Source organism: Rhinichthys klamathensis, unplaced genomic scaffold (assembly GCF_029890125.1).
Source record: "Rhinichthys klamathensis goyatoka isolate OS25496 unplaced genomic scaffold, OSU_Roscu_1.1 h1tg000571l_1, whole genome shotgun sequence".
Classification (NCBI taxonomy): domain Eukaryota; kingdom Metazoa; phylum Chordata; class Actinopteri; order Cypriniformes; family Leuciscidae; genus Rhinichthys; species Rhinichthys klamathensis.
In genome coordinates this window covers 2,401,814-2,510,392 of record NW_026607037.1, presented here as the reverse complement: position 1 = coordinate 2,510,392, position 108,579 = coordinate 2,401,814, and the positions used below count along the sequence as shown (strand labels likewise).

Below are 108,579 nucleotides of genomic sequence, written 5' to 3'. Positions count from 1 at the left end.
AGACGAGGAAGAAGAACATGAACACGATAGAGACATGTACAGGGAAGAGCAAGAAACCAGTTTAGCTGTGATAATGAATCATTATTTTCCAACACAATATCAAATCTGTTTTCTGTATCATATGTGACTGGATAGGATTCTCTGACACTCATTTGTGTGGCTTCAGCAGCTGTGAATGGATTAATATGATGTTAATGCATTTTTGAAGACACATTTTTATTTATCTTGAATCTTATTTGTCCTTATGCTACTTTATCAACTTTATGCTGTGTCCTCCAATAAAGTGTTGTTTAATAAAGTATCGTGAATATTGTGTATTTAAAGTGGTGTTTGGTACAGTAAATAGAATTTTATTTGAGAAATTTTAATTTCTTATTTCTTTAGTTTAGTTAATTATTTAAAAACAACTACATATCATTAATTACCTTGATTCTTTTACTTAGGACATACAAATTTAGATCTTGTTAATGATATTTGGGACAACAATGCAACAAAAGTTGCACATACTTGCATATATGCCAGTTTTCAGTAAAATAAAGGGAAGGTATGTGAATAACAAGAGGCTGCAGTGTGCTATTTTGCTATAAACACTTCAAGTATAATTGAAGATGATCCATATTGATCATTTTAGTACATGTACTACTGCATTTAAAATGAAAGCGTATACATTACTAATGTCAGGCATATAAGAAACAATCAGAGGGGGTGAAAAGGAAATGTTGGCACTGTTTTTTTTGTTGTTTTACTAAATGGTGCATTATCTTTGTGTAATAGTAATAGTGTGTGTAGATCTGTGTAGAATGTACTGCCCTTCCACCCCCAGGGGCCCAGCAATGGCCCCCAGAAGAGCAAAAGAATGCACATTTGAAATGGCTGTAACTCAAAGTCCGGCTCGTGTATCAAAGAGAAAATTGGCAGGATAACTGCTTATGCTATGTTTACTAAATAATGTTGGGCACAGTTTTCAGACATATATGTTAAGCTGGCATAAAGGTTATTTTTAAAGTGCTCACAGTAAAATATCAAATTGCAGCCTGTCCCTCATATATGTCATAAAGGTTTGCACAATGAACAAATTTAGATGTCCAGTTGTCCATTAAAGATATTATTTATTTAACATTTATTGTTTCATTATGAAACGTTTTAAACTACATTACCCACATTTCTCTGTCATTCTATCAATGGAACAGGAAACATGGTGCTGTAGTTCATTGAAATGTGCAGACATGCTTAGGGTTAGGGTTGTGATCTCGGTAAAGGAGTAATTTCTCACAAAATAGAGGCACTTTACAGTTAACTTAATGCATAACTAACGTAATAATAACACCAAAACATACTTTGTAACATGAAGCGCCGTTTTATATGGGTTAAACGATAGTCCAATCACAGCGAGTTCTGCGATAAAGTCACAGCCAATAACAACCCAGCTGAACAGATGCGTCACACTTACTTGGCCATTTATGGTAAATGATGACAGATCTCTTCCGGTTCCGGGATAGATAACTTAAATATTGAATATTTGGGCTTTTAAACATTTATTCCTTCTAATTAAATTATAAAACTAATATTTAAAAACAAAAGACTTCTTTGTATGGTTACCATCCAAAAACGATTCACATGATCAATGACACAAATTTGCTTATTTGATTAGACTAATGCATAAATACATTTGAAAGAGAAACTTTTTTCTAAGCAATGGCCTACAGCAGGGGTAGTTTCTCAGTGTTTTAATTAAAGATAATTACATGTAGGCTACTAAAGTGCTTATATGGTTTACAGTGTATGTATAGTATATCAAAGGTATATCAATTATATTCAAATAAATTTAACAAAAGTACAATGAATGCACACAATTTTGAAAGCATATTCCAATATTTAATGTCAAACTGTTTAAAGACAAATGTAACAAACTCACAGAATAATGTCCAGTAGTCAAGTGTGTAATTTCTGTAATACTCTTTCAGCACCAAAAATAATTCCAAAAATATTGATTGTTTTCAAAAGGTTTTCCTGAACACTCTCACTATCTTCAATTGTTCGGACAAACACCTGCTATACACTTGCAGAAATATACATTTGTCTATTGCATCATGTCACTGCATGACTAATGGATGGCAATGAATATATCCTTTAGCAAAACACCTGATGAGCACTGACACTTTTTTGATAAAGGCATTAGGCAGACATCAAGTACAATTTATGGAGCTGAAAAGAGAAAACAAAATGCTTTAACAATATGGAAAAAGATAAATCATTATTTTCAATATTGGTTCTGCATTTATCAGAGAGATCCTGGAGGAGTGGGACTTCACATGCAGACTTTCAGAAACTGTGAAAGAGCAAAGGGTGCACCTCGCTGGACGCATCCTACACATGCCCGAACAACACCACCCAAAGACAGTGATGAAGTGGACACCACCAGGAGGATGCAGGAGACAGATGTTTCACGAAGACCTGAAGAATGTCAGTGTCCCATGGGAAGATGTGGAGAACTCGGCCACGTATCGAATACGTTGGAGGACACTTGTTGCCCAATGTGGCCAGGACTTGATGATGATGTTGTGAGTTTATCCATAACTTTGGGATATTTTCTGTAAAGAGAGTTGCATAATTAAATGGTAAAAGCATTTTTTATGTAATAAATTCACTGATATGTGGGCATTCCTATGAATAAAAAAGTATGTCTTTAATAGCAAGCAATAATCATATGAACCCTTTTAAAAATAACATGATTTACATGCAAACGGGACAGTTATCAGCAGTGTAACTGATCTGATTATGACAAAATAATCGAATATATGATGTCATGTGACAAGTCAAATGAGCTTTTCCACTCTTGCAAACAGAGGAAGGTCATGAGGTGTGAAGAGAAATCATGTATCATTGGAACATGAACAGACAGGGACCAATTTGTAATAATTTTAATGAATACAATGCAATTAATATAAACTTTCTGACAGTGTGTGGGACATCCGACTAATTTTCCAGAAGGGGCGCAACTGAATTACAAATATCGCCATAAATGTACAGGAATAGGAAGTGGCCAATGACAGCACAAGAAGTAAAAGCTGCAGGTTTTTGTACGAGTATACTATACAAATATGTACGAGTATCGTACGAATTTGACAACTTGTTAAATCTTGTGAATTATTAAGACTTGTAAGAAAAGGTTTAAGAAACAACAAATGCTTTTATAAAATGTTTGATTTAGGGTTAAAACCAACACATACCATTGCGAATATTTGCCTTTGCAGCTGTCCATCTCCTCGGTTTACTTGTCCTCAAACAATAATGAGCTGACTGAGTCCGAAAGGCCCTTTTGGTCTTTTCAGCTGAAGAAAGAGAAAAGAAAATATCATTATTTATAATATATAGGATTATTTCAAGGAAAAAGTACTGATTTAACTTACAAATATAGGATGTTACATTATTAAGCATTAAAAGCATGGTAAGTGTTGTGGTTACTGTGCATTTACAATAAGTAGCCTACTGTATCACAGTAAAACTAATGTTACTATGGTAAAAGCATGGTAAGTGTTGTTTTTACTGTGCTTCTACTACAAATTATATCAAGTCAAGTATATTTATATTTATACAAATGATATGTACTATTATGTACTACTTTAAACCTGATATGATGATTAACTGATTGAAGTTCTAGGCCTATAACGTCACGTGACAGACAGTGTTTAATCACCCTGTTTTGAATTAGAAAGCAATGAAACGCAAAGCCTCCGTGGAGATGACAGATATAATGCAGTGACTGAACGTGATCTAATCTGATTAATATCGACAAACAGAAAATACATTAGCCTATATCAAACATTATTAGGACAGCGTATTTACGACTACTTACCAACATCCGGCACACGTGAACTAATCGGAACTAATGCCAAATATCGCGATGTGTTCGGAATGAGCCTGCTTCAGCGCGATTTCCTACTGATAAAATATAATTTTAAAAATATCAATAAACAGCAAAGCAATCCAGCTTCCCTGGCAATAAGATCGAAACAATAACATTAAAAGAAATACATAAACCATGATAAGATCTCGTGAATAAATGTTGATTAAACAGCATCTCTCCTGCAGCCTGACAGGCAGAAAGAATCGTGCTGTGATCACGAAAGATGTTTCCCATTGAAATACATTAGTTTAAAAAAACGTGCGGATGTCACGAAAATAACGAAATAAACGTGCCCGTGTCACGAATCAATAGATTAAATTACGTGACCATATCACGAATTGCCGTGAGACTGGGTTGGTGGGGACCAGCCAGCGGTCCCCATGAGGAAAACAGCGTATAAATCATACTAAGTAATGTTTTTTAAAATTGTAAAAATGCAGAAAGTTGTGTGTGATGGGTAGGTCTAGGGATGGGGCAGTGCAAGGGGACAGAATATACAGTTTGTACAGTATAAAAACCATTACGCCTAAAGAGTCCCCACAAAGATGTGTGCGCCTGTGTGTGTGTGGTGTTAGAAGTGTCTGACAGTTTCTCTAGATAGATAGATAGATAGATAGATAGATAGATAGATAGATAGATAGATAGATAGATAGATAGATAGATAGATAGATAGATAGATAGATAGATAGATAGATAGATAGATAGATAGATAGATAGATAGATAGATAGATAGATAGTTAGATAGATAGTAAACCTACTAAGGCTCTCGCTGTGATGTCAGCTTGGGTTGCAGTGGCTTGTCCTGATACTGTTTCATGTTGTGCATTGCTTGCTATGTTTGGAACTGATCTACAAGGACTGCTATTGATCTGCTATTGAACGAAGGGCTGAGAAGTTTACTGTAAACAACAAACGGTTCAAGTGAATTATCAAGTGAGTTATCAATGAAATGTAAAGAAACTACTTTAAGCCATGCTTTATACACTATACTGTTCAAAAGTTTGTGGTCGGTTAGATTTAAAAAAATAAATTTTTGAAAGAAGTATCTTGCTCACCAAGGCTTTGTTTTAGAAATACAGTAAAAACAAAGGGAATATTATATATTGTGTAGTAGTATTATTACAATTTAAAATAACGAATTATTTGAATATTATTGGAACATTATTTGATAATAACAAGAGTTTTGCAAACACACACAAAAAGGTTCTGACAAAAATGTATCTGACTGTGATTTAACCAGCCAATCAGGTTTAAAGGTGCTCTAAGCGATGTCATGTGTTTTTTAGGCCAAAACATTTTTTGTCACATACAGCAAACATCTCCTCACTATCCGCTGGCTGCCTGTCCCCTGAACACACTGTAAAGAAACGCGATCTCTGTAGACAGCCCATGCTTCACAAACAGCACCAAAAACAAACTGCAGCGACCCGCTCCCCAAAACATAACAAACTGTTCCAGCCAATGACCGACAAGAAGGGTTTGGGGGTGTGGTTTGGGGGGTTAGTGTGCGGATGAGGAGGAGGGAGGGTCTAGCTAGCCTCCGTTTTGTTTGACAATAGTTCGAACGTCAACAAGAAGTGACGTCACCCAGGATCGCTTAGAGAACCTTTAAGATTCTGATTCTCTAAGATCATATTATTTGCCTAATTAAGTCTAAGTACCATTTGTTTAGAGTATCTCCCTCTTAAATACTTCTGTACGTTTAATTGAATCTTTATAATTATTACTAATGTTTTTTTTTTAATCTTTTATCAGACGTTGGCTCAGAGTTTCTCAAGTTTGGCTTGGAGCATGTGTGATTAATGAGAAATAGTGTCATTGTTTACCCATCCTTGTGTCGTTCTTAACTCATAAAACTGTCTCTCTTCTGTGGAACACAAAAGTTAAATATTTAAGGAATATCCAGGCTGCTCTTTTTCAAAACAATGAAATGGAATGACGACTGAAGATATCACACTTAAAAATAGCATCATAAAAGTATTATGAAAATTGTTCAAACAACTTGTGCACTATAATATAAGTTATTCAAATTTACACAATACTTTTAAATGGCTGTCAAAGAAAGATAAAAATAAAACACTTTTTACATGCAGAATGGTGTAGTTAAAGCATCTAAGCTCTCATAAATAATGAATTATAAATGCTCATTTATTGCAGCACACCTAATTAGGACTACGGTAATTCAGCCATTACATAATTGCTCATTTATTCTGCACAAAGCTATGAAGACTTTTGTCATACCAGGGTGTCAAGTGTTTGTGTGCATGATGTATATATTGTAATATTTATTAGGAAATATGTCTGTGTGTTGGCCCTGAGGCAGAGGAACAGATGTCTGTTGTGGAAATTCAAGGGTCCATATGGACTAGAGTTAAATTATTACTGTAGAGTATTTTACGCACACACACACACTTAGACTCAATCATGTCATTGTGCCCTTTTTATCAATGAAGTAACAGTGTGAATGTTTTTTTTCCGCTGAAGACAATCTTGGCACTCTGCAGAAATTAAGGAAGTTTAACTTTTATATGCTGTCCTCCTTAAGCTCTGCATCCAAACACTGACAGATTATTAATCGAAGTGTGTGTGTGTGTGTGTGTGTGTGTGTGTGTGTGTGTGTGTGTGTGTGTGTGTGTGTGTGTGTGTGTGTGTGTGTGTGTGTGTGTGTGTGTGTGTGTGTGTGTGTGTGTGTGTGTGTGTGTGCGCGTGTCCCTTTTTCTAACTTCACGCCATATGGAGCATGAAAATAACATGAGTGGAAAATAGGCTGTTTGAAAGAGTAGAGCGATATGAGCAAAAGTGAGTGTAAAACTATACAAATGATATTGCACTAAGCCCTGGCTCTTTTATGTAAATCTAAATCTATGGAAGTTCTTTGTGTTTGTGAACACAATTTTAAAGGCATAGTTCATCCAAAAATGAAAAATTCTTTCATTAATTACCCTCATGTTGTTCCAAACCCAGTAAGACTTTCGTTCTTCTTCGAACCACAAATTAAGATCTTTTTTTATTAAATAGGAGAGATTTCTGTCCCTCCATTGACAGATATGCAACTTTGACGTTTCAAAAAGTTCATAAAGAGATCGTAACACTAATCCATATGAATTGAGCAGTTTAGTCCAAATGTTATGAAGAAACTCGATTGCTTTATATGATGAACAGATTGAATTTAGGCTTTTTTTTTCACATATAATCGTGCCCATCTCGGGACTTGGCTGTCTGGCCAGTGCTGTTGCAGTCTCATATGCATCAATCTGAGCAACATGACAGCAGCTGCAGACCATATGCCCCAGGAGCCTCTGAAATTGTTTCAGTGGAACCGCTGTCTTCCCCCTGAACATATTCAGGCAGTTCAGCACTGACTGTGTGCGCTCGGTCGTGAGACGTCTGTTGTGAACTATTTTCTTCTAAAGTGTAGAAAAGTCAGAAGCGCAGACCAGGAGACGTTGAGGTATCTTTCAAGCAGAAGTTCTTCATTGCGTCGCTGTAGCATCTCAATCTCGTCTGAGTAAGGGAACTTTTACATTGCAATTTATACATTTAGGGGGAGGGATTTACATAGAGGTGGAGCAAACTCGTATACAGGTTTAGGAAACCTGTATTGAAACTGAGAGTGATAACTTATTCAAACACTGAGACTCAAGAACAGGAATGCCAGGACTCTCTCTTGCTGAGACAAAAGCTCACGAGAGTCCCCAAGAGTTTCAGTAATCTGTTTCATTTAACTTACACTAGAGAGAAACAGGTCTGGCGGCTGTATAGAGAGAAACAGAACAGGACAGGAATCTCGTGCTCAACAGCTGAATGCTATATTCAATCTACAGAACTTTCTCAGTTTATATACTATTGTACTGGAACCTAAATTAAACATTTAAATAAATTTGTAATCCTACACTGCTGTAAAGGTGGACTTGTTAGGATTTGGAAAGTCTTGGCGGTGTTTCTCCACAACTTGCAATAGAAACTGCTTCTGTTCCTCTTGATTTGTAAGGACTCCATTGAATGCCTGAATCATGGCCACTCCTCACTCGGCTGCATCGTTGACAACTTTCAAGCTTCTCACTTTCAGCTTGTCACTGTCCCATGTATCTGGACTGTTGGTCAGGAAATGTTGTGGAATATTCAATGCTGTTGAACTCCTATTGTCACTAGCTATGTTTCCATCCACGTTTTTATCCGAATTAAGTGATATTGAATGAAAAATGCCTTATGGAAACAGTAAAATTCGATTGAATTTCATAAATATCGACTCAAATGAAATGCGTTCGGTCTCATCGGATTTTATCTTGATCGATATACGGCTTATGCGATAAACGCTGATGGAAACGTTATTTGCCGAATAAATGATGAATTGCTATTAAGTTTTAGGTCATTTTATGGTTGCAACACGCCACAAAACATAGAAGAAGAAGTTTTAGTTCATTTCCGCCCAGTATTTCCGCTCTGTTTGCGCACACATGGCAGGTGTCAACAAAGACAGATGTAAGTGGACAAAGCAAAAAAAATGCTTCAACCAAAGGGTTAACGTGAGGTGTCTCTGAACCTCGAATTGTTTGGAACTCACGAACTCTCCCAGAACTGTTTGGAGCGCTGTCGTTCCCACACCACAGGCCACCTCCGTTGTCGTTGGGAATTTACGTGCATCTGCATCATCATGTGTTGATAGCGTCGTTGTTTTCTTATTATAGCTTGTTATTACATGGCTTGGTTGAATTCTAATGTAGAATGCGGTCTGTTATTTCTTGATAACAGACCGCGGCGCTGCTAAGTATAACACACCGTTGCCAACTTGCCATGAAAAACAGAGCGTTGTGGACACAGTTCAGAGACGGAACAGACTAATTTCTTTAGCGGAAGCAATACAATCGTTTTTAAAATCAATAAACTCCTTTTTAAATTAATATGTTGTGTCAAATTATTGATTTATTTGGTAGGTAGCCATGTAATAAGCGGGGTAATGAATAGCGAGGCGGTTGTTATAGCGAATACAACCCCTTCAGGCTGACAACCGCCTCGCTATACATTATCCCTTACATGTCGCTATCAGCTGGCACATAAGCACTATTAAGCTACAACTTCTGCAATATTGATCATTTGTTGGTAGATGGCGCAATCCATTTTGTCTAGCAAAACTTTGTTCGCAAATGTTTGCTTTAGAGCTGCCAACTCTCACGCATTGGCCGTGAGACACGCATTTGATTGGTTTCACACGCTCATACGCCACACCCCCGATTTCTCACGCTGAAGTGTCAACCTGGTCGGTCAAATGCCTGGAAGATGAGTTTATCCAGAGCCATAGAGAGAAAGAGTTGCGACACTCTTTGATGTCGCCGCGACGGCTGTCACGTGGTTCATGTAAGCCCCAATAGTTCCAAAACGTACGCGGGCTGTCATGTTCTTCTATGGACAGAAAGCAGCGATTGCATTATTAAACGGTATATATAAAATAAAACACACACCCAAGTACTTTTTAAGCTGTTATTGCGTTTTGTTAATGTCAGTTTTGCATTTGGAGAGGCAGGGTGACAACTTAGATAAGTTTTAGGCTATATTTTTGGAGGGAAAAGCTTAGTGTTCATGTTCGCATGGGTAGTAATAGCACTGGCTTTAGGGGCTCTAACTTAACTTTTCCATGTCATTCATCTGATGATGGACGTCTCATGATATTTATTTTAGCACAACTGGCTGGGCTGTATTAGGCTATTGATTCCCGTGATCTTGCTTATAAATTCCGCTTCGTGATCACGCAAAGAGGTCTGCAGTCCGTTCAGAACTCCAACCAACATAAAATATAAATAATTACGCTGTGCATGTACAAATGAATGATTTAGGAGGGAAATAGACTGCTCCCATTACGTAGAAAGCAACGACTATATACAGCAATGTTCGGTAAATATTCAACCGAAAAATATTCTTCATAAAATTAAACCGGAGAGATAGTTAATGAGTGAATTAACTATGTTCCTAAATACATATAAGCACATGCATAGCCCTAACCCATTTAAATAAATGAATTGTGTGTGTGTATGTATACAATATAGGCTATATATATATATATATATATATATATATAAAATATTATTAAAAATATTATATATTATATACATCAGGTTACCAGTTAGCTAACGTTAGTGAAGTGTTGGTCACGTAAGCTATCGCTGCAATTAACCTATTATCTTCCAATAAACATTTACTAAAACTGGCTACATAAAATATAACTACAGACTAGATTCACGAGAGGTCGGCTAATGTGTGTAAAAGTAAAAAAATACAGTAATTTCATTAATTTACCAGCGAACGTACTTCTGAAGCACTGAAAATGAATGGGGTTCAATGGAGAAACTATCAGTGTTTGGAACTATTGGCCGCTCCACGACACGCGTTACTTCCGCATTCCAAAGTTCCTATGGCGGTCTCTGGGAGTGTCGCAACTCTTTCTCTCTATGGCTCTGAGTTTATCTATATATCTACCTGTTGAGCCACTCGTGATCGACTAGTTATACCGCAAATTAATTAAAATCTCCCGGAATCTAGAGCGAGCGCGCACGCGAGACAGAGATCCCCCCCCCCCCCAGGGAGAATGTCAGAGAATGAAACTTGGCACTGCTACTATGCATCATAAAAGGAACAGAATGAGGGGGTGAGACCTTTACATTAAAGTTCCTGTAAAGGCAATTCTAAAAAAAAATCTAAACACATTATAAATGTTAGAAATGTATTGCTAAAACATATTACAAAGACTGTGAACTGTGAAGTACTGACTTGTGGAGTTTTTCACCATTGCTATTTTCCGGATTTTTTGGGCAGGGCTAAAACGGGGGCTTGATGACGAACTGGAGCCCCTGAGCTTGTTGACACGCCCCTACTTGATGACGCACTGAGGCCAATGAGGCTGGCCCCTCCCCTAACAATAAAGCACATTCGCATCAGTTTGGCGCGCTATCGCGAGTTAAGTTACTGTCAGTACTATTAGTTACTACAGCCTACAGTTTGCTAGCTATGCCTTCGACACGGAAATGCGTAGGCTACTACCTGGATGCGATCATGTACAAAACAGATCGGTGTCTTTATTTAAATTTCCTAAAAACAATCACATCAAGAAGAGGTGGATTAATTTTGTGAAGAGCCAACCTTGATGTTAATTTTGTGAAGAGCCAACCTTGATGGAGAGCTGAGGATCACCGCCAACACCCGCCTCTGTAGTGATCACTGGATAGTTTTTTATAAACTTTCGTCGGAGACAACTGGGATTCACTGATAATCCGCTGTTACTGGTGAATGGGGCCGAACCGACTCCCGCCTCAGCCTTCATCTCCCCGTCCCGAAAGCAGTATCACCTAATATCACCGTCGGCAGCTTTCCCGCAAGTGGGCGTGGCTTCAGCGCAGCCAGCGGACACGCCCCCAGCATTTGAGAGCAGAGAATAATGCTAATATTTTCAAGATTTTGATAGCTTATTTTATGTACTTGCCGGCTTTTTTTATCATTCAAATTTGGCTGGGTGGCTAATAAAAAAAATTTCTGTGGTGACAATATCAGAACACATACTTAATTTTGACTTTATACAGGGACTTTAAATGGCACCCTAACAGGGACAGCCCAAAGGGAAGGACCTTTAAGAATGTGTTTCTGCGTCAGCTTCTTGAATGGGAGCTTGTGAAGGGCCCGATTCAAGATTCGCAGATCCAAGATCTGCCGTAAGCCTCCGCCTTTCTTGGGTACGATGAAGTAAAAGCTGTAAAACCCCTGACCTCATCTCAGCTTGAGGGACAGGCCCATTGCATCCTTCACCAGTAGGACCGCAATCTCTGCGTGCAGTACAGGGGCTTCTTTGCCTGCCACCGATGTAAAAAGGACTCAGCTGACCCTGGGGGGACGCCTGGCGAACTGAATCGCGTTGCCAGGTCTGATTTTCTGCAAGAGCCAGTGGGACGGGCTGGGAAGCGCTAGGCAGGCTCCGTACAAGTTGCACCAAGGGGACAACCGATGTACCCGCAGAGGGGCAGCGAGGAAGAGCGCTTGCTGGGGCCCAACCCGGGAAGCGTAGCATCCCGAAGTAGAGGCAGTGAGTGTAGTGTGACACTTACCTGGCTCCAAGGATCCCACAAAGGGGCTGGCCAGAGATTCGTGAGGAGTCAACGTGTCCTCGAAGCGCGACCTCGTGGCAAATGTGGAATGGGAATGAGGAAGAAAAGCATCGCTCACTGCCAGACTGTGCCATGTATGGCCCAGAGATTGAGGAAACTCCTCTCTTATTGAAAAAGTGGGTGCCACCATTGAGCCAGCAGTGGAACAGAAATAAACTCTGTTAAAGGAAACAAAGGATTCTCCACCTGGAGAGGAGCTAATCCCCTCCTGATGCAGAGCTGCTCCCCTCATCTCTGGGCCATATCAGGGCCGCTTTGATGGACGTTTGGAGGGTTTAGTGGCAGCCTGAGGGACGGCTGCGTCGCCTTTCTGTGGTGGTGGTATCTCGCTGGGGCAGGATGTGCTTAATGGCCACTGTCTGCTTCTGGACTTCAGAGAACTGTAGGGCGAAGTCCTGGACAGTGTCGCTGAAGAGGCCACCTTGCCAGATGGTGGTGTCGAGAAAGTGTACTTTGTCGACATTCCACATCTCAGCAAGGTTTAGAGAGAGATGGAGTTCCTGGGCCTCCAAGATGGACATCGTCTGGCCGAGACGTTCAAACCTATGTTTTAGTTCTGTGACTTTTGTCACTTGGATGGCAAGGTCAGTACCCGTGCAGTTCTTTTTAGTGCTTTGGCCTGGTGTTCTTGCAGGATGGCCATAACATGCAAGGCGGAGGTGGCTGCCGTCGTCTTACAGGCCTTGGACGGGATATGTGTATGGCACTTTGTGGGCACTGCAATTGCATGCTCCACCTAGGGAATCTCCACGTACCCCCAACGTCCCCACCATCAAGGGTAGTGAGAGTGGAGGAGGCTGCGAAGCTGCTTTAGTCAGTAAAAGGTACTTTCCATGACTTCTGAACCTCCTCATGCACTTCTGAGAAGAAAGGCACTGGGGCGGAAGGCACTGGGGCGGGACGCGGCTGTGCGCCGTGCGCCGCACCCAGGAACCAATCATCCAACCGTGAGCTAGTGATGTAGTACTCGATTTTCTGCTTTCTCGGACTCGTCTAGGACTTGTTCCTTCAAAGACTCGGTCTTGACTCGGTCTCGACCCTTCAAAGACTCGGTCTTGACTCGGTCTCGGACCACAGTGGGAGGAGAAGGACTCGTAATTTCAGACCGAGTCCTCGAGATTTTTTTTCCCAACGTATTTTTTTTATTGTTCATATAAAAAACACACAATGGGCGTCGGAAGCAAAAAAAATGTGTGTGGGTCATCCTCCAGATTTTTTTTTTTACTGGAGTAAATTAGGGGTGTTCCCGAAGCCAAAAACCTTATCTAAAATATGCAATAATGAGTGAAGTGAATGAGTGAGAGTAAAAATGAAACGAGCGCAAATCCGTCTATGGGTGCATCTCAGAAACCACAGCTTGGCAAGAGTAATATCAACTCAAATAGGATATTGTATATTATTGTATGTATATTTAAATGATTTAAGCTTTGTTCAATATACAGGCTACTCGAATGAATTGAATAAGCACAGCACGATCACAAATCAAGCAGCACGTTAATTGTCTCTGCGTCTCCGTCTCTGCGTCTCCGTCTCAGCAACCAGTTCTATAAATAGCCTATAATCAACTAAGATTCATATACATTAATTACTACATGATGTGTATGTCCCATAGGAACCTGAGACTCAAGCTTAGGATATGACAGTTCTCAGTTACGGACGTGACCGCTCTGGGAAAGCGGCATTAAAGACTGCTTTAAAACTTTCACAGAGACCTCAAACAGAAAGCACAAAGCCTTTGTTTAAAGTGAATTTCGTTTTGTATTAATTGTATCTTAATTTGAATCAATGTTTCATCAACCAATTGCCTGGATTTAATAAATAAGAAGTAAATAAAGCAGACAATAATCATGACACGAAGGCGCGGGCGCATGAACTGGAGCTCGTCTCATAAATGAACCGAAACTCAGCGTAGCCTATAAGTATAAGGTAGCCTACTTGGCTCACAGACCTGAAAAAAATTTTATATATAGAAAGCTTTTAAACAGAAGAATTCAAAACGAAAGAAAACAGACTGCTCTCTGCTTATGTAATGCATATGAAATGTGCATCTCTCTCTGGCGCGTTCACTACTGCAAAGATCACAGTCAGCATCGTCAACTTCATCTTTGCAGCCGACACACACAAAAACACTTGTTTATTAATAAACAATTAAAATGTCTCATTGCTATATTTGACATATTCATAATCAATACTTTTGCCGGTTCTTTGTGACAGCTTTTAGGTGCTTTATTGGCAGCGCCACCCTTACATGTTACATGAACGTGTCACACCGCGTCACCACACCCCCAAAAGAATCGAGGTTTGTATCGAATTGTGCGTCAAAAATCGTGATACGAACCGAATCGTGGGTATGGTGTATCGTTACACAGCCCTATCAAATATAGTAACGCATTTTTTGGCGGTAACAGCATTATTAAGATGGGAATAGTAATCAATTAGATCACTGCAAGTGACTGAAAAGTGAGACATATGCGCCGAATTAGAGACAGTAAAGGTGAGTGGGTTCAATATCATTGGTCTTAAAAAGTGGGTGGGTCTTGTCCCACCCATATACAATGGTTCCGACGCCCATAAAATGCAATGTTGACGGGCATTATTTGAAAATGACATCCCATGATGCAATGCAAAGGCCTAACAGTTGATTATTAACTGGGGTGATATTAAATCATGAATATCAAAACTGACATGTCGAGACAAAATCTCGACTCGGACTTGCTTCCTCAAAGACTCGGTCTTGACTCGGACTCGACTGTATTTGATAATCAATGGACTCGGTCTCGACTCGGACTCGGCCCTTCAAAGACTCCGTCTTGACTCGGACTCGGCATAGGCGGTCTCGTCCCCATCACTACCGTGAGCACTGAGTACAAGGTGGGGGGGTTCCACCCTAGTCCAATGCCCACAGTGGCCCAGACAAGCATGGTCGTCAACTCTGAATCCGACTCATGAATCCGGCATGACTGACCATGCCCGAAAGGGGAAGCTCAGCCTCATCTTCCTCTCCAGAGGACAATAGCCCACTCTCTGATGCAGCTATCGACATCTGATCCAGGCGTGCAGAATGACACGCTGGGTCCCCCATGAGAAGGATTCACACCATCCGGCAGCTCAACAGCACACGACACCACAGAGGAGCCAGTGGTCCATGGAGACTAGCCCAGTGGAAACGCTCCCACTGTAACCCTCAGGTCACCCAGAGTGTTAACTATACTCATTAACTATACTTTGTGCAGAGGCAGCAGGCTGGGTAAAATCAAACGGGACTCTAGCCTTCACGAGAAAGGCGTAGGTGCAGTGTCGACATGGTCATGTTCTTGCAGTGAACGCCACGAACACCACATGTGAAACGGCGATAGCAGCCGTCAGATGAAGACAGGAAACGACGGCATCCAGAAACACACTTTAAAAAGATGCTCGCCGTCCGTTTTGCTCTTTTAGGGAAATGCTCTTTTATACTGAAGCACCCAGGGGGGAATCGCTGCACTTACCCGCTGGTGAAACACCACTGAATGTGCCTTAGATCTTCCAGCTAAGAGAGATCCATTCTTCAACTCTTTTAGTAGGTGATTGGAAAGAGCGATTGCTGTGTGCAACCACTCAGCTCTGAAGCAAAAATCTGAATGAGTGGATGCCTGCTGCCATCTTATATACCTGTATGTACGGGGGAGTGGCTCAGCATGCAAATTCCACTCACCAATTCCATTAGCCATTTTTCTAAAACTCAGAGGTGATTGGGGCTTCCAAGTGAGACCACATTTGTCAGTCGACATAACGTTGTATTGACTGACAGATGGGGAAGGTTCTTTATTGTAGAAAAGGGTTCTTTAGGTTATTAAAGTTCTTCAAGAAAAAAATGGTTCTTTTAAGAACCAAAAATTGTTATTCTATGGCATCAATGCAAAAACAACGTTTTGGAAGCTTTCGTTTTTAAGAGTGACACAGACATGTTGGTTTTTCCATTTGATTCCCATGTGCATCAATACAAACTCACATAGGACAAAAAAAAAATCATGTTTTGTATTTAGGCCACAAACTCTCTTATGTGTTGCCACTTAGGCTAATTTTTGTTTGCTGTGTGTTTAATCACTGCAGCCCTGTTTGAAAAGTTCTCACACGTTTATTTTTAAAGATAAATCGTGTACAGTAGGCATGCATCACACAGGGGATGATACCAAATTTAAAGAGCACACAGGCCCATTTATACAATGTAAATTTGATAAATATCACACACACACACACATGCTCACACACACAGTGGCACACTGAGCATGATCTACTTAGAGTAGAGTGTGTGAGTGTGTGACCCCAAATGTGCTGTGCTGTTTCTCTTCTTATAAACTAGTTTCTCAGCTTGTTTGCCATTCATCTTTCTCTCCATCTTTCTGACAGACCTGCATTCATCCTGCTTAATCAGAAGTAAAATAATTCACCGGCAGGAATAACAACCAAAAATGTGCAGCATAAACGCAAAACACTAAGTGCAACAAAGTATCTAACTGTATTTGTTTCTGTCTCTTTTTCTCTACTGAAAGTGAAGGTCATTGTTTTAGTGCTACTGTTTTTAGTACATACACTGGTGTTCAAAAGTTTTGGGCTCACCAAGGCTACATTTATTTGATCAAAAATACAATAAAAACAGTATTATTGTGAAATATTATTGCGATGTTTAATAATTTTAATGTATTGTAAAATGTAATTTATTCCTGTAAAGCCAAAGCTGAATTTTCAGCATCATTACTCCAGTCTTCAGTGTCACATGATCCTTTAGAAATAATTCTAATATGTGAATTAATATGTATAGTAATAGCCTACATAGGCCTGTATAGTAATATTTGGTCATTTTTGCGCTAGTGACAAAGAAAATAACGCTAAAATATCCAAATACACAAAATAGCTTTATGTAACACCTCAGTTTCACAAAAGAATTTAATAACAAGCATTAATTGAGCCTCTTGTTGTGTTTCCATTATGTAAATGGGGTTGATGAGCTCTTCTGCTATTTTCTCCTCTCTCACTGCAGACAATCAAGAGTCTCATCAACTACATCACAAGGACCAACTGCTGATTAACAGGTGTGTGTGTGTCCAGTAATGGAGTAGAGTCAAGATACAACACAGACACAAGTAATCAATCATGATACAGCAGGTATAGTGAGAAGTATAACCTATATAATGTTATAAGGCTGTATCAACAACACAGACAGAAGCAACAGAAAATGAACATGCAGCTGTAATGGAACAGACATATTTGATACAGAAAAGAAGAGAGGGATTGTGCATGGGGGTGTCATTTATTTTCACCGCTGCCCAGGTGTGCTGATCAAAATGAGTAATGAGAGAGTTAGTGGAGCAGCACCTCAGAGAATACACTCACACACACACCATGCACATCCAAACACAAAATTCACAAAAAGAGAATTATGGAACAAAATACAAGCATTCTACTCAGAAGGAAAGAGCATTCAAGAGTACATGCAAGATAATGTGTATGTTTCATGGGAATTGAACCATGCTGTTGCAGCACCATGCTCTACAAGTTGATCTACAGTAACCCTTTTTGTCCGCTACAGTATTTCTACAGTGCAATACATTTCTTCTTTATGCCAGAGTATTTACACTTATGATACATGGTGTGTGCATTTGGCAGTGTCCTGTTTGTGACGTTTGGCATCAAGCCCTTGGAAAATGGATCTCTCACACCCAAGAGGTATTGAGGTCTCCTCGCTATTTCCTCAGATAGATTTTAGATGGTACACATAAGCCCTACAGCAAACAAACAGGGAAGCTCCCTTTCTTACACCCGTTCCAGTACCGCCCCGTTCCAGAACCTCTGCACGAACAAATCGGGATGGTGGAAAACATCATCTGTTATTTTACCCATGCCCTTAGAATGATTTATTTCATCTAGGGATCTATTTTTGATAACATGAGGGTTTACATGCAATCATGTACATATTGTACATATGTAAGTATTATATTGCATATATGATGTTATCACATAACAATAGCTTTATTAAAATACACTGTTGATGTGCAGTTGTTTTTAATACATTCTGAGAATAGCGATGACTAGTGTAAAAACACTTATGCCTATTTAACATGTAGTGTCGCATAACGTTGATGACTACACATGATTACAAGGTCTGTTAGATGCATTAGCCTACACATGTTGCTGATTCATAAAGACACTCATACAGAAGTAAGTTCAGTTAATTCCTTTCTTCTTCGTGCCTTTTTGTAAGTGATGCAACAATTTGGATGACATGATGTTCAGTTTGATCTCATAGAAAACAACAACATGGACAGTAAGATGCTTTATGCCTCACTGAGACGAGACCAACTGCTATCATTAGAAACACTTTGGGCCTCATTCATGAAACACGAGCAGAACTAATTTCTGTGTTGGCTCGTCTCTCTCTCTCTCTCTCTCTCTCACTCTCTCTCTCTCTCTCTCTCTCTCTCTCTCTCTCTCTCTCTCTCTCTCTCTCTCTCTCTCTCTCTCTCTCTCTCTCTCTCTCTCTCTCTCTCTCTCTCTCTCTCTCTCTCTCTCTCTCTCTCTCTCTCTCTCTCTCTCTCTCTCTCTCTCTCTGCTTCTTTCATCATTCACTGTAAAAGAAATCCTGTTAAATGTGTGATAAAACTGGCAGCTATGCCTGAAATTCACTGGGGTGCCATTTTTGTGCCTGTATATTTTACAGTACATAACTGTGTATTTAATTAACTTCTGTTAGGCTATGTTAATATTGATTACTGTAATTTCAACTACAAAAATCTGGTTTGTAAAATAAAATTTACTGATAACCACAATAATATTACAGGTGGTAAAGTTAAATAAAATTGGCCTTTTCGTAACAAACAAAGCAGCAAAGTGTAATATTAAACACTAATGTGCAAAAGTAACATTGAACATTGTCTAATCAAATTTGATGCATCACACAGGGAGTTTAATGGTTGGAACCATTTTAATAAGATTATAGAATATGTAGAATGTATACCGTTCAAAGTTTTGTGTAAGATTTTGTATCGTTTTTGAATAAAGTCTCTTATGCTCACCAAGGCTGCATTTATTTGATATACAAAATAAAATTATTACAATCTTAAACAACTTTTTTCAATTTTGATTTGTTTATATGTTAATGTCTTTTTCTCTGATTATCCTCCTATCATTCCTCTTCTTCTCCATTTTAATAATTAATTAAATTAAACTATTTATAAGTTCTTCTCAGCAATTGTTTGCTTCGCAGGATCTTGTTTGACTTCCCTTTTTGTTTTTCTTTCTCCCTCCATGTTCTCTTTGGCTTTTTCTCTTACACACATAAAAGATTACCTTAATTTTTCTTTCAAGGAAAGATTATCATGAGAGACTGTTGATATTATGATTGGACTGATAAATAAAATTCCCTTCTCCTCAAAGGGCTTTTGAGGCAACCATTCCAAAGTGCACAGGCAAGAATTGTGTGTATTATTTAAGCTGTAAGTAAGTGTGTGTGTGTGTGTGTGTGTGTGTGTGTGTGTGTGTGTGTGTGTGTGTGTGTGTGTGTGTGTGTGTGTGTGTGTGTGTGCGTGCGTGCGTGCGTGCGTGCGTGCGTGTGTGTGTGTGTGTGTGTGTGTGTGTGTGTGTGTGTGTGTGTGTGTGTGTGTGTGTGTGTGTGTGTGTGTGTGTGTGTGTGTGTGTGTGTGTACACAAACTGTACACTTCCTCATCGTCTTGTCACACCTTTGAATATAAAGTGTTAGCAGACCTCTGCAGTCCTGCCAAAGTTGAAGTGTCATTTGAGATCCCTGTATTAGTAAATAGAACCTGAGTCATAGCTACTTGACATCGTAAATGTGGGACTGAAAATATTAGAGACACCCAATGAGTGAAACCCATAAAAGTCCTAAGAAATTCTGTTCACAAATGCATACCAGTGATATGGTGCCATCTTCTGTCAGTAGGCCTACATTTTATTATTTGACCAGTGGATAGTCTTGAGGGGAAAGTGTCTTAATTGTGAAGATAATTATGAGGGGTGTTTGTTTGTTTGTATGTTTTTTTTTCTGTTGTTGTTTTTTAAAGACAAATATTTAGTTGTCTTTAGGCTACTGTTTTTAAAATAAAATAAAACGTCTCTAATACTATAACTTAAGTTGGGATTTGTAGGTACATTTGCAAATATGCAAACGAAATTTAATCAAAATTATTATGAAAATTAAATGAAATTTGTTAATCATATTCCTCAAGATAATATTTCGAAGTATAGTATTTTTGCATAACATTAAGGTGGGTATTGAACGCTGAATATTCTAATTAATTTCTGTATTTCAGCCCATGATTTCAACATGTAAAAAGAGTGAATGTGGTGATAAAATAAATGTTTCAGAATACTGACTTGTGCAACGTCTTTTTTGTTGACTTGTTTTTCAAACGGGCAACGTTTATGGCAACTGATGATGACGTCACCAACGTACGACGTACGTTGGACTGGGTGAGGACCTCGCGGTGCATGGTTTGGAAACAGTACGAGGATTTCTTTGAAACAACAATAAAATCACCACAGGCATAAAGACTCGTATACAGGTAAAACACTATTATACATTGTGCATTTACATGCGATAGACAGAAATGAATGAAATATTAAATGAGCAGTCCGCTCATTTGTTGTCTTAGTTTTTTTGTGCGTTCAATTGCGTTAACCGCTTCTTTTAAGGCTGTTCTCAACTTTATGATATATTGTGACTGTCAGTAAATTAGTAAATTGTTTTACTGTCTTACACATGCAAAAGGCATGTTTAATATACACTACTATGACCAGATTTATGTAATGGAAACCGGGGACATTTCCTAGTTCAGTGTTCAAAATCCCATTGAAATCTCACTTGTGATTATCTATGAATTTAACAACAGGGGCAATACATTTTTACTAATTATAATTTATTATTATACTATAATTCTAATGAATAATTATGATGCCTGTAATAAAAACCTAACTGGTTTTAATACAACTCACCAAAAAGCATCATTATACTAGAAAATAGTAAACACTAGTAACCATTTGAAATAACAAACAGACAAAAGCAGTATTGTATTATAGCAAACTTAAACGCATTATAAATATGAAACAAAATAAATGAATATGTATTTAACAAATATTTTTACAATTTTCTAATTGTATTTCATTATTTTCACAAACTGAATTACAAATGTTTAACTTTTCAAATGTTATTTTATGTTTGTGCCTTAGGAAATTGATCTTAACTATCCCTAATTATGCTTATTATTTTGAATTTTTTTTTTTTTCATTTTCAGCAGAAAGTATGTGAATACTGCAAATGTAATTGCTGCAAGTGTAATTGTTTAGTTGATTATTGTTTTATTATTCGTATCGGGTATACTTTCGCCCACGTGGTAATAGTTAAGGTGTGTGTGGGAATTACTGTGTTGTGATGACTGAACTTTAGGGAAAGTACTTTAATTTTACATGAATAAGTTAGCATTTGTCAGGCTTTTTTCAGTATTTGCATGCTGTTAAACGGGGACAATTCCAGGGACAGCTCTAGTCAAGGACAAGACACCAAAAATGGGGACAATTTTAAAGGAATAACAGTAACTGCAAGCCTATGAAACAACATAAATAGAATTATAGAAATGAAAGCAAAACAATTTAATATTTGGGCGTCTTGAAAGTAGCCACAGGTTTCCTAGATTACAGATCTGTATACATTTGTCATGAGCTGCATTGAATGAGTTCCCATGCATGCTGAATAGTTCTCTGCACAACTGTAGTACTGGTGGTAGGAAAATGCCATTCCAATCTGTTTTGTCCCATCAGCGCTCGTCAGCATGGAGACGGATCTTTATGATGAGTTTGGAAACTATATAGGACCGGAGCTAGACTCTGATGAAGATGAGGAACTAGATGCAGAGGACCGGGAGGCTGATGAGGTGTGTCTAAACTACATAAAATCCACAAAAATAACTGCCAAAAATGATGTTTTATGTGCTAGTTGCAAGATAGTGTATGGTGGGATATAAGAATTGTTTTTCTTAATACAGGCAGATGAGGAGGATGATGATGAAGATCAGGCTGAGGTTGATGAGGAGGGTGGTGGTATGGAGGTGGTTTTGCATGAGGATAAAAAGTATTATCCCACAGCTGAGGAAGTTTATGGTCCTGAGGTGGAGACCATCGTCCAAGAAGAAGATACACAACCATTGACAGGTAACAGACATGCTGATGGAGTTTATGCACTACATGTACACCCAGTGCAAAATCCAATTTCTCTGATTTGATTTTCTCTTCAGAGCCCATCATAAAACCCGTAAAGTTGAAGCAGTTTACTCTGATGGAGCAGGAGCTTCCAGCCACAGTCTATGACATGGAGTGAGTTCAGTATTGTGTTGATTCTCTCTGTCCCCATATGTTTGAATTGCATATTCTTACATGCATGTCTGTCTGCAGGTTCCTTGCTGATTTAATGGACAGCTCAGAACTGATCAGAAATGTCACTTTGTGTGGACACTTACACCATGGCAAGGTAAAAGACATTATCATGCTTATTAGATAAAAAGTGAAAAATCTAATATTCATTATGATGATTTCATTCATTTTTTTCAAAATGCATTTATTTCCCTATCCCAGACATGCTTTGTGGACTGCCTCATTGAACAGACTCATCCTGAAATCCGCAAGAGAGATGACTCTGATGTAAGTATATAGATAATAGGGATGCACGATATAGGATTTTGGCCGATATTCGATATGCCGATATTTTCAAACTAATTTTGCAAAAAAGTGCAAAAACAGCTTATTAAAGCTTCTATTAATATTCTCAGTCAAGAGCAGTGAGTGATTTCCTCTGTGTTTTGTTGTTTTATTAACATTAATGGGATAGTTCTCCCAAAAATTTAAATTGTCATCATTTACTCTCTCAAGTTTCTTTCTTCTGTTGAAATTATAAAAGTTATTTGGAAGAATGTGGCTAACCAAACAGTTGCTGTACTCCAGTGACTTCCATAGTATATTTAAGCACAAGAAAGAAATGAATCCAGGTTTGAAACAACATTAGATAGACAGAATTTTTATTTCTGGGTGCAGTATCTCTTTAAAGACAAGCGGCAGAATATTATTACTGTCTCTTTAAGAACTGCACGCGAGTAACGCGACGCGTCTAATATACACGCATTTGACAAGCAGATTTTCTCTGTTTGCTTTCACTTTAGACATAACCAACTTTGTTTATATAAACCTTGTGTGTATTTGACAGTATCAGCGCAATAAGACTCGAAAGATTAGTCCAGTATGCAGGCGCTGTGACAGGCTTTTAGTTCCTGTGAGCGTCGCGTGGAACGCGCTCAGAAAAGCGGATGTTAGAACAGCGCATCAGCCCGTGAATGACATGTTTACCTAGCAAGACTTTGACGCACATGCAAACAATGAACTTTTGTGAATTGCGGTGTCCCGTGAGTGTAACTCTACCTCTGCGTTTACATGTGATGTGATGTGAATGTACGTCGCGTTGTACAGTATGTTGAGATGAAGGCGCCAGAATTGAACTGATAGAATGCACGATACTATGATTTTTCTTCAAAAGCAGATCGTGGAGACATTTTAATCGTCCACGATCAAAAACCGTGAGACGCACGGCACACCCCTAGTTGGAAGTTTAAGTTGCTGGCGCTCATGCTTCGTTCACGGCCGTCACGTGCGCATAGGAAACACGCCACCCTATCGGCAAGACTCATCGGCAGAAATATTCATATCGGCAGGGCTCAACATAAAAAAAAATCCCCACTGGCCCCCAGGGCCAGTAGATCAGAGTTTTGCTGGCCCCTTCTATATTTTTACTGGCCCTGAAAGAAATAGAATCAAAAGCACTTTTCCATTAAACTGTATTTATTGTATACATTAGGATTCATTTTTCTTGTCCCCTCACAATGACAGTAAACTAATTATTACATTACATGAGTGATGAGTTACATAGGCTATATTTTCACTTCAAAATGGCGAAATTAGACAAAAGTATATTAGTTTGCCTGATTATTTTTGTCATACGTTTAACATTTAGGACCTAAAAAACTGTCAATGAAGAAAAAATGAAGAACGCGCTGAATCTGATTATAACAAGACTGAAGCGAACACAAATTTGTGTAGCTTACACTTAATCACACATTTTTAGGGGGGCTAGGCAGAAGTTTAGGGGGGAATTTGATTACACTATTTTTAGATAGCACTCGGCAGGCCGGTTATGCATTTTGCATTTTGGTCGGCTTTTGTTGGAAATTTCCGGCAAACGAAACAGTACATGCCCTCATCGCCTTTCTCCACCCAGGTGTACTGCGTTTTCCATGACACTAGGAATTAGGACTGGGCGATATGGCCAAAAAATCATATCTCGGTATTTTTTGGTTAAATGGCGATATACGATATATATCTCGGTACTTTCTACGTTTTTCTATTTGGATAAAGAAAATCTGTATTTATTTAAAAAAATATATATATTTCACATCCTGCTTAATGATATCCAAACCATGTTGATATTGAAGGATATGGAAACAAATATAGTGAATGTAATGTAGGCTATGCAATATATTACGTGCAAAAAGGTGGTTAAAATCACATTACATTCTAACATTACAATCTAAAAACAAAAATAATGCTTTTGTTTTTAAGATGACTAAGGCTAAACTAAAAATGAAAATAAAAACAAAAGCACAACTAATTATATTAGCCTGCATTTGATTACCCCGTTATAATGCTCACTTTCATAAAAACATAGGCCTACTTGTAGGTTTAAAATTCCACATATGGCACATTTATTGTCTCCAACAACAAATATTTTAGCAAGATGTATATTTTAGTCAGAATTATTGCGCTACTCTTCTATTGTGCCCGTCTGTTAGGCGCGCGTGCTCGCGGCAGCGCTCGTTCACGGAAGCTTTAATTTTAGCGGAGATTCACTTGCAGAAGCTCGTCCTCTCCTGACAGTGAAATGGACATATTTGTTTGACTTTCTAACATTTACAGATGGAGAATATACCTGTAAAATGTAAGTTAAGCACTGAGGAAAGCACCACGTCTCAAACGCATTAAACAGCGCAAGTATTTATCTGTCAGTCAGCAACAGTATCTGTCAGAGCATCTGACAGGGCAAGCTGCTTTAAACTTGTTAACTATATCTTACCAGTTATTTTGAAGTGCTTAATATAAGCTTGTGTCATGTTTAGGACAAATTGTACTATGTTTTTTCACTGCAGGAGCTCACACTGCGTACTCCGCTATTTTTCAGATGTGCTCGTATCAAACTACTGTATCGATATAAACAGTAGCCTATATTGCCTCATTCCATATCGTTTAAAAAAAATCGATATATTGTACAAACTCGATTTACCGCCCAGCCCTATAGGAATGCCCTCTTTCTCGTATCAGCCTCGTAGTTCTTTTGACATTTTAACACGTTATTATAACCTGAAGTAACATTGACACTCTTCGCGCCACTGTATATGACGTTTGCTGTTTGTTTTGCTGATGGCCATTCACTGGCCCGCGCGGGCCAGTGACTGGCCAATCAACTAGCCCGACATACTCTTTTACTGGCCCCGGGCCATCGGGCCATTGCTTATGTCGAGCCCTGATATCGGCCAATGCCGATGATTGTCATTTTAAGCTTTTATCGGCCGATACCGATGTTGTCCCGATATCATCGTGCATCCCTAATAATGAATATAAATGTTTCGGTAACACTTTACAATGTTCATTAGTTAATGTATTAACTAACATGAACTAACCATGAGCAATACATTTGTTACTGTAGTTGTTAATCTTTGTTAACGTTAGTTAATAAAAAATACAGCTGTTCATTGTTTGTTCATTGTTTGATCATGTTAGTTCACCGTGCATTAACTAATGCACTAACTAGTGCATTAACAAGATTTTAATAAAGTATTAGTAAATGTTGAAATTAACATTAACAAAGATTAATAAATTCTGTTAAGTGCAGTTCATTATTAGTTCATGCTAACTAATGTAGTCAACTAATGTTAACTAATGAACCTTATTGTAAAGTGTTACCAATGTTTCTTTGCACATGCAGACAGCGGCGTCCTGTTTTTAAGATGGCATGCCATATTTGTTCAGCACTACAGTCATGCAAAGGATATACTGACATATTGATCTTTTATTTTTTGCAGCTACGATACACAGATATCCTCTTCACAGAGCAAGAGGTAAGAAATGACTTGTAATAAGATTACAAGCAAGCATTTATCTTGTGTTCTCGTGGTATTCATAGTTTCATTCAATCATCTTTTTGTGTTTCCTCATAGAGGGGAGTAGGCATCAAGAGTGCTCCTGTAACCATGGTGCTACCTGACTCACGGGGCAAATCCTACCTCTTCAACATCATGGACACGCCAGGTACCTCCTGCCTTCTCTCCCTCTTCCCTGTGATGTAGCTAACATCCACAGGGGTGTAAAGAGTACCCGAAAACCATACTTAAGTAAAAGTAGAGATACCTCACAGCGAAAATGACTACATTACAAGCTACAAATCACCAATTCCAATACCAATTGTAAAAGTATTAGAGTATCTGATTTTACAATATTTAAGTATTCTACTTTTACTGAATGTAGGCTTAAAGATGCACTAGTCAACACCTAAGGCTGGGCATACACTGTGCGATTTTCGTCTGATTTTGAGCCGAATTTTGACTTGTGCAACTCTTTTTTTGAGTCTGGCCGGTTTTCATGCGTCGTTTGTCGTGCAGTGGGAAACGTTAGGCGATAAACCTCTCCTGACCAGCAATTGGATGGTCGGATTAATTTCTGGCATGCCAGAAATTTTGGTCGCCCCTCGTGAGGGTATCGCACAGTTGAAGCAGAGCTACGAACCGATTGCCCTAAACTCTTGTGTTTTTCCCTCACTGCGCCTGCGAAACAACAGAAAAGAGGGAGATCTTTAAGTTCTGCAGCTATCAAACTAGCTGCAATTTAGCAAACTGTTGCTTACCTTCAGTTCATGTTGCAAAATAGATAAACCATATTACCCACGTCTTCCAAGCCACCTGCGTGTACATATACACCGGCACCTCTTTTATTAATTTACATGATCATTAATAATGGGAAATCTGAACCGTTGTCCATCATTTGGTAATTGGTGATAAAAATTCACGTCGCAATGTAAATGTAGGCCTATACTCTAATAATTATAATATTTATAATTAAATAGGCCTACATAAATTGAAAATGCTATATCCTTTTGATATCGATAGCTAATGCTTTTGACTAGATCTCTGGATGCATATCTATACATATAGGGCTGGGTATCATAACAAAATTTTCGATACCGATACCTTGACTTCGATACCAGTTCCTGAACGATACTTTTTCCGATACCAATTTTATGAAATCCGTTTTAGCAATATTACATTTACCTAGAAAAAAATGTTTTTCAGTTTGTTGACTTTTTTACACTCATATTTTGAGTCTGTAAAAAAGCACCAATGCTAAAGTTTTCTATGTTTCCTAATCATTTAACAACATGTATTCTTTGAGCTCATTGTTTCTGCCTTAACTTAATGCATTGTTTAACAATGAAACTGAATGAAAATTAATTGAAATGCATTACACACAGTCACCTCTGATAACAGATCACTCTAAATTGTAATTTAGACACATGCATTTTCTGTAAAGCTGCTTTGAAACGATATGTTTTGTGAAAAATGCTATAAAATGTGAATTGAATTAAATATAAGCTACTGGGGTGGGGGATATATGCCTCACGCTCAGCACACATAAAGATTGCCGCAAAAGTAGCCTAATGATTATGTATGTGTCGGGGAAAAAATAGCAAGAAGACATTTTAATTCTTTATTAATAAAACAAGTTGTTCTGAGTGTTTTGGCTGCAAAGATGAATATGGCAATGCTGACTCATCATTCCTACAGTAGTGAACGCGCGTGCCTATATGGATTACATAATCAAACTTTATTTCTAATTGTTTTGTTTAAAAGTAGACATAATCTTGAGCTTTGGCTTTACATCCCATGCGATCTACTCGTACATTGTGAGTTGGTAACCTTGCTGAAATTGCACAGAAATCGCACAGTGTATTATGAACCTTAAGAGACATGCCATTGAAAAACAAGAAACAGCTGGACGTGCTGGTTTTAGCCTCATCACTGGCTACAGCCACGTCCTCATCTCTTATATGAAACGCCAGCGAATCACAACTACCTGCTAATGTGCTCACATTTGTGTAAAGTAACCTTGAAATGCACAAGATATCTTCATTAGGTACCTTCATTGCCCTGTAGATTGCGGTATCACTTTTTTGTAACAAAGTGCTGCAGAAAAAGTTAGGTGCCATGCAAAATGTAAAGAGTAGTTGCATTACTCATTACAAATGTATTGGAGTAAAGAGTAAAAGTTGTTAATGTACCGTAAAGTACAGTAACTAATTACATTATCTCTTTACACCACTGCTTATGTGTTTAAAATTCCACTTAGTACACTAAGTACACAGTATATTTGCACACTACTGTGCAAAAGCAAGTGACTTATATCGTATACGCCTCTTCAGGTCATGTGAATTTCTCTGATGAAGTGACATCTGCAGTCAGACTGTCCGACGGCATTGTGCTTTTTATCGATGCTGCCGAGGGGGTGAGTTCACATTCACATACACGCATACATGGCTTACTGCTGATGTCAAGATTTTTGCTTCAAGACTGTCATTAGTATATCTTAAGGGTGTCACAATCAAAATTAAGTCACAATCTCGAACTTCGAATTAAAAAATGGAATCGTCGATGCTCCCACGCCCCCATGTCACGGAAAAAAACACGCGTGTTGAAGTGCTGCGAGTCAACCTCCTCTAACTTGGCTACAGCCAGTCAAAAGATAGCATGGCAACTGCAGATGCAGGAGGCCCATCGACAGAACTTGAACCGTCTACTCTTTCATTGAAGTCACCGGTGTGGAAGTATTTTGGATTTCCAGTGAGTTATGTTGTCAACGTTCGCGTTCGTGTTCAACGTTCGAGCTTCAAAAAAGCCACAGTTTGCAAGCTCTGCTATGTGCGTGTACCATATTCTTCCACTGGCAGCACGACTAAAATGGCAGGGCATCTCCACAAAAACATAGATTTATCTGTTAAATCAACAACTGTTTGTTTGTTTTGTGAACTTGAATGTCGTCATCTGCCTGTTTGCGAGGCGGCTTTATGTATGTGTGCAAAGAAAACCATCTCTCAGAGAGTGCGCGAGTACTGAATAGTTTAAAATCGCTTGAATGTTCAAACTGGTAAGACTTAAAAAGATGTGCAAATGGTAAACTTTAGTTACTCACGATGCAATGCTGGCCCGATTATGCAAGTGACAATTCCGTCATGTCACGACTCCCGAAACGTGAGAGCAGCGTGCTTGACGATTGCCTTGTGCAACCCATTTTGAGAGACAGGGAGAGAAGACACGGCACCACTGAACGTTCACGCTGTTTGTGAAATTGCATTTCGCAGACAGTTTAAAATGGCTGATTTGATTTTATAATCTGCGTATGGCAAAATATGGCAGGTTATTTTGCTTAAGTTTTCAATTGACTAAAGATATAAGGTATTAAATTATTGTAAGCACTTTATGTTGTTATTAAATGTTTTAAATTTGACAATGTAGTGTGGTACATTGCGAACAAAGGTCAGATATTATATTGCATAAAAGTATATTCTAAAAATGGCATAGAAACCTGTGCTTTAAAAAAAAATAAACGTACAAATCGAGAAACGAATCGAACCGTGACCTTAGAATCGAAAATTCAACCGAATCGAAGATTTGGAGAATCGTGACACCCCTGGTATATCTTTGTTCATTCAAATTCAAGAAATAAATCATTGTTTAGGCTTAATATTATATTGTATTTTTCAAATGAAACTAGCTGTTATGAAAGTATAAACTTTTTAGTGTGTTTTAACAGTCTGTTTGCATGTGTTCAGGTGATGCTGAACACTGAGCGACTGATCAAGCACGCAGTGCAGGAGAGGTTGGCCATCACTATCTGTATTAATAAAGTAGATCGTCTGATCGTGGAGCTCAAGCTGCCCCCTACTGATGCCTACTACAAACTTCGCCACATTGTGGATGAGGTCAACGGCTTGCTGAGGTACCCTACAAACATGGCCGTAGCCATCTATGAGGTCACCGGACCTTGGTCATTTTTTTACATTCAAAAATAAAATGTCAAGCTCTCTGAATGATTAATTAGCCGTGTTTAAACCACCTCATATGAGTGTTTGCAAGTCATGTTGCTGCGAGAACAGCAGTTGTGAGTGATGGCGCGGGTGCAGCCTCCGTGTTGCCAGATCCACCTAATGGAAAGGTGGCAGTAGTCTTCTGTACCTGTTTTTCTGATTTAATGTGACACTTTAGGAAGTTATTAAAGTGGAAAGTTGCATGTTAGGGTTAGTGATATATTAATCTTATTTCCAAAACACAAGCTTTGAACTCATTCCGGATTATTATTATTTTGTTTTGCTTGTTTTTCGTAGCAATATCTGGCAACATTTAACTGTCGGCATTAATAATTAAAAAAAGCTTATTGACAAACTGTAATTGCATAAAGCTACCACATTCGGTAAGACAAACGCAATGATCATCGTGATTATCTGTAAGAAATGTATAACACTATCAAAAACAATAGCATAATACAGATCTGTATGTTACAGAATGAAATTAGCCAAATAACTTACTGGCCAGCTGGAAGACGGCCCATGCTGTTTAGTTAACCTTTCACAAAGTCATCATAAAAACATTAATTAAAGCAGTGTTTCTCAACTAGCAATCTATTCAGCCAGCATATTTGTGTTTGATCTGTGTGAATTACAGAAATATAAGACTTGCTAGACCTACTTTTTTCTATATTTCTTTGCACAAAACTCTGCAGAAAGTGCCATTTAATGGTTTATTTTTCAAAAAAATCAAATCCCAGGGGGGGCATACCCCCGGACCCCCTAGTGAGAGACTACCCCACACATAATTAAATCCAAATTTAACCCTTGTATATATATATGGCAAATTCCTTTTTTTAAAAAGGGTCGCAGCTTAATGTCCATGGGGTAATGTGGGTCCAATGGCCTAACCATTATTATAGCACAATTCTTTACACAACACCCCGGACCGCACTAATTTTCAAACCCTGGTTACGGCCTTGCCTACAATACTTAAAAGAAAACATTTTTGTAGATAAAACGTGCTGTTTGAGACCAATCCTAGAGCTAGAAGCCCAGAACTATTTGTATTTCACCTGCTCATATTTTAGCTTATAGTTGTTGAGCCTCATGAGTTTAATTTTTTAGCAGTTTTGTCTGAAATACTAGAGATTAAATCTCTCTGTTTCTCTCTCTGGCAGCACATACTCCACAGATGAGTCTGTGATTGTGTCTCCCCTGTTGGGAAACGTGTGTTTCGCTTCCTCGCAATACAGCATCTGCTTCACTCTTGGCTCCTTCGCCAAAATCTATTCAGACACCTACGGTGAGACATACACAAACCTATAGTGCAAATGCATACTTAATGCTTTTGTCTAAAAACAAATTTCCTTTTTTTTACTCTTGTTTTACAGGTGATATCAATTACATGGAGTTTTCTAAAAGACTGTGGGGAGACATTTACTTCAACCCTAAAACGTGAGACAAAAAAGAAATTGAGTAATGGCAGCATTTTTTTTTTTTTTTTTTTTTTTACTGGTTGTGTTCTGTGCCTATCAGGAGGAAGTTCACAAAGAAAGCCCCCAACAGCAACTCTCAGCGCAGCTTTGTTGAGTTTGTGCTGGAGCCGCTGTACAAGATTCTTTCTCAGGTAAGATGTACACTCAAATTTATTCATGCATCTTTAACTTGGGCAATATTTCTACACATTCAGACAGATGTAGGCAGTCAAACACACACACGTATCCAGGCTCTGCAACTGTGGTGTGTCTGTAGGTGGTGGGGGATGTGGATACGTCTCTCCCTCGTGTCTTGGATGAGCTCGGCATTCATCTGACCAAAGAGGAGTTAAAGCTCAACATCAGACCTCTGCTACGTCTCGTCTGTAACCGCTTCTTTGGAGAGTTTACAGGTGAGTGTCATTGTTTTTTTGTGCTGCTGTGCTATTGCGTTGAATTATAGTTCTTGACCATACGGGGTGTGTTCGGTCTAATAATGTGTGCAAATTCAACAGGCTTTGTGGACATGTGTGTGCAACACATACCTTCTCCTCAGGGGGGTGCCAGAGCCAAGATAGAGCACAGCTACACAGGGGGACTGGATTCAGACCTCGGAGAGACAATGTCTGAGTGTGACCCTGATGTAAGTGTGGGATCTACAGAGGTTGATATCAGTGTTTTTATGTTGAATTTGTAAGAGTTTCCATCCCTTGTGTTTAAGAGAACAAAATCATTACGTTATACACTACTGTTCTAAAGTTTGGGCTTGTAAGATTGTTGTAATGTTTTTTTTTTAAAAGCCTCTTATGCTCAACAAAGCTGCATTTATTTGATCAAACATACAGGAAGAAGAGTAATATTGCAAAATATTATTAAAACTTTGAAATGTTTTTTATTTTAATATATTTTAAAGTGTCGTTTTTTCCTGTAATGTCAAAGCTGAATTTTCAGCATCATTACTACAGTCTTCAGTGTCACATGACTTACTTAGACTTAATTCCTCCAGCGCCGGATGGTGCTCGATCCATTGCGGCGGTTTCACCCTCGTCCTATGAGAGACCGACAGCTTGCAGATCTTGAATGAATGTGCTGCGCCAGGTGATCTTTGGGCAGCCACGCTTCCGCTTTCCTTGCCTGGGCCTCCACATCATGGCTGTCCTTGTTAAACACGTTGTCAGTTTTCGTAGGATATGGCCCGCAAACTGGAACCATTCTGTAACTATGTCTGCGAGGGGCCGTGACGATGCTCTGCAGTAAACTTCCTCATTCGTTATGTGATCGTGGTATGATACCCGTAGGATGCAGCGAAGACCGCGTTGGTGAAAACGTTGAGTCGACGTTTAATACTTGCTGTCATTTTCCAAGTCTCGCATGCATATGTTGCAGTTGGGATGATGATGGCGTTGTAGATGCGAAGCTTAATCTTTAGGCTGATGGTATTGGTGCGCCAGACGGGGCGGAGCTGCTGATAAACTGCGAAAGCCTTTCCTATTCGAGAGACCACATCGCGCTCCGCATCACCATCGCTGGCCACGACACTTCCCAGATAGATGCTGTCGACTTCTTCAATTTGTAGTTGCCCAATACGGACTGGTATGTTTGAACATGCATACCCAATGCATATAATCTTGGTCTTCGAGGTGTTAATTCGTCCGGTCAAATCACTGAGGATCTTCTGGGTTCGGCCGATGAGAGCGATATCGGCGCGAAGTCGAGGTCTGCAAGGCAACGCATGTCCGTCCATGATAATCCTAAGTCCGCCTGTTCCACAGATCGCAGCATAATGAAATCGATCACAAGCAGAAACAGGAATGGAGATAGAATACATCCCTGTTCGGACTCCGGTTTCGATATTGAATGATTCTGTCACTCCATCATCTGTTCGGATGCAACAGCTGGAATTCTGATACAGGCTGCGGAAGAGCTTCACATAGTGGTCGGGAATGCCATACGAGCGGGCAATCCGCCAAAGGGTTTCACGGTGGACGCTATCAAAAGTCAATGAAATTGACAAAGACGTTGCTGGAATTCGAGGCTTTGTTCGATGATTTTTCGGAGAAAAAAGATTTGCTCCGTGCAAGATCGACCACTCCGGAAACCTGCTTGCTCTTCACTCAATTGCTCGTCCACTGCTTGCCTCAACCTTTGGAGCAGGATGGAGCAAAGGACCTTCCCAGGCACTGAGAGTAGAGTGATGCCACGCCAGTTGTTACAGTCGGACAAGTTGCCTTTCTTAGGCAGGCAGACAATCACCCCTTTCTGCCAGTCTTCAGGGACTTTTGCATCCACCCAACAGGTGTTGACCAGATCGGTAAGTGCTTGCATTAGCCCCCACCCTCCATTTTTAAGCATCTCGGCGGCGATCTCATCCATGCCTGCGGCCTTCCCATTTTTAAGTGTATGCACCGCATCCATGACTTCTGCTATTCCAATGCATCCGTTAGCGATGGGTAGATATTCTGTTTGCACTAATTCGTCCAGTTGGAGGGCCGGTTGATTAAGCTTCCCTTGAAAGTGTTAGACCCACCGTCTGTTTTGCGTTTCTTTGGTCAAGAGTGGCTTCCCTTGAGCGCCCCATGGCCTCCTTTTGACCCTGACAGATCACATACTATGCGGAATAGAGTCTTTGAACCATTCCTATCTGCAGCTTTCTGGGCTTCCTCACTCCGTGTGTTCAAACCAGGCCCGATTGTCTCGATGGCAGCTCCGTTTGACTTGTCGGTCCGAGTCGCTGTAAATTCTTTTGGCATGGGCGCGTTGATCTTCATTTGTTGCTTGATCCTGTCGCTGCTCATCAATCAACCCCCATGTCTCGTCCTGTATCCATCGCTCTTTGTAGGTCCCTCTTCGGCGACCAATCGCAACCTCTGCACTCTCCACCGCCGTCTCTCGGAAAAGCTTCCAACGGTCCTCCAGGTCGACGGACTCAGACTGTTCCAACGCCTGGAATCGATTCCGAAGTTCGATCTGGAATCGCTCATTTACGTTCCGATCATTTGAGATCACATCACATCGCTGCACGAAGCGCAAGCAACACTTGGCACGAAGGAGGTTGTGGTCAGAAGCCACATCTGCACCGTGCTGGACTCTGACATCGAGAACAGACGATCACCATCGCTTTGCGACACAGATGTTGTCGATCTCATTTAGTGTTCGGCCATCAGGGGATCGCCAAGTTTTCTTCGTTGAAGAATGTATTTCCGGCGCTCAGATCATCTGAAGCGCAGAAAGTGGACAATATGATGCCGTTATCATTTGTTATTGTTGGAGAACCAAAGGGCCCGATGTTTCGCTCAAAACCTTGTCGGTTTCCACTGGTCTGAGCGTTAAAGTCTCCCCTCAGCAGGAGAAGGTCGTAATGTGGGACGCTGCCAATTTCTTCCTGCAGTTGTTCTTAGGTGTCCTTGGTCGTATCATCTTCGTCTTCAATTGGTGCATATACCTGGACCACGGTGATCTTTACGTGTCGGGCTTGTAAACAAACCGTTGGCTTCCAAGTGACCAAGGCAGGTGCAGCTCGCTTCGACAGCACAATGCCAACGCCGTGCACATGGTCTGAATTGTGGCCGGAATAGATGATAGACTTATCGTCACTGATGATTTTACTGCTGCCCGTCCATCTAACTTCGCTAACGCCAAGCATGTCCATTTGGTATTTGTCAAATTCGTGGAAAAGTTGCACAAGCTTGCCGGTTTGCTACAAGGTACGCGTGTTCCATGTTCCAATTTTCGTGATATTTTTTGCGTCGAAGATCGAGCCTCTCATCTGGCATCAGATGCCGCCCCCCAAGGGGCTTTGCTCCTCTACTGTCATAGCAATTCGGTTGTCTCCTCCGCATTTAGATCCTTGAGTACGTTTAGATCATAGACTGTAAAAAAAATGGACAAAGCGTCTGTGACGTCACCAATAGACTTTCTGAAGAACGGTTTTGAGGCCTTTTATGGGGGGTATGGGCGGCGCCATCTTTTGAAAATCTTGGGAAATTCTAACCCTGCCCACCTTCTGGCCAATCCATATATGGGTAAAAGGGCGGGCTTTGTGTGAGACTGAGCCGGCCGGTGGATGCGCCTCTTCAGCCAAGCAGCCTCAGCTATCTGTAACGTTACAAGATCGACTGGCAGACTAGGCTACTTTTTACAGTCTATGGCTACTACATTCACTGCAAAGCTGCTGAAAAGTACAACCCATCAAAATATATTAACACTCCAATGTGGGACATATCAGTCTATTCTTATGTTACATTTATTCTTTTGGCAGACGCATTTACAGTGTTTCAAATGTCAGTTATAACCGGTTATATAACCATAGGTAAAGTACCTCGTACACTAACTTATCTGAGGCGATTTAATGCTAACTGTTGCAGTGCCACTGCCCACTAACATTGATGCTAAATACTAAATATATTTCAATACAAATGTTCAGAAAGGATACAGAGGTGGTATGATGTGTTGTCAGATCATGGCCGAGACGTCAAATTTCAGGAATTCCACTCGGCGCAGCCCGTTATCAGCTGTCAATCAAGCAGTTAACCACGCCCTTATTTGTCATACATTTTATATCTAAATACGATCTAAACTAACGAGTTAGAAAAAAATTCACCCCCCTCACAGTTGTCAGGCACTCGTAACCTATCGAAAAATACAATAAAAGTCCATGGGACCAACCTGTAAAAACATGAATTTATGCTGTGAAAACGGACATTTTAACATGGGGTCTATGGACATTTGCTCCCTTTTGGGACCTACCCCTAGCGGATTTTCAATGTATTGCAGTTTTTCGCACTTCCGGGTAGGCTTCATTTTTCAGATTAGAATGTTGCCGCTTGGTTTAGATTTACTAGTCGTTTCAGTGACGAGAGATTGTTTTATGGCGTGGGGTTGCCAACCCCACGCCAATCCTCCTCCTTTACCCGGGCTTGGGACCGGCTTTGGCGAACTAATTAACCAAAGGCTGAGTTTTAACCAGAGGCTGAGTTTCAGTGTCACATGATCCTTCAGAAATCATTCTAATATACCAGTTTGGTGCTCAAGAAGCATTTCTTAAAATGATCAATGTTGAGAACAATGGTGCTGGTTAACATTTTTTCCCCCCTTTTTTTCAGGATTATTTGAATAGAAAGTTAAAAAAACACAATTTATTTTGAAATAGAAATCTTTTGCAACTTTGTAAACTTCTTTAGTTTCATTTTTAACAATTGAATGCATCCTTGCTGAATAAAAGTACTCATTTCTTAAAAAAAAAAAAAAAAAATCAAACTGACCCCAAACTTTTGATTGGTAGTGTATGTGAATGTAAATTAGCACAAATTATAAATGGAAATGGATGTGATCTATTGGGGAAGCAACTATAGCTCTTCTATTAGATAAATAATAAATAACATGTGGTTTAGAGCACACAGACAAAACGCTGTGGCTGATGCTTTGTCTAGGAGCGACAGCATGTCAGACAGTTCTGGAGTAACCAATCATTTTGATGACAGGCTAAGGCTCCAATATTTCAGAATGACCAGTCCAAAATGTTGTATTTTCCTCTCTGAGTCAAGTATTAAGTCACATGACTTTTTTTGATGGCCGTTTCTTGAATTTACCCAGTAAATGTAGTTAACGCACATTACATCTTACTGAATAAAAAATAAAAATGTATCCACCTCAAGCAAGCCTACAAAAAAAATCAAGTCAAACTTGTTTTCCTTTCTAAGGGTCCACTGATGTGCCACACCACCAAGATGTTCAGCACAGATGACGGCGTTCAGTTCCACGCGTTTGGTCGAGTCCTGAGTGGAACCCTGCAGGCGGGCCAGCCGGTGAAGGTTCTGGGAGAAAACTACAGCCTGGAGGATGAGGAGGACTCACAGATCTGCACTATTGGACGCCTGTGGATTTCTGTCGCTAGGTGACTGTCACATTCTGATAATAAGCTCATTTTTTGCTTGCATCATTATACAGCAGTGATTCTCAGAGCCTTCAAATATTGTTGTGGACATGGAGTCAAAAAGCATTATGACATTTCCAGTTGTTAATTATTTAGTATTAAGGATAAGGATATTTAAAAATATTTGCGCTCAATTTCTACCCCTTAAATAATTTTAGAGCTTGGCATAACTAGAAAAATGTATATTCATTCTAAAAATGCCCTTGCAGTTTTATGATTTTATGAATTTACATGACATATCCAGGTCTAGACATCACACTTTAAATATTAGGCTTCCCCTTATATTCAGGTTTTTCAAGACAGGTTTTTTGTTGATAGAGGTGAATTAAATTAAGAAATATCTTGAATTTTAGTTTTGGCTTATTTTAAATATTTTAAGTCATCTTGAGACCCCCTTGGATGTTTGCTGAGCCCCCCTGGTTGAGAAACGCTGTTATATACACTGTAAAAAAAATATTTTTCAAAGTTCTGATTAAACTGTTTTACAAGAAAATACTATCAGTCTTTCACATTTAATTCATTGTGTTATCTGCCATTCCTTTGTGAATGTTGTTTCAAAGTTTGGGAATATTGTTGACTTGACTCAAAGTAAATCCTACACCAAAAGCAATGTTTGTAAATGTTATGTTTAATGTGATTATTCAAGGTACCAGATTGAAGTGAATCGTGTTCCTGCTGGTAACTGGGTGCTGATCGAGGGCTGCGACCAGCCTATCGTTAAAACGGCCACAATCACAGAGCCCCGTGGAAATGAAGAGGTGGGAAAGAGAGAGAGAGAGATATCTATTTGAAACTAAGCAGTGATCATTTATGAGGGATTGGATGTTGAATGTGCTTTGCATTGTGAGTAGGCTCAGATCTTCAGGCCATTGAAGTTTAACACTGCGTCAGTGATAAAAATAGCGGTGGAGCCAGTCAATCCCTCAGAACTGCCCAAGATGTTGGATGGACTCAGAAAAGTCAACAAGAGTTATCCTTCACTTACAACAAAGGTAACACTTTAGAACAACTCACGCTACCAATATTGTTTTGAAACCATGTTTCTTTCATGTATTAAACCTTGAGACCAAACTAGGTGCCGCATATACTTGAGTGGCAATGAGCAGGGTTACTTGATAACATTTCAGTTCTTTGTTTAGTGTACGGAGATGTATTGCAACCGTTTTACTGACTTGTTTCGTATTAATCTGTGCTGGTTTCTTTGTGTTCAGGTGGAGGAGTCAGGTGAACATGTGATTCTTGGCACAGGTGAGCTCTACCTGGACTGCGTAATGCACGACCTACGGAAGATGTACTCTGAGATTGATATCAAGGTGTTTTTTTTGCTCTCATACAATTTTCCTTTTACTCTCATCCCTTCTTGCCCTTTTAACTTAATTTAAATGTGATTTATCTTTGACTTCTCAATAGGTAGCTGACCCTGTGGTGACTTTCTGCGAGACTGTGGTGGAGACATCCTCTCTGAAGTGTTTTGCTGAAACACCCAATAAAAAGTGAGGAACAAACTTTCTGTATCTCAACACTAGTGCTGCACGATTAATCGTATCGCAATCGTAATCGCGATGTTAAACCTATGCGATTATATAATGCAAAATGCCGCGATTTTATATGAAATAAACAAATTAGGGCTATTAACACCGCATCTCTTCTTTTTTGTCATCCAGTGCTACATGCCTAAAAACCATTTTGCAGACAAGAAGTCAAAAGAGAGCGCGCTGCCTGTGAATGTCCTGAATGTAACTCACAGAATAACGCGCGCCAGTATAATGCGCATGCACAGACCGCGTGCCAGAATACAGTTCTCTTTCGAGCTTGAACGAACAATAACACACACAATTATGCCAAAATGTCGTTTTGTCGATTATCTTCATAACATAAGAGCAGTCTTATGATGGACGAAAAGAGTAGTGCTGCCACTAACGACTCATTTTCTAACGACTAATCTTTCGACTAATTTTTCGATTAGTCGACTAATCTAAACGACTAATTAAAAAAAAAACATTGTTTGTCATTTCGTTGTGTCCATTTTATTTTGAACTGAAGGGCCAAAATATAAAATGTCACCTGTTGAAAAACATTATGTATTAACAATCTAAGCATAAGTATCTGCATTTCCATTACCATTAGTCAGAGTCCTAATCTAATCCTCTATTAACAAACATGCATGTATTCATTACTTAAATTAGCTCTTTGTCCTGCCTTAAATTTATACATTAGCTTACTGTACATTTTTATATGTACATTTCTGAAATGCATAACTGATAACATCACTGTGAATTGTAGGCTAAAGTAGATGCACTCATGCATTTTAGGTAAAGCTGCTTTAAAACAATATGTATTGTGAAAAGCGCTATACAAATAAATTGGAATTGAATTGAAAGAGTCTGGACTAGCCTACTACGCTTAGCTCTGCCTTATAATGAATCGCGCTGAAGCAGGCAGGGACGCAGATATGCAGCTCTCGTTTACACTTGCGTGCATGCCGGGCCCGTGCCGGGGTTCGCGTGAATGTGAAAGCAACACGGACTCGGGTGCGCGTTTTAGCTGATTATGTATTTAGTTAAATAAAACACTTGTAAGGGATGATAGTGTTGATGATTTACCTTGGATACGAGCGAGAGCGAGTCTGCAGTGTATTCGCGCTTAGCCCGTGGAATCAGGGCAACACATTTGGAAAAGTGTCTCCTCAAAAGAGTCAATTTGCAAGCAGCAGACGGCTTATGCGACACACGCACCTGTGTTGTTCACTCAGCTGCGCATAATAGCACAGAATTAATTAATATATATATATATATATTGACCCGCGTTCTGTTTTCTATCATGCGCCGTGTATGTTTGCGATTGCGTAAGATGCACGCAAACACACCAGGGTTCGGTAGAATTAAGTTGAGTGTGAAACCAGACCAACGCTGCGGGGGCGCCGGGAACAATCGCGCGCGGGCTCGGACCGCAGCAAACGAGCCCAGTGTGAAAGCACCGTCACCTGCCTCCGCAATTTTTCATATCAAAGCAGTGAAGGCGGGGGAGGGGGAAGGAAGAGGATAGCAGATTAACCAGCAGGGCGCGCACAGACTGGTGTGTGGAGGTGAATTACAGTGAGCCGTTTGAGACCAAAAATAAATATGCGGTCAATAGTAAAACGACACGTCGACTAAAACAATTGGCCTCGACTAATTTGCATAGTCGATTACGTCGACTAAGTCGACTAATCGCGGCAGCACTAGAAAAGAGTTGTGCTTGTGAGAGAATGAGGCGCGTGTGAGATACGCGTCTCGGCAACGGCTACTCTTAAAGGGCCAGCAGCGAATAAAGCTTTCTGTCAGTAAAGTTAATCAAAGAACAAAGGGAACAGAAAATTACTCACTGCTCTTGACTAAAGAAGTTTTGTAGCTTTAATAAGGATTAGTCTATATATAATTTATAATTCATGCAGCGCAGACTGTTTGATAACTTTATTCAATTTCTGTATATAAATCTGTATATAAATCCTCAATCCTACTTGTTAAGACAGGAAGGGCACAGGTAAATATGGCATTTATTAAGGGTTTATGTGAGGATTGTTTGAAGTTCACTTAATTTAAAAGCTGGGTTTTTTTAAGCCTAATAAATATTTTAAAAGTTGATAGCTTTCAATTATATTGATGGAATCACTGTAATGTTGGATGGCTATAATTAACGTTTAAAATGTGGGGGGTGTCGTCATTTTTACATCAATGGCTTATTGATCATTATAGGTGTTATCAATCATTTAGTTGTTGTTGCTAGTTTGAGTTGAGAAATACACATTAATACACAGAATTATCACTAATCTCATACCTGCCAACATGTACGCATTTTGCGTAGCGGGCACGCATTTTGACCTCAAAGTACGCTGGTACGATTTGTCACTCTAAACTACGCAAAAACCTGGTGACGCCTCTTTGCACGCGCAGTCCTCAAATCAAGCAACAGCAAAAGAAGAAGAGTTCGACCAATCATAGCGCTGGGTTCATTCCCCACATTGCAAGCGGAGATGATTGACAGATGCGTAATTAAAAAGAGACTGAAAATCGACACCAATAAAGAATCCCTCTCGATCCACGCTCCACTCCCACGCGCCCGCGGTCTGACTGATTTAAGCAAGGACAGTCGGCCTACAGTCACGGTACTTCTAACTCCTGAAGGTAAACGGGCTGGGGTGGATGTGGAAAGTTGAAATATTGTATTTGAGTTCAATTTTAAAATGGATTGGTCATCAGACGGGACGGGAGTGATCGCATGGATTATTTAAAAAAATACTCCGTAATTCATTCATGGTAACTCAGATAAGAGGAAGACATTCAGCCATGCAAATGATAAAATACTCAAGTAATGTTGAACAATAAATCTTCGCCTTTTCAAGGCTTGGGCCCTAATAAAATTGAAATCGCTATGTCTTAGTGATTATGAAAGTGCTGTGATTTGTGGATGACTGATAAGCGCGAATCCGGAGAAACAGGCGTTTATTTTTTCATTATCAGTGTTGAGAAACGTATTGCATGTGTTACGTTATGTATTATGTTAACTAAAGTACATTATGTTACATATTTATTTTGTATGAAAACTAGCGAGTTAGTTGGTGAATTTGTGGATTAAAAATGACCGTTGTATGATAGCCTATCATGTAACGTTATCAGTGCTGCGCGAGCTCTCTCACAAACACAGACTCGCGCACACAGAGAGAGAAGATATTTATAAAATAAAAATTTACAGGCAAAGTTCTTGCTTGTGTTTTTTAATGTCAAAATGTCAAAGCTTTTTGTATTATCCATTCGTGTTTTTAAAATTCGTTAATGACGGACGCTTTACTGTTAACAGCCCTCATTAAATTATGTCGGATTCGTCTTATTCGAAAACTTATAAAAACTTATATTATTGGTCATGTGACAGGACCCCTGTCTATTCATTGTTAACTGTTTTCTATAAATATGTTTGGATTGGCTAAAGTTTATTCAGCCAATGCGTGTCCTGTTTGTATAGCCTAATGTCCAAATGTCAAAATAGCACGTCACAAATATAAGCCCTTTTCCCTGTGGGATTTAATATTATATTTGTATATTGGAATAATAAATTAAGTAGCCAATTTAAAATTATAACATGTAGGCTACACACCGTTTTTTTTGTTTTTTTTTGGACTGTTATCTAGGGGTTTCTTAATTTTAGACTAATTGACCAGCACAGATTATATGGAATACAATATCAATCATGAATAAAACAATAGTGTTGAGCAGGATTGAAACTTTGGACTTTCACTGTTGCATTGCAGTGCAAGTTAAATTTTGTATTTGTGTCAAATTAAAAAACCTTTAGAGGTCAAAACTAGAATTATGAAGATAGGCATGTGTCTGTGTGTGTCTTGCATTCTCAAAATAATGACAAAAAAATATGACCGCTCATCCCTCCCCCCCCCCCCCCTGCGCGCGGTTGTACTCATAAAATTTCTTCTAGGTTGGCAGGTATGTAATCTGTGTGTGCATTTTACTTTAGAACCAAGCAAGTTGACTCATGAAACCATTTGTTTATTATATCGCATATCGCAATCGCAATATTGACCTCATTAATCGCAATATAACATTTTCCCCAAATCGTGCAGCCCTACTCAACACCACCTTTTAGAAATCCAGTTTTGTTGAAATATGACCTGTAAAAGTTTTGACAGGATAACAAATTAGTTCAGATTTGTTGGTCTCATTTGTAACTCTGTGTGTGTAATTGGCAGGAATAAGATCACCATGATTGCCGAGCCGTTGGAGAAGGGTCTAGCCGAAGACATTGAGAACGAGGTGGTGCAGATCACATGGAACAGGTAGAATAACATCTCAGAACTATAGAAAACTTATGGGTTATATTTAACACACATGTGTCTCTCTTTGCCAAGTAAAAAAAGTTGGAAGTTAATTTGAAAAATTGTATTTGCCTATCATACAAACATCGTTTTTGTATTGCTCTGCTGTGAGGCCCTTAACCCCTCATTTACACTGCACACGTCTGCGGCGCATTACGGCTGCGACACGGTTTTATTCCGTCCTTCACACAGTGCCAACTCACACCAGGAGCATTTCAGACGCGAAGCGACTGGATGCGCGAGACCACGTGATTTGCCTGTCCGGCGTGGTTTTTCTTGATTTTTGTGTCTACCTACAGTCTATGGATTTTACCAAGGATATATTGGTGTGCAATACAATTGGGATTCTGCACAGGGTGTTTATTATGAAATTGACAGTGTTTTTTTTACTTTTATTTTGTATTTACGGTGCGGCTTGAACGCGGCGTCCGTCAAAAATAGACTAGGCGCCTATATTTAGCGAAGCGGCGCGGAGAGCCGCTTCTGAAACGCGCCGCTTCGCGGCCGGTGTAAACACACGCATTGACTAGAATGGCCGCGATCAGCTCCGGTAGCCGTGTCGCAGCCGTAATGCGCCGCAGACGTGTGCAGTGTAAATGAGGGTTAGTTCACCCAAAAATAAAAAATTCTGTCATTAATTACTCACCCTCATGTCTGATCATATAAAGCAGTCGTGTCTCTTGAGAAATTTTGAACTAAACTGGATCATTTGGATTAGTTTTACGATCTCTTTATAACCTTTTTGAAGTGTCAATGTGTCAGTTGTGTAGCTATCAATGGAGGGACAGAAAGCTCTCAGATTTCATCAAAAAGATCTGCATTTGTGTTTCAAAGATGAACTAAAGGCTTACAGGTTTGAAATGACATGATGGTGAATAAATTATGAAAGAATGTTCATTTTTGGGTGAACTAACCCTTTAAAATTCCAACATAAACTACCATTCAAAATGTTGGGGTCGGTAAGATTTCGGTTTCAGACAAATGCTGTTCTTCTGAACTTTCTGTTCATCAAAAAAATCCTGAGAAATCACGGTTTCCACAAACATATTGAGCAGCACAGCTGTTTTCAACATAATAATAATAGGGGTGTAACGGTACACAAAAATCACGGTTCGGTACATTTTCGATACAGCAAAAAGTAAGAAATGCCAGAGAAATTTCCTATTTGTTAAAAGAAAAAAATATTTTTTAAATAAGTGTGAGTTTTCCTACATCTTGAAACTTTCAGGTTTATAAATGGGTGTCATCTTTGAAGGATGAACAAATAATGTTTTGGTCATCACATTAAAAAAAAACATTTAAATATATGAGTATCTAAAGAGTTTAGATGCAAAAGCCATTTGAAATTTTCTTCTAGAAAGATCATTTTTATCAAGCTTGTATATTTAAGTTCAGTAATTTCACTTAAATGGCAATGAAGATTACCTATTAATTGTCATTTAAGTGAAATTACTGAACTTAAATATACAAGCTTCATAAAAATGATAAAATTTTGTCGGCAGGAAAAATGGTCGAAGGAATCGTTCGGTTTTATATGCGTACCGAACCGGAAGCCTCGAACCGAAACGGTTCACTACGAATACATGTACCGTTACACCCCTAAATAATAATAATAATAATAAATGTTTCTTGAGCAGCAAATCAGCATATCAGAATAATTTCTGAAGGATCATGTGACTGATGAATTACATTATAAAATCTATTAAAACAGTATTTATTTTATTTTTTAATAATGTTTCACAATATTACTGTTTATACTGTATTTATCATCAAATAAATTCAGTCTTGGTAAGCATAAGGTAAACATTTTGTTAAAAACCTTACCAATCCCAATTGTTTGAATGGTAGTGTATGTGGTGCTGTTTCACCTATAATCTGTTAACCAACTAAAAACATACCCCTCTTTCTCCCTATAGGAAAAAGTTGGGAGAGTTTTTCCAGACCAAGTATGACTGGGATTTGCTAGCAGCTCGTTCAATTTGGGCTTTTGGACCTGACACGACTGGGCCCAACATCTTAGTAGACGATACTTTGCCCTCGGAGGTAATTTGCACATCAGCTTTTTAAATTTAGAATAGATTTAATGTCATCTCGCTGACGACTGTATTGACATTTATACTTAAAAACTTTTGGCATGGATGTGTTGGTGTGTTATTATTTGGTGTGTTATTATTTGGTGTTTGTTTTGCTCAGGCAGTTAGAGGGTGTGATTGCATGTGACACCATCTATCGGTTTTTGTGAGAGGTCAAGCAAGTTGTTGACCGTTGAATGACTCGATAAATGATCTGTTCTCTTTTTCTGTGTGTGTTGTAGGTAGATAAAGCTCTCCTCGGATCAGTGAAGGACAGCATTGTACAGGGCTTCCAGTGGGGCACACGCGAGGGTCCTTTATGTGATGAACGTAAGACATTGCAAAACATTATATATGAGAGTTCTCTGTGATTTTGAAGGCAAAATAGGCGTTAAAAAACACCATGCAGTCAATAAAATACTCTTGAATGGCAAGTAAATATTTAAATGCATATCCACTATATTTCATTAATAGTTGATGTTTCACATATATCGGTCAGTACTGGACATTGCGCATGATCATTTTTCTTGCTTTAACGTTTATATTAAAGTTAATCTTTAAAAACACCAATGTAAAAACTAGGGATGCTCATAATTAACTCGTTAACCGACAGTAAGAATTTTGTCTGATTAATATGGTTTAAAGTATTTTTTGAAATGTGTTTTAAAATTTTTATAAAAAAAAATTCATAGCATATATATATAAAAAAAATATTTTTTATAGTCCATAACAAATGTGTCTCTTTGTCAATCCTTGCATTCAGCAATCCGCAACGTGAAGTTTAAGATCCTAGATGCTGTGATCGCACAGGAACCGCTGCACAGAGGAGGAGGACAGGTCATCCCTACAGCTCGCAGAGTCGTCTACTCTGCCTTTCTCATGGTAATCTATCCTTTAATAGGTCTGTTTAGTCACCTCTCTTTCTTCCCATCTTCCTCTGTTTCCTTTTCTACTTAATCATTGTTTCCATTAGTCTTATTGGATGTTTCATTTAATTACGTGATCCATTAACTCGGTTCAGTAGATTAAGTTGATTATCGTAATTGGTTTCTCACTCACTCACCCACCCTTTTTTGTTTTCCTCACTTTGTGATTGGTTGTTTTCTGCAGGCCACGCCCAGGCTGATGGAGCCTTATTACTTTGTGGAGGTTCAGGCTCCTGCTGACTGCGTTTCTGCCGTGTACACGGTCCTGGCACGCAGGAGGTAAAACACACACACAGAATGAGGACATTGCTGACTTGTCAGTAAACACACACTCGCATTAAGCAGATTGTTGCTCAAGGCAGCAAAAGTCAGCAAGTCTTTAATAAAGACGGTCTCCTTTTAGAATGAGCCTCTGACTGATCTCTTGTCTCTGTGTCCCGTAGAGGTCATGTGACGCAGGATGCCCCAATCCCTGGCTCTCCTCTCTACACCATCAAGGCTTTCATTCCAGCTATTGACTCGTTTGGTTTTGAAACCGATCTCCGCACGCACACGCAGGGCCAGGCCTTTGCGCTCAGTGTGTTCCACCACTGGCAGGTACAATCGCACCCACGTTTTTCCTTCTCTCTCTCTTTTGCGTGCGTTTGAATGAGTACAAGAGGGATTGTGTGTATGTAAAAAATCCTGTCAAAAACACACCCAACAATTAAAATAAATGAAATTTAAAAAAAAAAATGTTTTAGAAAGTCTTCCATTTCTTTAACCAAAATATGATTTTCAGGTTTAATTTCTTCTTTTAATTTATTTATTTAAAATTATTACTTTTTTTAGGGGAAAGTGTGACATGGGCATCCTTTTGATTTTTATGATTTTTCTTTCCCATAATGACAATTTTATGACAATTAATTAAGCACAGTAATAGGAAAATATATTTTCATTAATTGATAAATTATTGTTCCTTTTATTAAATTATTTTTATTAATACATTATTAATGTATTATGTTTTTTATTTTTTTTTATTGTTTATTAAAATTGTATTAAAGTATTCTTAAGGTGAGAAACTGAGATTTACCAATAAGAAAATAATAAAAGATAAATTGGTTAAAGAAATTGTATTATGACTTTTTGTATGGCAATTAAGCACAGTAATGTGAGTAATATATTTAAATTGATCTTTCATAAATGATGATTTTTTTGCTAATAGATTAATTATTGTACTATTGTTATTAAATTATTTAGCAGCTGCTGTTTTTTTAATTATTTATTAATTGTATTGCAGTATTTTTACTACAAGAACCTAATGAGATTTACCATTTGAAATTAGTAATAGGTACAATAAAATTTCCGATGCATTACTGGAATGAAAATTTGGAAGGAAATGTAGAAATATTTAAGAAACGGTAGTATTTTTTGTACTATACTGTATGCTTATGTAAAAATTGTATTAGTACTTTGAACCAAGATAATTTCATTAGAACCGCTTTTAAGAACATTGGAAATGACAAAAAAATATAGTAATGAGAATTTTTGAAAAATATCCAAAAAAGTACCGTATTTTCCGCACTATAAGGCGCACCGGATTATAAGGCGTACCTTCAATGAATGACCTATTTTAGAACATTTTTCATATATAGGGCGCACCGGATTATAAGGCGCATAAGATACTGCCGTCAAACGTTTGACTGGGTTTGCGTTATGCATCCACTAGATGTGCTAAAGGGAATGTCAACAAAACAGTCAGATAAAGTTTTAAAACAGTCAGATAAAACTTTATTAACCGGTGTTGCCTACACCGTGTTATCCTCTTTATAAAATTTGCACCCTGTTGACTTAAACGGGACAAGTTTTAAACCTGCTTTTAGCCTCTTAACAACCTTAATGTGTCATTACAAGTGCACAGCCATGTGAGTGAACACGGTGAATCTGACTGCAGTAAATGTGAAAGATATGAATAAAAATGATGTTTATTCAGCCAGCTCACATACCCGTATTTTCTTCCTGTTTTCGGTCGAAGTCCACAGTAGGCAATTGTCGAGTGCGCGCGCGCGATCATTGGTAACTAAGCAACAGTGGAGACTCAGACTGTCAGCCGATGACGGTGCTGTGTGGTGTTCTGAGAATATCAGCTCAAATGGATAGTTCATCCGAATCAGATGTTGAACACACGGAGGAGGTTTGATCGCGCGCGCGAACTCGACAATCAACTACTGTGGACTTCGGCCGAAAACAGGAAGTAAATACGGGTATGTGAGCCGGCTGAATAAAGAGATTATTCCTGCCTTCGTGAAAGCTCGGATCACAGTTGAGACTGATATATCAGCCCAGGCATCCACGATCCATTGGCAGATAGTGGCGTAAGTCGCCCGGCGCTGTCTCCCCGTCTTGGTGAACGTGTGTTCCCCATCCATATATAAGGTGCTCCGGATTATAAGGCGCACTGTCATTTTTTGAGAAAAATAAAGGCTTTTAAGTGCGCCTTATAGTGCGGAAAATACGGTAGTCTTTTAAAAATAGGCTTCATTTTCTTTATGCAAAATATGATTTCTTTCCTTTTCATTTTGGGGTAAAATGTGACTTGGACTTGCTTGCATAGGATTCTCCCGTGTGTGCGTGTGTCTGTGTGTGAGTTGATGTGCTCTGATGTGTTTGATGTTGAGTAGCAGAAGTTCGAGTCAGCAGCAGCTTATCTCGGACTCCCTTTGCCTTTAACACTGTTTCTGTGTGTGTGTTTGTCACATGGTATTAGATTTTCACGACTGTCCTGAGTAATTATTGTCTCTTCCCCTCACTCTAGATTGTTCCCGGTGATCCTCTGGATAAGAGCATTGTGATTCGTCCTCTAGAGCCTCAGCCGGCCCCTCATCTAGCCAGAGAGTTTATGATCAAAACCCGCAGGCGCAAAGTAAGATATGTTTCAATCAACTTGTTTAGTTTGAATATGCATCATATATCATCATATATCAACATCATCTCTCCTCTTCCTCCAGGGTTTGAGTGAGGACGTTAGTATCAGCAAGTTCTTCGATGACCCTATGTTGTTGGAGCTGGCCAAACAGGATGTGGTGCTCAACTACCCGATGTGATGAGACAAATGAACTTAACTTATCCCATCATTCCCTTTCAGCTTCACCGGACTTGCCCCTATTACGAATCAATCCAGTTCTGTATGATGAAATATAAAAACAGGGTTTTTTTTATATGCAAAGTGCTAGAAACATCAACACTGATTTCTGTTGCTGTTACCCCAGACTCCCCTAAATTAACCTGTGACCTCCATGTGCATCCTTACAGTCTTGCCCTGTTTATTTTTATATTTGACAAGTGTTTTTGTAGTATAAGATGATGCGAGGACAGGCAAGTCTTTTTGGAATGTGTCTGAAATCTCTGTAAAATCTTACATAATTTTTTGTAAGTGTGATTAAAAGGATTTGGCCTGTGGATCTGTGTTTGAGTTCATTATGGATGTATTCTTTATGATATCCATGAAGGTGATACCCATTGTACTTCTCAAGGCTTGCAGACTCCTTGATGTGAAGGAAAAGGTGGTTTTGATATGCAGTATGAAAGCATGCTCAAACTTTGGAGGAGAATATTCAACACTGGAGATACTTGGGGATTATTCAGTGACCAGAATAAAACTGAAGTACATACAAAGGGCAGGAGATGTACATCTGCATGCATACGGGTCAAAACAGATTGGTTTGTGTCTGTGACACTGTCTGCCAAATGCAGAAGCAGAACAGGTTGACATGAGTGAAGGCCATTCAACAGAAAGAAGTCTGACATGTCAGAAGTGAATGTCACAGATGTCTTTCTGTATTTCATAATTTCACCTGTGAGTTGTGAGAGTTGGTTATTTGCATTTATATTGAATGAAACTTGGTTCAGGTCTGGATTTAAACTAACCTAAACCAGAAACTAATAAATGTATGAATAATGTTTAAACAGGAAAAGAATGTCATACAGAATGACTTAAGAGTGAGCAAATTATTTAATTAACATTTTTTTAGTACTATCCCGGTTACACTACAATATAGTCTCATATCTATTAATATTATTTATTGGACCTGAGCTAACATGACTTAACAATTGACAGTTGTATTTGTATTAACGAAGATTAATAAATACCGTAACACATGTATTTCTCATTGTTTATTAGTGCATTAACCATAATAAATGGCATAATAAATCATTATCCATATAAAACGAAAATAAAAAGTATATAAAGGTCAATTAAAATGTTGAAAAGTAAGTAGACAGTATGTTAATATTTTGAACTTTACTGCCATATTTTCTGACATTCATATAATTAGTCTGGCTGAAGAGAAGTTTCTGAATGTCTGAGGGAATCATAGCGTGAATTCAGAGATGGGGGGTTTCCATGCATGTGTCATTGGGTGAAATGGTGATGAATAATCAGTTCGGACTACGTTGCTGCTACCTTCATGAATGATGTGTGTTTGTGTGTGTGATGTAAATATGTGAGATGGTTCTGGCAGCATGAGTGACAGACTTTATAAGAGGCTCTCTCGTGCACTGCACATACCACTTGCATAATAAAATATCTGTCAACACTTAAAGCCTTATAGTTGCCAGAAACGCGGAGAACACAGTGTTTCTTAATCTCACCACAAAAAAATACACAAAGTTCCAGTGGAAAGTTTGAGGTTTTGATACTCCAGCCAGCAGTGAGGTGGTTTCATTAACAAAATTTAACTTGCATGTCAAGGGGAAAATATAAAGAGAGAAAAGGGAGGAAGGATTGCATACCAGGATCACTTTCTCACAAGATGAATGGTGAAATGATATTCTGATTAAATGTCTTCTCCTAAGGTTGTGGCTTACTGGTGTGTTTTTTCTATATTTAGCAGTGATTTTCATATTGTGCTCAAAGGTTCTGTGTGAATGTGTGCTTTGGCACGTTTCACATTCACTGCCATCAGAGCAGATGCCCTGGGCTCCACACAGTCACACTCTGCATGTACACACACATATTCTACCCCAGAGTCAGAAAACTGGCATAATACTTTCACAAACTTGTTAGACATACCTCATGATTGACACAACGCAGAAATGTGTACAAGTTCTAAGTCAAATATTTGCTTTATAGACATTCACGTTGCTGTCAGTATAAGCTTTTGTATTTAAGCATGTTTACTCTGGCATCTTACCTTGTATCTCCAGACGTTTTCTTCCATCCAATGACATATAATTCCTCCATTCTATCTCAGCCAATCAAAAAAGATGGTGTTGTCAATCTGGTATTGTTTCATAGTGCTTTGACGGGGATTTGGTTAAATGTTCATGAATGAATGTTTTATTAGGCTTTTATATCTTTAATATCCAAACCTGTATGATTATACAGTATGACCTGTATGAGAGCAGTAGTACTATGGGCTAAATGTTATTGAATTTTTATGTAATTTTTTTGTAATTTTTGGAGCTTCAAAGACACTGGTCAACATTTAATGATTTGGAAAAGAGAAACATTAACTTTATGCCTAATTCCTCCTTTCATGATCAAGAAAATCATACAGGTTTGGAACAATGTAAATTATTGTTTTTGAGGGAACTAGGCTTTTAAGCCATGCCTCCCTGCATGGCCAGTTAAATTACTACTGCTTTTTTCTCTATTTCTTTCACATCTCTCCACTCACACCTTAACCTCTTCATGACCCTCTGTCATGAGACTTGCAAAGTACCCAGTCATGACACCACATGAGGGCAGCGTTTCTTACAGCAATATGAAAGACATGTACAGCGCATGGGCTTTGTTTGGAATGCAACATATTGCTAACTGCATACTGCATTGTATACATATGCCTACTGTTTTAACATTTACATTTAATCATTTATCAGATGCTTTTATCCAAAGCGACTTCGAATTGAGAAGGACAACAGAAGCAATCAAATCAACATATATATATATATTTATATTAGGGCTGTCAAATGATTAATCGCGATTAATCGCATCCAAAATAAAAGTTTGTGTTTACATAATATATGTGGGTGCACTGTGTATAATTATTTTATATATATAAATACACACACATGCTTGTATATATTTAAGAAATATTTTCATGTATATACTGTATATAGATTTATATATAATTTTTATTATATATAAATATAAATAGTTTATATATAAATAATATTTTTTTCTTAAATATACATGCATGTGTGTGTATTTATATATAAATAAAATAATTATACACAGTGCACCCACATATATTATGTAAACACAAACTTTTATTTTGGATGCGATTAATCGCGATTAATCTTTTGACAGCCCTAAAGATAAAATAGAAATAGAATAGAATAGAAAGGGTTAATATTAATGGGTCAAGTGTTGACAAAAAGATAAATTTCTATTTCTTGAAAATGGCTATGGACTCAGCAGCTCGGATTGAGTTAGGCTGGTCATTCCACCAGCAGGGAACAGTCCAGGTGAAGGTCTGTGAAAGTGATTGTCCCTCTTTGAGATAGCACCACAAGGTGCCGTTCACTTGCAGAACGCAAGCTTCTGGAGGGCACATAAGTCTGAAGTAGTGAATTTAGGTATGGGTATGCAGAACCAGTGGTCGTTCTGTAGGCAAACATCAGTGCCTTAAATTTGATGGGAGCAGTTATTGGCTACCAGTGTAAATTGATGAATAGAGGTGTGACTTGCGCTTTCTTCGACTCATTAAAGACTACTCTTGCTGCTGCATTTTGAATCAGTTGCAGAGGTTTAACAGTACATGCTGGAAGGCCTGCCAAGAGAGCATTACAATAGTCCAGTCTGGATAAAACAAGAGCTTGGACAAGGAATTGTGTAGCATGCTCCAATAGGAAGGGCCTGATCTTCCTAATGTTGTATAAGGCAAATCTGCAGCACTGGGCCATTCAAACAATTTGGTCTGTGAAGTTTAACTGATTATCAATCACAACTCTGAGGTTCCTGGCTGTCCTGGAAGGAGTTATGGATGACAAACCTAGCTGAATGGAAGTTGTGATGAAATGTTGGGTTGGCCGATATCACAAGCAGCTCTGTCTTCGCAGGGTTGAGTTGAAGATGGTGGTCCTTCATCCAGTCCGAAAATGTCTGTCAGGCTGAGATGCGAGTAGCTACCATCGTATTATTTGGCTGGAATGAGAGGTAGAGTTGTGTGATATCAGCATAGCGGTGATAGGAAAAACCATGTTTCTGAATGACAGATCCTAATGATGACATGTAGATGGAGAAGAGAAGTGGTCCAAGCACTGAGCCCTGAGGCACCCCCATAGCTAATTATTGCAACTTAGACAACTCACCCCTCCAAGACAGCTTGAAGAGGTATGCAGCAGCCAGTGTGCAACAATAAACTCTTCAAATAGTAGCTCACAGTATGAAACCTCATTAGTTTAATTGTTTAATTCAGCAAGTGGTACCCAGTTATCATCTGAATAACAATTTTGTATTTTTGATCCAGTTTTGTATAAAATTGTGATGTGAAAATAAGCTGCAGATGCAATAGCGAGAATAGAATGTTTATTGATCAAAAGTGAGAACAAGTCCAAAAAAAAGGTGAAGACAACAGTTAATCTGGGTAACGCAGGGACGATGAGTAGGCAACCCGATCAGCCGTGAAGGTGTAGACGTGGGCTGAATCCAACGATACCGATACCCAGGCAAGAACCACAGAACTTCCAGAAGGAATAAATCCACAACAGCAGTCCAGAAAACTCAGGAAATAGAATCCAAACCCAGGAAACGGGTAGCTTCAGAGGTCAGGAAACAGGACACGATACCAGCGACTTCAACAACGATCTGACAACACAAGACAGCAGGCAATGAACATAAAGGCACAGCTGATACCGATGATAATTAATGGTAATAATAAGTGGCCACACCCACATGCACACACAAACACACAGGAAGAGAGAGAGAGACAGTGAATTCATGAACCGTGACAAAATTTGGTATATTTCTTTGTATATAATTTTTTTTTCAAATTTTGCATAAAATCTTACAGTTACAGTCCATTTTAGTGACATTAATGTTTAACAGAAATGATGCAGAAAGGAAAAGTCAATCCTAAACACAGTGGAAAGGAATTGCTAAACTTTATGAATTGCTAGCAACAGGTCTGATGTACAGTAGTGGACTGTGGACACAAGTGATGTCCGGAGGGGATATTTGCACAATAGGCCTATTAAGGACACTTCATGTTCTATTAAACAATCAGAATATGAGGAATATGTTGGGAAGAAGATTACACTAAACTTGGTTAAGATATTAAAATGACAAAATTATTTGGCAAGAAATGTAAACTCAAACATATAATTAAATCTGGATTTTATTGTATTATGCAACAAAAAAAAAGCTTAAAAAAACAAAAAGCTTACAGAAAATAAAGAATACATTGACTACAATGTAATCAGTTATCAGTTATTTTGTTGTTTCTCCCTTGTTTTTGATTACAGCAGCCATTCTCCTGGGCATTGACTCACTAAACTTTGTACATGTTTCATGCTTAACTTCTTTCCAATCCTCCTTAAGTTCTTCTTAAATTTGAGCTTCATTGAAAGACCTGCATGGCTTATCACAATCCAGGTTTATAATTTCCCAAAGGTTTTCAATGGCTCTCAGGGGACTGAGGAGGCCACTTAAGACTTCAAAATGCTAAGCATGAACACTTTTATTGAGCACAGCTTTGTTGCATGCGCTGTGTTTTTGGGATCGTTATCATGTTGAAAAATACACATTTGATTTCAAAACAGATCCTCCACACTTGCCTACATTGTGTTCAACAGGATTCCCATGTATTGGTCCATTTTCAAAGTGCCAGCAATTTTGTAATTTGGTATGTTTCATTGCATTATAACAAATGATACAATTGAAACATGGAACGCATACATTAGTTTTACACTACAGGCACAACTTCACAACATGCATATTTATTTATTTAAAATAAATAATATTTATTATTATTATTATATTTAATATATAAATATATTAATATTTATTTAAAATTTCATAAAAAAATATAAATATAATAAATATGTTATAAAGTGTCACTACTGTATACCGAGGCATACAAGAAAATGTGATATAGTCAAAATATGAGTTATGATGACTGTAATGTCATGATAATAAATGGAATTTCAATCACAATGTGAATATCCTAAAATTATATTCTAGAGGTTGAAGAAAGTTTTCGAACTCAAGGCATTTCGACTTTACACAATGGCAGAAAAAAAAAAACTCTGAAATGAGTGGTGGTTGTCTGATCATTTGTTCAATAACATTGAGTGACAGATTAATGGAGTGATTTGATGTGACAATGTCACCATCTTGATCCGACGTCTCAGTGTTGCCTCTACTACTCTTCTCCTTTCCCACAAGTCAGAGTGAGAGATTCATGTTAAACAGGGCACCAGGGAATTTCTGGCAGACACCACAAGATAATGTGACAAAGAGAAGTACTGGAGCCCTCCGTGTCACTTCAGGCTGTTTTTGAGCACCATATGCCGAAAGCCCTTCTGTTCATCAAAACCACCCAGAGTACACAAACTTTTGGAAGCCTGATTGCACCCTACCCCTACCTCCCAGTCACAATGTGAACAGTTTGATCATATCTATGCCATCCTAACAACAATAATTATTTCATGCCCTGGACTCTTACCAACCTAAGCCCTGCCATCATTTGACAAGTGAGAAAGAGAGAGACAGAACACAAAGAAAACAGAGAGAGAGAGAGAGAGAGAGAGAGAGAGAGAGGCCTCTGGTTTGGAGGAAACCCCATTTCCAATGTCACTGTATAAGATGTCAGCCAATGCACCTGAACCAGTCAGCCTGTCAAAGTTCCTGTCAGAGTGCCTGAATGTCAGAGAAGCAGATGGAGAGGTTACAATGGCTCGTTTAGACTTGAGACTGATGGAACACGGTTTCAGGGTAAGAACTATCAACTCAAATTCTGATTGAGGATATAAGGCTGGGCAGGTATTAGAAGTCTAAATTAAGCTGGAGAAAATAATGGACTAAAGAGTACAATAACAGGATGTTAGTAGGAACTTAGAACTTATTTTTGTTTAAAAGTTAAAACCTATCCAATGTTCCAGGTTTTGCTTTATTTTCTCTGATAATTTACTATAGAACAAATTATTAAATGTATTAAAACAATTTATTACAAATGTCTATCCTTTATAGTCTATTTTGTATCGAAACAGATAACAAAATAATTTAATAAACAGCTTAAATTGAAGTTACAACACTTTGTCTTTTTATGTCCAAAGGAAATCATGCATGAGAGCGGGCGCGCGCATCGTGCTTGCGCGCAAGTCAATCATCCTTCGACTTTTGTGAACGTCAGAAATGCCTCTCGTCTGTGTGCAACCATCCGTCATGCTTCCCCTTCAGTTTTAAACGCCCTAGCATCCCTCGGACAAGGTCATGCACTTTTGCCTTTCCCTGCGATAAACAATCGAAAAAGTGGCGTGGGTAAAAGCCGTGCAAGCAGTCATTGTGTCCCAGCCTCCACGAGAGAACGGAGAGGAGATGCGGACACCGCTTGAAATCGTAGTCATTTATTTTTGACAGTAAGTAGCCTAGGATGGATAGGTCGCACGTGTGCAATGAAGTGAGTGACTTTAGGCGCGCGATTAAAAATGACACTTCAAGCGCGAGAGAATATTTCGCCAGGTAAATACGGGGACGAGAGTAACGTTATAGCTCTCGCTAGACGCGCGAAAATGAACTCAGCGGTGAACGAGTGTCGGCAGTGATTTCTTCGAAATGACTGAATTCATCCAACTGAATTTATGAACAGAACGACAGATGGCAAATAATCATTAACAACACTCACAATACGTCGTAAAATAGCGCTCGTTACCGAACAGTATGTTCAAATCGGATAATTTCAGTCACGCTCTGTCTGAGGTCTCGTGAAGGGTTCAACGGTGACAAGACAGAAGCAAAGGCGAGTTCAACAACGGAGGACTTGGGCAGCGATTAGAATACTGGGACCTTCCGTCATTTCGGCATCCTTCTCCATAACATAATCATCACAGACTCGCAGAGCGGTAAGAATCATATTTCAGCCATATTTGAATTTTAATAAGATATAATGTGTGTGGAGAAACAGCACGTGCGCGTGAATGACAGAACTGTAGCGTGTTACCACATTTTGACGAGGTTATGATGAATATCAAGCAATGATAGGCTATACTATATAGCCTACTTTAATGAAGACAATTAAAAATGTACTTTTGTGTGAAACGCAGTGCATTGATAGTGTGGTTACCACTGTAAAAATCATTGCAAATAATGACACTTTTATCCACGGGTTTGGTTTAGGGTTTTTTTGCTGAGAGAAACAAAACGGCATTAAAGACTTCACAGTTTCTGTTTTGCACTGGTTTCGTTTAGTCTTAAGAGAGTGAAAGCTGAAATTGTGTATTTAGTTGAGATTTTAGTAAATGTTTTCTCTGGTGCCGTTGTGCACAGTAAAGTACCCTATAGGCTACGTGAAGATATGGACATGTTTCTACTTTATATAGCCTTCATATTTTATGTATTGACTGAGCTTAAAGTAAAACTTATACTAACTTGTTAATGAGACAACTACATCATATATTTTTCTCTTCTTCCTTTCTCTTGTTCTTTATTTCTGTTTTTTATTTCTTTAATAAACAAGCACAACAACAGCTGAATTAAAAATAAAAGAAGTTATGATTGAAAAAAAGAGGAAGATACTTGTTAAAGTTTTTTTTTAGCGACCAGCAAGTTTTATTCATTGTGTGGTCCGGGTCTGTCTGTTTAACGTCTTTAAGAGGACACCATGTTTTTCAGTAAAACATTCACTGTACAGTACTGCTGTTGCTCCACAGCAACAAGCCTTGCAGGTATTTGTCACTGCAGTTATGCACCAAAACATCTGATTAAAGCAATTAGCTGATATTAGAGCATGAAAAGTACTTAATTTGCAGAGGTGGGGTGGTGGTGCGTAAAGTCACAAAATACCTCTAGCATTTTTTTTTTTTTTTAAATTACTATATTATTTTCAAACAGCTGTTAATAGGATTTAGTGCAACTGTTTAGTCAATTGTTAAAATTCACATCAGGCAGATTGTAATGTGTCATAGACAATCCATCTATAACTGTCAGTCATCTTAAAACCATCGAAAACACTTTTATCTGATACTGAAGTAGCCAATATAGATACTTTTTGATTTTTAATCATACATTCACTTCACTCCAAAATTGCCTATAGCTACGCCTTCATTCTGCATTCTGCATTTTCTCTCTCTCTGAGCCAGTGTTCAAAACTATCTGCTTGCCTTAGCTTGATTCAAAACGGTAAGCTTGTAATAATGTTTTTAATTCCAGTGGTACTGGTGGATTTCCGCGGGAAATTTGAGCATGTCTTTGCGTCATTATCTGTACACATAAAGAAGGGGTCTCGGCTAGTTGGCTATGTTGCGTGTGAGGATGTTGGAGGTGGAGATTTATAGCCTTTTCTCACAGCACTTGATATAATTAAACTTATTAATTTGATGGCGGATCCAGAAAGGTTCAAACGACAATCGCCAGTGACAACTGGAGATTCTCCCGCTGTAAAATGCAAAAGACTTTGGACTGAGAGTTTGGAAAAAGAGACTGCAACCGGCCCATGCGAAAACAAAATATCTGAAGGGCTTTAAATGTAGTCACGCAATACTGATGTTGTTAACATTAACAATTTGAGAACAAAGTATAATTTGCACGGTTTGACGTGATATGATAAGTGATCGTTAGATTTAATCAGCACGATTTACTCCAATGCTTTTTTTCAGTTAGTTGGTCAGAAGAACAAAACTGGATGTTACTTACTTGTTCAGATGACATTTTAGGGTGAAAATTCTTATGTTGGTCATACTTCCAAAAAGTAGAATCGGTGATTCTGAATACCAGTATCCACACCGGCGCAGTGATTGACAGCCGCACACTCTCCTCAAAACATTGGATTCATCCGCGCTGTGCCGTGCCGAGGCACAACTCACGTAAAGTTGATAATTCCGCGAATGACTGCAATTGCAGATTTCAAACAGAGATGGCGACAAAGAGGAAAAACTGCGGACTGCAGATTTAAATTAATCTTGTATTTTTGTTACTTTAAAGGTGCAGTGTGTGATTTTAGCGACATCTAGCGGTTCGGTTGCGAGTTTGCACTAAGGGCTCAGCCCACTGCTCACCCCTCCCTTTCGAAGAAGCTACGGTGGCTAAAACGGGACAAACGGGACAGAGGCTAAAACTCTGGCTATTCTCTGCTATTCTCGTCTGAGACAGCAGAGAATAGCCAGAGTAAACCAAGTTTCTGTACCACAGTCCATTATAAACCACATCATGGATAAAGTTTACAAAGCCATGGTCAGGTGAGGATGAAGGGTCTTAATACATAATATAATAATAGTAATCAGTTGATTGTCTCACGAACGTAACCAGCACATTTCTCCCCACATAGCAAATTCATAATACAGCGAGGGAGAAGAACCACATGAAACTATGCAACTATATATTTTTTCTAACAGGGTAGTAAAAGTTTAGCTGGCTAATATGAGCTGTTACTGTGGCTGAGCTGGTTAAAGCGTTAAGCCTTGTTTAAACTGGACGCGTCTGCATGAGCCCAAAGGTGCGCGCGGCAAAAATGACGTGATTGTAACAGCGCGCGCGCCTCCGCATCCCCTAGACACCATTTACTACACACAATAGGCTTTTTTTCTCTCTGATTTTGGAAACTCAATCGACTTAAAATGCTTCCAAGATCGACTTGTCGACCGCGATCGACGGGTTGGTGATTCATGTTACTGTTTTACGGTCAATGACAAGAGTAGCCTACTAATCATCAGCTGTCTCACGAACGTAACCAGCACATTTATCCCCACATAGCAAAGCCATAACACAGCAAGGGAGAAGAACTAAGTTACATGAAACAATCCAACTACATATTTTAGGATTATTACACCACTGACAAGGTAAAAAGTCACAACTCACTGTGTCTATGGCTAGCTTCTAGCTTTCTGCGGCTTCTCTTTCAATGTAGTGACGAAACGCGCTCTGTAACGCTGTTTGTTTGCTGTCAGCTACGGTAGAAACATGACGTCACAATATGTCGACCTTCATAGAAGGGGGTGCCCGCGGTTATGGAGATATAAATGCCTTTTTCTAAGGTAATAAAAACATCACGGTTTATGAAGTAAGTTCTTTATACACCGCTGAACAAATAGTTATGGATGTCATATTGCATTTCTGTTAATAGATACTCCATTTTTACACATTGCACCTTTAAAATATCTTTTATGTATAGATTTTACTTTCCACCTCTAACAGACCTACACTTAATCTTAAACAATGAAAATCTCTCTTAAAAACTTTAATTGCAAGATTAAAACTAAACAAAGAGTGCTATAAACAAACAATTTTGCTCCTAATAACAAAAAAAGTGCCAATAGTTTAAGAAACGCCTGTTAATTAAATACATGTTAAGATTTCCATTTAAAGGCTGTATCTAATAAAAAATATAATGAATAATTAGTAATTCTGCGTACAGACACAATGCCTTTATGATGTCAAGACCCCCTCTCCCAAGCACACACCCATCATATTTTACAGAACGTTCTTTTCATCCCAGGAGGACCTGGGTGTGAGACAACAGTGTTTCTATGTGACTTATTACATGCATACACACAGTAGACGTTTGGACTTTACTGTAGAAAGAAAAATAGTAAAGAAAGGGATGGAAATTGCACTTTGCCTGGGTAAAAGAGTGATGAGGAGCACATTCTGTCTGGCATGCAATTACACACACGCTCATGCACACCAGGAGCCTGATCTGAGGAACCTGGCCTGTGTAGCTTTCTAATGTGCTGTGAACATACACACACATAAAGAGACAAAACAGACTGCTTCGTTCCGGCTGGTCAAGGCCAGTTTTGACCACCCAGATTGAGCCGGCATCAGATATATGGGGAGGCTCTGAAGCCTCTCATCAAGTCTGTTACAAAGTCAATGTCAATCTATCATCCATATGGAGATTAAAATGAACGATGGCGAACAGATATGTAATGTATTATGTGAGTTTTTGTGTGCGCACTGTGTTTTCTACAAAAGAGTGCTGTACTTATCATCATGGTGATTCATAATGACTCCATCATTCTGTCTGATGCACACACACACCATAGACGCAGCATGTTTTTATGTGTGTGTGTAGTTATAGATCCTCAGTGACATTCCCAGTGGGAAGGAGTCTCATGTGATTCTTTTCTTTCACTCAGCTCAGTGCCGAAGTGAACCTTTGCCGTCCAAAACACACACAGACACACACGTGAGTGTGCATTCTCAGCTTCTGTGGCTGAGTGAGTAAATCTGCAGTCAGTATTAATGCTATGTGACAGCAAGGGATGACTGCAAAGACAGGACACACTGAGACAACCGAGGCCACGTAAAACACACACACACACAAACACGAGCCATCCTGATTTACAGCTTTCCCTCCCATGGCCTGCCCAATATCATCTCTTTCAAATCTTTCTCTTTCTCATACACAAGTCTCTGGTGACACAACCTGTTTCAAAGACAAGTACATGTGCTCTGTTGACCCAGCCGGGTCTGGGTCCTGTCAAAAAGAGATAGTGAAATACAGAGTAAGAAAAAGCATACTGAACTAGTGTTAATTGACTTATTAAAAATAAATAAACAAAAACTATGATGAAAATCTATTGACATGTTTGTCAACTAATAAAAATGAGGCAATAATGTTAGGAAGGGACGATTTGGGAAGTGATCCAGTCAGAACTGATGCCCTGCGTTGTAGATGCGCACATTTGAATGGTAAAGTTCTGATCTACCCAGCGGGACAAAAGTTGGCATACACTCAAAAATGTAAACGTCTGGGATAAAGAGAAGAGCAGACATATGGATAAATCTGAAAAAGCGTGACGACGTGACAGAAACCCACCTCTAAGCGCACAAGTCGAGAATTGAGCTCTTTCGCGTCTTTTCAAGCTTTAACGGACAAATACGCAGAAAATTATGTAAAAATATCTATTTTGGCGAGTATTCACACGCAGTCGGTTATGTCTTAATGGAACGTGAACATCGGATATGTATCAGTGTGTTGGATCCTTGCATTCAGCCTTAAAGTGACAGCAGTCTAATAACCCTGCTGCTGTCATTAATGTTAATCAAATAACAAAAGAAAAAGAAAAGGATTCATCTATATTTAATTTATATAAATAACGATGTCTACTTTAAAGAATAAACAATGTTATGTGCAAGTTGTTATAAAGAATGCAAATATCATTAGTAATTGAAAAGACAGATGAATTAATACATTTTAAGACAAATAAAGTCATGTTATATGTCAGCAGTTAAATCTGTGTCTGTATTGCATGTTCAAACCTTAATATCGTTCATATTAACAGGTTAATAGATGTTTTCTCCAGATATTAAGGTATCATGAGTTTGGACATTTTAGAGAAATGCTTAATTGATGCATTGCAGTTTAACTAAACCCTTTAGATTTTAGTCAACTAAATCTACTGTAGATTTAGTTGACTAAAATCATGTGATATTTAGTCGACTAAAACAATTCAGATGGCTATAAAATGACTAAAACTAAAAAGCATTTTAGTCAAAAGACTGACTAAAACTAAATCAAAATTTCCTGTCAAAATTAGCACTGTACTTAAGAAATATATTAGGTTGCAGACTCTGTTCTCCACATCTTCCTCTCTGTCTCTCTTGCTTGGGTGATATGAGTGTAGAGCAGAGGGGTAGATCTCATGTCCAACTGGAGGAGAAACAACCAGGACATTTTACGATACTGACAGTTATAGTGACAGTTTGATATAATCCCAAAATGTTCCCCCAAGATATTCACCCTTTTAGTGAGTTATTTAAACATATTCCATCTGAAGTGTTTGCAGTGCTTCTGAATGTACAGTACCATAGTGAATTAATTAATTTATTTAAGAATTACAGTTATTTAAATTATTATTCATTTATTTCTTGTTATTATAATCGCCCGTCGGTGTATGAATGAGTGAGTGAATGGGTGAATGTGAGGCAAATTGTAAAGCGCTTTGGTGGCCATTGGGTCTGTGAAAGCGCTATATAAATGCAGTCCATTTTACCATTTATAATGAACAAATATATTTTTTTGAGAGTTTGTCATCTGATTTGAATGTGATGGGGAAAATGTTCCATTCGAAAAAGTACATAAGGGCTTGACCAGAAGGATGGGTGCTATTTAAAAAAAAAAAAAAGTAGAATGTACATTTAATTTAATAAAAAAAAATACTACATATTAAAATATTAATTAATTGTTAATATAATACTTATAAAATGTGAAGTTTAATATTATAAATGCAAATCTAAAATTATACTCTTTTTGTTGGGTTGTCTTTGCTGGCTGCAAGCAACAACAAAAAAAGAAGAAGAAAAAAAAGAAAAACACGAGGAGTGTATCCGATTCATGTTTAAATAACTTGTTTGTTTTCGTCCTGTTGCTAAATCAGACAAAAAAAAAAACTCAAATCAGTCTAACAAATTACTTGCTGAATCCGTCAGTTGAATCATCTGACTCTGTATCTGACTGGATGTTTATGACAACATATTAAAGGTACACATTCATTTTAACAAAAAAATAATTATAAAAAACCTTATGTTTAAAAGAATAATATTGTTTTGTTTAGTATGTACTTAACTGGGGCTGTTTCACTCAGTTAAGCAAATATAATGTGGGTAATTGCCAAAATGAAGATACACATGGAGAGTATCTGGCTAAATAAGTGAATACTTCCTTATAAGTGTTATGATAGTTGTGCTTTTACAACAGGAGTAAATTAACAATGAAGTACAGGGAAGAAAAACAAGGCTTTCTTTTTCATTTCCATGTGATCTGTTTCTCCTCTCTGTTCACCTCTAACTCCCCCTCAGTGATCCTGCCATGAGCACAGTGACAGACCCCTTGGTTGCATCATCAACATAAAACATGAGTCCTCCAACACAGGTCAAAAAGTATTAGACAGGATGTGTGTGTGTGTGTGTGTGTGTGTGTGTGTGTGTGTGTGTGTGTGTGTGTGTGTGTGTGTGTGTGTGTGTGTGTGTGTGTGTGTGTGTGTGTGTGTGTGTGTGTGTGTGTGTGTGTGTGTGTGTGTGTGTGTGTGTGTGAGAGAGAGAAAGAGTGATGTCCTTGTTTCCTGTCTTTTCCCCAAGTCATGTTCAGAGGGGGTATCGTTCACCCATGGCTGGGTTTCCATGGCCACAAGGGCCGAGCCAATCAGAGCGCAGGGCCACCATGTGCTCCAGACGAGGAAAAAGCCCGCCGGCGACACATATGCTAGCGTGCTAACGCTAACCCAGCATCTTTGCATTTGCTCTGCGGCTCTTCCTCCCTGGCCTTCTTGCTCATTTTGATCCCCTCTGTCCTTGAACCTTAAATCTCTATTTAGTTTTAAATAGCTTGATGTATTAATAACAGTTATAAGTAGAAGTAGAGGTAAGAGGAAGGAGAGACAAGTGCCCCTCAGACAAACAAGCTTTAAATCAACCTGTAAAAATAGAAAAGGAGGTGAGACGCATTCCATGGAGTTTCTCCTACTTACAAACTTTGTTGATTTATATTGTCTGACGGGGTGTTTATACTGTAAGAGTGTGTAAGGTAGAGAGGAAAGAGAGAAAAAGAAAACATTTGCTGGAGGATTTATTGCAACGTAGAGGGCAATTTCTGAAAATATTTTTCTTGAGGCCAACAACTGAATTTTCCTATGGTTTAATGCACTCTAAACTGTAATGGAATTTCATTGTTTGCCTTTGGAAATGATTGTGTCCATGGAAATGGAATTCCATTGTTAGAGTCTAATCTCCATTTTTATGCAGCATGCTTTTCATTTATTATGGAATCATCTGCAGGTATGGGATTGTGAGTCGTCAGTGGAGGAACACAGCTGCTGCTCTCTCTCTCTCTAAAAACGCACACACAGACACATTCTCGCACATACCTTGATCAAAGGCCTAAAGCTCAGATTTTGGAGAAATCCCCTCTATGGCAAGTCATCGTTTCCATGGAGACTGAAATATTTCCTATACTCATTCTAAGCTGTGCCTCGCTTCATGGTACTATAGTGTGTTTCTTCTCTTCTTCTTTCCTTCTTCCTTTCACTGCCAAAAAAGGATTTTCTTACTCAGTATTTTTTTTTTCTTGTTTTCCAGTACACATATATCTAAGGGACTGTTCGTTTTTTTTTTAAGGGGCCACCGGAGGAGATTTGAGATCTGTAGTCAAAAAAGACTTGACCCTCCCTTCGCCAGCAATAATTTTTTCTATGACCCTCCAAAATGATTGTAAAAAAAGGCATGACTCTCCCCGATAATTTATTGATTACTTCTGTACTGGTTTGCGCTTGGCAAAGATGTTCAGATAGCCATCGTCTTTTTTACAACCATGACAAACGACTAAACTCCTGCTTTCTCATCTTACTTGGGCTGTAACGATAGACCAAACCTAAAATTCGGTTCGTATCACGATTTTTGATTTGAAAAAAAAAAAAAATGTTTTCAGTGCTGATGCAGTGGTGACGCGTTCATGTAAAATGTAAGGGTGGCGCTGCCAATAAAGTATCTAAAAGCTGCCACAAAGAACCGGCAAAAGTAATGATTATGAATATGTCAAATATAGCAACGAGACATTTTAATTGTTTATTGTCAGTGTCGGCTGCAAATATAAAGTTGAGGATGCTGACTCGCGATCTTCGCAGTAGTGAACACGCCAGAGAGAAATGCACATTTCATACGGATTACATAAGCAGAGAGCAGTCTGTTTTCTTTCGTTTTGAATTGTTCTGTTAAAAAGTAGACATTTCAAGCTTTCTATATATTTATCAGGTCTGTGAGGCAAGTACCTTATACGCTGAGTTTCGGTTCATTTATTAGACGAGAGTCCAGTTCACGCGCCGGCACCTCCGTGTCATGATGATCTATTTTCTACTATATTTACTTCTTATTTATTAAATCCAGGCAATTGGTTGATGAAACATTGATTAAAATTAAGATACAATTAATAAAAAATGAAATTCACTTTAAAGAAAGGCTTTGTGCTTTCTGTTTGAGGTCTCTGTGAAAGTTTTAAAGTCACTTTCAGAGCGGTCATGTCCGTAACGGAGAACTGTCATAAATGCGAACACGAAAAATAAAATAAAAAGAATATTTTATGTTATGTGGAGGCCTGTCATAAATGCGAACACGAAAAATAAAATAAAAAGAATATTTTATGTTATGTGGAGGCCGACCCTTCTTCATCCGGTGGGTAGTATTACTTTTGTTTTGCGCAGTGTAGTTCATAGAATTACTAAAAAATATTTTGCCACCTAAAAGTTAAAGATTTTTTGTGTCACACATCACATGTGTATTTCCCTCATATTAAATATAAAACGTGTATAAATGTGTAGACTGATATTTTTCTAATGTCTGGACTCCTTTATCAAGGGAGTATGAATATATAAACAGACGTTTCAGTTTTAAATGCATTTTCTGAGAATTTATATTTCAAGTTTTGACTGCAAATGTCACGTCCATAGTGAGTTAAAATTGAATTAAAATCTTTAAAATTGAATTGCCCAATTTTAAAGAATTTATTCTCAACTATTCTCAACTGCGCACATCAGCTGCAGTTCTGGCGCCTCAGTCCCAATACTGTAAAACTCGACATACATTCACATCACATGTAAACACAGCGGTAGAGTTACACTCACAGGACACTGCACTTATTCGCAATCACAAAAGTTATTTGCATTATTTGCTCGTGCTTTAAAGCTTTGCCGGGTAAACATTTCATTGGCGTTCTGTTCTAATGCACTTTTTCTGAGCGCGTACTGAAGTGCGCGCGCACTGTCAAACAGCGCCAAACTGGATCTTTGTTGGGTCAGACCCATCTGATAGCGATGGGGGGCCGAGACCGAGAGAGCTACATGGAAAAAATATGCACCAAACAAGCCACTTTGAAATTTAGCTGTTTTCATGAATACAAAAGTTGGATGACCCTCCCCTCAACAAAGAATAAAAAGACATGACCCTCCCCTATTTTCCTCCGGTGGCCCTTTCCATAAATACCGAACGGTCCCTAAACATTCTTAAATGAAGATACATTTACCGGTACTTGAGAAGCAAAATGACTTATTTGATCAGAAATCAATAAACTTAATATCAAATGAGTTTATGCTTAAAACAATAACTAAAAAAAATGATGCCATATGAGGTAAGAAAAACTGGTTTTCCCTTAGACTTAAGTTACCTCTGACCTCGTGGACAGAAAATGTTTAGATTTTTGTACTGAAAAACCAGACAAAATACAGAGTAAGATTTTTTTCGCAGTCTTAGCTTTTGCATCTTCAAAGAAAAAAATCTGACAGGTCAAAACAAGGTTCAAATATGGATTATAAAAATGGATTTAAGCCATCCAAATATCACACACAGGTGAGAGATATTTTAGCATAAGTTTTAAGACACAATTATGAAGGCATAGAGAAAGGTACGGTAAAGCACGCGCAGAAGCGCTAATATGCTTCAGCTGTGGATTAGATTTAGCAGTCAAGGTGCATGATGGCACACTAAGTTTATACATAATTCATGTTATTAAGAGTCGAACCTGTGAATGCTGGAGCCTACGAATTTGGGATTTGATGCGCTCTCATCATTTACCTCCCTAAAGTGCAGAGAATAGTTTGAGACCTGAATTGTACGTGTTATATTATGCAGTAAGTACAACGGTGGAAAATAGCTGTAAATATTTGTGTCCTACTTCAACAGCTCCCAGTTAACGTTCATGGCTTTGTGTTCAGGGGCTTTCCTGCAGTACCTACTAGAAGATGATGACACCAGTAATGGTTCTGTGATTTCGAACAGTGACTACAGCTTGAGGTCAAGACAACAGCTAGTGTAGCTCCACTGTTTACAACGGTGTTAAAGATATAGGGCCAAGCTGTGTATATATTAATGCTGATGTGCAAGGGAAAGTATTTCCAACAATGTGTCTTGAATATCGGGGTTTTGACCATATGGCCTATACCGGAGAATTGTTTTGTGTGTGTATGTGTTTTTGTTTTGTTTTTTATCTGCAGTGGAGAATTTGATGTCAAACCCAGTGCAGTCTTGCTGAATTTGCCTCCAAAGGAAAACCATGATTGTGAACCTTCACTAAATCTTTACTTCACTGTGAAATGGTGAACACAACCCTGTTTATAGCCGTAGTTCCAATGTCAACATAGCACGTAATGCAATCATTGCTCCAAAAATGTTTTGTACTTCACTAGCTAGGCACAGCTGAACACAATTTTTATGTATTAATCAAAGACACTTTTGAGATTCATGGGGTTTCAAGTGTAAGTGAAATCTGTCCACTTGTGATCTGATCAACTGAGACAGATGTTCTCTTACGAGAGTATCTCTCGTACTGCGTAATAGCTTTACGCTAGGGGGAAAAACTCTTTTCCGCGAGATATTGAAGCCAAAAATTATCCTTTAATTTTTTATTAATGCAAAACGCTTTGCAGCAGCAAGCAAACATAGGCGAAACAGCTCGCGCGCCTATTGGTTGCTCTGCAGCAAATGCAGCAGCCTATCGAGAGAGACTCTGCGTGACGTAATGACCAATGGGGGCAATTCGCGCCCATATCGTCACGTCCCGCCAGAAGGGGCGTGGTCTCGCCCTATAAATATGCTCGTTAGGCTGATACAAGCTGATTTTTACCTCTTCAGCGAAGCACACGCATCGCTGGATCCGGAGTGAGAAGCCGCGCCGTCGAAGCAAGCCTTTCAGCGGGACGAGCTCTGGAGTCGCTGGCCTCGCCGCCTTCATCTGCCGTACCTGCTGCGCTTTCCGGCGTTATATATCCTTTCAAATACTCTGTGTGTATTTCTCTGTTGAGAAGTGTTTGTTCGCTTACTTGACGCGACTTACACTTCTCTCACAAAAAGAGCAGCGTCTTTTTAAAGATGCCTTCCTGTGGCTCGTGCCGCGCCCCGCTCAGCGATGGAGATCGACACTTCATCTGTGTTTCCTGTCTGGGTGAGGATCACGCGGCTATCGCGCTCGCTGACGGCGGATGCCCTCATTGCGAGCTTTTGCCCATGGTGACTCTGAGGACGCGCCTGGCATCATTCTCCGAGCCTTCACCACAGCCCGCCGTGACGCCGCGCCGTAAAAAGCGCCGCGCCCAGCGCGCTCCCGAGCTATCTCCAGCCCGCCAAAGCTCGCCGGTTCGCCCGCCTGCTTCGCCGGCTTCGCTCGAGTCGCTCACTGACGGACAACGGCCGCCGCCTGCCGCCGCGTCCATCCACGAGTTTGACGAACCCACCGAGGCGTGTTCTCTTCTGGCATCCGATAGCGAGGATTGGGCGAGCTCCGTGGACCTCCCCTCCGCTAGCGTTTCCCGCCAGACCACTGGTAAGAGAGCCGGCATTGAGACTGGGCTGATGCGTCTGCTCTCTCAGGCCGTGGATAGCATCGGCCTCGATTGGGAAGCGCCCGCGCAACCGCCGCGCAACAGGCGAGCTCTGTGGACCTCCGCCTTCTGTCCGCGAGTCGTCAAGGAAACGGGCCAGCATTCTACCCCGCCCCCCATGGGCGTGCGTCACCGGCAAATGAGAAAAGAGTGTGTTTTAGTCCCCGCCGAGGCCGGATTAATCTCCATTTCTCAAACATTTCTCAGCTCCTAGTTTGAGCGGCTGAAAATGTCATTATTGCAGCAATGAGCCTGTTGTATAACACGCACACCTGCATACAAACGCCGACACACACAAAACTGTGATGACGCTCTCTTATCTGCTTGCGCTAGTGTAGTTCTCCCTGTGGCCCAGTGGCGGAACCTGAAGCTTTCACGCGGAGACCCGTGTTCGATCCCGGCTCTCGCAGCAGATAAAAATTTAGTCTCGCCGCGGCCAGACTTCCACCGAAACTTTTCGCTCGTTCAGTTCCAGATAATGCGACTGTCCCGCGCCCACATTTTCTCACAGACACGCCGATTCCCACGGGATACTCTCGTAAGAGAACGTACTCGGTTACTAACGTAACCTCGGTTCTCTCTAGAGAGGGAACGAGTACTGCGTATCTTGCCGTGCGTGGAATACGCTCTGGTTCGCTTCAGCGATAAAAACCAGCTTGTATCAGCCTAACGAGCATATTTATAGGGCGAGACCACGCCCCTTCTGGCGGGACGTGACGATATGGGCGCGAATTGCCCCCATTGGTCATTACGTCACGCAGAGTCTCTCTCGATAGGCTGCTGCATTTGCTGCAGAGCAACCAATAGGCGCCCGAGCTGTTTCGCCTATGTTTGCTTGCTGCTGCAAAGCGTTTTGCATTAATAAAAAATTAAAGGATAATTTTTGGCTTCAATATCTCGCGGAAAAGAGTTTTTCCCCCTAGCGTAAAGCTATTACGCAGTACTCGTTCCCTCTCTAGAGAGAACCGAGGTTACGTTAGTAACCGAGTACGTTAATACCAGGAACCATAGAAAACAAGAAAGATCAGAATAAAGAAATGCATGGGTGATAAGTAGAGGTCAGACCAAGAAAGGAGCGAGAGTGAGTCCATAAGGAAAGTAAGAGAGATAATGAGGTTAGCTGAGGTAATGTTGACACTTCCCCTGAGTTAATTCACTCACTGATCAATTATGTGCGTGTATACAGCATTGTTTTCTGCATCGCTATTTAGCGGCAGTGCTGCTTCACAACAACGAAAATATATTACCTAGGTTGTGTGTTTGCAGTTGAATGTGATGAGATTTTAAGACTATAGCTGAACAAAACATTATGGCAAGACAATAAGTAAACAACACTTCCTCATGTCTTTACTGGCTGCACACAAAAATACAGTGCTCAAACACAGTCTGATTCACACACGAATGACTTATCAGCCTTTTCTTTTACTGAATCATTCGAAAAGACCAATGACTTGTTGGTTTGTCAATCAGTAAAATTAATTACTTATTGAATCTTTTCAAAAGATTTTTTTTTATGTTTTTGAAGCTCACTCAGGCTGTATTTATTCGCTCAAAAATACAGTAAAAACAACCTTGTGAAGTATTATTACAATAAGTTTTCTTATTTAATCTATTTTAAAGTTTAATTCATTCCTGTGATTTCAAAGCTGTATTTTCAGCATCATTACTCCAGTCTTCAGTGTCACATGATCCTGCAGAAATCATTTTAACATGATGATTTGATGCTCAAGAAACATTTCTCATTATGGTCAATGTTGAAAACAGTGGTGCTGCTTGATATTTTTGTGGAATCAATGATTTTTCTGGATTTTTTTTTTTTTAATAGAAAGTTCAAAAGAACAGCATAACCCCAAACTTTTGACTTGTATGACAATGTGTACTTAAAGATACTGATTCATAAATAGGATGTGTTGTATTTTAATAAAACAGTCATTAAAAGTAAGCTTTATCACACTGGTAGGAAACAATGGTAAAAGACTAGTAGTATTATTTTCTCTGCTGTTCACGCATGGTTTTATTGTTACATTTTGAAATTATATAGAATGACTTGAGTAACTTGTTGATTGACTGCAACAGCAACATTTTTGTTCTCCATTCTGTCTCATCAGCCTCGTTGGTCAAAAATTCACGGAGTGACAGAAATGGCTTCTCAGGTCAGTAGCCATTGTACAGTGCAGTTCTTGATAAACTTCCTCATTTACACTTGCAAATCAAAAGCTCAATTTGTTTTTACGGATCATTTGTTTACGTCATTCTGTATGCAAAATATATAGGCATAATGTTGTAATAAATAAATAAAATAGCTAATGATCTCATCATTTGACAGAACGCTGTAGAGATTTAATCCTGTGGGCTCTGAGCATAGATATTTGATCATTATAACAAGCAATTTAAAATAAATCTGTTATTAGGAGGTGATGTATCTTAAGCAATGTCTAATGCTTGCTTTTGTATCATTACAAGAAGATTATATTTTATTAATTATTATATTTATCATATTAATACCTTCAGACAACAACGTGGTTTCCAGATTCTAGCTTGTGTGTGTATTGAAGTGTGTTTGTGTAACTGGTAAAGATTATTGCTTTGATTCTCATCAATTTAACAGTAGTCTAATAAAGACAAGAGCTCCAGAAATGACAGCAATCAATACCATAATCTCTCTAAGTGTTTGTGTGTGTGTGTGTGTGTGTGTTTATTTTTTGATATTGCACAATCCTATGAATCATGAGGCATTTTTACTTTTCTTTTTAGCAGCGCATACTCCACCACATCATTAGCAGGACCTGTGTGTTAGTGTAAGCATATTTACTGTGTACATACATGTTTTAGAATTAATATTACATTCTACACATAATGAACCAATTTTTACATTACAGGACAAGCTAACACTATGTCAGAGGCTCATAGACTCATACGAGTACAGTACCTGTCTATGGTGGCTGAATAATGATCAGAGAGGCAGAATGGAGGTCAGGGTGAAGCAGCAGATGATAATGGACATCTAGGGTGAGATAGGGATGATGAAGGCAAAGGACGTGAGCAGGGTGCCAAATGCAGGTAAAAATTGTCTTTGGCAATGAAGTACAATAGATCGACTTGGTAACACTTTACAATAAGGTTTAGTTAACATGAACTAAGAATGAACAATACTTCTACAGCATGTATTAATCTTAGTTAATATTAATTTCAACATTTACTAATATGTTATTAAAATCAAAGGTTGTATTTGTTAACATTAGTTAATGCACTGTGAACCAACATGAACAAACAATGAACAGCTATATTTTTATTAACTAACATTAACAAAGATTAATAAATACTGTAACAAATGTATTGCTCATTGTTAGTTCATGTTAGTTAATACATTAATTAATGTTAACTAATGAACCTTATTGTAAAGTGTTACCATTGACTTTTCACCTCAGCAGGTTCCAATCATAAAATTACATGGTGGAAGTCATATTGTAAGAATCAGAAGAATTACAAGTGTCAGTTCAGACATTTATGATGTTACAAAAGACTTGTATTTTTAAAGAAAATCCTGTTCTTTTGAACTTTCTATTCATTAAAGAATCCTAAAAAAAAAGTTCATGGTTTCCACAAAACATTAATCGGCAAAACTGTTTTCAACATTGATAATAATAAGAAATGTTTCTTGAGCATAAAATCAGCATATTATACTGATTTCTGAAGGGTCGTGTGTAATATCTACTGAATATTCAGCTTTGCCAAAACAAGAATAAATTACATTTTAAAATATATTACAATGGAAAATAGTTATTTTAAACAGCAATATTGATTAATATTGTTACAGTTTCATTAACTTAATGTAGCCTTGTTGAGCGTAAGAGACTTCAAAAACATTAAAATACTTTACTAACCCCAACCTTTTGTGTTTATAAACCTGCCAATGATAAATTAATTATGTTTCATAGGGTGTAAAGGAGTGTGTGATTTTGAGTAGATTTTGTCTGAACTTTTGTTTTGCTGCACATCTCAGCTCTTTTTTTATTTATTTCATTCATCAATTCATATTTTTTGCTGATCTGCACACCTTCTTGAGATGTGCTTACACTGGTCATTCACTGTATCATCAATAGGTGCCTGTCATGAAACTGGGAAAAGTGGGTGAAGGGCTCTTTATCAGAGTTTTAGAGAAAGTGTGTCTAATTTGATTTACACTTTTCTGCTGTGAAGTTACCAATCCTGCAAACATGCTTTGCATAACCACAAAAAATCCTCTTAGATGGTGAAGGCGAGTAAAGATGGTGAAGGCGAGAGGAAGAGGATGGATGAAGTTAACAGTGACACACAGGCGCAGATGAACAGATGAATAAGGGACGAGGGAGAGCTGAGAGAAAGAAGGGATTGGGGGAAGGGTTGCTGGGGAGATTAATCCCGTTCACCCTTTTACATAGACACATAGAGTACATACACAGTCTGTGAACCATTTTTCTAACAGTTCTCTTTTAAGATGAAGCATAAATGTGTGCATGTATGGTGCACATGTGTGTGGGAGGATTAAATATGTAAAATAATGGCCTTTTCTGTGAAACATACATGAATGTGAGCACTGAGCAGTATTGTGTATGTAAATGGCTGTAGCGTGTGTCTATTCAGAGCAGTCTGTCTCTCTTCCCCCAAGTCATTTACAATTTCTGCATGGTTTGATGAATAAGCTCCAGTGTTTGTGTGGATCTGTGTGTTTATATAGATAGATGAGAGAGAGAGAGAGAGAGGTTTGGTTTGACCTCCGTTTTAAACATACACTGTTATCTTCAACCATGCTCTGTCCTCTCTTTGTTTAAAAATGACATCTCTGCGGGCCACTTTTTTTTTTCATCACAGTACATTACCATTCATAGAAATGCTGGGCAATATTATTATTGCATTCATTTATAAAATGTTTCTCTGGAGCACTTGTGCTGGCATTCTCTTCTTGCCTCTGGATTCCCTCTGTCACCTCACTGCTGTCTTACAAATGGACTCAGCTGAAGGAAAGAGCTACAAAAACTGCCTGGGTGCATAGTGTGTGTGTGTGTGTGTGTGTTTTCTGTTAAATAATGTGAATTATGTCATTTAAATCTTCTGCCTGAAGGAGCTCAACTGTAAAGAGCACACTGCCTTAGCTGGGCTTTCCAAAAACACACACTTATACACACACACACATCACACTTGCACTTTCTAGTGTAATAGTTGTGAAGCTTGTTATTTTGAACCACAAGCCCACTACTGCTCTCATTGCTTTGCTGTACAGTTTTGTTGTTGGATTGTTGTAGTCCCAATGGACCCATTGCTGTGAGACAGGAAGTACTGTGGAAAAAAATGGACCCTTTGCTGTGTGAGAAAAGTAAATACACGACCGTTCAAAAAAACATTTGTAATAATTTAGTTGGTTAATGTTTTGAAAAAAATATATCTTAGAATTATCAATGTTTAAAACAGTGTGGCTTAATATTTTTGTGAAAACGCATTAAAAAAAAATCTGGATTATTTGATTAATTACTGCCACTTTTTAATTTAATGCATCCTTGCTGATAATTTCTTCTAACTCAATCATTTTAACAGTAGTTTACATCAAATTTAAAATGACAAAACTGAAATAGGAAAATATTTATGTATGTCACATTTCGCGAAGAATCTAATTGGTTTAATTAAAATGAATTAATTCAAAATGCAGAGAATAAAAATTTGCATTTTTATTGTTACTTTTTGAAAGAAACAGTCCTCATTTTAAGTTGGACATAACATCTTGTGCACTGAGTGAGTCAGTTGTCAACTCACTGAGCTGATTATAATTCAGACCAGTGAGACTCATGAGTTTGATTCAGACAAATTTCTTAAGAAGAACCGGCCTCAAATCACTATTCACTCGTATGTTTGTTTATCTTGCACTAGCCAGAACAAAGTGATAGAAGGATGTGTTGATTTCTTTTTTACTTTGTGGCTCCTTTCTCTGATGTCACATCCTGTCTCTGCAAATTCTCAGCACAGCTTTATGCCCCATGTGTGATTTTAATCTAGCATCTCTTTCCAGGTAACGGCACTCCATTCACATAGTTGTGCAATGATACATTATACACTTCCAGCTTCCCCCAGAGCTTCAGCAGGACATGCCAGACTGTCTGTTTAATTAACAGTGTCTCTGAGGGGATTCAGCATATTAGACGTACAGCAGTTGAACACAAATGCACCAGAAATGTGTAAACGCTGGTGTGTGTGACTCCCGTAGGGGATCACTAATCACTTTACCCTAACATTAGCTAAAACTGAGCAGATGTTCCCCCACCAAAAGATCTTGAGTTATCCTTAATGAGAGCATCCACTGCAACACCTCTCACTTTCTTATCTGCGGCCCTCTCTTTAATGAAAAATTGACAGATAGTCGCAAATGAACACCTTCACCCAAACAGACAGATTAATGACAGATTAGTCACTAAATTTATATAGGTATATTTTCTTCAAGTGTGACTCTAAATGTGGACCACACAGCCTCAAGCATCACAGGATCTCTATCTTCCTCAACATGCATTCTTCTACATCTTTTTTCTCTTCATTTAGTGCATTGTACCCTCCTGCCAGTTCTCTTTATCTCACCTTTTCAGCCTGCCTTGTGCTCAATATATCTCTCCTTTCATTCTCTCACTCCCTCTGCCGATAACACCTTTATAATTTCATCTCCTATATGTTACGATTTCCTGATTGGTCTAGGGGAGGAAATCAACAGCAAAAATGGATGGTGGTGAAATGAATGTGCAACAGCATGAAGCCACCCCATCTCCAGACCCAAAATTGTTTCACCAAACTACTTAAAGCTGCAGTCCGTAACTTTTTTGGGTTAAAAATGATCCAAAATAAATTTGAGCAAGTACATACCTAGCGAGTGTTCAAAACTTTCTGCTTGCCGTAGCTCGATTCAAAGCGGTAAGCTTGTAATAATGTTTTTAATTCCAGTGGTACTGGTGGATTTCCCCGGGAAATTCAACCATGTCTTTGCGTCATTACATCACATCTGTTCACATAAAGAAGGTGTCTCGGCTAGTATAGGGTATATTGCGTGAGGATATTTGGAGGTAGAGGTTTATAGCCTTTTCTCACAGAACTTGATTTAAACTTTTCAATTTGATGGCGTATCCAGAAAGGTTCAAACGACAATCACCTGAGATTCACCCGTTGTAAAATGCAAAAGACTTCAGAGTGGCTACAGAAAAAAAAAGAGACTGCAACCGGGCCCATGCGAAAACAAGGATACATATCGGAAGGGCTTTTGAAAGGTGGCGTGAACTCAGTGTTTTGAAGGGGTTCAAAACGAACGCAGAGACAGCTTTTTTTCTGCTGGACAGGGAAGATATTTCAATGGTTCAATTAAGTAACAGTGGCACACTTGTTCGCTTAATTCATTCAGTTACGGAGTACTGAACTACAGGTAGCCCTAATACACATTAAATGTAGTCACACAATGCTGATGTTGTTAACATTAACAATTTGAGAACAAAGTATAATTTGCTCGGTTTGACGTGATGTGTGTCACGTACTGCTCTGAGACACAAAGGTTGTGGATCCAAATGCAGTATTTATTGAACAGGGTAATCCAAAGTACAGGCGGGCAAAAGAGTAATCCACGGAACAGGCAAGAAATCCAAAAACCAAGAGACATGAAACCAGGGAGAATGCTTGGAATTGCAGTGTAACACTAAACATACAAGACTTTGCAGGGAATGAATGAGTGTACATGGTTTGAATAGGCTGAGACTAATAAAGGAAATGAGACACAGGTTGATGCAATCAGGGATGATGAGTCCGGGCTTTGAGTTATGGGAAATGTAGTTTGTGAGGGAATGACAATTGACCTATGGCTAAGCCACGCCCGCTCCACTCACTCGGACAAACAGTCAACATTCGGTGACAGGCGATATGGCAGCTGTCACAGTAGGAGACATTTCACAGGAGGCAATTGATGATTTTTGGAGACAGAAAGATTATATATCATCTCGAAGTCACCAAAAGGGCCTTTGCATTGGAGGGTTATATTAATAATTTTATTGTTGAGAAGGTCGATGAAAAGCTTCAGCTCCAGGCAAAAATTTACAGGTCACAGTGTAATCGTGATTAAACCGCATCTCATTGCCATCACCATCTCAGACAACAAGATAGAGGATCAGCATTGTTCATGCACTGCAGTATTTACATGAATCTTTCAGTACAACATTGCTAACATTTGTTATATCGGTTATTTACAGATACGTTAATAAAGCTAAGTGACATGATGTACAACGCAGCTAGAAGCTAACGTTAATGTTTTCTAATGTTAGGCTAACGTTACATTAGAGATGTTAAAGATAACGTTCAAATACGTTGTTGACTTAGAACAGATGTAGACATCTTTGTTTAATTCTTGTTTAATTTATCCACATTTAGTTGGTGTTGTGGTCTACCGCATAACTTAATCCAGAGCAGACACTTATATCGGTTGAGATGTGGCTTGGGAAAGGGTAAAAAAAAATACACACCGTCGCCCAGCCTCTCGGGCTACCTAGTGTCGGAGTTGCATGTACCCCATGCACACCGTTTGACCATTTTAAACTTAAAATCACAAGAAAAAACATAAAAGCAAATGAAAACTGACTAACTGCAATGCATTTCAATGGACGTGAAAGTAGAGAATGTCCGCGTGTATTGGGTTAGCTATGCGCACTGTGATTGGCTCATCGCGTTTGGGGGTGTGGCTTAGCCATAGGTCAATAGTCTGATGTGGCACTCCAGCTGGTTTCTAAACACTCCAAACCATTTCTCCTACGAAGAGAGACAGGGAGAGAGCGAGAAACAGAGCACAGCTTGGGCACACACAAACAAAACCTTACGGCTCTGGATGTAACAATATGTATATGTTTTGCCTAAAAGCCTGTCAGTAATCAAAGTTGTCAGGGTGTCAGTATGAAACACATACTTAAAAAAAAAAGAGGTATTTTCATGATGTAATCAACAGCTATTTTTCCCCTGAAGGGTTTTGATTAGTCTTCTTCCTGCTATAGTCAACATGTACCTAATATCTCACCTCATTTCATATTGGTAGGGAAGGCAATTTTCAGAGCGTCTAGCAATAGCGAGTTAGCTTTGAAAGCATGAGATCCCACCCTCCCGTCAACATGTACCTAATATCTCACCTCATTTCATATTGGTAGGGAAGGCAATTTTCAGAGCGTCTAGCAATAGCGAGTTAGCTTTGAAAGCATGAGATCCCACCCTCCCTTCAGAGTGTCTCCAAAGCAACGCCTTATTCAAAACACATGAACGCACACAGCAGAGTCTGCAAAGCGTCACAAGACGAGATACTAATTAAACTTCCTCATGTCTCAAAGCACATAACATTACAATAATAATGAACATAACTTAAAGAGCACTGACCTGTACCACCTGACTGCTGCAGATTTATTTCGGCATTGATAGTGTTGACATAGAAACGCATAAATTCGAGTCACGAACCGCTTCAGGTACAGGATAATGTCACGGGTTTCCATCTCTTCCTAATTACAGTAGTGAACACAGCATAAGCTTGTTGTTTTGGTTCAGGAGGAACCTGACTGGTTACAGTGTTCGGTGACTGACATCTCTCTAAAACTGCATAGCATGAAACGCGCTGGTGACGTGTGATGTCTGCGTGAGCAGGGTGTGCGGAGGAATGAAAATGCATATGTTGACTGGCAGATAGGACATTGTACCATTGCATTCAGACCGAATGCAATGATTGGACGAACATTTTATGGTATCAGGATGTGAAGAGACTTTAAACCAGCATAACAAAAATGTTTCTGGAACAAAAATCGCCTACCCTACCTTTAAGTGTAAACAAGTTTCCTTTGGAGGGTTACCATTTACTTCTTTTGAACTCATAAATAAATGTTAAGATGGCATGGCATCTTTGGCTTTTAAGTCATTTTTTGATGAGTTTCTAAAGGTTTAAAGCTGACTGTGGTATATGACAAAGATTACTGTTTGCAACTGTGTGTTAGAGAGAGACCAAGAATTGGAGCTAGAGAGAATGTTTCTGTGTGTTTACTCCCGAGTTAAGGCCCTGATCTATTTCACTGTTACAGACCGCCAGAGACGGTCGAACATAGTGGAAGAAGTCGCGTCTCGCGAGCCATATCGAGAATCTCGCATTGATTTGTCACCTGTGACCCTGACCGATGACGTGTCAGCAGCTATATCCGCTCCGTTCACGTCACGGTCGTTCTCTTTGTCATTCTCGCGAAGAGATCTCGCTCGAGCGTGCACAGCGTTTTTGGTGAGCAACTGCTCCCCGCTACAGCTGTGTCTCGGGAGAAATATTTGGATATATTTGGATTATAATTGGACGTGCATTGGACCATATACCCACTGGTTGTCCAGGGTTTGTTTGGAACCGATCGCTACTAGCAGTGTTGAGGTGAGTACTCATGTGAACTCAGTGGTTAACCAGGGTTCTGTTATACTGCGTGTGGTATTGTCTATTGTCAGAAACTGCTACTTTATGTTATGCTCATTGGTTAACCAGAGTGATACATTGATAAACCTTATTGTGGATAACCCCATTGGTTGACCAGGGTTTTTTTCCAACTAACTGGGCTGGAAGTGATGGCAGCTTCATGTTCCCTCTGCTTCGGTCCAATGGATCTCATGGATGCTCATATTTAATGTCCTACTTGCCTAGGTATTGATCACCTCCGAGAGGCTTTAGTAGACTCATGTCCTGAATGTGGTTTGATGTCCTTGGAGATAAGACAGCATCGACTGGCTGAATTAGACCCTGAGTTTGAGAATTCTGCTCCATCAGCTGGGACAGAGTCGCATGTGAGTAGCAAGCGTGTGGCCCGTGGGACTGGAAGGCCTTCAAAGAGGATGTGAACCTCCTCGGAGTCAAGTACATTGACCCAGCAAGTAGCTGAACTTGCGAACGCAGTTCAGGGTATTAGAGACTTATTATCTGTTCCCCCTACTCGTCAGAATGTGAGTGAGGGGACAGGGGGGGGGGGGGTTAGCTCCTCCCTTGCCCAGGTGTGAGCTGGCATCCAGGTTGTCCAGGAGAGAACCAGACACTTTATCTATTGCGGCTTCTGACTCCTTAGACCGGGAGGAACAGAATTATTATACGCCAATGGAGGAGACGAGACCCTCACATTCCCAGTTCCAATGTTCCCATAGCGACGACGGTTCTGGCCTTCAGGATGCGCCGCCTTCAGTGGTTTTCTCTCTGCAGGACACACTCAGGATGGCGCTCGCTAAGCGGAATTTGGATCCACCTCCTCCCCTGTCAGGCCAGTCAAACCTCTTGCGTCGCCCAGTTTCCCAGCAGGAGGATTTCCTAATGCCGAGTTGTCCTGACTTCACAGATGTGGTTTCTTCGGCGTTTCGTCAGCTCCCTTATCCAGACCTGATCGTATGGCTCGTACACTAGCGGCAATGGCTGATGCAGACGAAAAGGGCCTTGGTAACATGCCCCCAGTGGAGCCATGCACAGGCCATGGAGTCCCAACCCAGAGTGTAGACGCACAGATGATCTGTTGGTCAGGATTTATAATACTGTCTCAGGCTTGAGTCGTGTGGGGAATTCCATGGCTCATCTTCTGCTAGCACTTCATTCTGCTTTGAGTACTAACCCACCAGATAATACCACATCTGAGTTACTTGAGGCTTCCTTACAAGCCTTGGGTTCAATCGCATTCTCTAGCGGAAAGGCTCTTGGGCTTACTACTCAGACTAGGCGGCAGGTTTGGCTAGCACAGTCTAAACTTCCAGAGGCTTGCCGTAGCAATCTTCGTCAACTACCACTGGTACCTGGGCAGATTTTTGGTCCAGCCGCTCAAGAAGCTCTTGAGCGCAGAGTTCGTGCAGTGGAGTCTCGGTCCCAGCACTTTGAGCGCAGTGTGAATTATGGACCATCCTCACATCAAATACCTGTTCGTCATGCAAATCCATTCCAGTGCAGGCTGGGACAGTCTTACAGGCCTGTACAGCAGGCAACTCGACCTGGGTATGACTCGAGAAGGGAGGCATCCCGTGCTCGTAGACCACCTGCTCGCCCTGCGGATACTTATCGTCGCCCCCCGAGGGGTAGGGAGACCGCTCCTCATCGTCGGTGATGGTCCAGGGTCTGTGATGGGACACTTTTCTACCTTTCAACTACAACTTTGGAGACGGATTACGAACAACAAGTGGCTCCTCGACACACTCGACAGGGGCTACTGTCTTCAGTTCCGTCACAGACCCCAATTATGCACACACACTCGGCCCACAGTGGTTAGGGACCCTCGTCAGGCTCTTGCTCTATCTCTCGAGGTCCGGAAGCTACTGGAAAAGGGTGCGGTAGAGCAATAAACCCCCAGGTCCATCCGGGGGGATTTCATTCAAAGTACTTCCTAGTTCGCAAGAAGGATGGAAGCTTCAGGCCAATCTTGGACCTCAGACGCTTGAACAGGAGTCTCAAACACCTTCATTTCCGCATGCTGCGTGTCAAGGATGTCCTACAAGCGGTCGAACCCGGCATGTGGTTTACCGCTGTGGATCTGAAGGATGCATATTTCCACATCCCCATTGCACCTCATCACAGAAGGTTTCTTCGGTTCACATTCCAGGGCAGGACATACCAATATCGAGTCCTACCATTTGGCCTCTCCCTCTCTCACCGTGTATTCACACGGTGTATGCAAGTGGCACTAGAACCTCTACAGCGGGAGGGCATGTTGATTCTCCCTTACCTGGACGATTGGCTGCTTTGTGCCTGATCACCTCAGCAGGTAGCCAACAACACACAGCGCCTACTGGAGCATGTTACTGCTTTAGGACTTTCACGAGTGCTGTTGTTGTGGGAAAACCAGCACTTCCTGTCGATCAGAGCGGCACACATTCCCGGTCACTGCAACAGTGTGGCAGACTCACTCTCTCGATCGGGTCCGAAGCCGAACGGTAGTTCAGTCAGTTTGGGAACTTTATGGGACCGCAGCAGTCGACCTCTTTGCCAGCAGGAGTACAACACATTGTCCGCTGTGGTTTGCGGAGCAGGAGGAGCAGGGATCACTAGGCCAGGATGCCCTGGCCCACGACTGGCCAGACCTCCTCCTCTATGCTTTCCCTCCAATTCCACTTCTCTGGCCTGTGCTGAGGCGTGTGCAGATGAGATGACACAGGCTTATTCTAGTGGCACCCTGCTGGCCAGCGAGACCGTGGTTCAGTCTGCTGGTGGCCCTTACGACCGGTCCACCACAACCATTGCCAGTTTGGAGGGACCTACTGTCACAAATGAACGGGGAGCTTTGGCACCCCTCACCGGGCAGGTTGAGTCTATGTGTATGGCCCCTGGGGTTGAGCAGGAGCTCTCACAGTGTTCCGCAGATGTGAGGAACACTGTCATGAATGCAAGAGCCCCATCAACACGTCGCACTTATGCCAGTAAATGGAGGATCTTTGTTTCATGGTGTACAGATCGGTCTGTTAACCCAGTCACTTGTTCCATCAGTTCAGTGTTGGAATTCTTACAACATTTATTGGACACTGGGCAGTCCCCAGCGACTCTAAGGGTATTCGTGGCAGCCTTGTCAGCACATCGGAACCCCTTGGGGGGGAAATCAATTGGTGCGGAAAAGTTGGTGGTGGCTTTCCTTAAGGGAGCAGTACGTCTTAATCCACCGGTACGGATAATGCATACCCAGGGGGATCTTCAGATGGTGCTTAACAGCCTGCGTTTACCGCCTTATGAACCACTTGAACAAGCTGATATTAAGAGTCTTTCGATGAAGACTGCTTTTCTCTTGGCTATAACGTCAACCAGAAGAGTAGGTGAGCTTCATGCTCTCTCGGTGAGTCCACAGTGTCTCAGATGGGGGCCCGAGTACAATCAGGTTACACTCTGGCCGAATCCAGCTTTCCGACCTAAAGTGTTGTCTGATCACTTTGTGAACCAGCCCATTCAGCTTGCGGCATTTAATCAAGAGGCTTCCCAGACAGCCGTGTGTCCAGTGAGAGTATTGCGACAGTATGTGTTGAAGACTGCTTCATGGCGCACCACTGATCAGCTGTTTGTCCGTTTTGATGCCTGTCAGAGGGGCTCACCATTGTCGAAGCAAAGGTTGTCTCATTGGGTGGTGGATACCATTATACAGGCATATGATTCGGCTGGTCAGACAGTTCCAGCATCTATTAAATGCCATTCAACCCGATCAGTGGCTACTTCTTGGGCAGCACTACGGGGAGTGCCCCTTTCTGATATATGTGCAGCGGCTACATGGTCGTCACCTTGCACGTTCACAAGATTCTACAGGATTAATGTAGCACCTATTCCTTTGGTCAGTTCTGCTGTGTTAGCGGACAGTATCTAGGTGAGCGGGCCTCGTGACTTGGTTGTATTCGTCTTCCATTATGTTCGACCGTCTCTGGCGGTCTGTAACAGTGAAATAGAACGCCGGTTACTGGTGTAACCTTGGTTCTATGAATAGTGGAAGACCGCCAGAGTCTCTGGTCACTCGGATTGAGAATGACTGCAGAGAACGACCGTGACGTGAACGGAGCGGATATAGCTGCTGACACGTCATCGGTCAGGGTCACAGGTGACAAATCAATGCGAGATTCTCGATATGGCTCGCGAGACGCGACTCCTTCCACTATGTTCGACCGTCTCTGGCGGTCTTCCACTATTCATAGAACCAAGGTTACACTAGTAACCGGCGATATACTTAGTCAATGATTTATCCGTGCACATCTTTGTAATTCATGTAATCTTTAATCAAAATAAGTTCCATCTCTATAATGTCATCTCTTCAATTTTCTGACATGTTCACCAGTGTGAGGGCGGTAAAACCTGTCACTCAGGTGAGTTCATAATAACCGCAACAAAATCAAGTCCCGGACTACAATTTCTAAAAGAGTATTGAAATTCAAAGTTTTGAAATCTCTGGGCTTAATCATTTGTTAATGCAACTCAACATAACAATGTGGGCCATTGAACAAATGAATGGGAATTTTTTTTAGTGAATGCATTGGAAAAATTTGAGTTAGTGGGAAGAATCAAAGAGCCCATGTTAATGCCTTAAAAATGGAATATAAAATAAATAATAGAAAGATGAGAATATGATCGCCTCTTGCAGATATAAAAGAGAAAGTCTGTAGTGTGTTTCTGCATCTTGTTACTAAACTTTAATGTTTTAATTAATCATGAATTAATATTTGATGATTGAATACACTGATGGCCTATAATTAACCGCTAAAGTTTAATTAAGGGCTGTGTGCTGTGGGTTTTATCAGGGATTATAGACATAGGTAGTGCATTGTAATGAGCTCCAGCAATAAACTCCAGCTAGTTTTTATGTCCCTTAATAAACATACCACGCTAGCAAGCAAGCACACCAAATGTTGGTAAATATTTGCTGCTGTTTGTGCAAAATTTGTGGGAAAATTTGTGTAAAACTTACCGCAACCACCCCAAGATGGGTTTTACATTGAATGCATGACACAACGTTGAGATGTAAAAGTTTTGTTACCTTTTATTCATGTTTTGCCTCTGTAGGAAGTATATACCGTAATTCCTCAAATAAAGACCGGTATTCAAATAAACGCCGGGCCTCTGATAGTGGCCGGGGGCGTGGTCAACGCGAACAAATAAAGGCCGGTCTCAAATTAAGGCCGGGGAAAAAATAGTGTGAATAGGTACACTTTAAATGAGTGTACACTCAAAGACGGACGCGCTCAGCGCTTGTCATATATCACAACTATTCAGTGTTTTTAACCACATGTTTATTTTAGGTTTCAGACATTTAAATAGATATGATTTATAGCAAAACAATAAATTTATAGTTTGTAAAATACACAATCTGGTGTCTATGGAAGCAGCAATAACAATCCATTCAAATATATTTGGCGACGTGTTTTATTCATATCAGATACACAGTGTGTAAGTAACTATAAAGTTTACTCTATTCTTCTCCCAGTTCACCGGCCACTTACTTTCATGTATTTCGGGAGAAACTGAAGAATTCACGCGCTGTAACTTAACAAATACAACAGGAATCTCCGAACTGCGGTGCCCATCTCACGTTACAGATCAAGATCATTTATAAAGGGTTTTAAACGACAAAACAAACTCACTTACACGGATTTGAGAGTCAGAATAGAAGATAGTTGATGACATGGTAAGCAAGTTTGTTAATATTTAGAAATAAAAGCGCTACATCTGTCATACAGCGCTATTTTGGCTGTGGTGAACACGTGCCAAGCATGACGCGTCACCATGGAAACTTGGCTGGCGGGCGGGCGGGGATCGCGAATTAGAAATAAAGGCCTCCCTCTAATAAAAGCCTGCTTCAAATAAAAGCCGGCTACCATCTGCAGTTCAGGTAAATAAAGGCCCCGGCCTTTATTTGAGGAATTACGGGTAAGACTTTCCTTCAGAATACTTACATGAAAAACTTTAATCCCAAAATAGATGCCGCATTTATCTCATATCGTAACAGCAAACATTTTAATCCTACACACCTCCCAATTTGTTCTTCACAGCGTTGTCTGCCTTCTTAACACTAATTAAATATCTGCCCTCCCACCACTAATTAAAAAGTGTTAGGTACACAGGCGGGTGCTGGGATGCCTGGGGAGGTAGAGGTATGACAACCTTTCTCTCTCTCTCTTAGTTATGTATTTAGCAGGGTTTATGTGTGAGTAACTGTGTATTCATGACGCTTACAAACGCCTCAAGCTGTGCTCCAACACATTATGTTTACACTCCAGTACACCTCCCCTCTATGCATACGGAATCATATACAAACTATATCCTAAGTGTAGAATTGGCCGATAGTGATCACCGATATGTTCACCAAAATAAATAATACTACATGATAAAAGAAGGCTTCAAATAGACCCACTGGGGTTATTTAGATACTCTTAACAACAATGAATTTTAAGTATAAAAAAATAAAAGATGAGAAAGTATCATGAATTGACAACTCATTATTTATTGGCAAGCAACATGTGCAACATATTCCATTCCTTCTCTTAAAGGTAATTAGGAAAAACTTAGAGCTGAACAAATATAGCATTCCTGTGAAATAAATAATAATAAAAATAAAAAACGAGAAGTCTTCTTTATCAACATAAAGTAATCAAATGTAAAATCACTGCATATAAGGCTGGTTGTTAAAAAAAATTTGTTATCGAGACTGATACAATACCTTGATTTCGATACCGGTTCCTGAATGATACTTTTTTCGATACCAATTTTATAAAATCCATTTTAACAAGATTACATTATACATTACGTCCAGGGCCGTAGCTAGAGGATTCGGGGCCCCCTGAAAAAATATTGATGTGGGCCCCCGCCACCCTCCACCAATATCATATACTGTACAATAGATGAACATGGAGGCCCACATAACAGAAGATGGTGATGTTGTTGTAAAACCTTTATTTTAAAAGTTAAATGTTTATATAAAAATTACAACTAATAAAAAAGCAAGAGATTGTTAAATAATAATAAAACCAATTTTTAAAAAGTAATAAAAAAAATCCCCATCAGTCTGTTATAATTCATAAATCAAAAAGTAAACATTTAAAAAATTGACAAGAATGCAGTCTAATTCAAAAAATAAAAGCATTCATTGTCTTATTTTTTAATAAAGATAATATGGAACTGGTAATATTATTAAATAAAGCGAATACATTTATTCATCCAAGTGCAGTGTGTTTTATTCGTGTTTTCTCGATGTTTTAAATATCATCAGCCGGCAGGTCAGATGCATAATGCAATGCGTCGTGACTCGTGTAATTTTTTTAAAACTCTAGTTACAATACTGTAAAAAGACAGGAATTTAGACCACGTAAAAATTCGGTCGATTGCGGCGCGCACCGATAATAAAAAATGACTGTACACGGTAGACTGTAGACGGAAGTTTTCTAATTCCCAGCGAAATAACAATATATAACCGGTCTTTAAGAACGTCTTGATCGACTGGGATACAAACACTCTCCTTGCCTCCCTCTCCGTCTTTTCCTGGTATTTCTGGTTCCCTGATTTGTTTTCTTTTCCCCGACATTTTTCAGTCAGTCAGTCTCCTGCTCTTCCACCAACTTCATCGTTAACTACAGGCTGCCGCCTCAACTCTGATTGGTTCTGTTCACGAGCTGGGGCGGGACTTACAATTTTATTGGGTCCATCTGATGTTTGTCACTGACTCTGACTGAATAATTAATACATACTTTAGGTCGGACTAAACCATTTTTATGGAGGTAAGAGAAGCAGATATTTGGAAAAATATTTACCCAAATTGCACGTTTTTGTGGTTTTCATTTAAATCTCAGGCATACAACTAATATAAATATTAGAATTATTCATACTACAGGGGCCTAAATAGTATAACTGCTGGATTTTGTGGGGCCCCCTGGGCAGCGGGGGCCCCTATAATTGTCACCACCTTTCACCCCACTAGCGACGGCCCTGATTACGTCAAAAAAACTGTGGTTTTTACAGACTCAATGACACTTGGGGGGAGTGTAATATATGCCTCGCACTTAAGCGCGCACATTAAGCTTTTAACCTAATGATTATGAATGTGTCTGGAAAAAATAGCAAGGAGACATTTTGATTGTTTATTAATAAACTAGTGTTTTCTGATTCAGTGTTGGCTGCAAAGATCTTGACGATGCTGACTCGTCATCTCTGCAGTCTAATGAACGCACACGTGCCTAGAGAGAAATGCACATTTCATTTGGATTACATAATCAGAGAGTATTTGTTTGCGATTCGAATTGGTTAGTTTAAAAGTAGACATTTCAAGCTTTCTATAGGCCTATTTCTCATGTCTGTGAGGCAAGTAGCCTATACGCTGAGTTTCGGTTCATTTATGTGATGCGCTCCAGTTCTTCTTGCAGTCGAAGACGGAGCAACTTTCTGCTCTTAAGTTTATTCCGTGCACTTTCAAGTGCTTTATCAGATTTGTCGTGTTCTGGTCTCGGCAGCAATTATCTTGTCGCAAATATTGCATTGCGCGCTGTTGGCATCGACACTGCTGAAATGTAGCAACACTTTTGATCTTTTCCACATCTTTTCCATCTATGGGGGTTGGGACGCTTACACACTACAGCCTCACGTGTGAGCCACGTCTCTGGGTGTAACCGGCATAAACTAGTGTTTTTCCTTGATGCCTAGCCACAGCCAATCATGCAGCATGCTTATTGGCTCACTGACGTTAACGAGATTTGGTACCGAACGACAAGACATTTTTGATACTCTATGGCAGGGATGGGCAACATCGGTCCTGGAGGGCCACTGTCCTACAGAGTTTAGCTCCAACCCTGACAAAAATCACCTGCCTGTAACTTTCTAGTAATCCTGAAGACCTTGATTAGCTTGTTCAGGTGTGTTTGATTAGGGTTGAAGCTAAACTCTGTAGGACAATGGCCCTCCAGGACTGAAGTTGCCCATCCCTGCTCTATGGTATCAAGGCAATTCGATCAGTGCCTAAAAAGTATCGAACTCGATACCCAGCCCTAACTGCATAGTCTTCACTCTATAAATTAAATATAGATTAATCTATATTTATACATAGATTTATTAGGCTGCTGTCACTTTAAGAAATAATACAAGGATACAATATACTGTTTACACATGCAACTTATTTCCAAACTGTTTATGTTCACTTAAGACATTACCAAATACTCACCAAGCTGTGCATTTTCAAATATTTCTGTGTGTATTTGACCATTTAGGCGCTAAGCCTAAACAGAATTTTAACTCAAAGGTTTCGCTACCTGGCCATCCACCGGGGGAGAGCAGCTCCACCCATCTCCGGGTTGCCCAGAAACCACTGACAGGGAATTGCAGCCTGTAGTTTGCACTCACTCTCATTGAAGGCACAACTCTTACCAGCTGTGATAACAGCCTTTTAGCGCTCTCAGACAGCGCACAAAACTAGCTGTAAAACCAGCTTTTCAGCGCTCTGAACAGCGCACAGTTACCAGCTGCGAGCTGTTTTTTTCTCTTTTTTTTGCTCAATGAAAGTCAAACAATAAAAAAAAAAAGAGGAAATCGACCCCGCTGCCATGCCATGACACCAACACCGATGAGATTGAGAGGTTCTCCTTAAAGAGCTTGCTCGTTCAGAAGACACTCCTTGCAGACAAGAGCATACATGAAACGTTCGCCTCTGAAGCGAAAAGCTGAAGATGCAATGCATCTGCTGCTCATTATATACCAGCAGAGCAGCTGCTGCAAATCATTGCATGCCAATGTTCATTGGCTCGTTTAGTTACACTTGATTGGCTCTCTGGCGAGATTCCTATTGGTCGGTCATGACGTACGTCGAGAGTGCCCGACTGATAGGAAACATAATGAATGACTCTCTGAACTAGTTATTTTTTATGGAATCAAAAACGTAGTAAAATTTCCACCACAAATTACTCTTTTATAAATATTTTATTTTTTTCCTTCATTTCCTTTTGAGGGATTAATCTTTTTTTTTCTTCTTTTTTTAAATTTATATTTATTTATTTATTTTGTTTCTTTAATATTATTTTACTTTAATATTTGTATTAGAGGTTGTACATTGTCTCTTTATGCATGCATTAAATATGAAGAGTGATGGCGCCAATAATTTGTTACTAGAGTTCATGCTAGTAATTGAATAAAACAACAATTATTGGGTGTCACGTACTGCTAAATGCAGTTTATTTTGATTAATCCCGAATCGTAATCCAAAGTACAGGCAAGGTCAAACACAGGCAGACAGTCCAAACAAACAAACAGTCAGGGGACACAGGCAAAAAGGGGAATCCAAGGAACAGGCAAATATCAAAAACCAAGAACACGGGAACAACAGAGAGAATGCTCGGAATTGCAGTAGAAACACTAAACAAGACTTTGCAGGGAATGAATGAGAGTAAATAGGCTGAGACTGACAAGGTAATGAGACACAGGTGGATGCAATCAGGGATGATGAGTCCGGGCAGTGAGTTATGGGAAATGTAGTTTGTGAGGGAATGACAATAGTCTGATGTGGAGTGCCCTCTGGTGGCTCTCAAGGGTCCTCCAGCTGGTGACCGTTACAAATGGGTCAGAGGCCTGTTATTAGAAGGGCTCGGCATTTCCTAATTTTCTTTATATCTTTTGCCAGTAATTATGGGAAATGTAGTTTTTGGGACAATATTTGTTTGGGTCGTTTGTTAATTTGAATGTGTTGTGTAAAGTATATTTTTGTGTGTTTAAGTTTATTTTTATTATTGCTTTATGGTGAATGGGATTTCATATGTTCATGTAGTGAAGTTTGAATTGAGATTGTGTGAGACCCGTTATTATAAAATGGTTTGGTCTGTTTCGTTGAAAGGACTTCATTTTCTGTGGCTGAGTTAGTTCTGGTTATAGGGATCCCTGGAGAAATCATCTGAGATCCAGAACTCAGTAAGTTCCTGGTTACCCATTCATTAGTTACAGTGTCTTTTGTTTTGGTTCTTTTTCTTATTCTCTTCTTTTGCACCGTTTTGTAACCAGTACATTACAATGAATTTTGCAGTCAATAAAACAAGATTTTGATGGCTCTACGAATGTCTTCCGACATTTTGTGGAAGAACCTATACACACACATATATATATATACACTCACCTAAAGGATTATTAGGAACACCATACTAATACTGTGTTTGACCCCCTTTCACCTTCAGAACTGCCTTAATTCTACGTGGCATTGATTCAACAAGTGCTGAAAGCATTCTTTAGAAATGTTGGCCCATATTGATAGGATAGCATCTTGCAGTTGATGGAGATTTGTGGGATGCATATCCAGGGCATGAAGCTCCAGATCCACCACATCCCAAAGATGCTCTATTGGGTTGAGATCTGGTGACTGTGGGGGCCATTTTAGTACAGTGAACTCATTGTCATGTTCAAGAAACCAATTTGAAATGATTCGAGCTTTGTTACATGGTGCATTATCCTGCTGGAAGTAGCCATCAGAGGATGGGTACATGGTGGCCATAAAGGGATGGACATGGTCAGAAACAATGCTCAGGTAGGCCGTCGCATTTAAACGATGCCCAATTGGCACTAAGGAGCCTAAAGTGTGCCAAGAAAACATCCCCCACACCATTACACCACCACCACCAGCCTGCACAGTGGTAACAAGGCATGATGGATCCATGTTCTCATTCTGTTTACGCCAAATTCTGACTCTAACATCTGAATGTCTCAACAGAAATCGAGACTCATCAGACCAGGCAACATTTTTCCAGTCTTCAACTGTCCAATTTTGGTGAGCTCTTGTAAATTGTAGCCTCTTTTTACTATTTGTAGTGGAGATGAGTGGTACCTGGTGGGGTCTTCTGCTGTTGTAGCCCATCCGCCTCAAGGTTGTGCGTGTTGTGGCTTCACAAATGCTTTGCTGCATACCTCGGTTGTAACGAGTGGCTATTTCAGTCAAAGTTGCTCTTCTATCAGCTTGAATCAGTCGGCCCATTCTCCTCTGACCTCTAGCATCAACAAGGCATTTTCGCCCACAGGACTGCCGCATACTGGATGTTTTTCCCTTTTCACGCCATTCTTTGTAAACCCTAGAAATGGTTGTGCGTGAAAATCCCAGTAACTGAGCAGATTGTGAAATACTCAGACCGGCCCGTCTGGCACCAACAACCATGCCATGCTCAAAATTGCTTAAATCACCTTTCTTTCCCATTCTGACATTCAGTTTGGAGTTCAGGAGATTGTCTTGACCAGTACCACACCCCTAAATGCATTGAAGCAACTGCCATGTGACTGGTTGATTAGATAATTGCATTAATGAGAAATTGAACAGGTGTTCCTAATAATCCTTTAGGTGAGTGTATATATATATATATATATATATATGAAAAGAGTGTAAAAACACTGTTCTATATTTTTTTTTTAATTTTTATCTTAGCAAATGAATTTAAAGTCTTTTTGCAGTCTTTTTGTTTTTAGGAGCTTCTTGTTGGTGATTTAAATGGATAATTCACCCAAAAAGTGAAAAGCACAGAACAAGGGTCTATATGGTAGAGTAAAATATCAAATCTTTATTGTGCGGCCATTATCATATTCTGTCATGAATTAATAACATTTCATGTTGACTGAGAAGTCTTTCGCATTGATTCCCGAGCCAAAATCTACAACAATCTTCTTCCATAACAAATCATAATTACTGCGAAAATGTTTTCATTAAACATTCCAACGCAGGAACGCCTCACTGTCTACAAAGTAATGTACTCACATTAAATAATTGTTTCCTTATCACACTTGGGGAATGTGTCGAATTTTAATGAGATTTTTCCCACAGACTGTCTGTGGAAGTAGCTGTGAAATCCTACGATTGTAATCTCGCCTCACTCTTTACTGTGAGAGAAACGCATAAAGAGAGAGTGGGAGAGATAAGAACGAGGGGGAAAACAGGGTTTGGATAAGAATGCGAGCGCTGGAGATCGCTGGAAGCTCTAATTTAAGCCATGACCAAAGATGGTCAGATGAATTGAAGAGCAAGCATTAAGAAGTTCCCTTCCTTCCAGCACTGTGCTGTGAAAGTGCTAGAGAGAGAGAGAGAGAGGCTTTAGAGAGGATGTAGAGGGGGTAGGCGATAAGGTTATGGGAGAGATATTGCTTACTCGCTTATCTGTGACAAGTGTGCATGTCTTTGTGTTTGTGTATGTAGAGGAAGGAGGTTGCGGCAATCTTGGTTTCTTGTTACAGGCTGAACATCACCCGTGATTTGGGCTTTCTTCTCTTGTTCTCCCCTCATCATTGTCTGTTCCCCTGCCGTCAGGGATATTAACCCACCCAGCCTCCCACATCAAAACCATAACACTCCCCCCTCAAACCACAACCCTCTCTGACCCAGTTTTTTGGGGTAAAGGGCTATTGTGCGCTTTTGAGAGTCTCCCCCTCGCGCATTCTTCATTGCGACACATACTCATGTACACGCATATACAGTATGTGTGTGTAGGTCTCTTGTGTTGCTGTAAGGTCAGTTGTCTCTGATCTCCAAGACTGCTCTTCAAAAGAGAAGGATGCAGAAATGAGAAGAGGGAAAGCAGACAAGGAAAGGCACGAAAGACAGAATGTCGAGTATGTGTGAGTACAACTTTCACGGCGTGTGCTTGTGTAACTTAACAGGCGAATACATCAGTACTGTTTGACCTGACGTGACTTGAAGTCAGTATTTCTGTGAACAGGATGGGACTTGCCATGTGTCTCTCAGTAGATATGACATGTGTTGTATTATGTGCCACTGCTGTGAACCAGGGAATCCCAACCAGGGGATTCATTTAGCCTTTACAAACTAATAAAACAATATTATTAAAATTTCAGTTTTAATAATATTAGAGCTGTCAATGGGTAACAAATGTTTTTCTCTATTCATTTATATATTAATGAATGAATGAATGAATGAACTGTTCCTGTAAAAAATACTAATGAAAACGTTAAATGACATCCACAATATTAAAGGGATAGGAGCACATTTCTGGTTTAATGTTTGGGATTCATTTTGCTTTGCTAAACCTATAAAACAATGTTATTAAAAGTAAAGTTTAAATAATATTAGGACTGTGTGTGTCAACAAATTTAAAAAAGGTTTTTTTTTTTTGTTTTTTTTTATTCATTTATTTTTATGATATCCACTATATTATTAGGTAGTAGGAGCACATTTCTGGTTTAATTTTTGTTAAGGGGGTAATGCAGCTCTGGGGGTACATAAGACAAAAAAGGACACACTCCTGTAAATGAGATGGCAGACTGTGAGAGAGAGAGAGAGAGAGAGAGAGAGAGAGAGAGAGAGAGAGAGAGAGAGAGAGAGAGAGAGAGAGAGAGAGAGGGGAGGAGGGGGTGGATGGATGGATGATGAAGGGTATAGATTGGCTTTGACATGGGCACAGGGGCATTTTGCTGAATCTGAACACTGTCTGTCCCTGCCAAGGGGCAGGGCATTAGAACTGTGTGTGTGTGTGTGTGTGTGTGTGTGTGTGTGTGTGTGTGTGTGTGTGTGTGTGTGTGTGTGTGTGTGTGTGTGTGTGTGTGTGTGTGTGTGTGTGTGTGTGTGGATATAGAGACCCACAAGAGTAGAAGGGGACTCAGGTTTAATCAGTGAATAGTATTAACAATTATTGAAGGAATGCCTAAATGCATTCAGTACAAAATGTGTTGGGTTGTGCTGCATGAGCTTGTTCTCGGTTTAGAAAAATATATATACTAGTACTTTTCAGAGGTTTTGGGTGAGTAAGAATTTTAAGATGTTTTTAAAACAAGTCTCATGTGCTCACCAATTGATCATCAATTTGGTCATTTAGTTTATCAAAAATACAGTAAAAACAGAAATTTTGTAAAATAGTATTACAAATTAAAAGGACTGTTTTCTATTGTAATATATTTTCACACGTAATAAAAAAAAATTGATAGCAAAGCTGAATTTTCATCAGCCTACAGTTTTCAATGTTACGATCCATCAGAAATCATTCTATAGCTGATTTGCTGAATCATTTCTTATTATTATCAACGTTCAAAACAATTGTTCTGTTAATGGCTTCATATTTTTGTGGAAGCCATGATACTTTTTTAGGATTCTTTGATGAATAGAAAGTTCAAAAGGACAGCATTTATTTGAAATTGTAACAATGCAACAGTCTTTGTCACTTTTGATTTAATGCATCCTTGATGAATAAAAGTAAATTAAGTTAAGTAAGTTAATTTCTTACTGACCCAAACTTTTGAATGTTTTGAATGTTGTATATGGAAAATTATGAAAGGAGGATATCACAAAACTATTAGTTATGAGATATCCTATCTTAATGATGTTGTTAATTGTTTTGTTGTTGTTGTTGTTTTATATAAAATAATTATTATCCCTCATTAAGTAATGTTATTAGCATAACAAACAGATGCATGGCAAACAGATTCAATCATTTTTTTTAACTTGGCATGAAACCACAGAGGATGTCTTGTCCCTTGACATAAATATAACACAATACTAATGCTGAGTCGCAATTTATTTTGTACGAGCATGTCTAATACTGACATGGGAAATCATTTTATATTATTTAATTGTTGTTAGTTGACTCCCTGTGGCCACAGCCTTTGTGTGAGCAAGCGTACGTATGCCCGTTTGTGCTCAACAGTCACAGATACAAAACAAAGTCCTTTATTCCCTTTGGGAGTGAGGGCTATTTCAACCTTGAGAGACAGAGAGTGTGATAGAGAAAGAGAAACAAACAAGTGATGGTGAGATGATTGGGGCATTACAGCAACAGCAGTCATTCAAGGACAGATGCTTAAGAGTGACCAGTGGATATGTCTCGTGTTCTGTACGTCTTTTGTGTTTTCAGTATGTGTGTGTTCATTGTTTGTGTGCCTACATATGAGCCACATTCTAAGTCTTATGTTCCTTACCCCTAGTGCCTCTACCAGCATAGTGAGATGCAGATTAAAGGTGAAGGGCTAGTACACATCAGCGCATGCCCACCGCTGAGGTCCTCTTCTGGGCAGGAGGAACAGGGAAGCCCTGGACCCTCTGGTTCTGTTGAACCATGTCAGGTCCTGTTTTCAAAGTGACCTGTGAAAAGAAATAAATTAGTCTATTCTCTTTTCTCTCTGTCTCTTTCTCTTTCTCGTTCTCAAACATATACTGTGTACTGTATACTTGGATTTATACTAAGATATTTTATGAGATATTATAATATTACATGTCTCCCTTGTGTTTGACTGCTCAGATGCGACCTTATATGGTCATAACAATCAATACCTCATATATGCTTTATTGGATGGAGAAATCCAAACATTCATTAAAAAAAAAAGCAAAACAAGAACATGCAGAGACAAACCAGAGAGGTCACACACTCACCCGCTCACCACAGCTGTTCTCCCTCAGGGAAGATTTGTGTGGTTCAGGCTCACTGCTCAAGGTAATTGTGTCTGCGTATGTGTGTGTGAAAGAGAGAGTTCCGTTCATTGAGTCTATTAACACTAGGTTGACCTTTTATCAAGCAATATATCTAGCAGAATCCACAATGGACTATATGGATGAACTATGTATTGGTACAATATTGGTTTTTGCCTGTTGTCGTTTTTATTTTTCAGTTTTGATTAAATTATTGGATATTTAATAGTGCTAATTTCCTCTATTTTTTTCATTTAGATAACATTTTCCTTCATCTAACGTTCACTAGAAATTAATATACTTATAAAAACACTTATAATTTAATAACACTGTTAAATCTAATCTATTAAATATAATAAATATCTTTTTTTTTTTAAACATTTTTTAGACAAATAGTATAATTTTAATAAAGGCCTTTTTTTTGGTTTTCAGCCATAACATGAAAATAATTATAGCCACATCCTTGACATAAGTGCTGTTTGATTTCACATATTATAATGAAGTTTGCATAAAACTTTATACTTAAAAAATAAAAAATACAATCTAAGTTTTAGACTATTTTTACTTTGATTTATAGTATTCTAATTATGCAAATACAAATATCTACTTCAATAATGAAAGACCTGAATATCCAAAACACTGTCAATAACATCAAATCATGAATAAAATATGACAATGGTTGTATTATTTTGCGTTCAGCTCGTATAACGCTAAATAACCCTGCATTTTGGTCTGGTTTCTAAAAAAAAAGATTCACTTTTCATTAATATGCACTTATATTTGAAACTCTCTGTGTTTGTTCACAGAGTCTGTGAGCTGTGCAGTGTGGGACGCTGTCTGCCCCGTTGTCATCAGACGTCATGAGCTGGAGCTTCCTGACGCGTCTGCTGGAGGAGATCCAGCACCACTCCACGTCGGTGGGGAAACTCTGGCTCACTACGCTAGTTGTCTTCCGCATTGTGCTGACTGCAGTGGGCGGTGAATCCATATACTACGATGAGCAAAGCAAGTTTGTCTGTAACTCGGGCCAGCCGGGATGTGAGAACGTCTGCTACGATGCTTTCGCACCACTCTCGCACGTGCGATTCTGGGTTTTTCAGATCATCCTCTCCGCCATGCCCTCTCTGCTCTACATGGGCTACGCTGCCAATAAGATCTCCCACAACGAGAACTTGCGGGGTGGCACAGGGGCCGGTGATCCAGCTGCAGATGACTCGGCAGGGGGCGGATACACCCAGCGTAGACCAAGAAAGATGTACTTCGGGGCACGGCAGCATCGATCAGGACACGAGGATGGGGAAGAACAACGTGAAGACGACCCCATGATTTACGAAGTGCCTGAGATAAACAACACACGTCGGGAATTGGTGCCACCACGACCCAAACCCAAAGTGCGTCACGACGGGCGTCGGCGTATCCGAGATGACGGCCTGATGCAAGTATATGTGTTACAGCTTCTGACGCGTTCTGCACTGGAGGCTGGCTTTCTGGCGGGACAGTACCTGTTGTACGGTTTTCGTGTGGAACCGATCTTTGTGTGCTCGGATAAGCCCTGCCCGCACCATGTGGACTGCTTCATCTCACGCCCCACCGAAAAGACCATCTTCCTACGAATCATGTACGGCGTCAGCTGCCTTTGCCTGCTGCTAAACCTGTGGGAAATGATTCATCTCGGAGTTGGAACCATCGGTGATGTACTGCGCAAGCGAAACGCAGCATCTACTGATGATGAGTACCAGCTTGGCCTTCTTGCGACGGGTGGCGTGTCCGTCGGAGTAGGCGGGCCTTCGCTCAGCGAGGGGGAACCTGGAGGTGGGGGTGGGGGTGGTGCTAGAGAAGCGGACTATGTTGGTTATCCCTTTTCCTGGAACACCCCTTCTGCGCCACCAGGCTACAACATTGTGGTGAAGCCCGAGACGATGCCGTACACAGACCTGAGCAATGCCAAGATGGCGTGCAAGCAGAACCGTGCCAACATTGCACAGGAAGAGCAGCAGCAGTATGGGTCCAATGAGGACAACTTCCCATCTGCAGGTGAGGCACGGCCGCCACCCATCAACAAAGACGTGATACAGTTAGAGGCGGCGATTCAAGCCTATACCTTGCAACACAATGCTAGCAATAACCACGACGAGCTCAACGACACTAATGACATCGATGAGAAGCCTCAGAGTAACATCACCACAGTACCTCAGAAGGAGCGAAAGCAACGGTCCAAGCATGGGAAATCTGGGAGCGCTGGGAGTAGCAGCAGCAGCAGCAAGTCAGGAGAAGGCAAACCATCTGTCTGGATCTGACATTTGCACTCACACCTGAACATTACACTCAGTGGGCAACCTCTTATCCATTTTTACACATTCTAGACACAAAATATTGTGTGTATCCCACAGATTACAAAGACTGCACATTCGCAATTGGAACATATGGTGTATATATATTTTTAAATGCTTTCAGTGCCTTAAAGGAACTTGATCTTCCTAAAATAATCTTGTGTTCTCAAGATTATGTTTAACTCTAAGAACATTCCCTCATAATCCTGAAAAAACTCATCCGTTTTCAAAGTTTGGAACTATTCATTGAGTCACCCAGTGAGAGAAAGTCTTCCTATCGCATCCCTTCGGAAGAGTGATGACACTACAATCCGATTCCAAGCCAGCAGCTGTCTTCTTATTTCCAGTGTTAAACAATAACTTTTACATTACAATGCTATAACAATGCAATGATGCACCAATATAATAGTGGTACTCTGTGGTCTTCAAGACCCAACAAAACAGTCCTGTGAAATAAGCTGATAAACTGTAATCTACATTAACAAACACACAAACACATTCAGTGCAATTTTTGGTCACACTCAGAGCTATGGGTGTTAGAAGCATCAGTGCAATGTCTTTTAGTTCTTGAAATTCTAGATCTCTGTAGCCACCAAGACTTGGGATATTTAGTTGATGGATCCTTATCCTACTCTGTTCTTGTACTATCCCCTACTGGTGAAGAAAGCAGTTGCAGTCTACTCTTATCAGCCATATAAATATATACAGGGTTCCCACAGTCCTAGAAAACCTGGAAATAACAAGTTATTTTAAAAGTGTGATTTCCAGGCCTGAAAAAAAAATCATGGAAATTAATTTTTAAAACTTAAAAGGAATAGAAAATTAGCAAGAAATTAATTTCAGTGCTTGTTTTTTTATTTTATTTTTATTTATTTTTTTATCTGTATGCAGTAATTGAATATTAAATGGAAACATTAAGGAAAAATGTCATGGATATTCATTGGTCATAAAGTGTGGGAACCCTGTACATTTAGTTGCATATGAAAATAATTTTTCATTAAGATTGACTTGACAGAAGCTCACTGTGTATTGTTGCTATTGCTCTAGTGGACATGTATTTGTGGGAACTTCCTCTGGGTCTAAGAGACTTGATATAGCAGATCCAAGTAGCAGGTCTAACTTGGTCCAAATGGAGGTTGAGAGTTTAACAGTGCAATGTAGATATCCAAGTTGAGTCTTCCATTTTCTCTCATACTGCCACATTCCAACTTGCGAGACTTTTGCCTTTATGTGGGATGTTTCAATTTGTGACGATTGCCATGGGAGACCAAATACTGTTTGTCACAATAAAGACATCAAGCTACTATGCAGTCATGCGGACTGAGGAAAACACGCCATAGAACACCATTGTGTGTGCCTGCGTGTGTGCGCGCTTGCAAGTAGCTGAGGATGAGAAGGTGGGGGAGTGATTGCATGAGTGCATGTGAGAAATTTTTGATTAACGAATTAAAGAAATAAAAGATAATCCCTTTACATATCAGTATTTCAGCAGTATTTATTGATGCTGAAGATTGTGGCATTAGATTTCTGGTTTCTAAGCGAGACTTGACTTGTTTGTATTTTTAAACATCAATTAGGTTTCTTTTTTTATTAGCTTTTTTAATACATGGAACTCAGCAGTGCCCATATGATTTGATTATTACAAAATACGTTTTGTAGGATGTTTATTTTGTTGCCTTTTCTTGTAACAAAAACAAAAAATTTGATGTATGTCCTTTGTAGTCAGCCAGTTTGCTCCGTGAATCCTTTTGTCATAGTCATAATCGATCCCTTCAAATATCATTTTGCATGGGAGGGAAAATAGGAATGTTTTAGGGGAAATTCCATAGCACTCTTTCCAATGGAAAACTCTACACAAAAAGGATTCTTCAGTGTAACTACTTTGACCTTTTATGTATGGGTGCGTGTTGGAGTGTCTAGCAGCTGTATATTCGAGTGCTCCAGATGGAGTGAGTATAAGAGACCCCTCTGTCCCACATCTGAGCACCACTGCGTGTGTTTACGTTTGTGTTTTTTAATGTGTGTGTGGAGTTGGAGTTAGCCAAGGTAATCCTCAAGAAAAACCTATCTCGTACTTTTGTCAGCTGTCTGAGAAAGAGAAACTGAAGTAGTAAGCTTCTTTACTTCAGAGTTTGACACATCGCTTTGAAAGCAAGTCTTCTCAGCTGGTGTCAATGGAGTATGGTGGCATTCTTCTTACAGATGAGTATGTGTGAGTGTGAAAGCATGCGTTTCATTTTATTGTCCTTTCCTGGTTATCATCAAGCCAGTAATGTGTTTGATAAGACCTTTGTTTGTCCTGACTGGTGTGTGATTCTATAAATGTTGTCACTGTGTTTGAAAATGAGGGAGAAAAAATGCATTTAATGTGCCAAGCTGGATTGTTCAGCGATTTCCAATTTTTGAAAACCCTCTCTTTGGATTTTGAAATGCATGTTCAGAGCTATTTTGTTAATAAAATGAAATGAATGGGAATTGTGTGCGTGTCTGAGAGCAAATATGTGCATTTAGCATTAAAGGCACCCGTGTCAATGGAATATTTTTTATGGTTCGTGAAGGGGTCAGCCTATTATTCATCCCTATCTTTGGCAGATGATGTATTTGTGCGGGGGCGAGGCACGTTTGTCGCTCTAACTCATGTCCAGAACATCAACTGTTTCTTCGTATTTGTCAAAGCAGGTTTCTCTCAGAATGGATTCCATAAGGCATCAGATTGGCCTGTGAACCATTAACAGATCGGGGCGGGGGGGGGGGGGAATGAGGTTCCCAATGGGAATGTCTTTCCCTTAAAAGGGTGTAACACAGATGCAGAAAAACCCTCTCGCTAGGCCAACATGAGCGGAATCCCCTGAGTGTGTGCGGAACAGCTTGCGGAACGTTTAGAACAACAAAAGTGTACTCCCTGGACATCCATCCATCCATTCCACAAACCACTATCCTCTGTAGGGCCGTGGGACTTCCCAACCAATTGACTGCAAATTCAAAATAACTGTCACAGTTGTCTGCCTTCATGTTTTATTATTATTAGTAAAACGTTTGAATTTGGACTCCTTCTCTTCTTCTGCCTGCACCACACCATGACAATAACATAGCAAGCATCAAGAAGAGAGATAATATTGGAAGGAGACAGATTACCCTTGCTCTAACAGTAACATTTACACACCAGATGTGCAGCAGCAGGTTTTCCATAGTTTCCATAGACAGTCAGCGATTTAAAACAGTGAGAATCTAGGCCCTACTTGAGTCGGCCAAAGCATCATTTACAACCCGAATAAATGAATTGTAAATTAAATGTTTACATTAAATGAAAAATATTTTGAAATTCATGGCAGCGCTGCGCAGTGAGAGGTCTTGAGGGGTCAGGACACAGATCCAAATATTAAAGGGATAGTTTGCCCAAAAATTACTTTCTTCTGTGAAACACAAAAAGTTTAAAAAGTGTTGTTTTGGACTCCATTGACTTTCATTGTATAGACAACGTTCTTCATGCAATATTCTTTTGTGTTCCACAGAATAAAGAATGTCATACAGGTTTGGAAAGACGAGGAGGAGTATAACAATATTTTCATTTTCAGATAAACTATCACTTTAAACATTTTGTTAATGATTATTTTTGTTTGTTTTGTGCATAATGTGCGTTTACATGTATTCATTTAACAAATAAGGAAAACCAAGAGATTTATCAGCAACCAACAGTATATAGTAGTTTAGTACTGCTTGTTTTCATGAAAACATAGTTCATTGTCTTTTGAGCCAGCATCACATTAAATTGAACTGATTGAATTGCCACTCTCATTTCCTTCAAAAACAGATGTAGATCAATAATAGTGCCAGCCTTTTCAAGAGAATGGACTTTATAGTTTGATTGTATAGTTATAAGGGAGTGGCTTACCGATAGGTCAATTCAGCACACTGTGCTCAAGGAGGGCGCTACTCCTGGACCAAGGCAGTGCAAAACCAACCTGAATGGAGGGCTGATCTATAGAGATAAGGCTAAAGACCATACCAACAACCTCCAGCGGCTAAAAGAACGTCGCCTGGAATCCAACCAACAAACATGAACTTTATGCTAGCAAATATTTGTCTATGGCCTATTGTCAGCTGGATTGTCTTTTGCAACAGAAGCATGTCAAACATTGTCGCTTGTGACAGAAGCTCATGCACTATATGATGTTCTTGTAAGTCACAGCTTTGAGTGACAAACAGACATTTAAGGTGTTCACTTAAACCTTTCCCACCAGTGAGCTTTTAAAGGGACCACTGGCAAAATGTGCTTTAAATAAAACTTGGCTGCCTATACAGTAGAAAGGTGGATTTTTTTTAAATCTTGCTATACCTGACTAGAGAAAACAGAGAAAAGAGGCTGTTGTCTTCCCTTTTGCCAAATAGGTATAGGAAAACTTATAATGCAATATAAAAACCCATAATGCACTGGGCATGTTGCCATCCAAGGCAACTCCCACCAGTTATGTTATAGATACGCTTAAGGCTGATTTATACTTCTGCGTCGGACCTACGCATGAGCCTCTACGCTATAGACTACGCGTTGGTTTTTATTTATACTTCTGCGCCGTTGTCCGCGTTGACGCGCAATTACACATGCAGAGGGAGCATGTAAAAGCTGGGGAGCGGTTCTAGCAGACCAATCACAGCGCTTGCGGTACGCGTAGGTAGAATTGACGCGTTGTTACATTTTTGGAGAGGTGCACGTCAGGGTACGCACGCTACACACAGCCTACGACGTAGCTACGGCGTGAGTTCGACGCAGAAGCATAAATTGGGCTTTAAAGTCAAACACTGCCTTGCTTTAGTAGGAAATACTTCTTAGCTAACTTTTAGTCATAATAATGTCGACTACAGGTTTTATGCCGAGCGTCACATGAACAAACAGGAAAACAAGTCTAATTGTATCTGCTTGTCAGAGAAAGTGTTTACAGCAGTATGAACTGATGGTGATATCAATGGACTTTTGAGGTAATCAGCAAACTGCTATATAACTCGGCAACATATAGAGAACCAGCATTTAGTCCCGCAATGAACACCTGTGTAGGCACTACTGCAGCATACCAGACTTTACGACCTATTTGAAACCAGTCGCTGAAGAGGTTTGTGGCCACAAGGTCCTTCAGCCATCCAATGATGGTTCATGTGTCACCTGTTGCACAGACACATGCGGTGAAAAGAAGGGATCACAAGGTTATACAATCGAGCAAAGGTATTTTACGAAGACCATCCCGCTGCTAAACAAATGTCCTAAATATGCATACCTTTAGACCAAGCCCAAGACACAGCCAATCCCTAGTGGAGTGGGCATGAACACCTATAGGGCAGTCCGCTTCCTTGGAGACATAAGCCAGGCGTATCGCTTCCACTGTCCAGTGTGAAAGCCTCTGCTCCAAAGCCTCCAAAGTAGGCTAAAATGTTCTGTCCACATGCAGCACACGGACAGGGCACAGAAAACACTTGTCAGATCATTCGCCAAAGGTCATGTCAGGAGAATCAAATGCTTTAAGTGTTATCACCTGAGCTCTGAATGGTGTTGAGAGCACTTTAAGTGCATAACCACGTCTAGGTGTGAGTCTTACTATACAGTCATTTGCCTCGAACTCCATGCAAGCAGCGTTAATAGAAAGAGCTTACAGATCCCCAACTCGCTTCCCACATGCTAACATGAGCAGCAGCACCGTCTTAGACGAGAGCACTCTTAACTCACTCACATGAAGCTGCTCAAAGGCCGGGCTTGACAGCACTCTGAGCACTAAAGATAAGTCCCAGACTGACATCAAATGAGGGCGGGGAGGATTCAATCGTCTCACGCCCATAGAAAGCCCGTTATTAAGATGTGCTTGCCAACCATGCGCCCCTCAATAGCGGTATGAAAAGTAGCTATAGCAGCTACACATACCTTCGATGTAGAGGGTGAACTTCCAGCATCCAACCGGTCCTGCAGAAATGCCAGGATGACAGATTAAGCCAGGCCTCTGGGTTCTCATTCCTTGCTGCACACCAGGCTAAGAACACATTCCACTTGAGAGCGAACAAACGTCTCGTTGAAGGAGCCTTCGCCTCTGCTATCGTGTTCAGCACTCGCTGCAAAACATCTAGCGGGTATTCAGCGTGCTGACCTGCCACACATGTAAATCCCACAGCTCACACACTAGCGGCATTATCTTCACCAGAAGGAAAGCCTATTTTCTCCTCCTGGGCCAGCGGCTCGACAATGCATACCCGGCCAAGCGTCAACCTGCCCGATACATGAACTGCCCGCATCGAGAGAAATCGCTCATCCGCCCATAGGAGGAAGCGTTCTGTCAGCCTCTGCAACACGCGTGAACGCACACCTCCCTGGCGATTGATGTACGCCACCACCGCCATATTGTCCGTTCGAATGAAAACATGCCCTTGATAAGGCTATATGCTATCTAAACCATTATCGCTAGCACAACACGCTAGTATCTCACTAGCCTGTTAACCTGCCATCCGTGCTTGCAGTCTTTTTTTTTCTCGCACGCGCTCGCGCTTTTTACAAGTCTATCAAACAACTGTGGTAAGTAGGATCAGGCAACAAACACGGTGAGTAATGTCTTCTCCTGTTATTGTAACTTACACTTCGTGTCACATGTATAGCATAGCCTTCTCTGTCAGCACAGAGGGCTTTTCATGTGATAAATGCAGGGAGACAGTCAGGCTGACGGAGAAGATTTCAGAACTAGAGACACGCATCAAAACTTTAATCAAGGATAGTAAGAATGCAAGGGCTTTAGATACTGCTTTGGATGCGACTAGCTTAGTGAATTCTGTACATTGTTCGATTCCGGCTGTAGAGCTCGTGCAGAAGGACAACTGGGTGACTGTGAGACGCTGTAGTCGCGGGACAAAACACCGCTCTTCTGTTCCAATTACCATAACAAATAGATTATCCCCACTCAGTGAAACACCCACTGAGAATCCTGTTGAAAGTGCCCTAGTTATTGGCGATTCTATTACACGGAACGTGAAAATAGAGACATCAGCCACCATAGTCACATGTTTGCCGGGAGCCAGAGTGCATGACATCAGTGCAAATTTAAAAGTTCTGGCTAATGCTAATCGTAAATTCTCTAAGATTATTATTCACGCCGGCACTAATGATGTTCGACTTCGTCAGTCGGAGATTACTAAAATTAACGTTAAAGAGTTGTGTGACCTTGCAAGTACAATGTCAGGCACTGTAATTTGCTCTGGCCCCCTTCCTGTTTGGCGGAATGATGCGATACTTAGTAGACTGACCTCACTCAATGGCTGGCTGTATAAGTGGTGTCCACAAGATAATATAGAATTCATAGACAGTTGGAAAAGTTTTTGGGGCAGACCTGACCTGTTGAAAAGAGATGGTATTCATCCCTCCTGGGATGGTGCTGCTTTTCTCTCTAGTAATATGGCACATAGTCTTAGGCTCAAACATGAATTGGGGCTCAGGTCAGGAAGCAGACAGACTGGCTAAACCGACCTAGATATCACCTAGATATCATCATATAGAGACTGTGGGCCCTATTTTAACGATCTGAAACGCAAGTATCAAGCGCGAAGCGCAAGTAACTTTGTGGGCGGGTCTTGGGCGCTGTTGCTATTTTACCGGCGGGATAAATGACTCTTGCGCCCGACGCAAGTTTAAGAGGGGTTGGTCTTAAATAGCTTCATTATTCATAGGTGTGGTTTGGGCGTAACGTGAAATAAACCAATCAGAGCGTCATCCAACAGAGCAGGTGTGCATGTTGCATGGCGGATTGTTATTATTATGGCGGATTTACCAGCTGATTTCCCTTTTTTTTCGGGTTCTTGACGGACAAACTAATTTGTCAGATGTCCTTATATACATATGTGTCTTGCCACTATTGGGCAAACAGGTCTGATCCGTCATTACTACAATTAGCCTGAAAAATTTAGGTAAATGTGTAGCTAGTTTTAGGCCTACATACATCTTCATGGACACCACAATGATTTCCCTCATGTGTTAATATTTTTCCTTGTTATAATGTATGATTTGCAAAAATAAAAACTGCTGCATCTGTGTTGATGAGAGAATCAAAGTGTATGCACGTTGTGCACCCTCTACATTATGGCCAAGCATGCGTGCTTAAAATAGCGTTATGAAAAACGCGCAACGCGCCACTGACTTTAGACTAGACTAGGTTTTTTTCTGGTCAGTGGGAGAATTGTTTTCTGGAACTGCAAAATAGCACTAGGGAATGTTTGCGCCGAAACACGCCTCCTTTTTGCGCCGACCCGCCCAGGGAGCGCAAGTTCATTTCCTAGTTTACCGACGTGCATCTGTGGAGGGAAAAGCCCACTTTGCGCGGGTGCAAAATAGGAATGATACATGCGTCAGTGTACAAAGTCATTTGCGCTGGGTGCAAGATAGGGCCCTGAGTCTGTTACCCGAATTAGGAAATAAAAAAATCCCAAACCCATTTAAGGGTAACAATTTAATCGATGTTCAACAAATAAAAAACAGATAATATACAAATGAACAAATGATAAAGCTCGGGTTGCTGAATATTCGACCCCTTACTTTCTGACATTCTGATTGAAGTTGGACAACACGTGTCAGGACCTACTCATTGTCGTAATCATACTCTAGATCTAATATTATCACATGGAAACAATGTTGATGCCGTTGAAATTCTGCAGCAGAGTGATGACATCTCAGATCATTATCTAGTCTCGTGTATACTTCATTTTGTCAAGGCTTCAAAGCCGACTCCGTGTTACAAATATGTAAGACCTATCACTTCTGCTACTAAAGATTGCTTTGTTAATAACATTCCTGATCAGTTTCATCTCCTCAGCATCCCATATAGCTTAGAACAGTGGTTCTCAATCTTGGTCCTAGGGAGCCACTGCTCAGCACATTTTATACGTCTCCTTTATCTGACACACCCACTTCAGTTATAAAGCTCTTTCCTAACGAGCTGATGATCTGAATCAGGTGTGTTAAATGAGGGAGACATAGGCCTACAAACTGTACAGAACTGTGGCTCCCCAGGACCAGGATTGAGAACCACTGGCTTAGAAGAACTCGATATTGTGACAGAAACTTTTGACTCTCTTTTCCAGCACTTTAGACACAGTTGCTCCTTTGCGCTTAAAGAATATTAAAGAAAATAGTCCAACGCCGTGGTACAACGAGCACACTCAGGCCCTTAAGAGAGCAGCCAGAAAAATGGAGCGCAACTGGAAGAAAACAAAACTTTTTTCGCTTTTCATGGAAAGAGAGCACGATTGCGTACAGAGAGGCCTTAAAAACGGTTAGATCTGCTTATTTTTCAACCCGTATAGAAGAAAATAAACAAAACCCTAGGTATTT

The 108,579-nt window shown here is 39.8% G+C and overlaps 2 protein-coding genes, 1 long non-coding RNA gene and 1 pseudogene across 7 annotated transcripts; 2 read left to right on the top strand and 2 right to left on the bottom strand.

The window, feature by feature from the left end:
* Positions 1-20,533: 20,533 nt before the first annotated feature.
* On the top strand, positions 20,534-49,960 carry eftud2 (elongation factor Tu GTP binding domain containing 2). Its single transcript, XM_056239846.1, has 28 exons — positions 20,534-20,613; positions 21,866-21,978; positions 22,090-22,255; positions 22,339-22,417; positions 22,496-22,571; positions 22,676-22,741; positions 26,224-26,259; positions 26,359-26,449; positions 28,614-28,696; positions 30,021-30,187; positions 31,433-31,557; positions 31,646-31,709; positions 31,791-31,881; positions 32,007-32,142; positions 32,245-32,372; positions 37,429-37,622; positions 38,308-38,419; positions 38,513-38,653; positions 38,873-38,974; positions 39,072-39,154; positions 43,399-43,485; positions 45,441-45,567; positions 45,839-45,926; positions 46,360-46,478; positions 46,707-46,801; positions 46,966-47,119; positions 49,317-49,424; positions 49,510-49,960. The coding sequence occupies exons 2-28, from the start codon at positions 21,877-21,879 to the stop codon at positions 49,603-49,605; spliced, it is 2,916 nt and encodes a 971-aa protein (XP_056095821.1). The 5' UTR covers positions 20,534-20,613; positions 21,866-21,876; the 3' UTR covers positions 49,606-49,960.
* Positions 49,961-52,942: 2,982 nt separating this feature from the next.
* LOC130075263 (uncharacterized) lies at positions 52,943-53,591 on the bottom strand (annotated as a pseudogene).
* A 2,731-nt stretch (positions 53,592-56,322) lies between these two features.
* Positions 56,323-99,996, top strand: gjc1 (gap junction protein gamma 1). 5 transcript variants are annotated; one of them, XM_056239854.1, is made up of 2 exons: positions 56,323-56,438; positions 97,710-99,996. In XM_056239854.1, exon 2 carries the CDS (start codon positions 97,764-97,766, stop codon positions 99,198-99,200), a length of 1,437 nt encoding a protein of 478 aa, XP_056095829.1. In that variant the 5' UTR covers positions 56,323-56,438; positions 97,710-97,763; the 3' UTR covers positions 99,201-99,996. The 5 variants fall into 5 exon arrangements, 4 of the variants coding, with proteins under 4 accessions (XP_056095829.1, XP_056095827.1, XP_056095830.1 ...); XM_056239852.1 differs by lacking the exon at positions 56,323-56,438 and adding an exon at positions 57,235-57,565; XR_008805464.1 differs by lacking the exons at positions 56,323-56,438; positions 97,710-99,996 and adding exons at positions 92,939-94,100; positions 96,423-96,665.
* On the bottom strand, positions 96,004-96,505 carry LOC130075272 (uncharacterized). Its single transcript, XR_008805465.1, has 2 exons — positions 96,417-96,505; positions 96,004-96,200 (listed from the first exon to the last, which is right to left on the bottom strand). It is a non-coding gene; the product is annotated as an uncharacterized LOC130075272 (long non-coding RNA).
* Positions 99,997-108,579: the final 8,583 nt, after the last annotated feature.

What these genes read in the sequence shown, in the direction of transcription:
- eftud2 (XM_056239846.1), top strand. Translation starts at nt 21,877, where the DNA reads ATGGAGACGGATCTTTATGATGAGTTTGGAAACTATATAGGACCGGAG. An exon ending in ACTCTGAGATTGATATCAAG is followed by an intron (nt 38,975 to 39,071) that starts GTGTTTTTTTTG and finishes ACTTCTCAATAG; the next exon opens with GTAGCTGACCCTGTGGTGAC. An exon ending in GTGCAGATCACATGGAACAG is followed by an intron (nt 43,486 to 45,440) that starts GTAGAATAACAT and finishes TTCTCCCTATAG; the next exon opens with GAAAAAGTTGGGAGAGTTTT.
- gjc1 (XM_056239854.1), top strand. Translation starts at nt 97,764, where the DNA reads ATGAGCTGGAGCTTCCTGACGCGTCTGCTGGAGGAGATCCAGCACCAC.